This window comes from Schistocerca cancellata, chromosome 7 (genome assembly GCF_023864275.1).
Source record: "Schistocerca cancellata isolate TAMUIC-IGC-003103 chromosome 7, iqSchCanc2.1, whole genome shotgun sequence".
Taxonomy (NCBI): domain Eukaryota; kingdom Metazoa; phylum Arthropoda; class Insecta; order Orthoptera; family Acrididae; genus Schistocerca; species Schistocerca cancellata.
In genome coordinates this window covers 579,981,039-580,125,217 of record NC_064632.1, presented here as the reverse complement: position 1 = coordinate 580,125,217, position 144,179 = coordinate 579,981,039, and positions in this window count along the sequence as shown.

Genomic DNA, 144,179 nt, shown 5'->3' with positions numbered 1-144,179 from the left:
GGGTCTCATGAAAAATTTTGTTAAGGGTACGAACAAAGATGGTGACACATTTAAGTACTTAAGGCAAAAACTCCCTTACTTAAGTGATGCCAAAGTAAAGGAGGGCATCTTTGAAGGCTCACAGATTCGAGAGCTTTTTGTAGACCATACTTTTGATGGAATCACACAAGGTTATGAAAAGCATGCATGGGAATGTTTTAAGACAGTCTGTTTACAGTTTTTTTAGGGAACAAATGAGCAATAAACTACAAGGATATTGTAGATAACATGTTGCCATCTTACGAAAACTTGGTTGCAACATGTCACTGAAAATTCATTTCTTACAAAGTCATCTTGACTTTTTCCCCAAAGATTGTGGTGTGGTAAGTGATGAATGTGGGGAGCGATTTCATCAAGATATTGCCACATTTGAGAAGAGGTATGCCAGAAAGTGGAGCCCTACTATTTTAACAGATTACTGCTGGACTGTCATAAGGAATTTTCCTGAGTATGCGTATAAACATCAAGCCAAGCGGAAACAGTCATCTTCTACATTTATCTCTGAACAAAAGATGTAAATGTATGTACTGTACATATGGACATTTAACATTTGTAATCCTTTATATACATTTGTAACCAGTTAATTTATATATTTTCTTTTGTGCTTTATATAGTTCTGGTACAAAGCAGACTTATAAAGTACTTTCGTTCATGTAATATTATCTTCATTTTTTCTTAATAATTTACTTTTTTACTTCCAGAATGGCACTGAATTTTATCAATACATAACAAATAACATAATTCAAGCAATTATTCACTTAAAATTTGTTATACTGAATCTTGGAACATAAATGCATATCTAGTTAGTGAGTTATTTATACAAAAAGGAAGATTACTTAAAAAAAAGAAAAAAAAAGAAGTAGAGGTAAATATTTATGAAGATGATGGTTTTGTATCATTTTTTACTGAAATAAACATAACTAACTCAACATTATGCAGTTTACACACTTTCACTTCAAATTTGTTTTTCAGTGTAATAAGTGTCTGGCACTGAAATCTACCAAAGGATTTTCTTTCTACACCTCAATGATCTGAGAAATATGAAGAAAATTTTACACCAAATAGTATACCATCTTTTTGTTCCTATTCCTTTACAGAGTAAAGGACTGGACATGTCACATCAGATATTGTTCTGTTCATCAAAGATGTGGATAATCTATTTTCACTTTGATGGCTATGCTACATGAGAGGATCCTGCAAGTTGTCAGAATGATCAGCACTTCAGACCTATGATATAGTTCTATTGTGTCAACTAGAACTACTATTTTACCTCCAAAAATGAGAATAGTTCTGCTTGACAAAACAAAGTTGATTCTGTTTATGAGTCAGTTGCAACTGCATTTCAAGAAGAAAATAGGTTGTTTCTTAAACATATAAAAAGATATTTGAGGTGAAAAAGTCAATGAACTTAAGCTGTATGGGTATTTGAAGAAAAAGATGTTTCACTATGTGCAGTACACTGCTTTCATACTTCTCAAATCATATGGTAAGTTTCAGTCCCATCCATTCATTATTAAAAATATGCTGGGATAAAGGATTCCACTGAAACTGCAATGGAAATGATGATTCTACTCTCCCCAGGCTTGTTAGACCTTTTTCTTATTTTCAGAAAATTATCATCAGTGAAGAGTTTTGAGTAACGCCTACATTATTCTTTTGCCAAAATTCAGCAGTTTGCAAAAATTTATGTTACTAACATTCTAATGCAGTTGCAATCACAACAGAATACTGAAACAGAGTATCATTAAACTAGCATTGTGAGAGCAAGACAGCTCAACACTTTATGACAAAACTCATTCTTGGTAGGTGTAATTTCTTCACTTATATTCTTGCAAACCCACAGCAATTCTGATTTCATCAATGCCCCAGAAAATTGCATTACTCCATTGAGAAAATCTGTAGTTACCTGTATTTCACAGTAGATAAGGATAAGGATGATGATGATGATGTTGGTTTGTGGGGCACTCAACTTCGTGGTCTTTAATGTCCATACAAATACCCAATCTTTGCATTGCCAGTCCCACCATTTCTTGAATGATGATGAGATGATGATGACAACTCAGACAACCAGTCCAAAGGTGGAGCAAATCCCTGACCCGACCGGGAATCGAACCCAGAACCCCATGATCCAGAGGCAGCAAATCTAGCCAGTACACCATGAGCTGCAGACACAGTAGATAAGGAAGTTTTGCACATTGACCACATGGAAAAATATTCTTACTTTTTCATGCTACCATTTGCCAAAATCTTGTTTCAATAGCTCAAACCTTTTCATACTCGATTTGTGCACATGATCAAAAGTGCGAGCACTTTATGCAATCCACTTTCTCAAGATTGTAGGTAGACAGATCTCCAAAAACTGAACATGTTAGCATTTCACATAATTTTGTAGGGTGTACTCATCCATTTTCTTTAAATATGCTACTGACTCAGGCTCATGTTGTTGACTGCAAATGGTTTTTACGCCAAGAATAATAAATACAAACATTAAGTTTCAGAACTTTTATTCTGCCACTTCATAATTGTATTGACATGCTTACAACACTGAAGTACATCTTCCTTAAGTCATTATATGCTTCATGCAGGGAAAGTAATAAGACACTGCCCTCCCATACCAACATGGCTGCCCCTTTATATATAAATTTGAACAATCCTCAGTATTGTTATAAAGGGTTTTTTAATAAAATCACAATCAAACCTGTTGTCTTAACACCAATGACAAATTTCAAAAGTTATATTGACACTTACAGAGTAAATACATTTATCGAATTTTACACATTTAACATTTTAGAAGTATGAAACTCTTCAAATATGAAATATTAACAATACTTTTACTATTTTTATAAAATGCAAAAGATACATTGAACAGAAAATATTCCTACCAATATATATGTTTCCAAGTCTCCCATTGGGTGTGGCAAAATAGGTGTTCTATTTATTATTGACAAAATACCCCCATGAACCATGGACCTTGCCGTTGGTGGGGAGGCTTGTGTGGCTCAGCAATACAGATGGCCGTAGAGTAGGTGCAACCACAACGGAGGGGTATCTGCTGAGAGGCTAGACAAACGTGTGATTCCTGAAGAGGGGCAGCAGCCTTTTCAGTAGTTGCAGGGGCAACAGTCTGGATGATTGACTGATCTGGCATTGTAACAATAACCAAAATGGCCTTGCTGTGCTGGTACTGCGAACGGCTGAAAGCTCGGGGAAACTACAGCCGTAATTTTTCCCGAGGGCATGCAGCTTTACCGTAAGGTTAAATGATGATGGCATCCTCTTGGGTAAAATAGTCCCCCATTCGGGTCTCCAGGTGGGGACTACTCACGAGGATGTCGTTATCAGAAGTAAGGAAACTGGCGTTCTATGGATCGGAGAGTGGAATGTCAGATCCCTTAATTGGGCAGGTAGGTTAGAAAATTTACAAAGGGAAATGGATAGGTTAAAGTTAGATATAGTGGGAATTAGCAGAATTTGGTGACAGGAGGAACAAGAATTTTGGTCACGTGAATACAGGGTTATAAATACAAAATTAAATAGGGGTAATGCAGGAGTAGGTTTAATAATGAATAAAAAAATGGGAGTACAGGTAAGCTATTACAAACAGCATAGTGAACGCATTATTGTGGGCAAGATAGATATGAAGCCCATGCCTACTACAGTAGTACAAGTTTATATGCCAACTAGCTCTTCAGATGATGAAGAAATTGAAGAAATGTATGATGAGGTAAAAGAAATTATTCAGTAGTGAAGGGAGACGAAAATTTAATTGTCCTGGGTGACTGGAAGTTGATAGTAGGAAAAGGAAGAGAAGGAAATGTAGCAGGTGATTATGGATTGGGGGGAAGAAATGAAAGAGGAAGCCACCTTGTAGAACTTTGCACAGAGCATAACTTAATCATAGCTAACACTTGGTTCAAGAATCATAAAAGAAGATTGTATACATGGAAGAAGCTTGGAGATACTGACAGGTTTCAGATAGATTATATAATGGTAAGACAGAGATTTAGGAACCAGGTTTTAAATTGTAAGCTATTTCCAGGGGTACATGTGGACTCTGACCACAATCTATTGATTATGAACTGTGGATCAAAACCGAAGAAACTGCAAAAAGGTGAGAATTTAAGGAGATGGGACCTGGATAAACTGACTAAACCAGAGGTTGTACAGAGTTTCAGGGAGAGCATAAGGGAACAGTTGACAGGAATGGGGGCAAGAAATACAGTAGACGAAGAATGGGTAACTCTGAGGGATGAAGTAGTGAAGGCAGCACGGGATCAAGTAGGTACAAAGACAAGGGCTAATAGAAATCCTTGCATAACAGAAGGAATATTGAATTTAATTTATGAAAGGAGAAAATATAAAAGCACAGTAAATGAAGAAGACAAAAAGGAATATAAACGTCTCAAAAATGAGATCAACAGGAAGTGCAAAATGGCTAAGCAGGGATGGCTAGAGGACAAATGTAAGGACATAGAGGCTTATCTCACTAGGGGTAAGACAGATACTGCCTACAGGAAAATTAAAAAGACCTTTGGGGAAAAGAGAGCCATTTGTATGAATATCAAGAACTCAAATGGAAACCCTGTTCTAAGCAAAGAAGGGCAAGCAGAAAGGTGGAAGGAGTATATAGAGGGTCTATACAAGGGCGATGTACTTGAGGACAATATTATGGAAATGGAATAGGATGTAGATGAAGATGAAATGGGAGATACGATACTGTGTGAAGAATTTGACAGAACACTGAAAGACCTGAGTCGAAACAAGGCCCCAGGAGTAGACAACATTCCATTGGAACTACTGATGGCCTTGGGAGAGCCAGTCCTGACAAAACTCTACCATCTGGTGAGCAAGATGTATGAAACAGGCGAAATACCCTCAGACTTCAAGAAGAATATAATAATTCCAATCCCAAAGAAAGCAGGTGTTGACAGATGTGAAAATTATCGAACTATCAGTTTAATATGTCACAGCTGCAAAATCCTAACATGAATTCTTTACAGATGAATGGAAAAACTGGTAGAAGCAGACCTCGGGGAAGATTAGTTTGGATTCCATAGAAATGTTGGAACACGTGATGCAGTACTGACCCACGACTTATCTTAGGAGAAAGATTAAGGAAAGACAAACCTATGTTTCTAGCATTTGTAGACTTAGAGAAAGCTTTTGACAATGTTTACTGGGATAGTCTCTTTCAAATTCTGAAGGTGGCAGGGGTAAAATACAGGGAGCAAAAGGCTATTTACAATTTGTACAGAAAGCAGATGGCAGTTATAAGAGTTGAGGGGCATGAAAGGGAAGCAGCAGTTGGGAAGGGAGTGAGACAGGGTTGTAGCCTCTCCCTGATGTTATTCAATCTGTATATTGAGCAAGCAGTACACAAAACAAAAGAAAAATTCAGAGTAGGTATTAAAATCCATGGAGAAGAAATAAAAACATTGAGGTTTGCCGATGACATTGATATTCTGTCAGAGACAGCAAAAGACTTGGAAGAGCAGTTGAATGGAATGGACAGTGTCTTGAAAGGAGGGTATAAGATGAACATCAACAAAAGCAAAATGAGGATAATGGAATGTAGTCGAATTAAGTCTGGTGATGCTGAGGGAATTAGATTAGGAAATGAGAAACTTAAAGTAGTAAAGGAGCTTTGCTATTTGGGGAACAAAATAACTGATGATGGTCGAAGTAGAGAAGATATAAAATGTAGACTGGCAATGGCAAGGAAAGCGTTTCTGAAGAAGAGAAATTTGTTAACATCGAGTATAGATGTTAGTGTCAGGAAGTCATTTCTGAAAGTATTTGTATGGAGTGTAGCCATGTATGGAAGTGAAACATGGACAATAAATAGTTTGGACAAGAAGAGAATAGAAGCTTTCGAAATGTGGTACTACAGAAGAATGCTGAAGATTAGATGGGTAGATCACATAACTAATGAGGAGGTATTGAATAGAATTGGGGAGAAGAGGTATTTGTGGCACAACTTGACAAGAAGAAGGGACCGGTTGGTAGGACATGTTCTGAGGCATCAAGGGATCACAAATTTAGCATTGGAGGGCAGGGTGGAGGGTAAAAATCATAGAGGGAGACCAAGAGAGGAATACACTAAGCAGATTCAGAAGGATGTAGGTTGCAGTAAGCACTGGGAGATGAAGAAGCTTTCACAGGATAGAGTAGCATGGAGAGCTGCATCAAACCAGTCTCAGAACTGAAGACCACAACAACAACAACAACCTAAAGAGCTATGTATGTTTACATGGTACTTATAACGTTTTTGCTAATTACATTTTAATTTTCTAATCAATTCTGATTCTCCCAAAGGGTATCTCATTTAAATACAACAGACCTTAATTTAGTTATTATTTTAACACAAATCCATCATAGTTTCAAAGAAATGACTTTGGCCAATGTACTTTATCATTTGTTCCAGATTTCACTTAATTACATTAATACTAAATGTTCCTACTAATTAGAGCACTTATATGCTTTAAATGGGTTTCAATGGACTGTTATGTCTCAGTTGGAATCAGTTCTGAGAACATTTGTTTCAACTCTGATGTTTGTACTTCAAAAATGTGTTTTTGGTAGGATTCAGCATCTTTGTGAGGACACAAAATTCACTTACCATGGATTTTTTTGTTTGACACAAAGGGGCAAAATGAAGTCTTAACATGTTAAGTTAGCTAAACACAGGAAATGAGGTATTAATTTGATGGTTTTTCAATACTGAAATAATCAATCGTTTGACATGTTCTGTGACAGTAGGAGTGGTTATGATGAATAATGATGTAACATATACAGTTGTTTATCCTGATTTCATTGATGAATTGAGGCAAACAAATTAGATTCAGCCGTAACTGTTCTCCAATCCTCTAAAGTGTAGAGCAGTTTTCATGACACATCCGGCCTAAGCAGTGAATGAGCTATTATTTTTTTTTGGAAAGGTTTTGAGAATGAATCACCTTTATTAATTTTTGGTTTATCTTGGAACAGCCAAACAGTTGGTTGCCCTACAGTTTCCAGTTTGTGTGAAGATATCCAAGTCATGTCCGCATATAAGTGGATTTTGTTTTTCTGTTAATGTATAGTACCTATCACCTCTTTCAATAAAGAGCAGCTGTGACAGGGCATTGATGAGCTTGCCATGTAGTATCCTCAACCATAAATCATCATCATCATCGCCATCATTATCCATCTTAGTGTGGCCACTGCAAGTTTCTGAAATCAATGGAAAGACATCCTGATCTGTGTCTGCTACACCATCAAGGCTGTCTCTATGGTGCTGGTAGGCAGGTGAATTGGTCAGTCTCTCTCACGTGATTTTCTATTGTCTGTTTATCCTACCTGAAAAGAATAAACAAAATACCTTTCCAATTCATGTGAATGTGGGTATGTAGGCTCTCATAAGGTATGGAACTGCAATAAACACTCGCTATTGACAGATGATGATAGCAATTACTTCTATAATCAGCCAGTCTCTATAATGAATTAAATGATCTCTGGCTTCCAGCCACTTCAAGTGGTTAAAATGCCATGAGCTTTTGACACAGAACTCCTTGGCCATTGTCAGGTGCAATAACTGCTGATGGGCTACTGGTACACTCTTATGTACTCTAGCTGTTGGTTGTGACATCACGGGTCCTCATGGCACTGTCGTATATGGGTACACATAGACTCTGCTTTCAGTGCACCTGCTTCAACCTTGTGACTGCTGAGTCACATACTGTACTGAGCTGCAGGCTGCCATCTCTATTATGCGTGTTATCTCTGACTTTTATTTTGGTGGCTTCCGTTATTACACTGTCCCAAAGGCTATCAGTGTGATACACGACAGAAGTTGCATCAGATTCTAGAATCAGCCCAGCTAAAGCAGATTTTTCGGGGTAGCATAGGCAATAAAACCTCTTGTGCTCCATCACACATTGCTCTATACTGTGCATCACTTGTCTGACGTAAGATTGGTCACATTTACAAGGTATCTCATACACAACAGCAGTTCTGAGGCATTCTGTTTCTTCAACTGGTCTCAGTAATTGTCAGATTTTTGTTGGTGGCCTGAAGACTGACTTGATTTTGTATCTTTTCAGCATGTGGCTGATCTTCCTCAACTCAGAGTCACAGAATGGACAAACAGTGCACACTGTAGAACTACACACTAAGGAAGGAGAATGAGAGGTTTTATCACCTTATTTACTCTGAAAAATCTTCTTTATCTCAGCATGTTGAGTCACCTTATCAGGTTTGACCAAACCGCTATCGTGGCTCACACTGAAGGCTTATGGGTCAGTGTCATTTGTGCCATCACAACACATCAAAGATCCACAGCAATTCAATACTGCACTGATGCAACATGCACATGTCGTGTTGTGTGGCCATAAGATGGCACTGATAGAGCTCACTTTTAGGAGTACGCTCAGGGAAACAGGCTTTTTGGATGCGCACTGATATGTGTGGTGGATTTTCATCTTGGCCCATGTGAGAGAAGACAACATGATGACAGTGACCCCTAGGAGGCCAAATGCTTGGGCCCTTGGATGACTTTATTGTCTGGATGCCATAACTGGTTGTTATTTCTCATAAATGACCAAATAATAGTTGGTTAATCAATGGTTTTTGTATGTAATTACTGAACTGGATCATCATTTTAATCTTTCTGATTTGCACTAGTGGCAGGAACTTGACTTAAAAATTCAGTCATATTTTAATTGATGTGCTGGAACTGTGACTGGTGGAGCATTATTTGAGTAATAAGTGTAGTGATTGCATTGTGGTACATGGGCATCCACAGGAATTTTTCTAAGAGGGGGACGAGATTCAAAACTTGCAAGTTTTTATATAACTGATTCAGTTACGACATGCCCCAGGAACTAAATTTGACAAGAAAAGTTTGATAGTTATCCACTTAGTATTTTCTAGTATCTATGGTGTCTAAATGATAAGACTATTTCAATGTTCCATGCAAAGTACATATTTTTATAAAATTAATATGGGTTTCAGGTTTTTCACTCTGTTATCTGAAGTTATGATGAAAATCCAGGGTATCCAACAGTTTATGAAGTAAATCTAGAACATAATTTACATAGTGTTAAATGAAACTGAAAAATAAAAATCTGGGATGGGAAATAATGTCAAATGATTGTGAAAATACTGCTGAATATCAACAAACTTACTTCATTACTACTCCTCAATGTAGAGCAACCGGAAATAAACTTTAGAAAAGGATTAGTCACCTTTGATACCAACTAAGACACTTTGTTTACTTGTAAAACTTCACCTCTGTTAGCATTAATGCTTTCATGTTTTCTATATTTTATTGTTGACTCATGACTGGCGTAACTGCACATCAACAAAATGCTATTTGAAAGCCACATTTTGTTGGGGTGGTTTGGTAAAATGTAGTCCACGACCAATATAGGACTAGATGAATGTGAGCATGCTCCTAAAACCATCATCAAATTATCCCTTAAAATCAGATTGCACCAATGTAATCCTTGACTTTCCAGTCCACTACATTACTATGCAGTTCTGTGACTGCATGTGGTGCTCTGCTGCTCCTATAGACTTCGAGAAAGTTCCAGTCCTGTAGAGCACTTTTTTTGACATTGAAATTTGACACTTTTTCCCTCTGTTATAGCACAGAAATACCCTTTTTCAAACTGATGTGTTTGGAATTATGAACAGATTTACACGTTCAGCATACAACATGGCCATATTCTTCCATGTGTACTACAATGGCTCTGTCGCATAAAACTGAATGCAGAATCAGCAGCCATCATATTTTATTTTTTGATAAACATATGGTAAACTACAGTTGCGATTCTGCTGTGTATTGAGGAGGGGGAGTGCATTCACGGGAATTGTGAATAGGAGGGGGTGAATTTTTGGGAATTGTGAATGGGTGAATGGCAGATTTATGTTTTGAGAGTTAGTGATGGAATCCATGTGCCAAGAAGTTATTTCTGCAGTTCCATAAGTGCCAAATGAACAAGCAACAGAGAAAGACTGAGATGTTATTTCAGCATGAGTGTTTAAAAGACCATATCTATCTTAACTGCAGATAAGTGCCCATAAAAAAAAGTCAGCAGTGTTAAATGTGCAGTTTACTGGAGCCTCAGACAGTGACTGCTGGAAATTTGTGAGAATTCTGTAATGAATAAAAAGTCTGTAACCCTGATTCCAGGGTGGAGAAAGTGCCCCTTTCCCTCCCGCCCTTATGGATGCCCATGTTGCACAAATCTTAAGCACACAACACTGAAATCAATGGAGTTCCTTTTTGATGCTTTTAACAATATTATGAAAAGGGAAGTTGCTACTCACCATATAGCGGGATGCTGAGTCACAGATAGGCAAAACTAAAAGAGTGTCACAAATAAAGCTTTTGGAAGTAAGTCTCACACACACACACACACACACACACACACACACAACACAAATTCAAGCAAACGCAACTCACACACATCACTGCAGTCTCAGGCAACTGCTGAAACCACACTGCATGCTGCAGCACCAGTGCATGATGGGAGTGGAAACTGGGTGGGGATAATAAGGAGACTGGGATAGGGAGGTGGAGGGATAGTAGAGTAGGGGTGACAAAGAGTGAAGTGCTGCAGGTTAGATGGTGAGCACAGAAAAGGTGGGGAGGGCAGGGCGGTAGCGGAAAAGGAGAGAAGTAAAAAGACTGGGTGAAATGGTGGAATGAGATCTGTGTACTGCTTGAATGGGAACAGGGAGGGGGCTGGATGGGTGAGGACAGTGACTAACGAAGGTTGAGGCCAGGAGGGTTATGAGAATGTAGGATGTATTGCAGGCAAAGTTCCCATCTGCACAATTCGGAAAATCTGGTGTTGGTGCGAAGGATCCATATGGCACATGCTGTGAAGCAGTCATTGAATTGAAGGACATCATGTTTGGCAGTGTGCTCAGGAACAGGGTGGCCACTTGTTTGTTTCTTGGCCATGGTTTGTTGGTGACCATTCATGTGCACAGACAGCTTATTGGTTGTCATGTCCACATAGATTGCAGCACAGTTGTTGCAGGTTAGCTTGTAGATCACATTACTGATTTCACAGATAGCGCTGCCTTTGATGGGATAGTTGAGGTTTGTGACTGGAGTAGGCAGTGGTGGGAGGATGTATGGGACAGGTCTGGCATCTAGGTCTATTACAGGGGTATGAGACTTCAGGTAAGTGGTTGGGAGCAGGGGTAGTGTAGAGATAGGTGAGTATATTGTCTAGGTTCAGTAGATGGCAGAATACCGCTGTGGGAGTGGTGGGAAGGTTAGTGGGCAGGACATTTCTCATTTCAGAACACAGTGAGAGGTAGTCAAACCCAGGCAGAGAAAATAATTACGTTGCTCCAGTCCTGGATGGTACTGAGTTATGAGGGAATGCTCCTCTGTGGTCAGACATGGGACTTTGGAAGGTGTGAGAGGCTGGAGAGATAAGGCACGGGAGATTTGATTTTGAACAAGATTGGGAGAATAATTACGGTCTGTGAAGGATTCAGTGAGACCCTCACTATATTTCGACAGGGACTGCTTGTCTCTGCAGATGTAACAACCGTGGGTGGTTAGGCTGGATGGAAGGGACTTTTTGGTATGGAACAGGTGGCAACTGTCGAAGTGGAGGTATTGCTGGCGGTTAGTAGGTCTGATATGGGCGGAGGTACTGATGTAACAAGTGGACCACCCTGTTGCTGAGCACGCTACCAAACATGAGATCCTTCATTTCAATGACTGCTTCACAGCCTGTGCCATATAGATCCTTCCCAACAACACCAGCTTTTCTGAATTGTGCAGGTGGGAACATACCTTGCGATACATGCTACATTCCCATAAACCTCCTGGGCTCAATATTCATTAGTTACTGTGCTCACCCATCGAGTCCTTTCCCAGTTCCAATTCCAGCAGTACACAGTGCTCATTCCACCATCATACCCAGTACTTTTACTTCTAACCTTTTCTGCTACTTCCCCCGCCCCCTCTCCCAACCGTCTGCCCACCATCTCACCTGCAGCACTTCACTGTCTGCCACCCCCACCATACTATCCCTCCCCCTCCCTACCCCAGCCTCCTCATTACTCCCACCCAGTTGCCACTCCCATCATGCATTGGCGTTGCTGCTCGCAGAGTGGTTTCAGTTGCCTGAGCCTGCAGTTGTGTGTGTGTGAGTTGTGTTTGCATAACTGAGTGTGTGTGTGAGTGTGTGTGCTTGCGTGCGTGTGTGTGTGTGCATGTGTGTATGTGTGTGTGTGTGTGTGTGTGCATGCGTGTATGTGTGTGTGTGTGTGTGTGTGTGTGTGTGTGTGTGTGTGTGTGTGCACATGCATATGTGTCTTTTGTCTATTTTTGATGAAGGCCTTACTGACCAAAAGCTTTATTTGTGACTGTCTTTTAGTTGTGCCTATCTGTGACTCAGCATCTCCACTATATGGTGAGTAGCAACTTTCCTTTTCATAATATTGTTACTTTCGAGTATGAATTTTCCATTGTTTGATTTTTTGATGCTTGATATTTTGTGTGGAATAAAGTGTTTAGCAGGAATAGTCATTCACATATCAACCCAGACCCACACGATCTTCCTGTTCATTTACATTTTGGTAGAAGAGTGTGCTGAGCTGTGTGAGTTATTATATACAAAATTTTAGCATATTTCTTAATTAAAAAGTTCAGGGTGCTATAAATTTTGCTTGGTATGTACTACTCTTTTATGGTTTCTGTTTCATTACTGTGTGAGATGTCTATTCTCATGCGATTGGGAGTGTGGGTCCCCACTTGCTGTGAAGGGCAGCTTATACTTTGCAACATGGTTTGTTAGTGCTTGGAAGTCATGGAGCCAAAGGACAGTCAATAATTTCAACATCATAACAATTCAAGATTATACATGAGAAGTGTCAGTCTGTACTGTCATATCAGTACAAGAAAACATGTGATTTATTTTGAGCTGCATGTTAATAGACATCTGTTCACCCACAATTATTGTAAATGAAGTTGTGCAATGTAAAGATTGCATTCACAATACAGAAGAGTTATCACAAAAGTGACTACATCTTTTTAGGACCTTGAATGGACTCGAACTCTCTTTCAGCATCTGCCCCTGCAAAAAACGAAGAAGTCCATTGTCAAGTGAACACGTCACAGTTTAGTCACACTGCACAGTAGGTCACCTACACAGAATAACATCAAGAATGGCGACCATGAGATATGTATAATGTTAAAGTTGGTACACATATCAGCAGGTTAACAAATCATATGTGGAGTAGAAAGTGCCATACCAAAACACCCGTTGTATCACTCCATTTTGGTGCCCAAGGTGGAAGGACATGGAAATGTTGTGCTACAAGAAGAGAACTTTAATAATAACGAAAGGAATTTTCAGGTATTTTGGCAAAACTAATGGATGAAAACATGATGTTGCCCAGAGCAACCCAAATCAACAACTGGAGAATATTAAGCAGGCACACACAGTGGTGTTGCCGGAATTAAGTCTAATATTTAAGAAGAAATAATTAAAATTAGGTTGAGACAGAAGAAGTGTTAAGTGTTACAAAGAGTTGGTAAAAGCCTGTTCAGTGTATTAAGTGACCTTAGCAATCAGGTCTACAGTAAAAAATATCCACGCTCAAGTTACCTTTGACTTGTAAGTAGAGAAAAATTTCATCATTGACACAGAGGAATTCCACTTTGCAATTTTGGGACTAAAATTGTAGAAGCGATCTCCAGCTGCATCCCTGTGAGGACAGACCAGCAGAATAATATAGCAGCTCTCCTTCCCAATGCAGTGGCCAATAAGCTGGCTATGCACTGGCTTTGCAGGGGTTGTCACTACATCACTTAGCCCATTCATGTCACATTGTCAGCACATTGCAGCTAGCTGTGTGGCTGATTAAGTGAGCTGTAAACAGCACTGACCTGATATTCATTTTTAAATTAGTAATTCATTCTGTGAAGAATGAAAATGCATTTTACTGGCTTTGGATATCCAGGTCAGAATCTAGTGATATACAGACGAGGATATAACTTTTGTTATTAAAGTTATATGCCAATTTTGGTGAAGAAGATGAGGTATTAGTAGCTTTTATTAATGCTGAAGAGTAGTACTTTAAAAATTTAAACACAACTTTGTTGAATTAAAGAACACAGTAGGGAGAGGGGGGGGGGGGGGGGTTGGTAGCTACCAAAGTATACTGTTCAAATGAGGAAATAAATGATAAAATTTCAAATATGGAAATGACATTATTAAACCTACCAAAGGAGATACAAACTGAAGTAGAAAAACAGTGGATCGTAGTACAGGAGAAGGTTAAAGCACAGTTTAAAAAGTAAACCATAAGATGAAACAAACAGAGGAGTTTTCAACCAATGAATTCAAAAGTACGCATACTCAAATCCCAGATACACAAAGGTGAGTAGAGGTGTGGGAATAAAGCATAGAATTTGGTAAAGTAATCAATCACCAGAACACGTGGACTAATTTGGAGACACATCTACAGGAACTAACTGAAAATAAAGCACAAGAGAAAGTTGAGTCTAAAAGCAGAAGAAATACATTGAGTGGCACATAACTCAGCCTAAACATTTAAATAACCCATTATAGGTATCACTCATTGTGAAAGTGTTTGTAAAGAGATTGGTACACTATGTAAGAAAGGAAATCTGATAGAGGGGATGGACAACTGCAAGTGATTTGCTGACCTTCATTGAAGGCCTAGATACTGTGAATAAAGAAGAAAGTGAGAATGTCCCGGAAGAAACCTTGGGAAATGACAACACTGTGGGTAAGCATCTTCCTGAACAATCTGCAAAGAAAAGAGAAGCTGTCATGTTCATAACCACCATAATCAAAGTAATTCAAAAGACAGGAAAAAGAAGTGTTTGTACAAAACTCAGTCAACAACTGTATGGATAATACAGTACTTGTAAATGGATCTGTGTCAAATAATGAGGTTGTTGTTGTTGGTGTCGTTGTGGTCTTCAGTCCTGAAACTGGTTTGATGCAGCTCTCCATGCCACTCTATCCTGTGCAAGTTTCTTCATCTCCCAGTATGTACTGCAACCTACATCCTTCTGAATCTGCTTAGTGTTTTCATCTCTTGGTCTCTCTCTATGATTTTTACCCTCCACGCTGCCCTCCAATGCTAAATTTGTGATCCCTTGATGCCTCAGAACATGTCCTACCAACCGGCCCATTCTTCTTGTAAAGTTGTGCCACAAACTCCTCTTCTCCCCAATTCTATTCAATACCTCCTCATTTGTTATGTGATCTACCCCTCTAATCATTAGAATTCTTCTGTAGCACCACATTTTGAAAGCTTCTATTCCCTTCTTGTCCAAACTATTAATCATCCATGTTTCACTTCCATACATGGCTACACTCCATACAAATACTTTCAGAAATGACTTCCTGACACTTAAATCTATACTTGATGTTAACAAATTTCTCTTCTTCAGAAACACATTCCTTGCCATTGCCAGTCTACATTTTACATCCTCTCTACTTCAACCATCATCAGTTATTTTGCTCCCCAAATAGCAAAACTCCTTTACTACTTTAAGTGTCTCATTTCCTAATCTAATACCCTCAGCATCACCCGATTTAATTTGACTACATTCCATTATACTCGTTTTGATTTTGTTGATGTTCATCTTATATCCTCCTTTCAAGACACTGTCCATTCTGTTCAACTGCTCTTCCAAGTCCTTTGCTGTCTCTGACAGAATTACAATGTCATCGGCGAACCTCAAAGTTTTTATTTCTTCTCCATGGATTTTAACACCTACTCTGAATTTTTCTTTTGTTTTGTGTACTGCTTGCTCAATATACAGATTGAATAACATCAGGGAGAGGCTACAACCCTGTCTCACTCCCTTCCCAACCGCTGCTTCCCTTTCATGCCCCTCGACTCTTATAACTGCCATCTGCTTTCTGTACAAATTGTAAATAGCCTTTTGCTCCCTGTATTTTACCCCTGCCACCTTCAGAATTTGAAAGAGACTATTCCAGTCAACATTGTCAAACGCTTTCTCTAAGTCTACAAATGCTAGAAACATAGGTTTGTCTTTCCTTAATCTTTCTTCTAAGATAAGTCGTAGTGTCAGTATTGCCTCACATGTTCCAACATTTCTACGGAATCCAAATTGATCTTCCCCGAGGTCAGCTTCTACCAGTTTTTCCATTCATCTGTAAAGAATTCATGATAGTATTTTGCAGCTGTGACTTATTAAGCTAATAGTTTGATAATTTTCACATCTGTCAACACCTTCTTTCTGCTCTTCTTAAAGTCTGAGGGTATTTTGCCTGTCTCATACTTCATACTCACCAGATGGTAGGGTTTTGTCAGGACTGGCTCTCCCAAGGCCATCAATAGCTCTAATCAAATGTTGTATACTCCTGGGGTTTTGTTTCAACTTAGGCCTTTCAGTGCTCTGTGAAACTCTTCACGCAGTATCGTATCTCCCATTTCATCTTCATCTACATCCTCTTCCATTTCCATAATATTGTCCTCAAGTACATCGCTCTTGTATAGACCCTTTCTGCTTTCCCTTCTTTGCTTAGAAGTGGGTTTCCATCTGAGCTCTCGATAATCATACAAGTGGTTCTCTTTATTTTATTTATTTATTTATTTATTTATTGTTCCATGGGACCAAATTAAGGAGAAGTCTCCATGGTCATGGAACGAGTCAATACATGAAATTATAACACAATATTAGAAACAGATGAAATGAAATATAAAAAACATATTCAGGTGACAAGTTGTAAGTTTAAATAAAGAAAATCAATGATGTAACACTGGAATTTGCTTAATTTTTTAGCCCTTCCAGCAGCTCCTCGACAGAATAGAAGGAGTGAGCCATGAGGAAAATCTTCAGTTTAGACTTAAAAGAGTTTGGGCTACTGCTAAGATTTTTGAGTTCTTGTGGTAGCTTATTGAAAATGGATGCAGCAGAATACTGCACTCCATTCTGCATAAGAGTCAAGGAAGTGCATTCCACATGCAGATTGGATTTCTGCCTAGTATTAACTGAGTGAAAGCTGCTAACTCTTGGGAATAGGCTAATATTGCTAAAAACAAACAACAGTAAAGAAAATATATACTGTGACGGCAATGTCAGAATTCCCAGACCATTGAATAGGGGTCAACAAGAGGTTCTTGAACTTACACCACATATAGCTCAACAGCCCGTTTTTGAGCCAGAAATACCCTTTTTGAATCAGAAGAATTACCCCAAAAAATAATACCCTTACAACATAAGCGTATGAAAATATGCAAAGTAGACTACTTTTCGTGTTGAAGTGTCACTTATTTCAGATACTGTTCTAATGGTAAATAAAGCAGCATTTAGTTTCTGAACAAGATCATTAACATGGGCTTTCCACAACAGCTTACTATCTATCCGAACGCCTAGGAACTTGAACTGTTCCATCTCGCTTATAATATGCCCATTCTGTCTGATCAAAATATCAGTTCTTGTTGAATTGTGATTTAGAAACTGTAAAAACTGGGTCTTACTGTCATTTAACATCAAATTATTTTCCACAAGCCATGTACTTATTTCATGAACTACATTATTTGATTCTGTTTCAATATTACACACAAGATCCTTCACTACCAAGCTGGTGTCATCAGCAAACAGAAATATTTTTGAATCACCTGTAATGCTAGAAGGCATATCATTTATATAAATAAGAAACAGCAGTGGCCCCAGCACCGACCCTTTGGGAACGCCCCACTTAACAGTGCCCCATTGGGACTGAACATCACTACCACTCTCAATATTGCGGAGAATTACCTTCTGCTTTCTGTTCTTAAAGTAAGAGGCAAACCAATTGTAAGCTACTCCCCTTACTCCGTAATGGTCCAACTTCTGCAGTAATATTTTGTGGTCAACACAGTCAAAAGCCTTCGTTAAATCAAAGAAAACACCTAGCATTTGCAACCTTTTATTAAATCCATCCAAAACCTCACAGAGAAAAGAGAATATAGCATTTTCAGTTGTTAAACCATTTCTAAAACCAAACTGAACATTTGACAGCAAATTATGTGAATTTAAATGCTCCAGTAACCTTGTATATACAACCTTCTCGATAACTTTAGCAAACACCGATTGTCAACATTATCAATGTCTCCCTTTTTATAAAGTGGCTTCACTACCGAGTACTTTAATCGGTCAGGAAACCGACCACTCCTAAAGGAAAAGTTACAGATATGGCTAAGTACTGGGCTAACATACATAGAACAATACTTCAGTATTCTGCTAGATACCCTGTCATATCCATGAGAGTTCTTGGTCTTTAGTGATTTAATTATTAACTCAATCTCCCTCTTGTCAGTATCATGGAGGAGCATTTCAGATAACAGTCTCGGAACACTTTTTTCTAAGAGCGCTATATGATTCCCTGTTGGGACTAGGTTTCTATTTAGTTCACCTGCTATATTCAGAAAGTGATTATTAAATACTGTACATATATGCGACTTACCAGTAACACGGACATTCCCACTACGCACTGATTCTATATCTTCAACCTGTCTCTGCAGACCAGCCACTTCCTTTACAACTGACCATATGGTTTTAATTTTATCCTGAGACTTAGCTATTCTATCGGCATACCACATACTTTTTGCCTTCCTAATAACGTTTTTAAGCACCTTACAATACTGTTTGTAATGGGCTGCTGCATTTAGATTTCTAACGTTTTGATATAATTGCCACTTTGTTCTACAAGATATTCTTATCCCTCTAGTCAGCCACCCAGGCTGCCCGTTTGTGCTAGTACCCTTTTCTCCAAAGGTCTCTTTAATTTATCTGTAGGCAGTATCTGTCTTGCCCCTAGTGAGATAAGCCTTTACAGCCTTACATTTGTCGTCTAGCCATCCCTGCTTAGCCATTTTGCACTTCCTGTCGATCTTATTTTTGAGACGTTTGTATTCCTTTCTGCCTGCTTCATTTACCGCGTTTTTATATTTTCTCCTTTCATTAATTAATTTCACTATTTCTTCTGTTATGCAAGGATTTCTACTAGTCCTTGTCTTTGTACCTACTTGATCCTCTGCTGCCTTTACTACTTCATCCCTCAGAGCTACCCATTCTTCCTCTACTGTATTTCTTTCCCCCATTCCTGTCAATTGTTCCCTTATGCTCTCCCTGAAACTATGTACAACCTCTGATCTAGTCAGTTTATACAGGTCCCATCTTCTTAAATTCCCATCTTTTTGCAGTTTCTCCAGTTTTAATCTACAGTTCATAACCAATAGGTTGCGGTCAGAGTCCACATCTGCCCCTGGAAATATCTTACAATTTAAAACCTGGTTCCTAAATCTCTGTGTTACCATTATATAATCTATCTGATATCTTCTAGTATCTCCAGGATTCTTCCATGTATACAACCTTCTCTTATGGTTCTTGATGCAAGTGTTAGTTATGATTAAGTTATACAATAAAAAGGTAATCAAAGGGAATTATCTTGTACTGGGACAGGGTTCTGGATCCATGACATGACAATACGGACATATGTCCATGTATAGAAAATTTCATAGCTTTTACACATAAGATACCTATGTGAGAATGGTTGTTGGATGAGGAGGTGGAAACAGAAGGAATTCTGCCAAAACCCATATTCGATGAGAAAATTTTCAGTAGGGAAGTGCATATTTATATAAGCTCTAGGAGTGAGATTTCACTGATCTCAGAAGATTTATTACAAACAATGAGAAACAAAGACCTGTGCCCAATACTATCTGATACTGGTGTATATATTATAGGCATTATGGGAAGCAACCATAAGTTAATCAGACAAGAAATATGTGTACCTACCACTAGAGGAAGTTTTCAATTTATGCAAAATTTTCTAATTGGAGGGTTGTGCCAGAGATAGTCAGAAGTCACATTCCAAAGAATTTAGAGTTTTGTCAGTGATTATGTTTTAACCAATGTTGTTCAAAGAATGGAACAAAATGACGAAGTTTAAAAGAAAAATGACCCTTACATTGTGTTGTGCCGTGTAAACTCTGACATCTGTTTTGACCATTGTATGTAACAATTCATGTTAACAATGAAGTTAAGCAGTATGTGATACTGCACAGTTCTCCGTTGGCTGTCTAATAAGTTCCTCACCTCAAAGAGCACTGGTAAGTTTGTAGCCCTAGTTAACCACACACCATGTCTCAGACATTCCCTCCATTTACAGGTAAAGCACGGAGTTCTTACGTTCTTCAACTGTTTCATGCTATGTGATAAACATCTTATCACCTTGTGTGACCTGATAAACATTGAATGTTACGACTGATTTAGCTGCACATCAGTTTTGTACCTCATTATCTATCCTCCTCCAGGAACTTTTAAGAGGAAATACCACTCCCTTTCATTAATATCACACTTGGGTTTCTAGAAACTGTTTACAAATCATTAGCAACCATATAGGCTTGTGTTCCAGTGACTTACTGAACTGCTTTAACAGTGAGTTCCCGGAAGTAATGTAATTTATATCCAAGTTTTTGGAATGTTTCTGGCTAGCATCTTCGTGGGACGTCAAAGTCCCAATTGACCGTTGTTCAGCATTTGGACAATGCATTTTGCATTTCTGTACTGTTCATCCTGCTACCTACAGTCAAACAACGTGTCTACACCCGGTGTTCATAGGCTACAACAGGGCGTCATCAAGTCCAACATCGGCTTTTTGACATAAAAATAATTGTAAATACAGAAAGCTGGTTCATATTTCATTCTAAACTATTGGTGCGCCTCTGCCTGGCTTCGTGAGAGAAATTCATTAACCTGCTGATGCCTTGAAACCGATCTGCGAATAATGATTGCTTGGTTGATTCAGGTACAAATAATTCATGTCACCTTACAGCACTAATGCGGTGTTCGCAACAGGTAAGAAACATGCTGGCTCCTAAGTTAAGTGGTATACAATATCCCGAAACTTTCACCACCAGTACTCAACAAAGATTCCCAAAACTTTTAAACCTATGGCGTTCAGCAACTCAATTATTTTGAATGAAGGTCTTTTTTAAGCTACGATATGGACAGAAACAGCGTAGTACCATCATTTGTTTGTAGTGGTGACGAATCAGTTTTCATATTTATCGACTAACGACTACTATTCACTCACTATCCAATATATGATCTGGCTTTCTTCAAACTGATACCAAACTGATACGTCTGTGTTTTGGTTGAGCAGCATGAGACGCCTGTGTGCGAAGATTTTTTCCCCAGAAATAAGTGTTTGGGGAGTTGTGATGAGGAGGGGGGGGGGGGGAGGGGAGGAGGGGAAGTTCGCTCCTCTGCTATTGCTGACTACACCCTTGTAAACTGCATCTCACTCCATGCGAAGCATGTCAGTTACTAATTCTCAAACAAAGCCCTAATGCCGCAATAATACTGGTAACTTGCAAAGAAATTAATATACTGCTGATTGCTGGGTCCAATGTGTATCTGTTACAATGGGATGTACAGTGGACATAATGTAAGTCTTACACCAATGTGATTATAATTAAAAACCTGCATATACGCTGTCGTTAGAAGCACAACTCACTTCAAATGACAGTTGCTCAAGTGTGTTTAGAAGCGACAGCGTGCCTCCTTTACAAGTACACGCGTCACTCATGGTTGACTACTATGTATACACATAAAGAGACCTCACGTAACGTTTAAGGAGAGGTAAACCATCTTTTGGTTCAAAAAATCGATTTTTTAAATTGTATTTTTGGATCCATAAAAGTGTTTAGAATCCACCCCTGGAACCGTTTTTCCGAATACGGAACGGAAATGTTTGTTATTCACGGTTGCACAAAAAAATGCACCTGCCAGAAATCAGCCTTTTTCACGCACCGGGTTTTTTTTCTGGAATTTCGTCTTTGTACCTGCGAAAAATTATTCTGTGTGCTTGCCCATGACTAAAACTGATAAAGTGAGCTTACGACGTACTACGGGTTAGCAGTCCGACGGCATTCCAATTTGGTAGAACAGATGAAGAAGGCCATTTGGGCAAGGTATTTCCACAAGGGTACGCCGTATGACCACCCACAACACCAAAATTGTCCGGCTGGGGAAACTAGTTGGTGCAAGTGGCGCATTGCAGAGGATACCGGACATCTGGACGAATATCAACACGACCAGCCGCTGTCCAAAGGAGTTCAAAAAGTGATTCATCCCATCTGGGAGGCCCTTTCAGAGGACGAGTTATTGTACCGGTGCCTGGGAGGAAACACACAAATTTCAAATGAAAGTTTGAACGCGTGTGTTTGGAAGATAGCCCCCAAGCATTTGCATTCTGGTGCGAAGACTGTGGAGATTGCGACTTTCCTGGCAGTGTGCAGCTTCAACGAAGAGTATTGAGCATTTCTGAAGACCATGACAACGATGGACGTCTCCCTGTGACTATATTCGGCGCAGTTCGCCAAGCATTCGGACCACCACCGGATTCAAGCGGCCGAAAATCGCTTGTCACTGGCCGTACGAGCGGCTCTGGAGCAGCGCAGGATGGTCAAGATCGAGCAGAACGACCTCTATGAGGAAGAGGAAGTATTAGTTTATGGAATAGCAGATTGAACGTAAGTTGCATAATACTGCATTTATATGTAGTCAAAACTGCAAACGCGTTTTTCTCGAAATGACTTTTATTTTTATCACGCGGTATTGTAACTTCAAATCTACTAAACCGATTGGCATGATTATCTGTTTCCGACCAAGCTAACTAAATTGTCTAGAACTTGCACCACTTTTATTCAGATCCAACTACAAATATTTTTACTTGGCCGACAAAGTCGAAAAATCAATGAAAATACCCTATCTTTTTCAAATGGCCGCCATTTTGTTTCCTATGGTCCAAATAACTTAAGCGAGGTAAAACTCCTAAAGAAATTTATAGTCTTCGCTAACGTCAACTCAATTTCAGACGTGCCGGCTGACCTGTGACATGCCGAGCGTGGAAGTCTATATCGAAATTTTGTTTCGTTCCGACGGCACTTCCGCCTTTGCTCTTCGACATTTCCGGTCGAAAAAATTCCAGTTTGTAGAGGAAATATAAATAAACTTTTTGACCAAATTTGATTTTGATATCTACAACACATCCCGAGAAAAAAATTCTCAAAGAACATGATTTTTTCGGGCGAAAGATAGTAATCCTCCCCTTAAGAGACAATTTTCTAAAAGGACTGTAAAAGCACTACTCCATTACCTGTACTGCCAAGTACGATAAGGGTAATTTAAGACATAGACGATGTACGGAGGTAAAGAACATTTATTTGAATAAGAATGAATTTTTGTACAACAAGTTTTTAAATCAGATTAAAAAGTGCAAATTATTATTCTGGGGCCGTACTGATTCCTAATCCCATACACATAGTCTGCAAAATTTGTGACTTCGCATTTTTATTAGCTACAAAAACACTTGTAAGACTTAAAACGAAAAACGTGAGGCGTAAGCAATAGATAATAGAAAGGAAGAGATCTATTCGTATATCAATTGGTAACTAGTGTAACAGTAAGGATATCAACGATTCATGCATCTGTTATGTATTGCACGTGCTTGACGTTTCTCGTTTTAAATTCTATAAGTATAATAATACCTATTAAAAATCCACAATCCCAGATTTTCAGGAGCATCTGAATGTGGTTAAGAATCTATATGGGGCTAGGAGAAATTATTTTATACATTTTAGTCTGCATTAAATAGTGGCATATTAAAACTATCTTCATTTAAATAATTATTTTTTGCTTTTTGGTCTTGTCCAATATATTTTAATAACCATTTTGATGAGATTACGACGTTAGACATTTGGTAACTTTCAGATTTACTTCGGTTTATCTTCGTCTGACCAACCAATATATTGCTTGCTCCTACACATGTCTCGCGAAAAGATCGGGAAGGTAAAATTAGAAGATTCGAGGTCACACAGAGTCTTACCTTACCGTGAGCCATTCGCTGCTGGAGCAGGAAATGTGGGAGATGGCAGTGGTAAGCGAAGCGGTGGCGTAGCGTGAGGGGAGACTTTGAGACTTAATCTCCCCTGTATTCCTGCTTAAAAAAGATGCAATAGTAATTCATAACAAAAATATAAACAACTTTCTACTAAGAGCACTAAACGTGTGAAGACATCAGTTTTGTAGACCGCGCCGCCGCACCCCCAGTATTGGTGTACCTGCCTGCTTGAGACTCGACTGCTCCCAGTCTCTGCCTCCCTTCCTTTACCTGGCTGTGTTAGCGGCATTCTCGGCTCCACTCCACTTTCTCTTTTCCACGAAGGCCGGTGCGCTGCACTTGCTAGCAGGTATCGAGACTAGTCTCTGCCGCTTCTGTGCTGGCTTTTAACATGGACGTGAACAATCGCGCTGTTTGTGTTCGTAGTCATTTTTGTGTGATTTTTGTGCATATTTTCGTTGTGTCGCCAACGTGAGTGAGCCAGCAACTGAACACCTTATAGAATTTTTACGCCTTTTTCTACATTAACGTACGAAGAAAAGTACGAATTGAAAGACAAACAACCTACTCGTACACTCAGTGTAGTTTTAAGTGAAGCCAAACAAAAACTCACTTTTCAGACATCCTGGTACGAAAAGTATGCTTGGTTGACTGCGAATGCAGTTAATAACAGATTATATTGTTATATATGTTTTCTGTTCGGTGGTGAAAAGGAATGACGCAATGAAGGCATTTGCACAATAAAGAACTTTGACAGGAAAGAACAAAAACATCGGTTATCAAAACGTCACCTGCAGAACAAGAATCATTTCAGTTATTGGGCAAAAGTAGAATTGAGCTCACCCTTTCTGAAGCCGCTCGTCTGACAGCGATAAAATACAATAAACATGTTGCATCCAGCAGGAGAGTATTGGCTCGTCTTGGTTGGTTGGTTGGTTGGTTTGTGGGATTAAAGGGACCAGACTGCAACGGTCATCGGTCCCTTTTTCCAAAACAAATTGAAACCACCCAAAGACAATAAAAACGAACAGCAGGAACGACGTCAGACGACACGGGACAAGAAAGACTCCGACAGAGATCAGACAAAACAAATTAAAACACACAGACAGTGACGGTGGTTGGCCGACCATTCTTATTCAGGCAATTGTATTTCTTTGTAAACAAGAACTAGCCTTTCGCGGCCATCGAGAAGACGAATCCTCCAGCAATAGAGGTAACTATCTGGAATTGTTGGATTTACTAGCTCAAGGAGAGCATCTAATTCGAGACCATCTATCATCATCTTCAACCTTTAAATGAACTTCTCCAGATATACAGAATGATGTGATAGAAATGATAACTCTGTTAGTTAATGAGAAAATAAAATCTAAAATTCGGAACTGCAATTTCATTTCGACTCAGGCTGATGAAACATTAGACGTGTCACGCAAGAGTCAAATGACTATAATATTCAGGTACTGTATTGCAGACAAAATTGAGGAAAGATTCGTTGGATTTTACGATGTTTCTGGGAATAAAACTGCTGAAGGTTTGTCAAACATTATTCATGCAGTATTGAAAGAATGGAGTGTGGAAGGGAAAGTGGTTAATCAAACATATGATGGCGCTTCAGTAATGGCGGGCACAGAAATAGGACTACAACAATTGGTGAAGCAGTTCTGTCCCTATGTGCTGTTTATTCATTGTTACGCACTCAAACTGAATTTGGTACTGTTACACGCCTCCAAAATCATACAAGTACGCGTGTTTGTAAGTGATCTTACTGCATTCCGTTCGTTTTTCAGCAAATCATCAAAACAAACTGTATTGCTAACTGGGAAAGGATTTAAACTGCCACATGCAAGCAACATTAGCTGGAACTTTCGTTCCAGGGCAGTTTCAAGAACATCTAGTCATTTCTCAGGGCTATATAGTGTTTTTAATTATATATTTGATGATACAGACTCTCAGTGGGATCCAGAATCTTTGAGCTGTGCTGTAGGAATGAAACGACGGATGGATGCTTAACTTCTACCGAGGGTGCTTTGATCATCTCTTCAATGTTCTTCAGTCAAAATATGTCAGTATAACTGGCAAGCATACGACGAAATAAGAACTGTTTTGAGAAACTTACGACAATTAAGAACAGAAACATTCGTTGATGAATGCATTAATGCAGCTTGTGTTTGAATGGCAACTTATAATTCTGTGACAGTCAAAAGACATCTGTCAGGGCACTAACTTAAGAGATACTGGAATTGCAAATTGTTCAGATGGGAAGGAGGTTTCAAGACTTTCCCCAAATTCAGCTTGTTGAACTTTTGAACGAAAACTGTTTCCCAAAATATCAAAAAGAATTGGTTCAAATGGCTCTGAGCACTATGGGACTTGAAAAAAATGGCTCTGAGCACTATGGGACTTAACATCTATGGTCATCAGTCCCCTAGAACTTAGAACTACTTAAACCTAACTAACCTAAGGACAGCACACAACACCCAGTCATCACGAGGCAGAGAAAATGCCTAACCCCGCCAGGAATCAAACCCGGGAACCCGGGCGCGGGAAGCGAGAACGCTACCGCACGACCACGAGCTGCGGACCAAAAAGAATTCCCAAAGTTGAAACTGCTTCAATTATTAGAACAGTACCCTTTTTTTCAAACAAGAACAACTTGAAAATGAACTGTGTAACATAAACGCTGATGAGAAAAAAACACTTATCTCCAAGAATCCTCTTAAAGTACATTGTCAGCAATGATTTGGACTCCGTTTATGAAGAAACAACGAAGTTCCTGCTTTTGGTTTTGACCCTATCCGCAACTACAGCATGCAGTGAACGAAGCATGAGTGCTCTTAAACGAGTGAAGAATTATTTAAGGAATTCAATGTCCAACATCCTGCTGTCGTGTTTGAGCACGTTATCAATAGAAAAGACACTATTTGGAGAGCTATCCAGTGATTAGTGTGGTGTCACCGCCAGACACCACACTTGCTAGGTGGTAGCCTTTAAATCGGCCGCGGTCCGCTAGTATATGACGGACCCGCATGTCGCCACTGTCAGTGATTGCAGACCGAGCGCCACCACACGGCAGGTCTAGAGAGACGTCCTAGCACTCGCCCCAGTTGTACAGCCGTCTTTGCTAGCGAAGCTACACTGACAAATACGCTCTCATTTGCCGAGACAATAGTTAGCATAGCCTTCAGCTACGTCATTTGCTACGACCTAGCAAGGCGCCATTACCAGTGTATATTGGGATTGCACTTATGTGATATCAAGAGCGATGTACACCAATTATGGATTAAAGTTAAGTATTCCAGCAGCAACGTACCTTATTTGCTACATTAAATTACATTGTCCTGTTCCAGACCTCACGCCAGCCTGCGTCAGTTTAACGCGTGCCTTTCGGCTACCCGTCACTGTGGATTGGCTGTCTTGGCAGTCCACAACAGTTTGGCGACGAGCTAAATCGCGTTTGTACTAATTGCTGCACTAATTTACTTGTGTCATGGCTTCGCCACAATCTCCAGATGTACTGTCCGAATTTTATCACTTGCAGAATCAGCAGATGCTGGCCTTATTGGATACCCAGGGTCAACGTGCACTGCAAACCGATGTGGCAGCCGCCGCTCCACCGCTACAGCAGCCACAACACGCAGTTGCACCACCTTTTCGTCATTTTGATGCGGCACTGGAAAGATGGACGGAGTGGTCACGCCAATTTGGATTTCATCTCGCCGCCTACAGAATTCAAGGTAACGAGCGGCAGCCTCACTTATTGGCGTGCGTAGGCGTCCAGACGTACAGAGTGATCGTGAAATTATTTCCCCGACGCGACGTAGCAACTCTGTCCTACGAAGAGATTTTGTCGGCATTAGATGCATATTTCAAAGAATCAGTCAATGTGGTTGCAAAACGGTATACGTTCTTTCGTACAAAATGTACGACAGGTCAGACTAATCGGGAGTGGGTTGCAACCTTGCAAGGCCTTACAAGGGATTGTGCTTTTGAGTGTGAATGTGGACTCCCTTATTCAGATACTATGGTGTGTGATGCAATTGCACAGAACGTTTCTGATGTTCGTATAAGGGAGCAAATTTTGAAACTAGTCAATCCCTCCCTTCAACAAGTGCTGGACATATTGGATCGGCAGGACACACTTGACTTTGCTCAGGATTCATTTGAAACTTCACCGGCCGTGTGTCACATTAACCGGCCCGCTGGGCGAGCTGCACGGAACGGTAAACAGCCCTCGTGCCCGTCCGCGCAGCTGCGGCCTAGCCCTCCGCCATGTGTCCCGCGCCAGCATGCAAATGCAGTGAAATCATGCCCGCGGTGTGCTACTAGACATTCGCGTGAGAACTGCCCATCACGCCAAGCTATTTGCTTTTTCTGTAATAAAAAAGGTCATGTTCAAAGTGTTTGCCAGAAAAAGCTCATTTGGGACACTCACAACCATTCCAGGCCCTTTGCTTCGCGTCGGAATCGAACCAAGGATACTCGGGCTCGTGAATCTTCGCCTATGGACATTCATGTAGTTCATGCCACTCTGCCCAGTGCTACTCTTTCTAATAGTGACTGTGTTCGTCCCACAAAAAGTGTGCATCGACGTCGACGGAAATCCCGTCATGTCGCAAGTGATTCTGTACCAGTGTCTGTTCACGTTGCACGAGACAGTCGCTCTTGTCATCACCAGGACAATAAACTTTTTGTTGATTTGGACTTTGACGGACAAGTGATAGCGTTCCAGCTCGATACCGGAGCTGCGGTTTCACTAATCAATCACGACACGTACAAACAGCTGGGCACACCTCTGTTGCGTGCCGCAAATGTTAAGCTAACTAGTTATTTAGGTCACAAGCTCCCTGTGTTAGGACAGTGCAGCCTTCATGCAACATACAAGGGACAAACAAAACTTGTGTCATTTTACGTCCTTCATTCTTCTTCTGCAGTGAACTTGTTTGGTTTCGAATTATTTCAGTTGTTTAACTGAATCAGGTCCTATCAGTGAACCAGACTGTGCCTTCAGACAGTGTTTCTCGTCTATGTGCAGAATTTGCAAACATTTTTGCACCGGGCCTTGGTTGCGCTAAGAACTATAAAGCACATTTGGAACTGAAAGCCAACGCGCAACCGAAATTTTTCAGAGCGCGCAATGTTCCCCACGCATTGCGTGACGAGGTCGCAAGAACATTACACGATTTGGACTCACAAGGTGTAATTGAACGTGTGCAGGCTTCTCTCTGGGCTTCACCCTTAGTAATTTTGCAAAAACCTTCTGGAAAATTGAGACTGTGTGTGGACTTCAAGGCAACAGTGAATCCACAACTAGTGATTGCAACTTATCCTTTACCCCGCCCGGAAGATCTTTTTGACAAACTGTGCCCGGGTAAATATTTTTCGAAGTCGGACCTAGCAGATGCGTACTCGCAAATACCGGTGGACGAAGAATCCCAGCACGTATTGGTGGTTAACACGCATTTTGGATTGTACCGATTCAAACGACTGCCATTTGGGTGTGCATCCGCCCCTGCGTTGTTTCAGTAATGTCTACAAACTGTTTGTGCGTCGGTACCTACTGCAGCAAACTATCTGGACGATATTGTGATCTCCAGAAAGACGGAAGAAGAACATTTAGCCAATCTCCGAACATTATTTCAGTTCTTGCGACAAAATGGTCTTCGCTTGCGGAAGGACAAATGTGTGTTTTTTGCTCGTGATTTGCCATATCTGGGACATGTCCTCATTGCCCAAGGCATACATCCCAGTCCAGAGCCCCTCCGTGCCATACAAGACTTGCCTTCGCCGCAGAATTTGAAGCAGCTACAGAGTGTGCTGGGAAAAATCAACTATTATCATAAATATATCCCCCATGCCTCTTCCATTTCAGCTCCGCTTCATCGCTTACGCCGTAAAGGTGTTCCGTTCGTCTGGACGACGGTATGCGAACGCGCCTTTCGCCAGTTGAAATCGGCGTTGCTTTCTAATACTTGCCTTACGCCATTCGATCCCCGGAAGCCCCTTTTGTTGATGGTGGATGCATCGGATTTCGGGATTGGTGCTGTGCTTGCGCACAAAGATGGTTCGCACGATCTCCCTATTGCCTTTGCGTCCAAATTGCTCTCGTCTGCGCAAAGAAATTATTCACAGATCGAGAAAGAAGCATTGGCTCTCGTATTTGGTGTTACTAAGTTTCATGATTTCTTGTATGGTCGTCACTTTACTATCACCACAGACCACAAACCTTTGACATCGCTTTTTCATCCGAACACGCCTGTACCTCCACGTACAGCGCAGAAATTCATTCGCTGGTCTATTTTCCTCTCGCAGTACCGCTATGATATCTTGTATCGGTCCACTGCTAAGCACGGAAACGCCGATGCGTTGTCCCGTTTGCCTGTTGCTGAGGATAGGGCATTCGATTCTTCCAAACTTGCTTGCATGTTCATTGATTCGGAAACCGATGACGTGGTAGAATCGTTTCCGATTGATTTTCGTCGTGTAGCTACAGCCACAGCTGCTGACCCTGTCCTTGCTACCGTTTTGCGTTTTGTTGCTACGCAATGGCCCTTGTCAAAGTCACAGATCGAGGATCCGTTGGTTCGCCGATTTTTGCTCACAAGGAGAGACTTTTTGTACGACGTTGTGTTTTGCTGTTGCGTTCTGATAATGATCAGTCCAGGGTCGTGGTCCCACGTTCGTTACAGTCCTCTGTCTTACGGCTTCTCCACCAAGGACATTGGGGTATAGTGTGCACGATACACATTGCTCGTCAGCACTGTACTTGGTTCGGAATCGATGCTGCGATTACGACTACGTGCTCTTCTTGCATGGCGTGTGCCGAACAACAATCCGCACCACCGCGGAAATTCTTTGCACGGCCAAAAGCCACTTCCCCTTGGCAACGCTTACACATCGATTTTGCTGGTCCCTTCTGGAATGCTCGATGGTAGGTTGTGGTAGATTCCTTCAGTAATTTTCCTTTTGTTGTCCGGATGTCTTCCACGACGTCATCTGCCACCATCCAAGCGTTATCCGCTATCTTTTGCGTTGAAGGTCTTCCACTGACTATTGTTTCCGACAATGGCCCACACTTCATGTCCGCAGAATTTCAGTCCTTCTGCAAGGCCAATGGTATTCAACATCTGACGTCCGCGCCATTTTCGCCACAGTCAAACGGTGCCGCTGAACGTTTGGTCCGGACTTTCAAGTCACAGATGTTGAAGTTGAAAGAGTCTCATTCTCGGGAGGACGCGTTATTGCTCTTTTTGTCCTCGTATCGCTCTCAGCCCCGAGATGGTCGCTCGCCGGCTGAGTTGCTCCACGGTCGTCCTCATCGAACCTTGATGTCTTTGCTGCATCCGCCGCATCAGGTTCCTGTGCAGCGGCAGACGCCTGCTTTTGCTCCAGGCGACGTTGTATACTATCGCAACTATCGCGGTTCACGGCGTTGGCTCGCAGGGCGCATTCTTCGCTGCCTCGGCCGCGCGATGTATCTGGTTTTGGGGGCCTCTGGTGAGGTGCGTCGGCATCTCAATCAGCTGCGCCTCTGTCGTCGCACGGGTTCTGCCGCTCCCCGTCTGCTTTCAGCGACGGTGCCGTACGGTCAGCGCCCTGGGGACTCATCTACTGGCTCGCCTCAGCCCCAGGTGTTACCGACGCTGCCTTCCATTTTGCCCCATGGCGACGCGCCGCCGCCGCCGCCGCCGCCGCCGCCGCCGCCTGTTCTCCCGCCGGCGACGCCCGCAGTGGACGCGTCGCTGCAACCGTCGGGCGCCTCCCTGGGTCACGAGCCGCCGATCGCTTCCCGTGACCAGTTGTCCTCTGCCATGGACCTGTTGCCCGCTTCGGACCATCTGTCGTCTTCGCTCGTCGGGTGCTCCGACTCGATGGAGGTCGACCCTTCGGCCCCTCCTGTCTCTCTGCGGGCGCATACACCGCATGTTGGCGTGCACCCTGGACTAGGTTTTCAGGCGTTTCCTAGCTCCCCTCGGACCGAATGGCCGGGTGCGGGTGGCACAGCCTCGCCTGTTGTTAGGCTCCCCACCTCGTCGCATACGGCAACATGGGGTCCTCCCCACGGCGGGCGGAAGCCTTATAACACAACCGTTTGCCGATTTGCGGGTAGGAATGTGGAGTCACCGCCAGACACCACACTTGCTAGGTGGTAGCTTTTAAATCGGCCGCGGTCCGCTAGTATACGTCGGCCCCGCGTGTTGCCACTGTCAGTGATTGCAGACCGAGCGCCGCCACACGGCAGGTCTACAGAGACGTCCTAGCACTCGCCCCAGTTGTACAGTCGGCTTTGCTAGCGAATCTACACTGACAAATGCGCTCTCATTTGCCGAGACGATAGTTAGCATAGCCTTCAGCTACGTCATTTGCTACGACCTAGCAAGGCGCCATTACCAGTTTATATTGAGATTGTAATTACTGTATCATCAAGAGCGATGTTCACCAATTATGGATTAAAGATAAGTATTCTGCCAGTTACCTCCTGTTTTGCTAGTCTTATTTCTCTGACCTGGTCCAGACCTCACGCCAGCCTGCGTGAGCTTAAACGCGTGCCTTTCGACTACCGGTCATAGTGGATTGGCTGTCTGGCCAGTCCACTACACAATTCATCTCAACAATGAAGTTAAGCAGTATATGATATTGCACAGTTCTTCGCTGGCTGTCTAATAAGATCCTCATCTCAAAGAACACTGGGAGGTTTCTAGCCCTAGTCAACCACAGACCAAGTCTCAGACATTCCCTCCATTTACAGGCAAAGCACGGAGTTCTTACATTCTTCAACTGTTTCATGCTCTGTGATAAACATCCTATCATCTCGTGTGACCTAATAAACATTGAATGTTAAGACTTATGTAGCTGCACTTCAGTTTTGTATCTCATTATCTATCCTCCCCTGGACACTTTAAAGAGGAAATATCACACACCCTTTCATTAAGGTCTTTACCCATTATCACACTTGGATTTATAGAAACTGTTTACAAATCTTTAGCAACCATATAGGCGCGTGTTCCAGTGACTTACTGAACTGCTTTAACAGTGAGTTCCCGGAAGTCATGCAATTTATATCCATGGTTTTTGAATGCTTCTGGCCAGCATCTTCGGGGGACGTCAAAGTCCCGATTGACCGTTGTTCGGCATTTGGACAATGCGTTTCGCATTTCTGTACTGTTCTTCCTGCTACCTACAGTCAAACAACGTGTCTACACCCGGTGTTCATAGGCTACAACAGGGCGTCATCAAGTACAACAACGGCTTTCTGACATACTAAATAATTGTAAATACAGAAAGCTGGTTCATATTTCATTCTAAACTATTGGTGCTCCTCTGCCTGGCTTCGTGAGAGAAATTCACCAAGCTGCTGACACCTTGAAACCAATCTGACAATAATGATTGCTTGGTCAATTCAGGTACAAATAATGCATGCCACATTACAGGACCAATAATATGTTCGCAACAGGTAAGAAACCTGCTGACTCCTAAGTTAAGTGGTATTCGATATCCCGAAACTTTCACCACCAGTAGGCCTACTCAACAAAGATTCCCAAAGCTTTTAAACCTATGGCGTTCAGCAACTCAATTATTTTGAATGAAGGTCTTTTTTAAGCTACGATATCGACAGAAACGGCGTAATACGGTCATTTGTTTGTACAGTTTTTATATTTATCGACTAACGACTATTATTCACTATTCATTACATGATCTGGCTTTCTTCACACTGATACCGAACTGATACGTCTGTGTTTTGGAGGAGCAACATGAGACGCCTGTCTGCAGAGATTTTATTCCCAGAAAGAAGTGACTGGTGGGTTGGGAGAGGGGGAAGAGGGGGAGGGGGAAGGTTCGCTCCTCTGCTAGTACTGACTATACCCCTGTAAACTGTATCACATTCCGTGTGTAACATGTCGGGTGGTCATTCACAAACAAAGCCCTTATGCCGCAATAAAACTGGTAAGTTGCAAAGAAATTAATATGTTGCTGGATGCAAAGTGCATCTGTTAGAATGGGACGTACAGTGGACATAATGTAAGTCTTACACCAATGTGATTATAATTAAAAATCTATATATATATATGTTGTCGTTAGAAGCACAACTCACTTCAAATGACAGGTGCTCAAGTGTGTTTAGAAGCGACAGCGTGCCTCCTTTACAAGTACACGCGTCACTCACAGTTGACTGCTAAGTATAGAAATAAGAGACCTCACGTAAAGTTTAAGATACAATTTTCTAAAAGGATTGCAAAAGCACTCCTCCATTACCTGTCCTGCCAAGGACGACAAGGGTAATTTGAGACATAGACGATGTATGGAGGTAAAGAACATTTATTTGAATAAAGATGAATTTTTATACAACAAGTTTTTAAATCAGATTAAAAAGTACAAATTACTATTCTGGGGCCGTACTGATTCCTAATCCCACACACATAGTTTTGAAAATTTGTGACTTCGAATTTTTATTAGCTACGAAAACACTTGTAACACTTAAAACGAAAAAGTGAGGTGCATGAATAGATAATAGAAAGGAAGAGATCTATTCGTGCATCAACTGGTAAGTAGTGTAACAGCAAGGATACCAACGATTCAAGCATCAGTTATCTATTGCACATGCTTGACGTTTCTCGTTTTAAATTCTATAAGTATAATAATACCCATTAAAAATCCATAATCCTAGATTTCCAGGAGCATCTGAAAGTGGTTAGGAATCTATATGGGGCTAGGATAATTTTTTTATACATTTTAGTTTGCATTAAATTATGGTATATTAAAATTATCTTTATTTAAATAATTGTTTTTTGCTTTTTGGTCTTGTCCAATCTATTTCAACCATTTTGATGAGATTACAACGTTACACATTCGATAACTTTCAGACTTACTTCGGTTTATCTTCGTCTGACCAACCAATATATTGCTTGCTCCTACACATGTCTCGCGAAAAGACCGGGAAGGTAAAATTAGAAGATTCGAGGTCACACAGAGTCTTACCTTGCCGTGAGCCATTCGCTGCTGGAGCAGGAAATGTGGGAGATGGCAGTGGTACGCGAAGTACCCTGCACCACTCACCACACACAAAGGGAGTGTACGTTCCACACTCATGCAGTTCCGATCTCTGCTGCAAGTTCGAAGCCCCCAGCTAATCGCGGAATAGCTGTAGTAAACAAAGTACCATTCATCACATACAGCTCAAGAAAGCGAGTTTGTACTGAATTGTAATCCAGTTCTGAGGTATGCTTAAAATTTCAGATTTCTAGTTCATAGGGAAATTAGTTTAAAATCAGCTGCAAAATTTGTACCAAACGGCCAGAGAAGGTAGCGAAGTAGTATTTTAAAAACACGGTAAAAAATTATGTTTCCGCGCTCCTTTCACGACAGGAGTTGGAAAAGTAGGGATAAGTTTCGTTAAGAAGTACCCTCCGCCAGGTGCTGCACTGCAGCTTGCCTGGTAATATTTTCACGACAGGCAACGGCTGCTTATGAGTTCACCAATTAGACGCCACCCATTTAATGTAAAGTCTCATCTCACAGTCTGCTCCATTCTAGGTGGCCACCATTGGTGCTATCCCGTTTCAAACAAAGTAAGTGGAAAATAATTGTTTGACATAGTGATTTCTCACAAACTTGTTTCTATTTTTCATACACACCAGACAGGCGGAAGCAGCCTCAGCGCAGACGTGGTGGACGTACCAGCCCGTCGTGGTCGCCAGGTCAGCCCCTAACGGGTTCTGGGATGAGTTTCACACGCATGTTACCCACTAACGCCTTAGAAACACGAGAAGAAACAGATAATAAAGTAATGCATAACTGCAGTGCTATCTTCAGGAAAGAAGTAAGACGATGACGGCTCCATGAAAAAAAGATTTTCTGACCATTATTTTACGTAAATAAAAGATAATTCCACTGTACTGGACGTTACCTAGTTTACTTCTTTGACGCACAGTCGATGTATCTTCCAAGCCTAATTGTATGCATATTCTGTTCTTTACAAGCAATACCATCGGTAGGACAGATGCTTTGTGTTCAGTCGATCTGTACATTCTGAGAATCTTAACAAACTGAATAAATATAACACAGAGAGACAGGAGATTCAAAGGATTCCTCACTGCAGTGTTTAGTCAGCGCTGAGCATCGCAATTATGCTCAACAGTCTCCAGTCAGAAGCGCGACACAAACATTTTTTCGCATAACAGAAAAGATTCGTCTTGCAACCGCGATAGCAGATTCCCCAAGCGGAGCCGCAAGTCCCGTTTCTTCCTTGTACCTGTAATACTCACCGCCGTGTCGACGATAACATTCTAGGCGCATCGAAAGTCGAATTTCGCACGCACCATCTGCATGTGGGACAGAAGGGGAAACGATGCTCATACACTTTGTTCTCTCCACAAAACACGGAACAGCAGCTTGCTTAAAATAGCTGTGGGTACAGATGTAGAAACCATTACTTAATGCCAGTAGAACAGTTGCTATGTAGCTAACGATAACACCACCGTATATGCTAAAATTTCCAGTATTACATTCTGGCGTTATAACATGAAGAGCGTACGTGTAAGAGCTCTACGCAGCTGGTAGGAAAATCAACCGCATTCATTCAACATTCTAACGCTACAGAATTAATTGCATAGAGAAACCCATCTTGCGAAAGACTAAAAAATCATTTCTCTCCCATCTAATAGCGTTTACTGAATGGGTTAGGAACACGGTTATACTACTTCCGGTGATTTATGACTACTGGCGATGCCACGCGTCTGTGGTCAAAGCACTCCTGTGTTGGTTCCGATCGCTGGCAACAATGCCAGGTTGAAACCATGGTTACTTCGCTCAGCCTGTGAAAAGTCAATCGGATCGCAGCAGACCGAGCTCTCGCAGTTCAAGTGCAGTGATTCTGTATTTTCTCGCTGAGCTAGCGGAGTTTGTACGTCGAGGTGAGTAGTGTGTTACGGCTTCCTACTATTACACTCCCAACCATACTAGACTGAAGAGACAAAGAAACTGGTACACCTGCCTAATATCATGTAGGGCCCCTACGAGCACGAAGAAGTGCCGCAACACGACGTGGCATGGACTCGATTAATATCTGAAGTAATGCTGAAGGGAGCTGACACCATGAATCCTGCAGGGCTGCCCATAAATCAGTGAGAGTACGAGGGGGTGCAGATCTCTTGTAAACAGCACGTGTCAAGGCATCCCAGATATGCTCAATCATGTTCATGACTGGGGAGTTTGGTGGCCAGCGGAAGTGTTTAAACTCAGAAGAGTATATCTGGAGCCATTCTGTAGCAAATCTGGACGTGTGGAACATCGCATTGTCCTGCTGGAATTGCCCAAATCAGTTAGAATGCACAATGGACATGAATGGATGCAGATGATCAGACAGGAACGTACATGCCTCAAACCCAACGTAGTTCATCTCATTTTCCATTTCATCTTCATCGATACTCTGTAAATCACATTTAAGTGCCTCGCAGAGGGCTCATCGAACCACTTCCACAATTCTCTATTATTCCAATCTCGTATAGCGCACGGAATGAATGAACACCTATGTTTTTCCGTAAGAGCTCAGATTTCCCTTATTTTGTCGTGGTGATCGTTCCTCCCGATGTAGGTCGGTGTCAACAAAATATTTTCGCATTTCGAGGAGAAGGTTGGTGATTGGAATTTCATGAGAACATTCCGTCGCAACGAAAAACGCCTTTCTTTTAATGATGTCCAGCCCAAATCCTGTATCATTTCTGTGACACTCTCTCTCATATTTCGCGAGAATACAAAACGTGCTGCCTTTCTTTGAACTTTTTCGATGTACTCCGTCAGTCCTATCTGGTAAGAATCCCACACAGCGCAGCATTATTCTAAAAAAGGACGGACAAGTGTAGTGTAGGCAGTCTCCTTAGTAGGTCTGTTACACTTTCTAAGTGTCGCTGTTGTGGGGAAGCCTAACCAAAGACTGCGTTTTATACGCAGTCTTTGGTTAGGCTTCCCCACAACATTTTCTATGTGTTCCTTCCAATTTAAGTTGTATGTAATTGTAATACCTAGGTATTTAGTTGAATTTACAGTTTTAGACTGGACTGATTTATCGTGTAACCGAAGTTTTAACGAGTTCCTTTTAGCACTCGTGTTGGTGAGCTCACACTTTTCGTTATTTAGGCTCAACTGCCACTTTTCGCGCTATTCAGATATATTTTCTAAATCGTTTTGCAGTTTGTTTTGTCCTTCTGATGACTTTATCAGTCGATAAACGACAGCGTCATCTGCAAACAACCGAAGACGGCTGCTCAGATTGTCTCCCAAATCGTTTATATAGATAAGGAACAGCAAAGGACCTATAGCACTACCTTGGGGAACGCCAGAAATCACATCTGTTTTACTCGATGACTTTCCGTCAATTACTATGAACTGTGACCTCTCTGACAGGAAATCATAAATCCAGTCACATAACTGAGACGATATTCCATAAGCATGCAATTTCACTACGAGCCGTTGGTGTGGTACCGAGTCAAAAGCCTTTCGGGAATCCAGAAATACGAAATCGATCTGAAATCCCTTGTCAATAGCACTCAACACTTCATGTGAAAAAAGGACTAGTTATGTTTCACAGGTACGAAGTTTTCTAAACTCATGTTGACTGTGTGTCAATAGACCGTTTTCTTCGAGGTAATTCATAATGTTCGAACACAATGTATGTTCCAAAATCCTGCTACATATCGACGTTAACGACATGGGCCTGTAATTTAGTGGATTACTCCTACTACATTTCTTGATTATTGGTGTGACCTGTGCAACTTTCCAGTCTTTGGGTACGGATCTTTCGTCGAGCGAACTGTTGTATATGATTGTTAAGTATGGAACTAATGCATCAGCATACTGCGAAAGGATCCTAATTGGTATACAGTCTGGACCAGAAGACTTGGTTTTATTAACTGATTTTTTACTTCTACGTTAATCTTGTTGGTAGCTGTTCTGGATTCGAATTATGGAATATAATTATGGAATTTTGTGAAGGCATTTCCGAAGGCTGTGTTCAGTAATTCTGCTTTGGCAGCACTGTCTTAGATAGTATCTCCATTGCTATCGCGCAGAGAAGACACTTATTGTTTCTTGCCGTTAACATACTTCACATACGACCAGAACCTCTTTAGTTTTTCTGCCAGGTTTCGAGACAAAGATCCGTTGTGGAAACTGTTATAAGCATTTCGCGTTGAAGTCCGCGCTAAATTTTGAGCTTCTGTAAAAGATCGCCAACCTTGGGGATTCTGCGTCTGTTTAAATTTGGCATGTTTGTTTCGTTGTTTCTGCAACAGCGTTCTAACCAGTTTTTTGTACCAAGGAGGATCAGCTCCGTCATTTTTTAATTTATTTGGTATAAATCTCTCAATTGCTGTCGATACTATTTCTCTGAATTTAAGATAACTAGGGACTTTATTGCGTTGTAAAGTGTTCACGTTTGATTTCCACTCTCAAATGTTTTCCTAGCCCTAGGAACTGAAGGTGGATAATTCCCATCGCTGTGTTGCAGGCGTGTAACACGTTGGCCCTACATAATGCTGTGGTCTTCCAAATGCGACAAGTGCCTTTTTTTGTAAACTGAATAAATACCAGTTTCCGGTGAGAAGAATAGGGAGTGTGCTGTGAATGGCATTTGTAATCCACACAGGTTTATGGTCAGTTACATAGCAGAATGTTCCCCTTAAAGACAAGTAGTGACGTAATTATAAATGTTACAGTACTGCAACATTAACGAACCGTTAAGTGTATTTTTTTTTCGGACTGCATCATAGTTTTATTTCGAAACAGCTTTAAATATAAGCGAACTTACTGTATGCGATAGCTTCTAACTGCAACGGAAACTTTCCTGCTCTAAATTTTTGAGGCACATAACAAAATGCATACAATTTCCACTCAGACAGATAATTTTTTTAATTTAGTGGTCTCCGTACATAACCCATTAGTCGGACACCTCGTGTTTTATGCAGTGCATATGGAGTGTGCCTCTGGAGGCAAATAATAGGTTTTATTCTTGATGATGTTCTACAACTATTGTAAATTGCAGAAATGATAACATGTAAGACATTACGCTGTTGTCAGTTATCTGTGTGACCTGTTTCCGTCGAGGACCATTAACCAGCGCAGATTTCTGTTAACAGCAAGATTTATACATCAATTTGAAAGAACATTAGTTATAAATATTATACCCTTGACATTGTATTTTTATTGTATATGTTTATATGTAACTCTTACAGTTAGTAAAACTCTGTGTGTGGTAATGGTCTTTAAGCGAAACTGATCGCACATCAAAGAATTAATTATACAGCAATTTAATGTGTTACACGGCATTTCTACAAAATAATATCATATAATACAGAACTAATTTAACAGGATAGTTGCAGATAAAGTAATTATTATATAAATGCCGCATATTATAGTACGATAATTTTATGACATGTTAATCACTTGTTGATTTATGTGGCCTAAAGTTTGTCTATATGTCTGTTTCATGTTCTACTATAAAGCTGTAGAGGTTCTGTAAGGTACCTCTGTACTCGTATATGGTTATATCATTCCCCAATAGTAAGTTTTTCTGACTCTTTGGGAGCACGTTCCATGACGACATCTGCAGCAAGCTCACGGTCCTACGCTCTCTTCGGAGATAACGGGACAAAATACAGTTGGCGTCTTCATCGCACCCATAGTCAGAGCAGGGATAAAGGCCCATACTGATTCGATACAGGGGTTGGCAAAACTTCCTCTGATTAAATCTGAGGTGGTATGATGTCACGTGGAAGGTAGCCGGCCAGTGTGGCCGAGCGGTTATAGGCGCTTCAGTCTGGAACCACGCTACCGCTACGGTCGCAGGTTCGAATCCTGTCTCGGGCATGGATGTGTGTGATGTCCTTAGGTTAGTTAGGTTTAAGTAATTCTAAGTTCCAGGGGACTGATGACCTCAGATGTTAAGTTCAATAGTGCTCAGAGCCTTTTGAACCAGCCGTTTTTGAAGTTTTCGTTGCAATTGCTTTTGTCGTAGCAACGACGTTTTGAAAGACCGAGGACCATTGCTACATAACCTCTGAACATGGATTCGCATGAAAGATTAGTCTGTTATTGCAAATTTGGGTCTTGATTGTACATAGGAAGTCATAAGTTGGTAGATAGTTCGTCGTATGCCATCAACCTGCGTACACTGCCTGTTCTTCCCAGCAAATATTTATACATTGCCTGTAATTCCACAGTGATTCTTACTAAAATTTGTTGTGTAGTGGCTAGCGTGGGGAGAAACTTTTCACCTCCAGAATTTGGCAAGCCAGACAAGGAAAGTCGGTGGTATAAAGTTCCTGATCGCTAATGTCTCAGATTAAAGTCCTAAACTTTCCTCTTTGTCTAGCTAAATGTAGGCTCGTGGCACTGTTTTCGACAATCATACAACAGAAACATATCACGGCGTAACGAGCTTATTGCCTCCGGGTTTCACTGCCAACAATAGCATCTGCTCTTTCCTTCTTATTGCTGAAAAAGCCGTAACAGATACAAATATCATAGGTAAGATGCCAGATTTCTTCACCTCATTTTCTAAGCGGGTTATTTGCCTCAGTAAAGGAATGTCTGTTCGGACTGGTGCAGCATATAAAATAATCACGCAATCAAACGCCTTGGAGAGATCGCAATAAATATCAGCTGGCGATATTTTATTATTTGAGGCTTTTTATTTTTAATGAACGAATGTATAATCAGCATTTTCAGTCCACCAATCCATCTAGAATTCCTGATAATCAGTAGCGAAGACTGTCGACTGTAACTGCATTTTGTGACTGGGAGCCCGCTAACTCACTATCTCCTCGCCAGTTTCGATGGCTGAAAAAGAACCGAGCCTCTACAGTCTACAAGAGCCCACTCTGCCGTGTGAAGTGGAGAATGCAGGTTACAAAAGCACAGAGATATCTGGATGGAAGAACAAAGATACAGAGCAGTGTACGTTAATGTAATACACTCCTGGAAATGGAGAAAAGAACACATTGACACCGGTGTGTCAGACCCACCATACTTGCTCCGGACACTGCGAGAGGGCTGTACATGCAATGATCACACGCACGGCACAGCGGACACACCAGGAACCGCAGTGTTGGCCGGCGAATGGCGCTAGCTGCGCAGCATTTGTGCACCGCCGCCGTCAGTGTCAGCCAGTTTGCCGTGGCATACGGAGCTCCATCGCAGTCTTTAACACTGGTAGCATGCCGCGACAGCGTGGACGTGAACCGTATGTGCAGTTGACGGACTTTGAGCGAGGGCGTATAGTGGGCATGCGGGAGGCCGGGTGGACGTACCGCCGAATTGCTCAACACGTGGGGCGTGAGGTCTCCACAGTACATCGATGTTGTCGCCAGCAGTCGGCGGAAGGTGCACGTGCCCGTCGACCTGGGACCGGACCGCAGCGACGCACGGATGCACGCCAAGACCGTAGGATCCTACGCAGTGCCGTAGGGGACCGCACCGCCACTTCCCAGCAAATTAGGGACACTGTTGCTCCTGGGGTATCGGCGAGGACCATTCGCAACCGTCTCCATGAAGCTGGGCTACGGTCCCGCACACCGTTAGGCCGTCTTCCGCTCACGCCCCAACATCGTGCAGCCCGCCTCCAGTGGTGTCGCGACAGGCGTGAATGGAGGGACGAATGGAGACGTGTCGTCTTCAGCGATGAGAGTCGCTTCTGCCTTGGTGCCAATGATGGTCGTATGCGTGTTTGGCGCCGTGCAGGTGAGCGCCACAATCAGGACTGCATACAACTGAGGCACACAGGGCCAACACCCGGCATCATGGTGTGGGGAGCGATCTCCTACACTGGCCGTACACCACTGGTGATCGTCGAGGGGACACTGAATAGTGCACGGTACATCCAAACCGTCATCGAACCCATCGTTCTACCATTCCTAGACCGGCAAGGGAACTTGCTGTTCCAACAGGACAATGCACGTCCGCATGTATCCCGTGCCACCCAACGTGCTCTAGAAGGTGTAAGTCAACTACCCTGGCCAGCGAGATCTCCGGATCTGTCCCCCATTGAGCATGTTTGGGACTGGATGAAGCGTCGTCTCACGCGGTCAGCATGTCCAGCACGAACGCTGGTCCAACTGAGGCGCCAGGTGGAAATGGCATGGCAAGCCGTTCCACAGGACTACATCCAGCATCTCTACGATCGTCTCCATGGGAGAATAGCAGCCTGCATTGCTGCGAAAGGTGGATATACACTGTACTAGTGCCGACATTGTGCATGCTCTGTTGCCTGTGTCTATGTGCCTGTGGTTCTGTCAGTGTGATCATGTGATGTATCTGACCCCAGGAATGTGTCAATAAAGTTTCCCCTTCCTGGGACAATGAATTCACGGTGTTCTTATTTCAATTTCCAGGAGTGTAAGAGTACAAAGAATACAATGAAATATTTAAAAAATGGCGTGTGTGAGTGTGTGTGTGTGTGTGTGTGTGAGAGAGAGAGAGAGAGAGAGAACAGATACATTGCACGTCTTGGGCAAGTCATCGACTTTCGCTCTGAGACGCTACACTGTTATTCAACGACCGCATTCCTTATCATTTTTAAGATGGACGTGTTGTCCCAGAAATAAATTTGCTCCAATCCCACAATTTCTGTCAAGGTTTTTGAGAAATTTTCTCACATCAGGCAAAGGAACAAAAGAATCTGAGCCACCTTTTTGCGAGGTTTCATCTATGGTGTGTCCTTGTTTTGTGTGACCAGCTCAGATTTTTAATACTACGGATATGATTAGTCCTTAGTGATTTCCGTTGCCCTCAAGTGACGAGCTCATTTTCCCACACGAAAAACTCCCACTTTGCGAAAAATGTCTCCTGTAAGATCACATCACTGCCAGTAACTCTTTTCGTCACCTGTGCTCTCGATAACCTGCGTGTGCAGTACTGGTGTTGTTCTGTGGCTGCTCCCCTATTTACTGCTGGGTTCATTCTGCCTGCAAGTTCTGAGAAAGAGAATGACAGTCCTTGGTTAAGGAGTTGAAGTGTCTGTGCTTGTTGGTGCTATTATTCGCTGACGCACAGGTAAAAGGAATTCTGTGATTCGTTCCTCTTTCATAATACGTAGTTTGTTTGTTGCTATTGTCTGGGGACGCGTAAAACTGTGTTCAATTTAGAGGCTAAACATTCAAGAACAAACGAAGCAGTCTAGAATTAAGAGAGACTTTTCAAATGACTGTAAAACTTCATGTTAATAACCATGCGTAAAAATATAAATAAATTCCCCAAAATTGACTGTGTCGTAGATTAAGCATTTAACGGAAGTGAAAGTGTGAAACTAAGTTAAAACTGTGGTTTAACACACACACTTCATAGCATTCCGTTATTAAGAATATCGCTAACAATAATGCAATATTTCTAGGACTTTGCTAACACATTGATCTCGGATTTCCTCGAACAAATTCTCATTGTAACCACTCTGTTTTTTTGTTCTTCTTTGCAGCTTGTCACAACAGCAGCATCTTACGTCGACATGTAAGTAACTTTATTACTATCGCAGTTGAAGATTACTTTAAGTGTAATCTATAGCTAGCGGCATCATTGACTCATACAGGGATTGTACAGAAACTGGGGAACATGGCTACATATGTATGCTCCAACACAAATGCAGACGATAGCCGAGCACGCAGGTTGCGCCGTTGTATTCGACCACGAGCGGTGCCTGTATAGTGTCTTCGACGGGTCGCAGGAGTCAATCGTGTTCTGTGTAGGTGAGAGAGCGTTATGTCGGCGCTAAGTGAATTCGAGCGTTGGCAGAATGTCGGTGCTCGTGTGATGGGTGCTTCCATAACCAACGCAGATGGAGTGTTTCAAGAGGCACCCTACAGAAGATATATACGCATACTGGGAAAGCGGAGAAATGTCATCCACTAAGTCACAGCGCGGACTATGGTGTGGGTCGAGTGATTGGGGCACAAAGTCGTGAAGAGAATTGTGACGTAAAATTAGAGGACGAGAGCTGCAAAAGTCGCTGCAGAACTGAACATTACACTCACGATCGCTGCCAGCCCCAAAACAACACGGAGGCTGCTCCATAGGCTGGAACTGCAGGGCACGTTGGAACTGCAAAACCACAGATCAGTGATGCAAATGCGCTTCACAGGAAGACGTGACGACGACCCACAAAACATGAACTATGACACAATGGCTGTGTTTTCGTCCCAATAGTGAAGCGTGGGTCTGGTGATTATTCGGGCAGCCACAGCTGGTATCCTCAGGACTGGTCCTACGCGCAAGAGGATGAAATGTCGCACGTCCCCTGGCCACCACAATCACCAGATCTCAATATAATTGAGCTTTTGGAGAGAGGGTGATCAACATATTAAGGGGGATTTTTTAGAGACAGGTGATCAACGTGCAGTGCTGCCGCAAAATGTAGCTAGGAGTACAGCCATGTACATTCTGAAAGTAAACAAAGACCTCGCAGCCAGGAACTAGTTCACAAATCAGGTCTGAGTGCTGGTTATTTGCGAGAACATCGCTTTATGCATACTGTGAGAGGGAAAAACTTCCAGAACATTGAGAAAATGCCGGAAATTGACAGAGGCAGAATCGTGGCCAGTCGGGGCTGTGGTTCATCGTTCTGCGCTGTCGCTCTTCGTGACGGTCGGGATCCCACGGCTGCCATGCGGATGCGGGATGGCTGGGTTTGTACGGGCCACACTCGACGCCAAGCTGGATGCCACCAGCTTCACGAGACTGGTGCCCAGGAGGACAGACGGGTTATGCCGTCCGCTCTGCCGTGTAGAATCCTACAGCGGCGTCACGTGCCTCGTCTGTGGCAGTACCAGTGGTGACAGGCAGAGCGCGACGGCGTCTGTGGAACCGCCGACTGCTGTGGCGACAGAGCAAGACAGTGGTGCGTCCAACAGCAGCAGGCGCAGCAGCGGCGTCTCGTCTTGTTGCCTTGGTGTATTCAGCAAGTGCCTGTTCTACGGCAGCGTCGTGTTGGCCATATCCGTATTTGGGGGGCTACAAGAACGAGCGCTGAAACATTGTATTCGTGATCATCGCGCTACCCTTGCATCTGGGGTGATGGGATGGAGGGCGACTCGGGTGCAACACGATCTCGTCTGTTCTGCACATCATCTAATTTTGGCAGCACCCGTTACATTTCTGACATGCTACAGCCAGTGGTTGGGCTCTGTCTTCGAGCATTCTGTGACGCTGGCTTTCGACCAGATATCGCAAGACCGCCTGTTGCCGGAGTTGTCGTGACCAACCTGGCCTCCTGAACGTTCTCCAAATCTCTGACCCACTGAAAACATCTCGTCGTGGGGTGCGGCGAGGCCAGCACGAAAACACTAGATAACCGCTACCACTGATGTACTGTGGCGTTATACACTGAGCAAAAAAGTGTGACATTTTCGAAAGGCCGTAATTGTTTCCCATTGCGGCGCATAAGTTTGAAATTCGGCTCGAAGGTGCCTACGACCCTCCTCTCTTATGATGGTAGAGCGTGTCGACTTGTGACGTCACTCTCGCACTCGGCGAAGCTTCAAAGAGCAATGTGTCGACACATGGGAAAAGGGGCCGCAGCTCCGAAGTTCACTTGAGGTTTAAGGTGGATTAATGACGTCACATTGGCACCAAATTTCACCACGATTCTGCTCAATGCCACCGTGGACGTCTCACATGGTGGGAATGTTGTCACACTCCGTTTTACTCACAATTAATCCCTTCTTTTGAGACCTCTGCGATTTCCGATGGAAGCGTGAACTGCAACACCCATCGTTGCAATCGCGCGGTTTTCTTACGAGTGGCCGAGGAAAACGTTTCAGACACACCGCTGCCCAAAATCGACACGAAAATCCCGTCGGGAGAAGGTGCAGACAGCGACAATGAAAGCACCCCTTCCCTTGGGGCGTTGATTCCCACATATTTTGCCGTCCTAAACGACAGTTGGCAGGGTGATGAGCAACAGGACCCACGTTCTCGACGACCTTCGACACTGATGACCTGGACGATTCATCGGTTCTCTAAAGACATCGTGGGACCGCAACCTCACTGAACGTGATCTGACTGACCCCTTTGGAGTATAGTGCGAACGAAAGTTCTGCTTTAGTACACTGCGTGAGACTACTAAGAAATGTGCAAAACATTTCGACGATATGTGAACGTGGTCCGAAGCAGCAAAGGGTGTTTGCATTTGGAAAGCTCTCTTGTTTCGCAGCCTCCTGTGACGTGATCACTTTGAGGTGCAGCACTGACCTGTGCGTGAAGAAAACGGCAGAGGGTCCCGCTAAAGTCCCCCTCCCACCACCCACCCACTCTGGCAACACCCTCGCTGCCAGCCACGCACTTTCCCATGTAGCTAAGTGGTGCCTCGCGGCTGTTCCAGTGTGCCCTCCCTGTCGGTCCTATTGTGTATAGCACAGGAAAAGGTGTGGTTGCACTACACTCCAGAGGGTCGTATCACGTGTGGTGTGGTTGCAGCCCCACGATGTCCTTAGAGTGAGGATGAGTCGTACGAGTGAGAAGTGTCGAACGTTATTAAGAACATCGTCCCATTGTTGAATATAATGCGAACTCTCGTGGCATCAAGGCTTCATGGGAAGATGTGGTTTCATTAACGCCCTCTATGCCACCTCCTGACGGGATTTTCGTGTCGACTCTCGGCAACGGTGTGTCTGAAATGTTTTCCTCGGCCACTCGTAATAAAACCGAGCGATTGCAACGTTGTGTGTTGCAGTTCTGACTTACATCGCAAACCCCAGAGGTCTCAAAGGAAGGGATGAATTGTGGGTAAAAGGGAGTGTGACAACCTTGGCATCGTGTGCCACCTCCACGATGGCGTTGGCCAGAATAGTGGTGAAATTTGGTGCCAATGTGACGTCGTTAATCCACCTTACAACTCACGTGAACTTCGGAGCTGTGGCCTTTTCTCCCCATGTGTCGGCGCGTTGCTGTTTCAAGCGTCGGCGATCCCGAGGGTGACGTCACAGGGTGCTACGATTTTGCACCATTACAGACGGAGATGGAAGGTACCTTTGAGCAAAATTCCAAATTTACGCGTCGCAATGGGAGACAATTAGGGGATTTCGTAAAAGTGGTACTCTTTTATGCGCAGTGTAGTTGCAGGATTGCACCCACATCTGCCTTCCGAGATCAGTTCGTATCAATGACAGGCCGGGTCGGACGTGTTGTTGCTATCCTCTCTACCCCCAAAGCACCTTCCCATTAATAACCTAAAAGCTTTTGTGTTGTTGATGTTTATTTTCGTCCTGGAATAGACGGCTACTGAGCAACTTACCCAAGTGATGAAAAGTTACTACAAAAACAGTGAAAGTCCCATGGCAACCGTTCGTGAATTGTGTGTGACACTCGGACGTAGTGCTGCTCCAACCGAATCATCTATTCGGAAGTTGACGCGGAAGTTTGAGACCAAGGCTTCCGTTTCAGACGTTAAGAAAACAGGACGGCCGTGTGCTGTTCAAAGACAAGAAAACATTGCTGTAGTGCGTGAAAATGTGACCGTAAGGCTCAGGAAATGGGTTTACCGACGAGTTCAGCAACTGAATTTGTCACCAAGTTCACTGTATGAAATCCTTTCAAAAGATCTGGAAACGCAGGCGTACAAGATTCTACTTAAGCAAGAGTTGAAGCCTGTAGAGCCTGGAAAGAGACATCGATTTCCTTAATGGGTCTTAGCTCGACAAGCGCAGAACAATGACTTCACAAAAATAATTTTCATAGATGAGGCAGACTTCCACCTCTGTAGATACGTCGATAAGCAGAACTGCAGACTCTGGAGTAACGAAAATCTGCGAGTGACTGTGGAAGACGAGACGCATCCACAACGCACGACTGTGTGTGTGGGTTCTGGGCAGGAGGAGTTATCGGCCTGTACTTCTTTGAAAGTGATGAGGCAGTTGCCGTCACTGGGAACGGCCACCGTTAGCGAAACATGCTTCCTGATTGGTTTCACCCTATTATTGATGAAAACGACGATTTTTGGTTTCATCAAGACATGTCACACATCCCGTGAATCTATTGTTCTGCGGTATCAAAAGTTTCCTCAAAAAATTATCTCTGCCTGGCAACCAGGAATGGCCTGCCAGAGGTGCGATCTTATGCCTTGTGACCTTTGTGTGTGTATTTGTGGAATCAAAAGTGTACGTGAACAAACCGCAAACAACATGCCAACTGAAGGATGAAATTAAAAGGGTTGTTAACGGCATCCCACGAGATGTTTGCAAATGCTTCATCGAGAACTTCAATGAACGCGTTGCTCGTTGCTGCGTGGTCTTGCATGGTCATATGGAGGATATAATTTTTCATATAAATGGGGAGTTACTTAATGCGTCTGTAAAAAAATATTACATTTTCAATAAGTTTTGTGTATTCTATAGCTCTTTAATATTCGACCCTACTTATAGGGCACCTTCTGTGTGTTGCCTTAAGTTTTGCATTAATTCACTTGTACTTGTAGCAAAGGAAAGTAAATGAATAACGGCACTATATTTTGTGGTATTTGCTTATTAATAACATTTGCAACTGCCAAAGTATATCCTGTTTCACCAGTGTAGAAACTTAATGTGGGTATTTTCGTTTTCAGGGCTCTCAATATAAGTTGGCGCCATCTTGTGGAGTGCTTCAGAGGGTAAGTAGTGAGCATGAAATTGTATACGTAGTAGCTCAGCTCCGGGCATTGCCAGGCTATGCATTTATTCCAGTCTTCTGTTAGTCCATCTCTTCCTCTCCATCCCCCCTCTATCCATCTCCTCCTGCCTCACTTTATGTCCACCTCTTCCTCCCCCTCTCTCTGTCAATTTGCCCCTCCCCCTCTGTCCATCTGCACTTGCCCATTCTGTCAGTCTCCTTCTCCCCCCCCAAATTCCATCTCCGCCTCAGCTCTCTCTTTGTACATCTCCTCCTCTCCCCTCTCGCCATCACTATCTTCCACTCTCTCTTTGTGTCTGTCACCTCCTCCCACCTTTAACAGTTCATATCCTTTGTTTTCCTTTCTCTGTCCATCTCCTCCTCTTCCCTTTCTCTGTCAATTTCCTCCTCCCCCTCTGTCGGTTCATCTCCTCCTCCTCCTTCCTCTGCACATTTCTTCCTCCTCCTGTTTCTGTCCATTTCATCATCTTTCCTTTCTCTGTTCACTTCCTCCTTCCCTCTCCGTGTCTATGTCCTCCTTCCCCATAACTCTTCGTATCTCCTTCCTCCTCGTTGTTTGTCCATCTCCTGCTCTCCCCCTTCTCTCTCCTCATTATCACGCTCACCCCAATAAAAGGTTTTTGGTTGTTACCACCACAGTACTTCATTAATAAAGATAGACCTTAATCAGAAGCATATAGCTAAGGTAGAATATTCAAAAATTTTAGGTGTGTCCATTGATGAGAGATTAAATTGGAAGAAACACATTGATGATCTGCTGAAACGTTTGAGTTCAGCTACTTATGCAATAAGGATCATTGCGAATTTTGGTGATAAAAATCTTAGTAAATTAGCTTACTACGCCTATTTTCACTCATTGCTTGCCTATGGCATCATATTTTGGGATAATTCATCACTGAGGAATAAAGTATTTATTGCACAAAAGCTTGTAATCAGAATAATAGGTGGAGTCCACACAAGATCATCCTGCAGACATTTATTTAAGGATCTAGGGATATTCACAGTAGCTTCCCAGTATATATATTCTCTTCTGAAATTTGTATTAACAACCAAACCCAATTCAAAAGTAGTAGCAGTGTGCATAACTACAATACTAGGAGAAAGGATGATCTTCACTATTCAAGATTAAATCTAACTTTGGCACAGAAAGGGGTGAATTATACTGTCACTAAAGTCTTTGATCACTTACCAAATAGTATCAAAAGTCGGACAGATAACCAACAAGTATTTAAGAAGAAATTAAAAGAATTTCTGAATGACAACTCCTTCTACTCCATAGATGAATTTTTAGATATAAATTAAGAAAAAAAGAAAAAAACAAACAAACAAAATCCTAAAAAATTAAAAAAAACAAAAAATATAAAAGTTGTTATATTATCTTAATTATGTTGTTAAATTAACTTAATTATGTCATGTATTGGAAATTTTGACTCATTCCACATCATTACAAAACATCGTATTCATGATCCATGGAACTAGTATTAGTCTAATCTAATCTAATCTAATCTAATCTCCCAGATCGTAACTAATATGTGTAAAAAATTTGTTTGAAGTCGTTCCAGGGGTTTAGGATGAGCTCATGGCTTTGTCCCCATACACACATGTCAAATACACATCACATATATTTAACATATTTCACACGTATTTGTACACGTATTTCACCTGTATCTCTAGCGAATTTCGCTCTGCGATTTCGTTTTCGTGCAGCTCTACATTTGTGGCGTCATATCACCTGAACTATGCTCTGTACAACAATACAAATTTGCGAATGCAACGAGTGGTATATTTGGATACTGTCTACGAAACATTTTGCGAGTAGATATAGTAGTAAAACGTAAAAATTTAAAACTTCATGCATGATGTAGGCGTTTTTTACGCATCTAAGTGTTGATGACATCATATCTCCTGAAGCGTGGGTACTACAATGTTACTATTTTTGTAGTACATTCAGTGGTAAATTTGAATACTGCCTGGAAAATATGTCGAGAAAGCAGTTAGTACTAAAGAAGTAATAAATGAAAACAAAAAGCTTCATGTGTCAGTTTTACTCCATGAACAGCGAAAATGTAGTAAGCTATAAGCGTTTTTCGTTTCATCATTTTGTGGGGATCGTCAGCAAGAAAAAGTATTATAAATGTTTGAAATCGAGAGTGGAGTTTGTTGCAAGTATTTAAGTGTCTTATTCTCAAATGCTAGACGAGTTAAGTATGGGTATTTGCACATCGTCGGTCACATTGCATTCTCAACAGTGTGCTGAATAACATTACATCTGTTTTTACATCATTTGCAGACTGAAAATTACAACTGTTTCAACTTGTATGTTTTTAGGTAGGGTAGTACCTCGGCATACAAGTGGCACAAGCAAGCCATTATTGCTCACTTTCCCCATGGGCAGCAGGGCAAGTGTTGAGCTGTGGACACGTGGATGCTAGTCTGTACTGAGAGTAGTAGTCCACTTAGAGCTGCAGTTATGGCTGTGCAGCAAACGGTCAGAAAGTTTGTGACATGTTTGTGAGAATACTGTTCAACTGAGAGAAAAAGTAAACAACACACAGATGTGTGTTGATACCAAGGTACCGCATATAAAAATCTCTGCATTTAATCCCATTACACTCTATATGCACATACATCTATTTTTGTATGATGTATGGATCCCACATTCTGTAACAGTAGCAGCAGCTCAACTCTGGGGTGTTCTAATGTGGGCACTCGAATTCCTACGAACACGAATACATCTCCTGAAATAACAGTGCGAAATAACTGAAGAAGAGTTAAGTCTAAAAAGAGACTGGAAACAACAAATTCTTCTAAAAGCTATCATACAAGTATGCTATCTTTCTGCATTCAGCGGCTGCCAGGACCAAAATTAATTTTATTGGCTCGATTGCATCAGGCCTCATGACTATGGATGGCTGGATTATATTTCAAATGAGAGCTTGTTTATATGATCCCATTTAACTATAACAAAGCATGGGCTTGCTTTATGAAAAGCTGTACATGAAATAAGACGACAAGTGAAAATGGGAAATAAAATTATTTGACTCAATAAATAAATGGCGTTGATATGTATGTAAACTTTGATTAAGTCAGTGAAAGGAATACTCTCATTTTTAAGAACACGGAACTTGAGGTTTTGTTTTGAAACCAGTTTACGTTCATCCAGCTTAAATTGTAATGGAGGTGCATTCATGAAAAGTTTTTTACGGCTGTGTTCTGACATAAGCAACAAAGCATCTTCCACAAGATTCATCACAGGAGGTGCCCAGGCGGCATCAGTGTCTGGCAACTGGTTCGAAAAGCGAGCAGTGCAAAATTGTGATATTTCAAATATCTTCAGGAATATTCTGAATATGCTGATTCCCCTCCTTATTTAATTCCCTACGTTACTAATTTTGTGATGTATGGGCCTTGTGGCGTGCTGGTCATGAAAAACCGATAAATCATATCGGATAATTGCATGATACACGTGCCGCTGTAAAACATTCATTTCACATATAGAAGCATTATCTAGAGTTATTTATCGATTATTAATTTAAGAATAATTCAAAGACAAAGAAGACTCCAAAGTTGCTTTTTTTAAAGACACTCAAAAGGGTATCTCAATACCATTGTGCATCATTTCTTTCATTGAAAAGGCTGTTGTGTGGGACCAGGTGTTCTACAGGTTCGATGCGAAAATTGGCTGCCTACGGAGCAGATGAACTGATGCACTTTTTTTTTATTTTGGAAGCCTGAAATTCAAATGTTGTTACCTTGTAATATATCTCTTCTCATCGTCACACTTATGACTGTGGTTAGCGCACTGGACTCGCATTCAGCGGGACAATGGTTCATATAGCCGTCCAGATAAACATATTTAAGTTTTCAGTGGTTTCCTTAAATCGCTACAGGCAAATTCTTGGATGGCTTCTTTGGAAACGACTCGCCCGAATCCTTCCCCACCCTGTAGTAATGCGAGCTTGTGCTCTGTCTCTGTTGTTCGAGCCGTGGATGGGATGTCATACTCTTAATCTTCCTGCTTGCTTCTCATCTGTGCATCAGTCTTTTCCCACAATCCCTGTCATGTTTCATAACCTACCACCGCGGTCTTCTACATGAAATGAGTATTTGCATCCAACTCTGAATCACAGAGTCATTCATTAGTTCATTCCCCACACCCCTCGTAATATTTATGATGGCAGTAATTCAGATAACGTTTTTCTGTTCGTATTAAGCATGTCGTGGCTGTTTGAAGTGTGTTGATCTCCTCGACCACCAGCCACCGCATGTACCTTGGTCATAACTGAAGTCATATGATACATAATCCCAAACAAAGCAAGAATGTTTTAGTGGCATGTCCACAGCATGGCGTTGCGCCGCAACAGTGACAAGACGGTGACGATGATGATGATGATGGTGATGATATTGATGATGATGATGATGATGATGATGATGATGATATTGATATTCGTTTCCTGGTGCTCAACAGCGTGATTATCAGAATACATACATAACACACTAAAAGCTTTGTGGAAATACAACAGTTCCTGATAAGCAGTCTCCTTGGGACAAAGGCACTTGTACACATTTACGAGAGACTTGAAAGACTGTCTGGCAATCTGAGGAGTTTACCAATAGATTACAACGGATAATAAAACTTGTGCATGGGACTGTGAGTGTCTACATGTTCGTTCGTGCCTTTCAGTCGGCATTAAATGAAACTATAATACACGTTGTTCCAGGAGGGATGGTCAGTATTCAGGAACTTGACTGGAACAAGAATTCGAAGCAATAAAGTCTGGCGAACATAGGCTCGCAATTGCTTGTCTTATGAGCTATCAGCAATTCCCCATTAACGACACTGTGAAATAAATGTGTTCTTCTGCAAGCTCTTAGCTTTCCCGATTTTGAGAGGTAGTGTTATGGAACAAAACAAGGAAAAACTTTCCCGTAAACATGGACCTTGCAGTGCAGCCGTGAAGAGCTATCTTCGCTACTGTGAAACGCATCTCTTCTATTGAACAAGTGTTAATAGCTCTTTAGAGACTATGTATACTAGACATTTTTTCCTTTTTTTTGTTCCATACTACCTCCTTCCAAACTTTGGAAAGCATAGCGGCTGCAGTCGACGAGATTTGTTTCATAATGTCGAAAAGAAAGTAGTGCCCATATCTCTTAAGGTATGCATTTAACACCCCATGTTTATCAGGCATTTAGGTTCGAATGATCGTTACTGTCACATCTGTGAACACTGGTCACATCTCCCCGGACATCCTGTATAATATCCACACAAGATACTACACTCCTGGAAATGGAAAACAGAACACATTGACACCGGTGTGTCAGACCCACCATACTCGCTCCGGACACTGCGAGAGGGCTGTACAAGCAATGATCACACGCACGGCACAGCGGACACACCAGGAACCGCGGTGTTGGCTGTCGAATGGCGCTAGCTGCGCAGCATTTGTGCACCGCCGCCGTCAGTGTCAGCCAGTTTGCCGTGGCATACGGAGCTCCATCGCAGTCTTTAACACTGGTAGCATGCCGCGACAGCGTGGACGTGAACCGTATGTGCAGTTGACGGACTTTGAGCGAGGGCGTATAGTGGGCATGCGGGAGGCCGGGTGGACGTACCGCCGAATTGCTCAACACGTGGGGCGTGAGGTCTCCACAGTACATCGATATTGTCGCCAGTAGTCGGCGGAAGGTGCACGTGCCCGTCGACCTGGGACCGGACCGCAGCGACGCACGGATGCACGCCAAGACCGTAGGATCCTACGCAGTGCCGTAGGGGACCGCACCGCCACTTCCCAGCAAATTAGGGACACTGTTGCTCCTGGGGTATCGGCGAGGACCATTCGCAACCGTCTCCATGAAGCTGGGCTACGGTCCCGCACACCGTCAGGCCGTCTTCCGCTCACGCCCCAACATCGTGCAGCCCGCCTCCAGTGGTGTCGCGACAGGCGTGAATGGAGGGACGAATGGAGACGTGTCGTCTTCAGCGATGAGAGTCGCTTCTGCCTTGGTGCCAATGATGGTCGTATGCGTGTTTGGCGCCGTGCAGGTGAGCGCCACAATCAGGACTGCATACGACCGAGGCACACAGGGCCAACACCCGGCATCATGGTGTGGGGAGCGATCTCCTACACTGGCCGTACACCACTGGTGATCGTCGATGGGACACTGAATAGTGCACGGTACATCCAAACCGTCATCGAACCCATCGTTCTACCATTCCTAGACCGGCAAGGGAACGTGCTGTTCCAACAGGACAATGCACGTCCACATGTATCCCGTGCCACCCAACGTGCTCTAGAAGGTGTAAGTCAACTACCCTGGCCAGCAAGATCTCCGGATCTGTCCCCCATTGAGCATGTTTGGGACTGGATGAAGAGTCGTCTCACGCGGTCTGCACGTCCAGCACGAACGCTGGTCCAACTGAGGCGCCAGGTGGAAATGGCATGGCAAGCCGTTCCACAGGACTACATCCAGCATCTCTACGATCGTCTCCATGGGAGAATAGCAGCCTGCATTGCTGCGAAAGGTGGATATACACTGTACTAGTGCCGACATTGTGCATGCTCTGTTGCCTGTGTCTATGTGCCTGTGGTTCTGTCAGTGTGATCATGTGATGTATCTGACCCCAGGAATGTGTCAATAAAGTTTCCCCTTCCTGGGACAATGAATTCACGGTGTTCTTATTTCAATTTCCAGGAGTGTATCTAAAACGATAGTTTGTTGAAGAGGCTGCTAAGATTTATTCCCTGGTAGACGTGGCTGGTAGACCACTAATAAAATAACATTTTAATGATGTTATAAGTTCATCAAATTAATGGGGCGTGAGATCTATCATATAAAACAGTAATCTTTGTGTATACGCTTCGTAGCGTTTATCTGACGTGAGAAATTACAGGAAATTGACGAAAAAATGAGCAATTACTTTGAAATCTGCACATATTTTCCATTTTTATTTATTGTATTGGAATGAATTTAGCATCCTTTGTACGAATTTGTAATTGTCTTTGGTCAATCTGGCATAAGCTACTGGAACAGAGGGTATTTTATTGCCGTTATGGAGCAAAACACCCTTGAGACTTGTTTTCGATGCCTCTATGAAAAGTCCCCCCTCCTGTGAAATATAGGTGAAGTTCAACACTTTCATTAGGCCATCAACGTCATTGCAAAATGCCAGTGCTCTGTCAGTTGCAAAATAGGAAATAAAGACATGTTCTCTGTACCTCAACACACTGATTTTACTACTCTGGCAGAGTAAGTAGATTATGTTCTTGTAATCTTGAACCAAGCAGCTGCGCCTTTTGTTCCATTAATCCCAGATCATGTACTAAATCATTTAAATCTGCTTGTGTTCACAAATGTGTCGATGACTCACTTGTGCAGTGATATAAAGGATCATCATCTGTGATTTTTTTCAGTACTATTTATTTCACTGTCACTCCGAAGTTGACCCTGAGCTCTTGAAGGTATTGGAAGGTTGTCAAAATGCTGCACTGCCATTCTCGCTGAAGGCATATCTGGGTAAACAATGTGCCTCTTCCATTTTTTGTTTATAAAACCTTGAATTTTGTTGGACGGAAACAACAGTCAGTAGCATGGTCCTTAGGCTCTCTCCACACCATGGGCACAGCGAACAACGCTACATTCTCTTTACCTTTCCACCACTGAATTACTTTGCAGTAACATGTAGCACAACAGAAATTTAGTACCCATTCTCTGTCTTGGTCTCCTGCCTCTACTCCAAAGTAATGTTAATATGCTTTCTTTATGACTGTTGAAATTTTCTTCCTACTTCTGACAAAGGTGAGCTTCCCACAGATATAGAAGGAGTTGTCTAGCTTCTATCGACATCCACGACGAAATGGCATTTCTGAACATTTAAAAATACCTCTTCAGTAATACACCTATACTACATTAATACTAGAAAACTAGACAAACTTTGATATTTAAAAACAAACAGTCAATTTACCTTCAGCACCAGGCTAAATCAGTTTAAACACAGTAAATGACAGAGAGGGTTACTTGTCAGACAAAACACTCACTCGTTAGGATTGATACAAATTACGGATAACACCACTCTTGTAAACTCGATGCACCTGCCTCTGGGAAGCATGAAGGTTTACTGCTGAGGCAGCGACCGCTGTTCGAGTTGATGAGCTATTGCAGGTAGTCTTAATGACATAGGTGAGGCTGGGGATAACACAATGACGTCTGATTCTTCCCACTTGCTGCTGAACAAGAAATTGTCACGTTCCATTATTACTGCATGTGGCAACATATCCGTGTTTCTCTATAACGCCCCTGTGTTTGTCATGAACTGTAGATAAACATCTACATGTGTATATATATTACATAAAAAGTATCCCTGACAACGATATTTGTTTACATATTTGAATTTCCCGTCGTAAACTGGTTCAGGAGCACACACTTTAATATCAGAAATAGAACCCTTGTCAAACAGTGATTCTGCCCTCTTGCCAAAGTTTAAAATGCATGTAATGAAGCAAGTAGTGGTGCCCCGACACTGTAGGCTTGACCAGTCTCACTTTGTTGCTCTGCATGCCCGGACACACATTCAGCCACTGGCACGTAACTCACCTCCACAGGCGACCAGCACGATGATACTTTCTCCCCTTGATTTTGCAGTACGAACTTCGTTTGTGACTGCTGGGTACGTATTCTGAATCGTCTTAAGAGTACCTGAGGGAGTCAGAGGAGATGGGAAAGTGACAGTGCCGAACGTACCTCGTCTGCTGCAGTGCCTTTATAATCACACAGAGCTCTTCGTCCAAGACTGAATTCGTCTGAAAGTCTAGTCATAAAAACAACGTGCCGAGAATCTACTAGCAGCTGATAATATGGCGCTCTGCAGACTCACAAGTGTTAATTATTGTTAAATTTTTGTGCTCAATTAAAGACTCATAAAAAGTCATGTATTTTGTGAAGTTTAAAACAAGCCTCTACTTCGCTACCAACCAGGAGGGATGCTTCCAGGAGACACCAATGGACGTTACATAGGATACGAAACTTGGAAGGCTAACTTTTGGGGAATCAAATGGCAAGAAAACCTAAGAGTCTGTAAAATGGCAAGGAATTCTAGAAATTGCAGACCATATGTAAGATGCTTTAGAGTTGCTTACTTGTGGTCCTGAACACGTTCATGAGTTTGTGGCTTGGCTCGTGCATTCACATCTTGATTATAACTGCTGTCAACAAAAGAATCGACACTGTTTGTAAGTCCACACTTAGAACTGGAAAACCACAGCGAGCTGAACAGGGGAAGACACAAAATGAGAGACCATCCAATACGAAAAATTGACAAAAAGAAAATTTCTCTATGGTAGTCAGAAACTACTGAAAGTGACACCATTGCCCCAGTTTAGATGGTCCTGTAGCCACAGATGACGGACTTGTGTTTACAATCGTAGTAAGCTCACTGGACAAAAAAAATAGTCACCGCTAGGAAAATAATTACAAACATAATTTAACACCACGTAATTGCATTCATGGTCTTGATAACCGCCTGGGTTCTGTTAGGAAGTGTGTCGACAAGGTTGTGCAGGTACGTTGCACCCTGGTTACGCCATTTGCTGAGGATATGGTCGCACAGTTGCACCAGATTGTGGGGATGGTGATGCTGGCGTTTTATCTGCTGTTCCAACATGTCCCACAGATTTTATATGAGGTTCGAGTCAGATCATTTCGCAGACTAGTCGAGGTATAACAGGGTTGGGCAGTGTTGGGGAAACCAGTCATATATTCTGCCAGACCTATTAACTTTGTTGTTGTCTTCTTGAAAAATATAGGTATCAATAGCATTCTCATCATATGCATGCTGAGTGAAAGGTAAAACCTTATCATTCAGAATAGTTAAATAAACATGCTGGTTCATGTCAGTGGTCACTTCAGTGAACACGCCCAATTTACAATAAGAGAAACACCCCTAATACATCACTGACCCTGCCTCCATCTTGAATCTGACCTATCATACGGTCAGGATGAAATGCTTCATTTGGCCTTCGGTGAATTCCGACGACGTGCGTCATTTCCATATAGGCAAAAACGTAAATAGTCAGACCACAGAGCTTCCCGTCAGTCACCTACTGTCCATGTTCGATGACTTCTAGACCACTGAAGACGCGCTGCTTTATATGCCCGTGTGGGCAATGACCTCTTGTTAGGTGACCGACTCCAAATGTTCGTTCATTGGAGTTCTCGTCGCAGTGTTCTGTCGCTTACAGGTTGGGATGGACTTTCATTTCCGTTGCGTTTGAAAGCGGTTTCGATTCACGTCTCTGGTCCCTCTCAGTCAGGATCTTTTTCTGACTGCAGTTCTGCTGCCTTGCTGTGTGGCCACGTGTATTACAACACTGTGAACAGTGAACAGTCCACTGCGAAACACCGACACATCCAGCAACTTCGCCGCCGTATGGCCTTAGACACAGCCAAACGCGATAGTCCATTTTGGACACTTTGTCACGTTCTTACATTTACCCATGTTTACGTACAATTTCCGCTTGAAACATAAATGTCTCACGGATTGCTACTTCCTTATGCTCACACAGAAGCAGTGTGTGCGGGGTTGAGCACTTGAATTGATCGATGCACTATCTGTAAGTGCTTAACGGTTGATCTGTGTATGCACCAGTTATGACGAATGCTTTTGTAGGGTGGGCTTGCTTGGTTGTGTCAGATGCGTGAGAGTATGTTACTATCGTAGCTCTTGAATTAATCTTACGTCACATGCACTTCTCAAATTTTTAACATATATTTTTGAAACATTATATTTCTCTGAACTGAAATGTCTAGCACACTATGCTAAAGAGATGTACTACGTGTGATGTAAAAAAAAAAATATTATTACATTAAAGCATTTTGCATATTGTCTTGTTATTATTATCATTATTATTGCTGAAAGTACAAACTACCGTCCAATCCGGCTCCTCTCCCACACTATAAAGATACTGAAACCTATTGTTGACTCCTAAATATAGACTAGTTCACAATAAATAAATTTGCATCTACATCTACGTGATTACTCTGCCATTCACAACAAAGTACCTGGCGAAGAGTTCAATGACCCACCTTCAAGCTGTCTCTCTACCGTTCCATTCTCCAACTGCGCTCTGGAAAAAGGAGCACTTAAATTTTTCTGTGCTAGCCCTGATTTCTCTTATTCTATCGTTATGATCATTTCTCCCGATGTAGGTGGATGCCAACAGAATATTTTCGCAATCGGAGGAAAAAACTGGTGATTGACATTTCATGAGAAGATGCCGTCGCAACGAAAAACGCCTTTGTTTTAGTGATTGCCTCTCCAATTCACGTCAATTCACGTATCATGTCTGTGGCACTATCTGCCCTATTTCGCGATAATACAAAACGAGCTGCCCTTCTTTGAACTTTTTCGATGTCATCCGTCAACCCACCTGATGCGAATCCCACACCGCACAGTAATACTCCAGGACAGGGTGGAAAAGCGTGGTGTATGCAGTCTTTTTAGTAAACCTGTTCCACTTTTTAAGTGTTCTGCCAATAAATCGCTGTCTTTGGTTTGCTCTACCCACAACAGTATCTACCTGACCTTTCCAATTTAGGTTATTTGTAACTGTAATCAAGAAGCATTTATTTGAATTTATAGCCTTCAGACTTATCGCGTAATCGAAGTTTACCGGATTTCTTTTAGACTCATGTGAATAACGTCACACTTTTCTTTATTCAGGCTCAATTGCGACTTTTAGCACCATACAGATATCTAAATCATTTTGCAATTCATTTTAGTCATCTGAACACTTAACAAGATGGTATACGACAGCATCATCTGGGAACAACCAAGAGGGATACTCAGATTGTCTCCTGTTGTTGCTGTAGTGGTCTTCAGTCCATAGACAGCTCTCCATGCTACCCTATCCTGTGCAAGCTTCTTCATCTCGAAGTACCTACTGCAGCTTACATCCTTCTGAATCTGCTTAGTGTGTTCACCTCTTGGTCCCTCACTACGATCTTTACCCTCCACGCTGCCCTCCAATACTAAACTGGTGATCCCTTGACGCCTCAGAATATGTCCTCCCAACTGATACCTTCTTCTAGTCAAGTTATGCCACAGATTCCTCTTCTATCCAATTCTGTTCATTACCTCCTCATTAGTTACGTGAACTATCCATCTCATCTTCAGCGTTCTTCTAAGACCCCACATTTCGAAAGCGTCTACTCTCTTCTTGTCTAAACTATTTACTGTCAGCGTTCACTTCCATACATGGCTACACTCCATACAAATACGTTCAGAAACGACTTCCTGACACTTAAATCTATACTCGATGTTAACAAATTTCTCTTCTTCAGAAACGCTTTCCTTGCCATTGCCAGTCTACATTTTATATCCTCTCTACTTCGACCATCATCAGTTATTTTGCTCCCCAAATAACAAAACTCCTTTACTACTTTAAGTGTCTCATTTCCTAATCTAATTCTCTCAGCGTCACCCCACTTCATTCGACTACATTCCATTATCCTAGTTTTGCTTTTTTTGATGCACCTTTCCGATTTCCCTTCTTTGCTTAGAAATGATTTTCCTTCTTACGTCGTTAATTATAGATCAAGAACAAAGGAGGACCTATAACACTTCCCTGGGGAACGCCGGATATTACTTCTGTTTTACTCGATGACTTTCCGTCTATTACTACGAACTGTGACCTTTCTGACAGGAAATCATGAATCCAGTCGCACAACTCAGACGATATTCCATAGGCGCACAGTTTGGTTAGAAGACGCTTGTGAGGAACGATGTCGAAAGCCTTCTGCAAGTCTAAAAATATGGAATCCATTTGACATCCCCTCTCGATAGCACTCATTACTTCGTCAATGTAAAGAACTACTTAAACCCAACTAAACTAAGGACATCACAAACATCCATGCCCGAGTCAGGATTCGAACCTCGACCGTAGCGGTCTTGCGGTTCCAGACAGCAGCGCCTTTAACCGCACGGCCACTGCGGCCGGCAAAAACTACAGATTCCTCACCATCTCCACATACTGCGCGTGAATGGGTTCGAATCATGGCCCGGCACTAAAGATTTCATTATGTATTATCAAGCTCTAGCATGAGAACACCTATCTGCTGGTGGATAATAATTTCGATTTTTAATGTATTTTCATTCGTTGTCAACACTAACGTTATTTGACGTTTTTGACTCCCAGTGAGACACAGAATTATTTGCGAGATCACTGTGAGTACAAGATGTTATTCCGAGCTGTTGGTCGAGAAAACTTCGGTAGCTGACGTCTCTTTGTGTGTAGTCAACAACGATATGTGTGGAGCTCTATTCCCAGTCAGCACTGAACTCTTCGTCATATTAATTCTAGTTCAAACATGGTCACATGTCGCTGCTGGTGCAACAAACCCATATTTAACGTTCGTTTTCTCTAGAATATAACAGCGATAGGTGCCGGGTTGGAGTCCTGGGAAGAAAGAAATTAATGTTTCGTCTCGTCGTTTCAGTTAAAACATATAGCTACTGCCGAGAAAATCCGATATGTCACAGTTGATTGTGCTTCGATAGCTATCCGATTAGGTTCTGGGTTCGAATTCCTGTCCAACACAAAGCTTTACCTCACGCCATTTCAAGTAAGTTACTTGTTAAGAAGCAATATTTAACATCTCTCGTAGTTCGTTAACAGGGACAATAGGTGCTGGGTAGCAATTCGCGTCAGTTAAAAATGTTTGCGTTACGTAATTTAAAGTTGGTATTTGCTAATTGATACTGTCTAAAATCGAGGTATATCACTCTCTGTATGCCTAATCAGGAATGGCTGTTAGTTTCCGTCAGTCACGAAATCTTTGCTTAGTCTGCATGACCTGGGTTTGAATCCATATGCAGAACGAAACGGTTCGTCGTGTCATTTGAAGTTCATACATATTCTCAACTAGCTGCTCGTGATTAACTTAAATTTTTAGTGTCATTTTGTGTTAAATAACGAGTACGGTATGTTACTTTGAAGAGGAAATTATGAACATGACGAACTTATTACGTGCATTACCTATCTGACGTAATAATGAGAGTGGTAACATTCGAGGTATGCCATTTATTGTAATAAATGTGAGCTTACAGGCCTTAAGGACAGTCTTACCCGTGATAAGGTGTTCCCTGATACTTGTAGTATCGTAGTATTACTTTACATCTTGAGTTATTGCGATACAGAGCAGTGTTTTCTAGTGGTGACTTGTTGGAAGCACTTTCAATAGTCAAACGACTGTACCAAGGAGCGATTAGAGGACCTGCTAGACAGCTGCGTTATGTGGGTTGCGAGCGAATCAGGCGAAATGCAATTCAGGTCGTTCGGATACTTTGGAGCATGACTGTACTATACACTTTCTAAAGAAACCTATGTTCTTTCTCAGGGTAGAAAACTTGAATCTTATTACAAATATGTTCCCCACTCATACAGTTATAATTGGTGGGGACTTCAATCTACCCTCGATTTGATGGCGAAAATACATGTCAAAGCCGGTGGTAGACAGAAAACGTCTTCCGAAATTATACTAAATGCTTTCTCTGAGAATTACTTTGAACAATTAGTTCATGAGCCCACATGAACTGTAAATGGTTGCCAAAACACACTTAGCCTCTTAGCCACAAATAATCCTGATCTAATAGAGAGCGTCATGACAGATACAGGGATTAGTGAACACAAGGTCACTGTAGCAAGGCTCAAAACCATATCAATCAAAACCACTAGAAATAAATGCAAAATATATCTATTTAAAACAGCAGATAAAAATTCGCTTTATGCCTTCCTAAGAGAGAGGCTCCATTCCTTCCAAGCTTATTATGTAAGTGTAGACGAGATATGGCTCAAATTCAGTGAAACAGTATTGCCAGCTATAGATAGAGTCATACCGCATAAGTTAATAAGAGACGGGACTGATCCACCATGGTACACAAAACACGTCAGAACACTGTTACAGAAGCAACGAAAGAAGCATGCCAAATTCAGAAGAACGCAAAATTCCCAAGACTGGCTAAGTTTCACAGAAGCTCAAATTATAGTGCGGACATCAATGCAAAATGTTTTTAATAGTTTCCACAATGAAATATTGTCTCAAATATGGTAGAAAACCCAAAGAGATTCTGGTCGTATGTAAAGTACACCAGTGCTAAGAAACAGTCAATACCGTCACTGCGCTATAGCGATGGAAATGTTACCGATGATGGTGCCACTAAAGCGGAGTTACTAAATACAGTTTTCCGTAATTCCTTCACGAAAGAAAACAAACTAAATATTCCAGAATTCGAAACCAGAGCCGCTGTTAGCATGAGTGACATAAAAGTAGATACCTTAGGTGTTGCGAAACTACTCAAACCACTTAAGAATGGCAAGTCTTCCGGTCCAGATGGTATACCAATCAGGTTCCTCTCAGAGTATGCAGACACAATAGCGCCTTTCTTAGCAGTCATATACAACCGCTCACGTGACGTAAGGTCTGTTCCTAAAGACTGGAAAGTACCACAGGTTATACCAATATTCAAGAAAGGAAATAGGAGTAACCCATTGAATTACAGACCCATATCACTGACCACAATTTGCAATACGATTTTGGAGCATATACTGTACCAAACATTTTGAATCACCTTAAGGAAAATGACTTACTGATACATAACCGACACGGATTCAGAAAATATCGTTCTTGTGCAACACAGCTAGCTCTTTATTCCCATGAAGTAATGAGTGCTGTAAATAAGGGATCTCAGATCGATTCCATATTCCTAGATTCTCAGAAGGCTTTTGATACCGTTCCTCAAAGCGAATATTTATCAGATTGCATGCATATGGAGTATCGTCTCAGTTGTGTGACTGGATTCGTGATTTCGTCTCAGAGAGGTGACAGTTCGTAGTGATAGACGGTAAATCATCGAGTAGAACAGAAGTGATATCTGGCGTTCAGCAGGATAGTGTCATAGGCCCCTGCTGTTCCTGATTTATATAAATGATCTAGGCGATAATCTGAGCAGCCTCCTTAGATTGTTTGCAGATGACGCAGTAATTTACCGTCTAGTAAAATCATCAGACGATCAATTCCAATTACGAAATGATCTAGAGAGAATTTCTGTATGGTGCGAAAAGCGACAATGGGCACTAAACAAAGAAAAGTGCGAGGTCATACACATGGGTACTAAAAGAAATCCGATACATTTTGAGTATACGGTAAGTCGCACAAATCTAAAGGCTGTCATTTCGACTAAATAACTAGGAATTACAATTATGAGCAACTTAAATCGGAATGACCACACAGATAATATTGTGGGGAAGGCGAAACAAATACTGCGCTTTGTGGCAGAACACTTAGAAAGTGCGACAAACCCACAAAGAGGTAGCCTACATTACAGTTGTTCGTTTTCTGCTGGAATATTGCTGCACGGTATGGGATCCTTACCAAGTAGGATTGACGGAGGACATCGAAAAACTGCAAAGAAGGGCAGCCTTTGCCGGGAGAACTATTTACGAAATTTCAATCACCAACTTTCTCTTCCGAATGTGTAAATATTTTGTTGACACCCACCTACGTAGGGAGAAATGAACATCTTAATAAAATAAGAGAAATCAGAGCTCGAATGGTAATATTTAGGTGTTCCTTTTTCCCACGAGCCGTTCGAGAATGGAATGGTAGAGAAGTAGTATGAAAAAGGTTTGACGAAGCCTCTGCCAGGCACTTAAGTGTGAATTGCAAAGTAACTATGTAGATGTAGAAGTAGATGTAGAAGCTGTCTCCATACAAATGTTACTGAAATCGATTTAGTGCGTTAGTCGTGAAAACGTAACAGGCAGAGCTACTTTTGCATTTATAATAGTAGTTGGATGAAGGTTTCAGGTACGATATCTTTCTATACCATGATCCGATTTTGATGAAATAAGGCCTATACGGCGCCGCAAGCTAGGCTCAAGTTATCTGTGATGACCTCATGCAAATTCGTCTGGTAGTTTTCGAGAAACATGTGCAAACAGACAAGCAGACACACATGACAGCTTTACAGATTTTTTATTATTAAAATCGTAGTATCTGTGTTCCGGAGCTTGTGCAGTACGCATTTTTGGCGCTGGCGTGTCAGTGCTGTTTTGGTCCTGTTTCGTTTTTCATGATGGGAAGTTTAAGTGAACAAAGTGCAGCTGTGAAATTTTGTTTTCTACTCGGTAAAAATGCTGGTGAAACTGTTTCAATCTTGAAAACATCTTACGAAGGTGACGCTAGGGGGAAAACTCGAGAGTATGAGATGGTTTGCTCGATTTAAAAATGGCGACATGTCGATTGATGACGAAGCTCTTTCTGGAAGTCGATTAAGTGCCCGAATCCAGAAAATATTGAAAAAATTCGAGACTTGTGCTCACAGACCGTCGACAGAGAATTGGTCAACTGTCAGAGATGAGTAGGTTATCTTGGAGCTCGGTTCAGCGAATTTTAACAGAAGATTTGGGAATGAAAAAGGTTGCTAACAAGTTTGTTCCTCGGCTTCTGACTGACAATCAAAACGAACGTACAGTTTTTGGCTAAAAATGCCACGGTTCCGCTGCCCCACGCGCTTTACTGGCCTGACCTGGCACTGTGCAACTTTTCTTATTTCCACGTGTAGAAAGGGTCATCAAAGGGCAACGTTTTGGCAGCGCTGGAGACGACAAGAAGAAAACCAGTGAGGAGATGCCAGCCATTTCGAAAGATGGCTACAGGAAATGTTCCAAACGTTGGAAGCACAGGTGGTACAATGTATCAGTTATAATTGGGAAGTATTTTTAAGGGGATAAGGTGGTTTTGGAAACAATTTGAAAATATATAGCTTTTCAAAAATAATTCCAGTCGTTTCGGGTACTCTACTGTACGATGAATATTTACGCCCCCTTCGCCCCGATCTCAGAACTGCTCCCTGGCACCGCGCCAGCTGCAGCCAGCGCGTGTAGGGTGTGTGACGGGCAGTGTGTCGCGCAGCACGACGAGCGTGGACCTGCTGTCGGCGCTGGGCCACCTCCTGCTGGAGAGGCTGGGCCTGCACGAGAGCCCGGACTGGCCCTGGGAAGACCAGCGGCCGCCCTCCCTGGCCGCCGTCTGGCGCGCGATCCGGCGCCTCTGGGCCATAGCCTGTGGGGACCCCGACTGGTGGGTCGGCCCCCCTGCCAGCCTGGGCCGCACCTCGTACCTCGGGTCGCCGAGCGCTTCGGTGGTCCTCCACAGCCCCGCGCCGTGGACCAGGAGCTCTCGGGGCGACCTGTTCTACTGGCGGTCGCGTTCCAGGAGGAGCGCCATCGAGCGAGAGGAGCGTTTCGACTGCGCGCTGGCCTCGACGAGCTGGGTGAGTCAGCACGAGCGGTCGGGGCTCTCGGGGCAGCCGCTACAATCTAAATCAGTGGTTCCCAGCCTGGAGGTTATTATTCCCTGAGGGTAAAATGAAATTTTTTGAGGGCTTTAAACAGACAGGTCCAATTGTGTTACGATGACGGAGCTAAATTATTTGAGAACGCTCACTATTTTGTAAAACTGTAATGCCTATTTCAAGATTTTCCAGTAAATACCTCATTTCTTATTTCAAATACTAGCATTGCCATGTGAGACAATATGTAGGACGTTTAGCTAGTGAAACGAAGGTATGAACATCTTCCTCAAATACGTAGTTGACCCACTGCACACGTACTTTGGATCATGCGTGTACCACACTAAAACTTCGACTTGCATATCAAATACGTCAAATATCAGCCACCTCAAATTTGGTAGATTCCATGACAGACCGTGAAATTGCTGCATTACTTAATTTTCAGCAGATAAATAAACTATTGACACCACAACAGAAACACATATAGAGCTTACACAGTGTTGTAATTATTGTTATTATCAGTGACAGTGGTCATGCACAAAGGAACGACAGGGTGAATTCTTCCAGTGTCTGTCAGTTCAGATGTATGGAGTCCAAGAATTGCGTGATATACAAACAGTAGGCTCTAGTATAGTGCTCCCATTTTAACTTGGTTGATTTTAAATGGAAGTTGAGGGCTTGGGCGGAGCAAGTGTAGCAGAGAAATCATGTTTTGTATCAACTAACTACCCTCAATGTGGATAGTTAACCTTCACTGCCAAGGAGGAGTTGTATGTAGCACTCTTCATCCACTGAGAATTGCTTCATCATTTTATAAAAGAGGTTGTTGGAGATAAGCAGTACCACTTGTCTCATTGACTCAATAATTCTCGGTTTATTTACAAAAACTAAATATTCATTTTTCAGCATTTTGGGAATAAAACTGTTCTAAGAACATCCTTTCTCATTCTAACATTTATTTAGGTGCTAGCGTTGAAGATGAAGGTTGGGGGGGGGGGGGAGAAATGGCTGATATGTGATTTCGCTTAGGGGTAATGGTCTCGGAAAAGCAGGGGACCACCCATCTCATTCCATTCTCTTATTTCCACTCTGAAGTTAATAAGTTTTCTGCGTACCTCACAATAAACTTGCTGATTTTGGAGTGTTTGAAATTTCGTCAGAAGGTATAGCCGCAGCGAAAAACGGCCTTATTTTAATGATTGCCACCACAGCTTATTATACTCGTGACACTCTCTGCCGTATTTCGCGATAATTCAAAACAAGCTGCTTTTCTTTGGACATTTTGGATATCTTCCGTCAGTCCTATCTGGTAAAGTTCCCAAACCGCACAGCAGTACTCGTAGGCAAACTCTTTAGCAGGACAATTGCATGTTCTAAGAGTTCTGCTGATAAATTTCAGTCTTTGGTTTGCCTTATCTACGTGATCGTCTCCGATTATGTTGCTCGTAATTACGCTTCCTAGGTATTTAGTTGAACTGACAGTCTTTATATTTCAGTGATTTTTCGTGTAATCGAAATTTAATGGATTTCTTTACGTACTCATGTGGATGACCTCACACTTTTCCTTGCTCAGAGACAGGTGCCACTCTCCGCAAATCTACATTTATGACCATATTCCGCAATTCACATTACTGTTTCTGACTAACAGTGTTCCACTTTCGAACGGCGCGTGGGAAGAATGAATGTCTGTAATACTCCGTATGGATTCTAATTTTTCTGATTTTATCGTCGTGTTCACTTCTCGACACATAATTCAGTGGGAGGAAGTAACATGTTGAACTACTCTTAATGGGAACCATCCTCCCGAAATTTCAACGACACCCGTCTCTGCGATGCCAACGGCTCTTTTTGTAGCGTTTGCTGAGCGTCTCCGTTACTTCTCCCCTTTGACGAAACACGCCGCCCTTTGGTGGATCCTTTCTGTCTCACAGACTCTTGTGTTAATCCTAATTATATGCTCAAGAATCGGTCGACTGAATGTTCTGTAAGGCGAGAGAAAAAACAAAGTGGAAAGTGGCTGAAGTAGTTCTTCGTATCACAACGGTGAACATGTGCAGAAGAAGCATTATTGTGAAAGCTTCTCGTTTATACAGGATGGTTAGAAACAGGCTGAAAAAGCTTGTAATAGTATTGCAGAGGAGGCTGAGATGAGAAATAGATGTTAAGAAAAAAATTCGATACGTTCGTCGTTTGTAGTTCACCAATCAGGTGTTCACGCGCGCAAATTTCAAGCAGCGTACTAGTGATAGTGTCGCTAAACATATTCATTGTTTCGTTTGTGCAAACCGAAAAAACGCAGCTTTTGCTCTTCTACCTTTAATTTATCATTTCCGAAATAGCCGTGTTTTAACTGATAAGAAGCATTTCAATAAGTTGTAACTCACGAACGCAAAACTGTCTGTCCATTATCGCATTTTAGCACTTGCAAGTGCTTGCGTTTGCGTTCACCATAATATTATCTATTAAAGCTGTTAGTAATTGTAATTCCTAGGAATTCGATTGAATTGGGAGCATACCTGACTGGCTAACTTCAATGCTAACCAACTCAGTAACCGTATAACGTAAAGAATTTGTTTCTTAACAATTGTTTTCAGTACAATGTCTCCTGCAACACCCTCACAAGCTTTCCATCCGTCTCTGACTACGTATGTAGATTATAATTAGCCATATATACTCTTTACTAAAGTTGATACTTAATTAAACTGGACGTTAAGATGTATAAGACTGCGTACCTGCTGTCAGTATAGATAAGATTGTCGTCTGTTTCCATACAGAAAAGTCGACGAATGCACTGTTGCTTATATTTCTCCCTACGTTTACGAAATGTTACTGATTTTCTCAATCGTGATTAAGCAATTACAAGCTGCATATCGAAACTTTGACACATTTTTCCTGCGGTTCGACCCACAAATTTCACATTTTTAGGCGCAACTACGGAAATAAAGCAAAGTAAACAGAACTCGCATGATTTACACTGTTAGCCCACGTTTTGTCCAAGGATTTTACATGTTTTCCAAAGATGAAAATGAAGTTACTATGTTGTATCTGAGCGGATACGTTCAAAAAGTATTATTTATTGTTTTTGGAAACACTGTAGGAAAGTGTTTGACGAATTAATGCAAGAATGGCGTAGCTTCACTTCCGTTAATCTAGTTGGTAAATACCTATACATCGTGCCAATATAAATGAATCTCTAAATCTTTCCACAGATTTTGTTTTCATCCTACGTACCTTTCCCCTGGCATACGGGGTTAATACCACGGTTATCGGCCAATACTTTGGGGCAAGTCAGAAACAGACCATGTCACAATTCATACCTTTTGTACTTATTCTACACGGCCTATATTCCAAATGTTAATGTCAATGCAGAGAGGATTCCTTTGTATTTGTTGGCACAAATCTTGTTCCGACTCACACACGCCAACATCTGTCAGGAATGTTCATTAAATGCAGCCCCCCTCCCACCCCCCCCCCCCCCCCCCAACTGCGGAGTTCTCGTTTTCGATACAAGGCATACAAAACGGCAGATAGACAATATTTATTGTGCCATTTCCTAACTCATTCTTGGAGACATTGGTTGGCTACAGTAGTGACTGCCGCTATGAATTGTTGGCCAGTTGTGGGTCTGAGCAAGCACAGTGGTGTCTGTGAGGATGAGGATAAGGAATAGGAACTCATCGTACAGTTTTACTGCTTTTTGAGGAAAATCAGACTGCAGCTTGGTTGGCTGTTACAAGGTCACATGTGCTGTTGCCTTATTAAAATAAAGCAGGTGCATTGCTACGGCTTTCCAGACGTCCTGTCAGCTTCAGTTTCCTTCGACAATTAATTTTGTTACATGGTATGTGTGTAACCTTAATAGGTTCTAGGCGCATCAGTCTGGAACCGCACGACCGCTATGGTCGCAGGTTCGAATCCTGTGTCGGGCATGGATGTGTGTGATGTCCTTAGGTTAGTTAGGTTTAATTAGTTTTAAGTTCTAGGGGACTGATGACGTCAGATGTTAAGTCCCATAGTGCTCAGAGCCATTTGAATCACCTTAATACACAGGTGATACACCTAATTAAAAATGTTACATAAGCAGGTAACATCTCTTAAGAGCTGACAACAAATCATGATAACAAGTTGTGGGTAATCTTTGATGTTACTGAGGGAAACAGGGGACTGAGTGATACAAGAACGTTAGTTTGTTATAAAGTGAAATTGCTACATACTGTCCCGGTTCAATAAGGAAGAAATTAATGAATACGTAGACAGTCCAGGGAACGGTGTGAAACTCTCTGTGGGAATAGATATTCACTTACATGTCCATGTTGATCCCTCTTAAAAAATTCTTGATGGTTTTGGAAGATTTGGAATTTTATGATGTGGAGATACTAGTGAGAAATTGGTGTTTCATGTTGCTTAGGCTTGTGTGAAGTGATTTGGGCGTAGCGATACCATTCACATAAAAGGAACTGTGATACTGACTGCTGCCAGTTCTGCTACGTGGCAGCCTCTAACAAACAGTTCAGATGCAGTGCCTACACCCATACCATACGTAACATCTCGCCGAAAACTTTGGGAGCCATACACAGCCACCATCTTTAAATAAAATAACCGTTCGCGTAACTTTAGGCGACACAGTTTAGTTCACGTACCGCCCAAACAATATGTGTGTGTGTGTGTGTGTGTGTGTGTGTGTGTGTGTGTGTGCGAGAGAGAGAGGAGACGCAGACCAGTGACGAGTCCCCCCCGTCTGGACTCCAGGTGCAGCTGGAGAGCAGCCCGAGCAGTGCGTCCAGCTGGCAGCCGCCCCCCCGCTCCCCCCGCCGCTACACCAGGAGCACACACCGCCGGCTGCCGCTGCGGGAGGCGGAGCGCCGCCAGCGCCGCCACTGCCGCGACACCACACTGCGGCTCTGCGCTGCGGAGCTGTCGGTGGAGCGGTGGTTGAGGACGAGTGCGCGGCCCGCCACAGTGTGGTCATTTTATGATCTTTATAATTTATGAACTTTAGCAGTTTTTACATTTTTTTCCTGTTCGTCCCCGGACCTCGCGTCTACGACGGCTGATAGCGTCGCCCCGCCAAATCTCTAGTGCAGCCCCACTTTATAATTCCTGGGTTTATTGTGTTCTCGGGCTGGATGCCTCGCCGTCGCATTGATCGATGAGGTCCCCAAAATTCACTGTTATTCGACTAAAAAGACACTGGGAGACTTTGAACTCGGTGGAAGTCACTGCGACTGGCTTCTCTGGTGGGGACAGCGCATTCCACTCATACAGTGATGCAGAGTCCCGTGCTTCCTGTACTCGTGGGGTCTTCAGGAGGCAGTGTAGTGCAATGCAGTGAACAAAGACTTCGTTTTGGTGACGCCGCCTGTCATCCAACAGGGAAGAAACATATTGAAGAAAAATATTTTGAAGAAAAAAAAAAAGGATTTTATATTTTGAGGCAGTCTCTGCCTTCGCGTATAAACAGGCGCCTTAACTTGATGACAAGTCAACTGTCAACAATGTTATGAGGAACTTTAAAAACCAAGCATTATGTATCCCAAAAACTATAAAACATATGAACAATATGATTGCATTGTATGTAATGTCCCATATATTTAATGGTTTCTTAAAAGTTTTGTCTTGTTAAATAAACCACAATATGAGAAGCTTTAATGTTATTTTTTATGTATATGTGTGCAAAATACTACCTAAAATAGTTTTCTAATTACACAGCACGAAATTTGTTAAGAGCACTGTATGCGACATAACTCAGTTAACTGTTGCACATTTCTGTCCACAGTCACATTTCAGCAAAGTATTCAAGTAACATCCTCCATGCTGAAAACATGCGATACCTGTGCACAGTGAAATCTGTTTCGGAGGTGATATCAGAGATAATTTGTTACTAACAGGTGACAATCTGAGCTTTGGCATCATCTTTGCATCTCTTCGTAAGCGTGAAAACCGCACATTATGAACAAAAAATTTTCAGCAGAACGTTGCAAGTTTACTTTACAGATGTGGTGGATGTAATTAAGATGAAAGAGAATCTTTCATTGAAAACTTCCTGCAAATACAGCCACCATGTAGGCGAGCTAACTCCAAATGAAATCACAGGTTAGAAGTGACAGAATCTGTAGCTGACATACCTCACAATGGCAGCCCAAAATTGCTAACTACTGATGAAAATTTGCACCTCATTGCAAGACTTTCATTCAACCACCCAAGAAATCTGCAAGAAGAGATACTAAGCAACTACAGAAGTTCCAGCAGAATGTTAAAAATATTACAACGGAGGCCTACGCGGCAAACGACATGATCGTCATCGAAGACGTGAATTCTGTGAGTCGCGGCAGGGTAAGTGACTATAACTTTTGCAAAACAATCATCTGGTCTGATGCAGCAAGTTTTAAGTCAAGTGGAAGACTTAACAACTAAAACTGAGTGTACTGGTCTTCTGAAAGAGTTGTTGAGGAGGTAATTGTTTCTGGAGGTTAGGTTTCATCTGGTATATGCAGCATAGCAGTGAACAATGTCAACACTAAAGTTTGAGAAAACTGCATATCAAAACGAAACTGCGGTGCGACGTCTGTTTTTATGTTATTTAAACATACAGCATCAGTAAACATTGTACGTACACCCAGTGGACGAAAACTTTTAATCAGGTACATAATAACTCAGCCTGACCGTTTCGGACTTTCTTTTCAGAGGGGAGCACCACAACGGATTTGAATTAGTTCAGTCAGTTACCAGATAGCTCAAATTTTATTTTCGGCAGCGACAGCGTAGTGCGCTGAAGCTAGCAATGAATGCTGAATGCTGGGAAGTATGTGACTTTCATATAAACACAAACCTTTTGTTATGAAATATTCGCTTTAAAATGATAATAATATTAATTTACTGAGCGGACTAGCGTAGCCCGTTGTCTTGGGGTATTGTTTCCGCTTCACGAGCGTGGCTCACGGGATCGATTACGGCCGGGTCAGGGATTTTCACCTGCTTTAGACTTTACAAAACTCGTGATGGTTAAATAAATAAATTCTGACGTCCCGCGGCGCATTTTATTACAGCATAAGTATTACGTTAACATCGATGTTAGTGGTATGACGTCAAGACAAGAACTAACCAGTCATCATTACAATTTCCATTTGCATCATTGATCGACCATTATTATGTTTGTTGTACACAGTTAAATTCATTTCATGTTATGTGAATTAGAACGCCGTGACGCATGCCGACAGAATCTTGTCGCAGTGGATGGCCTCCGCTTGGTGGCAACGCCGAAGATGGAGCCGACGTCTGTTAGGTGTTCTCCTCCGACATGAAACAGATACCAAAGAATCTTTTAAAAACACAACTGAAACTTTACAATTACACAAATAACACTTACAATAAACATACGAATATCTGACGTTATATGCGTAGAACACATGCAATATGTTATTACCTGCAAGCAGCGCGGGATTAGCCGAGCGGTCTTGGGCGCTGCAGTCATGGACTGTGCGGCCGGTCCCGGCGGAGGTTCGTGTCATCCCCCGGGCATTGGTGTGAGTGTTTGTACTTAGGATAATTAGGTTAAGTAGTGTGTAAGCTTAGGGACTGATGACCTTAGTTGTTAAGTTCCATAAGATTTCACACACATTTGAACATTACCTGCAAATCGAGCGGTAGGTGACATGTTGTAACTGTCTTGTATTTGGTTACACAACAAAACATACGCCTCGAACCAACTTTACACGAATGATTGAGCACCAGAGTACCATTTCGTCCAACATCATCTCGAATCCACTCTCAAATTGAAGCCACGTTAATCGTTGTACCTGATTTTATTTTTCCGTCTACGCAGGGGATACCCCAACAGCTGGGGGATACTCCACAGGCTTATGGGCTCTCCCAGACGGGTTTCAGCGTGCAGAGGGGCAAACTTGCTCAATTCTTCCCGTTCTCCACTAACAAGGGGAAAGCCTTAAACACGGCCAACCGACTCGGATCCTACTTGGCTGATCGCTTGTTTACAACCTGAAATGAAAGACTCTAACAAAATTTGGTTCATTACCTCACCGCAGTAGAGAAAACAACCTCTAACGTTCAAAAGAGCAATCGACTCAAAACTGACAGGCTCGAAAGACAGCTGAAAATTGTGCATTCTTCGTCGTCATACTGGGGTCGGAAAAAGAATACTTTCATAGAAATGTGCCTGTTACGTTCCCAAAACGCGAAGGCTCTTCAACGAAAGTGCGGATGGCCTAGCGGCCAAAGAATCTGACTAACGAGCAGAAGGCCTCTGTTCGATGCATTTAGCACTTTGATAGGTCCAGGATGGTTAATAAGGTAATGAATATGGAAGAATAACAAGACAGGCAAATAAATTTCTCAAACGGCTTGGATTAGTGAAGAATCAAATCTTTAAGTCTCGTATGAAAACAGTTCCGTGTAACACTGCTGCTAATTCGTCACGAGGCACCGGAGGCAGCCGCCAGCGTGTGCTGGTTTGCAACGAGGCGCGGTGCAGAACTTCATTTGGAGGTTTCGGAACTACGATTAGTTTCTGGAAGCCCAACGGAAGTTGCGCAACCGTTCGGATGCACCAAAGATACTTAGCATGATTCATTCTCAGCTTTCAGCACCAATTATTCAGGCGTTGTCATTGTATGTGTGGTATGTATTAAAATCCATTTCCGAAAAGGACGATTTTTAAATGAAACTAAATTTGTTTTCCGTCAAATCGTCAGAATGAACGATGTAGTTGGGCGAAGATTGCATTCATTATCTGTTCTTTGTGTTGCAAATATATTGGGCTTATAACGAGTATGTGAAAGAGCTGTGGTTAGGCAACCACGATTAAAATTTTAATTCTTTACTATCTCAAGTCGTTTGGGAAATTCACCTACCTACCTTGTTGTTGTTGCTTACTTATTATGTTACTGAACTGCTAATCCTAACAGTTTCGGTGGAGAAAGAACACAAATGAAAACTGTGTATGGAAATCGAACACAGGTTCTCTCCTGTCCAGCCAGATGCCCTGGTCGCGCTACACCTGCCGGACTTTTGTCGAATAGATTTTACCCTATGGGCACTATGGCACTGTCCAAAGATCGCGTTCCCACACCACAGTAGAACGCCCCTCAATACGTCAGACACCAAGCGCGGTCTCAGGCGCCTTGCCCTAAATTTGCTTCGGAAAACATAGTTGTGCGATATCATGTTGATTCTCAGGTCGCGTGAAGGATTGTTGTGACTTCTGCGTTGCTTTGTAAGTAATGATTAATGACCGGGAATCTTGTTACGAATACTAACGATAGACTGGCTCTAGAAATGATTAAGGAATATGTGTGAATTAACTCAACTTTCTACATCCCAGGAATGAAAATTTTATGAGGCCTGTAACCGTCTTTATAATTTTGGTAGATTAAGCACAGATTACCATTTTTCAGTTATTTAGTAGATATTTTACTGTCTAATAAAATAAGTGTGAAGAATTTTTGCAGCTTGTTGCATTTGCATTATCTTTTTGTTGCCTTACATTAATATTTTTACATCTGTATAATAATTCAACTGCGTTTGAATTGACTGAAACTAGGACTTAGGCAGGATTGGGCATTGCGTAGTGTCAAGAAATTTGTTAAAAATGTGAAACTAGAGGTTTCCTTCCTCGTGGCTGGAGTTTATTGCTCCGTCATTTATTACTAAGGGATACATGTGATGATCTGTGGTGGTTACCGCACCAGATTGATGGAGTATGATGCGCAAGAGACGAGCAGGAGAGAACGTCTGGTTCGGGGTGAGAGCTGGCGGACAAGAGAGTGATCCCGTAAAGCCCCCAGCCTGCCCCCTACCTCCACCTAACCAACCTCTGCTCTCTTACTGGCTGCAAGAGAGGGTACTTTGGTAATGTCCCTCCATCAGCGACTCTTTTGAAGAGCATGCCCTATCAGCAGTACACGGTGTGGAAATACTATTCACATGGACTTTATGTGTGTGTGTGTGTGTGTGTGTGTGTGTGTGTAAGTTCGGTATGTAGACACATACAGTATTGCACCAGCTCTGGCACAGGCAGAGCTCTGGTGCAAGCCACAGTTTGACTGCACTGGGAACCAGAGGAATTGAAAGAGAAAATAACAATTTAAAATTACACTAAACATTCCAATAAACCTTTCCACTCAGTCTGACTGCCCACCATGTACACTCCTCCTCCTCCCATTGGAGCCATTTATGAATCATAATTTGATTTGGCAATAAAACGATAGAAGGCATGATAAGCTCCTTTGGACAGGCTGTGCTGATACCTAAAAGGGGAATAATCTAATGGAGGGCAATTTTCAGTAGAAGAAATCTTTGAAATCACTAAGAGTTGTAAGATTACAAAGTTTTGTAACAATTTGTTATATAAAATTTTGTCACAATGAGTTGGTATCGCAAAAAAAGTGCAACAGCAGGGAGATATTTCAGTTTCCTCTAAAAACTGTACAATTTCACAGTTCGTTGCCCCAGTGTTAAGTGACAGGGTCGGTCACATGTAAAGATTTGTATGAACACAACGCTGAAACTCATGATATACTGCTCATTTAAATATTAGCAACATAAGGGAGGTGCGAATAATGTAGATTATTTTGAGGTGTGTGGCTGGCAGATACTTTTGCCAGCAGCAATTCAGCAATTTCACTCAACCCCTCAGGGGTTCAGCATCCATTTGCTGGTATGGGGTTGGCAACCCCAGTGTTTCTGGTAGCACAGCTAGTCCTCTGTCACCGTGAGCTCTGGTTACGCTTCCGCAACCACCGTGCAGCTCGGCAGTGGAACGTTGCGCGTCTCAGGGAACGGGGATCTTGGCCTGACTGCCTGGATCGCGAGGATGGAATAAACCTCTATAAGAATAAACCAATCCCAAGGTGTGCTGCACACTGATGAGATGCGTGGCTGTTGAGGTGGAACACTCATGAGCAGGCAACCTGTGGGGAACCTGCCACACCTCAGTTGTATAAGGCTCACTCAGGCACGTGGGGCTCTGTCTGAGTGGACCCTTATGTCCCCAGCTGCTCGTGGAACCAGCACGGATCCTTCAAAATATTTTCTTCCTCCTTGCAGTGGAAAAAGTGGGTCACTGGTAGGTACCAACACCCAATCAAACGAGAGGTCTCGTGTAGCCAGTCCTTCAGACTTGAGCATCACACAGACATTGCCAGTATCGAGTAACATAATGCGTGCTGGTGGTCGGAATGTGTTTATTATAACTAAACGAAAGGAGGGAGCTTTGAGAAAGAGTCTCATTTCTCCATAGAAGAAGGGTTGGATGGAACTGCTGGAAGTTGAAAATCTGTCAAGTGCTTGTGAAACGGAACCCTTTTGGTAGAAACATCCAATTTCAAACAAGTGAAGAACATCCAAAAAGCTCAGTGCCTCGCGCAGTATGCAATACAAAATGAACTGAACACCACCTTGAAATATAGCGAACATGTTGTGACTTGAAGGGATCTGGATGACATTTTGCGAGAAGAAGTGAAAGCAGAGTGGTCCCAGGGATCTGGATGACATTTCGCGAGAAGAAGTGAAAGCAGAGTGGTCCCAGGAAGGCATCGCTGATGTACAGAATGTAATGAAATGGGTGGATGGCGATTTCATGAAATTGGACTCATTTATACTCTCTGTCAGCAGTACAAATCTTCCAGAACATGTTAAGGCTGGTTTCCTCAGCCTCAACATGCGGCCGTTTTTTTCCTAACCCAGTGCGCTGTTTTATGTGCGAGCACTTTGGGCACACCAACTCAGGTTGTAAGGTAGCAGCCACTTGTAGTAAATGTGGTAAGGCCACCCATGAAGGTGTCGGTTGTTCATCTCCACCAAAGCTAGCTCCTCTGTGTCAGCTCTTAAGCAACAAGTTCAAAAGACCGATTCTGGTACCCAAATCGAGATTGCTAGTGTCACTACCAGCATCTGTGTTTTCCAATGCCCTTTTGCCACTGCAATTCCTTGAAAGCTCACACTTCCTCCCAAAACATCAGATAAGTCTGTTGTCACTAACATTGCGAAGCTCCCTGCTCCTCCAGAAGTTCAGTCTGGTCCACCATACAGTGGCACCACTGCCACTGCCGTGGTTTTGCCTCCAAAGCATACCCAGGGCAAAAAAAATCAAAGGCCAAGTGTCCACCATGGACAGAATTGGGAAGTAAACAGTCAGAAGATGTCAATGTCATACTATCTGACATCTCTCTTGACTCTTTGGTAAAACTAATGGACCTAGATGTTGGACTGGGGCAATCATCTCGCCCCAATACTGAGCCCACAGCCATTAAGGGCTACCGACCCCGGCGGAAAGATGAGGTGGAAGTGCAACCCCCTTGACAGATGGCTCCCGTATTACAGTGGAACATTAATGGGTTCAGGACCTGTGTAGAGGACCTGGAACTGCTAGTGCAGCAATGCCCCCTGTGCATGTGCTTTCAAGAAACAAATTTTAAAACCAGTGATGCGCACGCGCTACGTGGCTGTACTCATCGCGAAAGGATGACTTGACTGGTGACAGAGGCAACGAAGGTGTTGCTGTGTTGGTCAATAACATGTATCCCTTCTTTGCTCTCTCCCTGGCTACTGACCTGCAAGCACTTGCTAATAAAAATAATTTGTGCCAGAGACTCACTGTTACTGCAATATATTCTGAGGCTCTTGTAGAGCTTGTGGAACGTCTCCTGTGACCATTTCTCTCACTGGAAGACTTCAGTGCCCATCACATTTTGCAGATTTCGACCTCTACTGCCCTCAGCATTGGGTTTTGGAGAGCCTCAGGACATATCACGAGCTGTGCATCCTCAACACAGGTGCTCACACTCTTTTCTGCACTGCTACTGGGTCATTCTCTGCCATCGATCTCTTTTTCTGCTCTCCAGCCCTTAAAGTCTCTGCTCAGTGATGACCACGCCCCATTCCATGTTCACGTACTGGATGGAGAACTACCTGAAGAGAAGCCACCAACCCACCAACATGGATGGTCAGCAGGGCTAAATGGACACTGTTCAGCCAGCTGGTTTTGTTTGAACATCGCAGCAGCATCCAGGAACCGGTGAAACACGCCACGAAAGTGATGCATCATGCCACTGACTTATCCACCCCAAAGTCCTCAGGTCACCTTGAGAGGCAACCACAACCTCGGTGGGCAGACGAGTGTCATTCAGTCATCCGAGACAGGCGTGTGGCTCTTCGTCAATTTAAATGCGACCCTGCAGCAGACAACCTCATAGCCTTTCAAGCTGCAAGAGCCTAGGCTCAGCATGTAATTAAGGAGAGCAAGAAACGATCGTGGTGAGTTTTCCTAGACTGTATCAACCTATCCACTTGTTCTGTCAAAGGTTGGGAAGCTATCAGGAGGATTTCTAGCAAACACAGTGCTTTACCAATAGCAACAGTGCTGAAACAGGGATGTCTCCAAACAGCATCTGAAGTCATCGCTCAGATGCTGGTTAAGAATTTTGAACAAACTACTACCAATATCAGGAAGGATCTGACATTTATTCGCTACCACGCAACTGTAGAGAGGGGAAAATTGGGGCTTCAGATCAAACAATTCCAAGTCTTACTATTACCCTTTCTCCAAGTGAGAGCTGAATCAGCCCTTTCTGAGACTCGTGATACTTCACCCGGTCATGACCAAATCATTTACTGCATGCTTTGACATTTGCCACCAGTGTCAAAGGAAATCCTCCTTGAATGTTTTAATCTTATACAAAAGACAGGTAACTTTCCCAATCAGTCAACTTTTCTCAAACCAGAAAGGGACTGTACATGTCCCAGTAGTTATCAGAGTATCGCCTTAACCAATTTTCTAGGAAAGACCCTGGTGCTAATGATTAACCGTCATCAGGTCTGGTTGTTAGAGACCAGACAACTCCTTAGCCACCGTTAGCGTGGATTCTATATGACACTGCTTGGAGACACAGTATTATCATGCATCAGCTTCGATGGGACTTTCCTGGCCACTTCCCCATCTTCATATGGTCTTTCCTGTCTCAGCAATTTTTTAAGACCCGAGTTGGTGACTCACTGTCAGATCGTTTAGAGCGGGAGAATGATCCCCTCAGGGCATTGTTTTAAGTGTTACCCTCTTTGCTATAGCCACATTTATGGTAATGGGTCATGCATAGTGCTCCTTATTTGTTGACAATTTTGCAGTTTTCTGTTCCTCCCCCAGTGTTGATACAACAAACCATTAGTTGCAACTCACACTGCAGAGGTTAGAGGAGTGGGCTGCAAAGAGGGGTTTTCAGTTTTCTGCAGATATGTGTGTGTGTTTATCTTAATCGTTCTCTGCATATTTTTACTGTCTTGCATATGAAGGACACCATACTACATTTTGGAGACACAGTGAGGTTTTTGGGCCTCATTTTTGACTCCAAATTGTTGTGATTGCCACACCTTAGAAACCTGCAAGCTGGAACCCTGGAGGTTCTGAACATTGTAAAGTGCCATAGCCACAGGTCTTGGGGAGCAGACAGGGTGTGTCTGCTCCAGTTGTATAGCGCTTTCAGGCATCTCCAGCTGGACTATGGGTGCATGAAGTATGAATCAGTGAGGTCTTCTTATTTGAAGGTCATTGATGCTGTCCACCATGAGGGGATTCGGCTAGCCCCAGGTGCTTATAGGACCAGTCCCATACCGAATCTCTGTGCTGAGGCTGGGGAACCAGCACTTACTATCTGGCCAGAGGTCCTCATGGTGCAGCAAGCATGTAAGTTCCTCACAGCTCCAACTTCATTGTATGCCATTCTATTGCTCGTCCACCTCTGGAATGCCTTTTCTCCAAACATCCACGAGCCACAATGCCATTTGGGATCTGCCTGCAGCGTCTGCTGTGGAGCAAATTGACTCCACAGCCAAAGTTTTAACCATCTGTTGCACTGGTAACTCCAGAGACCCAGCGTCATTTTAGATTTAGTGCAGTATAGGAGAGACTGCACTCCTGCTTCTGTTTTCAGTGCAATATTTTCTGACATTTTATATGAGCACCACAACTATGTAGCTGTCTTTATGAATTGGGGGGGGGGGGGGGGCATTTTTGGGTTGCTCTTTCATTTTCTCATGCCTCAAGAATTTACTGCACTTGAAGCAAAATTATATGCAGTCTTACCGGCAGTGGAACAGATGAGACATTTATATAGTGCTAAATTTCTTGTCTGTTCCAAGTTCCTGAGTGCCCATCACTCTCTCCAACGTTTGTACCCTGCAGATAAAGTAATACAGGGTGCCCTCCTCCAACTACAATGACTGGAGAAGGAGGCATCATTCTACTGGGCAGCATAACATGTGGGTTTTGCAGGGAATGAAAGGGTGGATCTAGCAGCCAAGGAGGCGAGTTGTAATCCTCAGTTATTTCAGTGCATCATCCCTCTGCGTGCTAGTGCCTCACTTTTGAGGTACAAAGTCATGCAAATATCATGCGTCGATGGGAAAATGAGTGGCTCGAAGTGACCAACAATAAGCTCTGCATAATAAAGCCCACAAGTCAGCCGTGTCATACCTCCTTCCAGCCACATTGACGGGACGAGGTCCTTCTTACTCGCCTTCACATAGGCCACAGCCCGATGACACATGGCTTCTTATTCTCACAAGAGGAACTTCTAATGTGTGCTGCTTGTGGCGTGCAAATCACTGTGTGCCACATTTTATTGGACTGTGTTTTATTTTCTGACCAGTGGACTACAGCGAATTTGCTGACAAATCTACCCTCTGTTTTAAGTAACTTCAAAACAAATGTCATTCAAGTTTTAATGTTTTGTGAATTGTCCAATATTTTTCCCAAGATTTTAGGAAGATGTTTTTAATGAGTCAACAAGGTGAATGGTCAGCCACTCACATTTCCCTCTGTTTTTCTTTTAGCATCCTGTGTTTTGTTTTCTCTGTGTTTTAATTTAATGTATAGCTCCAGTCCCTCTTTCTAAGTTGTTTTAGAGTGTGTGAGTTAGAGTGACTGTGTGGTGATTTAGAGTACATACGTGTGCAACAGTTTTAAAATTTATCTCCACCTTCATTTTTTAATTAATCTAAGGGCGCTAATGACCTCACTGTTAACCACCTGTAATATCCAGACACACATACACCTCAATTGTCTAAGTTCACACTGCCACAGTCTCTTGCTATGAGCACCACTGAGCAGTCTAATAGATTAATATGTTAATTCTCCTTTTAACAGAATGATATTCACCTCTTCTGTGTTGAAGAAAGAAAATGTGTCCATTGCTGTGATACAGAATGCAGTATAGTACAATCGTAATGCTGTCACCATTATACAAGGGTGGTTTGAAAAGTTCTGGGAATCACAATGAGAGGTGAGTGCTAGTGCAGCAAGTTGCTCACATGATATTCATTGGACTGTTGCCTGTAAACACATGCTATGTCAGTGCTCTTGGAAGAGAGCTGGGGCAGTGATGTGGCTCTGTTGTTCCCGTGTAGTGATTTGTGAAGATAAAAAAAAAAATTGAGATTTGAGCAGTGATTAAGTACTTCATAAAGAAAGGTATGAAAGCAAAGGGCATTCATGCTGATTTCCATAATACACTGGGGGACTCTGCTCCCTTGTATTCAGCTGTTGCTAAGTGGACAAATGAATTTAAATTTGGTTCGGAGAGCTTAGATGATGATCCACACAGTGGTCAGCCAAAATGTGTCACTACTCCAGAAGTCATTGCAAAAGTGCACAAAATGCTCACAGAGAAATGTTGACTGAAAGTGCACGAAATTGCTCACATTTACCAGGTGTCATCTGAAAGGATATATCACATTTTAACTGAAGAATTAGAAACGAAAAAGTTGTCTGTGAGATGGGTGCCACGACCCTTGATGCTAGATCAAAAACAAATGATGATGAATGTATCGGTTCAATGTTTGGCTCATTTTAGGAGGAACAATCAATATTTTTTGCTCCAGTTTATGACAACAGATGAAAGTTGGGTGCACTACTATACCCCAGAGACCAAATAACAGTCAAAGCAGTAGAAACATGCTGATTCTCCACCACCAAAGATAGCAAAGACAATTCCTTCTGAAGGAAAGTTCATGGCATCAATGTTCTGGGATGTGAAGTGGAATCTGTTTGTAAATTATCTCCCCACAGGGCTAACAATTACTAGAGAATACTGTGCTAACCTCCTGGACAAGTTGCAACAAATGATATGCAGAAAAATGCCAGGTTTAGCAAGGAAGAAAGTCATCTTCCATTAAGACAATGCGCACCTGCACATATCTACCATTGCCATGGCAAAGTTACACGAACTAGGGTATGAATTGGAGCCACACTTGCCTTATTCACTTGATATGGCTCCATCAGACTTCCATCTCTTCCAAAAACTGAACATTTTTTTTTGTTGATGAAGATTCACTTCAAATGAAAAATTGATAGCCGGAGTTCACAACTGTTTTGCAGGGCTGGAGAAAACTCATTTTTCAGATGAAATCAAGGTACTGGAACATCGTTGGACCAAGTTCATTAATCTACAAGGAAGACTATGCTGAAAAATAAAAAATGTTTTAGTGGTGTAAGTACTTTTTTTTCTATTCTGTTCTGAGAACTTTTCAAACCATCCTCGTAAGTAAGATCTGCCCCTTACTGTATATTGCTATTGTCCATGATTACTGGATGACAGTACACAGTAGTGGTGCATTTTACAAACATACACAACATAAATAGCCAAATTTCATTTGAAAGTACCACTTAAACTACTTTTTGGCCTTTCTGGGGATCAAATCCCTTTATTTGTGACCAAGTTTATATCTTAAATTTATCTCCTGCACTTGTCAGCTTTATTTATGTTACAATTAATTTACATGAAATATACAAAAATTTAAAAGCTTGGTTTGTGAGGGACCATGACGCAACAAGGCATGTTTGAATTAGAGTGTTTTGCACCATTGTTGAGGCATAACCACCACCCCTAGTTTGTGCAGCAGTATCTCCACATGCTAAGCAAAGTTCTCTGTGGTTGTGCCTTGTGGTACCATCAGTGCAACTACAGAGAACAGTTGAGCCTCAAGTCTAAAACTTTGAAGATGGTCATGAACTGCATGTCATTATATATAGTGTCCAGAAGGTATCTCCGTAGGATAAGTACATGTTGATGTGTGTTTAGTTGAAAAGTTTGAACCTATGACAGAAAAGCCACAAAGTCCTACCATTGTTATATAGACCACATCATCCATCACATATTTCCATGTCCAAAAGGCCATCCCCTATCACACTGAGAGCTCGCCATATTCCAGGTAAGTCCATAAATTACTTACCTTAATTCCTCCTCCGTAGTAAAGTTCGGTGTCCAGTGCCACTACAAAGGGCAATTACTTGTAGAACTTATTCCCCATTTTTTGTATATATGTGCAAGTTTGATCACTGCTCCACATGAGTGTGTATTCTTCATTTAACACATGCTAAACCTATGATGTGCCAACAGTTTTTCTGAAAGTTCCTTTTCATTGCAAATATGTGAAACATCATTTTCATATACAGTTTTCCTTACATCTCTATGTACACATGCATAAAATTTTATGTGACTTACATAAAGAGATTAAAACATGACATAAATTTGCTCCATCTAACTACACACAAATGTCATTTTCATATTAGCCGACATGTGAGGTCTAATATATTTCACTTATATACAAGTTCACACAAATTTGTTGCATTATTTTCCATGTTTGCATAATAATATTTAAATAGAAATGAATAACATATAAGAAGTTGTTTTCGCCTTCAAAATTCATGAAGAAACATTTCAGTGACAAGTTGTTTCATATTAATTATCATCACTGATGAATCATTTATGTCTACAACTGTTATGATGAGCTAGTACTCCTTTTAACTTTTAAACTCACGACACAATCTTTGTTTACACCAATAATTTGCAAAACATGTTACATGTCAAGACTGAAAAAAGAATATACATATATGCAACCATATGATATGCATGAACTACTGCCTATACCATCTTCTCATTTAACTCAAGCATTTGTAATTCAAGATTGCTAAAAAAGGAATAGAGAACTTCATTCTCGTGTTTACAACACAAGCAATCCAGGAGATGGTAAGGAATGGAAAAAAGCATATCCTGCTGAAATCCATTATTTACACATCACACAATATTTGAGCAAATGCTCTGCGAATGCTTCTTTGTATTTTACAAAAAATTATTTACTCATTTCTTGGAGTACTATAGATAAAATTTTAACACCATTGTGTCATACAAGTTTATTAATCTCATTTGCTTAAAAGTACTGTAATAATTATACTTCATTGTAATTAATTTATACTTTTCACCATGGGATACAGCACCCATGTACTATAATATGTATATGTGTAAATATTTTCCTATGGAAGCTGTGTCAAAAGAAATATTAGTGGAAGGATATCCAGGCAAGCCATGATCCTGGGTAACTGTGTCTTGAACACTTATAGTTGGAGTTCATATTTGTTACTTGCATTCTTCAATGTACAGTCTGACCACCTTTTTTATCCTCAACAAGACCTCAACTTCATTTCACAACATTTTCTATACTATAACTTCTTAATATTCACACACACCATTCAAACACATATTTATATGTAAATAATAGCTCAAATCATGATGTGGCTTGTTTCTTTTGGTATCAGCTAACTAAATTCTCTTTCTTCTCATTACTGGGACACATCCTTGCATCGTTCCCTGAAAAAAAAACTTAATACCAACTTATAAACTAAGTATGTAGTTGCTCCAATGCCAATCAACATATCACACTTATAATATATATCTAAAAACAAAGATGATTTGACTTACCAAACGAAAGCGCTGGCACGTCGATAGACACACAAACAAACAAACACAAACATACACACAAAATTGTAGCTTTAGCTCTGACAATTGTCTGTTTGAAGGCATATCACTCATCGGTGAAGAGAACATGATGCCAATCCTGAGAGGTACATTCAGCATGTTGTTGGGCCCATATATATATATATATTTTCATTCAGTATGAAAGTGGTTTTAGTTCATTATTTTGCTGACTGATTCTCAGAATTCAAATCTTTTTTGTGAGATAGCAAATTTATCCCCACCACATTTATCAATTTGTGGTTGGAAGGTGTATGTGTTTTAGTTGTGACTTAGCTTCACGGCAGTCAAATTCAGCTTGTTACTGATTTTCATAACATCTTTTGTCAGCAAACAAAATTGTAAATAACTAACAACTTATTGCATTTCTGTTTACACATATATACACACATCAAAAAAGTTTTGCAGCACCTCGGTTCTGAGAGTTCTGGATCCTGTACAGAAAATTGGAATAGAGATCAACATAAATACCATGTCTGCCCTTCTTATGTCTCGTGAAAACCACACATTGCGTGATGTATCACCATAGACCGAGACCTTCGGAGGTGATGGTCCAGCTTGATGTATAAACCGGTACCTATAATACCCAGTAGCACATCCTCTTGCATTGATATAGGCCTGTATTCATCATGGCATACTATCCACTAGCTCATCAAGGCACTGTTGGTCCAGATTGTTCCACTCTTCAATGGCGATTTGGCGCAGATCTCAGTGGTTAGCAGATAAAGTCATCAATAAACAAACCTTTTCAATCTACGTTTGAAAGGGTTCATGTCAGGAGAACATGCTGGCCACTCTGGTTGAGTAGTGTCATTAACCTGAAGGTAGTCTTTCACAAGATGTGCATGTTGTGGCTGTGAACTGTCATCCACAAAGACAAATGCCTCGCCAATATGCTGCCAATATGTTTACACTGTCAGTCGGAAGATGGCATTCATGTATTTTACAGCCATTTCTGTGCCTTCCATGACCACCAGCAGTATACATTGGCCCCACATAATGCCACCACAAAACAACAGGGAACCTCCACCTTGCTGCACTCACTGGAAATTGTGTCTAAGGGATTCAGCCTGACGGGGTTGCCTTCAAACATGTCTCCGACAATTGTCTGTTTGAAGGCGTATCACTCATCGGTGAAGAGAACATGATGCCAATCCTGAGGAGTACATTCGGCATGTTGTTGGGCCCATCTGTAAAGCGCTGGATGGTGTCAAGGTTGCAAAGAATGATGTCGGGGGTGAAGTTGCGCATCATGCAGCCTATTGTGCACAGTCTGAGTCATGACACGACGTCCTGTGGCTGCACAAAAAGCATTTTTCAACATGGTGGCATTGCTGACAGGGTTCCTCCGAGCCATAATCCATAAGTAGTGGTCATCCACTGCAGAAGTAGCCCTTGGGCAGCCTGAGCGAGGCATGTCGTCGACAGTCCTTGTCTCTTTGTATCTCCACCATGTCCGAACAACATCACTTGGTTCACTCTGAGATGCGTGGACACTTACCTTGTTGAGAGCCCTAACTGGCACAAAGTGACAATGCAGAAACAATCAAACCGCTGTATTGACTGTCTAGGCATGGATGATCTACAGGTGATATGAGCCATGTACCTCCTTCCTGGTGGAATGACTGAAACTGATCAGCTGTCGGTCTCCCTCCTTCTATTAGACATTGCTCATGCATGGTTGTTTACATCTTTGGCTGGTTTAATGACATCTGTGAACAGTCAAACGACTGTGTCTGTGGTACAATACCCACAGTCAATGTCTATCTTCAGGAGTTCTGGGAACGGATCTGATGCAAAACTTTTTTTTGATGTGTTTAAATAACAAGAGAGAAACTTATCCTAAAACTAAGTGAACTTCTTTCATAATTATGGTGAAATATGTTTACTACAACTAAGCATAACCACTTCATGAGTTGCCAAATGTATTCAGCATACTAATTCCTGCAGATCTTTGTTTGGGTAAACTAGTCTGTATGAGGACTGGATGAGGGACTTATGTAATTACAAGTGGGCCAGTGTATAATAGTTGCTGTTTGTGATTAAGTTTTCCATGTTGGGTAGACTTGGGTGCATTTGCAGCAATGCTTCTTGTCCTCTATGGAATTATACATTGCACCCTAATCTTTTGTTGTAAGACTTTTTTCTCTGCCTGGTCTTATCTCCTAGATTAATGAAACACAGCGGTTTTTTTCCCCCCAAATGACATATCTCCCTTAGGTACTTAGGGCAGTGGTTTTTTGCACTCATCGAGTTTTCACTTCTCAATCATTAATTCAGTTGTGACTCTTCAAGATTTCCTGGGGATATGTTATAAATAGTCTTAACAGGTTTGCTGCCAGATGACATGCAAATTCCACAACATTTCAACCACCTGAAGATGTCAGACAGTTGCAAATCCATGAATACTATTTACATTAAAGCCTGTTGAAGTATGTGGCAAGTTATTAATGATTTGCTGAAATGGCAAAATGAACTTGACCCATTTTGTATGTTTCTGTTGTGTGTAGCAATGTATAAATCTATGAAATTCATAAACACCCTTCCTGTGGATCTTGCTTCAGGATGGAATTGTGATACCAGTATGTGTTTTATTTTGTTTGTGGTCATGAATTCCTTCCATCTGTTATCTCTGAAGTATGATGGATATCAGTTAAGTGTCTGTGGCCTCTCTACTCTTGATAGATAGTCATCTGCAATTCTTCTAATAATAGAACTGGTGATCACTGAATGCACTGGATACAACTTAACATTCTTGGAGAAAACCTCATAAGGGAAATACATACTTAAAACTCCTTTTTGAATTTTGATGAAGAGCAGCAGCATCCAATGATACTCATTCTAAAAGTTTTATGGAACTACTAGATGTAGTTCAATTAAGTTTGATTCGTTGGAGTGTTTGGTCTTCTGACAAGTAATATATTTTGAAATTACTTGGAGAATTTGGTGCTGCATGTTGGGGAAGTAGCAGCATTTCTTTATCTTATTAGCGTGTTTAGAAACAATGTAACAACCCCACTTATCATCAATGTAATGAATGAACTAATCTACAGCCTTTTCAAGTAAACATACACACCACCATTCCTGGAGTATGTCGGTGAAACAGTACTTGTTTATAAATAGCATACAAATTTTTTATGTTATTATCATCATCTCCTTCACATAGTTTTCAGAATTCTGTTCAGTGAGTTCTAAAAATTAATTTACCCCTTGGGTAGCCTTGACAAAGTGTCAGCAGATGTGTTTTGTTTACCTTTGACATTCACTATCTCTAAACTGAATTCCTGCAGATAAAGACATCATCTGACCATTTTTCTGTCCAGCAATTTGCATGTCGAGAGAAAAGAAAGTACTTGGTGGTTGCAGTAGACTTTGGTGTGTTTTCCCCACAAATAAAATTCGAATTTCTTAAAAACCCACACTGGAGAGAGATCTTCGAGCAACATAACTGAATATTATAGCTCATATTCAATAACAGTTCTGCTTGAAAAACTAATTATCTTGGGTTTTTGGTTACATCTATCTCAGTGATTTGCAACAGGCATGCCCCAAGACTGTGTGAAGACACATTAGTAGTTAAACAAAACTCTTGTGACACGCCTAGGTGATGCAAAATACAGGGTGTACATGAAGTCCAGGAACACTTTTAATTATTTATTGCACAAGAACTAAACATTGTACAGATGGCATACATATTGCATTTTAAAAGGAAACTCTGAAATTTTCTTTTACAAACATTCAGTATGTAAACCATGAGTGACTCAACATGCATCGATACGGTAATTGAATTCTTGTCATACCCATCCCAGCATGGCATCATTGACAGTTGTGACTTGACGGGACAGCCAAGTCACTAGGAGGAAGCCGAAAGGCACACTTTTAAGCTCACGCAGGCTGGCATGAGGTCTGGAACAGGTAAAGTAATTATACTAGCAAAAAAGGGTACGTAGCTTCTGGAATACTTAACTTTAATCCATAATTGGTGAACATTGGTCTGACAGTACATGCATCACAAGATAAATAGCAAATGATAATGGCGCCTTGCTAGGTCGTAGCAAATGACATAGCTGAAGGCTATGCTAACTATCGTCTCGGCAAATGAGAGCGTAATTTGTCAGTGAACCATCACTAGCAAAGTCGGCTGTACAACTGGGGCGAGAGCTAGGAAGACTCTCTAGACCTGCCGTGTGGCGGCGCTCGGTCTGCAATCACTTATAGTGGTGACACGCGGGCCCGACGTATACTAACAGACCGCGGCCGATTTAAAGGCTACCACCTAGCAAGTGTGGTGTCTGGCGGTGACACCACATTGCCTGTGGCAGTCGCTTCCCGTATTCTCTCCTGGAGCTGTGCTACATCATGTGGTAGAGGCGGTACATACTCTAGATCTTTAATGTGTCCCATAGAAAAAAGTCACACAGAGTGACTGGTGATCAGGGAGGCCATTTCCCCCTTCTATAGCATGGCCGATCCATCGATGCAGCAGCTTCATGTTCAGGTAACCAAGAACTTCATGATGAAAATGGCGTGGAGCACCATCCTGCTGAAAGATGAACAGAGAGCCCGATTGAATTTGAGGCATCAGCCATTCTGGCAACATGTTTTTGCTGAACTCCAGCACACAGAAAGCTCACTCCGCACCTGAACTAAAAAAAAAAATAAAAAATAAAAAATAAAAAAAATAAAAATAAAAAAAAACTTTCAGGGTTTCTCTTCAAAATGAAATATGAATGATATCTGTACAATGTTCCATACTACAATATATCCATACTAATAAGACAATTAACTACAAGCTTTTACAACCATAAAAATGCATTTTAAAGAAAATTTTTTGCTCATAATGGGCATTAATGCTTGAAGCTTCACCCCTTTGGATTTGTTCTCTACTGCAGTCAAGATCTGACAGTTCTGCACTGGGAAGGCTTGTATGTGTGTTCACTTTTGTAACTTGTTAAATAAACCTTTTGAGATTGCATTTGTCAATGTACCTGTATCCAGTGCAATGCAGATATCTAAATCAGCTATCCTGGCATTTATTAGTGCCTGTAGAGACTCCCTTCTGCTCTCTTCCAAATTGTCCAGATTTTCCTGACACAAGCCCTACTTGATATCCACTTCTTTATCATATGTCAGAAAATAATTAGGAATTAATTGTACGCTGCCCCCCTCGATGTGCGAATGGATGCCCATCGTGAACTGTTTTTGTTTTCCAGATTATCCAGATTAGTCAGGAGAGGGGGGGGGGGGGGGAGTCTGTAACCTCTTCATCTTTGGTAACCTCCACTATATGCACGGTGTTGTCTTAATTCTTAACTTTGCCAATTTGTGTCTTGCTCTGCCTGTGAATTAAATTCTCATTGACCATGATCTCCACCCGATACATAACTGCTGTTCCACTCGCTGTAGGTACCAGAAGGAGGACTGCCTGGCAGTCAAACACTGATCAGCCCTTGTCAATTATTGTATTGGTCATTACTGTGCACTGGAGTTACATTTTGAATCTCTTGCCAGAAACCTCTCTGCTTGGTATATGCTGATCTGTTGCAATTATGATTGTGGTTCCCTTTAAAACCTCATTTGTGTCCTTGGTTTTCCCAGTTACCATAGTTACCTGCTATGTGATTCTCATTATGCAGGTGGTATGGGTGCCAACATGTTGGTTGCTTCCACTGGTACTTCATGGATGTTCACTTTGCATATCTTATTGAATGGGATTGCAACTGCCCTTCTTCATAAATCAGATTAATCAAATCCAGCATAAATAAAAAGTATTCTACATCATTCTCAGGTATTATGGCTAATTTTTCCTTGAGATGTGCTCATAAATGGCTGAGTAGTTTTAATTTGTCCACATGAGACTGGATTTATGCATATCTGTTTTTGTTTCAATATTTTCCACAATACTTCCATAGTTGTCCCCCATGTTTACCATTGAAAAGTGCTGTGTTAACCCTCTATTGCATCACATTTTTTAGGAAACCAGTTTGAGATACAAAAATTAGCTGCAACAACATGGAAGTACAGACAACCACTGGGGTCTCACCACAATATGAGTTGACTGTATATCACACCTTTTCAGTAGCATAATAAACCATCTGTTCCTTACTGTGGGTAAGAATCAACATCTTTACACAAATTAGTTAGCAGGTGACAATGTTAAAAAAGGCCAATGCAATTTCCATCAGTGCTTTAGTACAATGAAGTACCTTTCGTATCTCTGACTACAGCTCCAGGGTTGTGATAGGATTATTCCACTTGAATATTAATCATTCATCATTCATTCACATGATCAGGCCCAGTGGACTGCGTGCTACTACAGTTAGAGCTCTCCATCCATCTCTGTCTTTTGCTAGCTGTCTCCAGTTTTCCATGACTCTCAGCTGCAACAAGTCTTCTCTCATTCCATTGATCCACATCTTTCTGGGTCTTCCCACTGGTCTGCTGCCTGATGTTATCCAGTCCATCGTGACTTTGGGCCACCATGTAGCCTCTGTTCTAACTACGTGTCCAGCGCATTGCAGTCTTTTGCTTCTCATTACTCTCAAGATGGTAGGCTCCTTGTAGAGCACTTCTAACTCAGTGTTGTGGCATCTTCTCCATTCTCCAGTAGTCTGATCTCAGACTGGTCCAAATATTTTCCTGAGGACCTTCCTTTCAAATGTAAGCTGTTGGTTAAAGTCTTGTTTTCAAGTGCTCCAGGTTTGAGAACCATAAAGTACTACTGGCATTATTAATGTCTTATACAACCATAGCATTAGTTGTTGAGAGACACTTCTACATTTCAATATAGGGTCTAGAGAGTGATAGCATATGTTTCCCGCCTGCAGTCATGCTTTTATCTCTGCTTCAATTGATGTTACTTCTGTAAAAATTGATCCAAGATATTTGAACTCTTTCACATGCTTCTACCTGGTGTTGTTCACAATTAAATCTTGAGAGTTTTGGATCTTTGTTCCTATGGTCATATACTCAGTCTTTTCAGAGCTAATTTGTAGACCGATCCTAACTGCCAATAACTCCAAGGTCTGGTTACTTCTCTTCAGAACTTCTTGTGTGCATGCTAATAGTGCAGTGTTGTCTGCATTGTCCAGATATGTAATGTGTTCATTGCCAATCTGAATGCCCTGGAAGTTTTCCTTGTTGAAATCCCACATTACCTTCTCAAGTGCCAGGTTGAAGAGGACAGGTGATAGCTCATCTCCTTGACATAATCCTGTTACTACTTAGAAGCGTTCTGTCATTTTATTGCCTGCCTTAACCTTACGTTTAGTGTCATTTAGGCATACCTCTACCAGTTTGATCAATTTATTTTGTATACCGAACTCTGTCATAGTTCTAATCAGGTTATGACTGTGTATACTGTCATAAGCCTTCTTGAAGTCTACAAGGAGGAGGTGTATCTCTTATTCATATACATACATTTTTTCAGAGACCTGTTTTAGGACAAAAATCTGGTCTGTTGTTGATCATCCTGCTTGAGAATTTCCTTGGTATTCTCCAGTTATGTCTGTTGCTATTCTAATAGGCAGTTGGAGAAGATCTTATAACAGGTGTTGAGTAGCACTATCCCCCTATAGTTGTCACATACTGATTTGTCTTTCTTTTTATGTATGGGGCATATCACAGATACCTTCCATTCCTCTGGTATTTCATGTTTTGCCCAAATTTGCTCGATTAGCTTGTAGATTTTGAAACAGAGGATTTTGTCTCCAACCTTGAGAAGTTCCGTCCTCTCCTGAACTTTAACCATTCTTAAGGTTTTTTATCTGGTTCCTTATCTCTTCAGTGGTGGGGGGAGCATATTCTGGGTCTACTGTTACTCGGTCATCAAACTCAAGTTATTCAGTTGGTTCATCAGAGTTTAGTAATGCTCTGAAGTATTCCACCCATCTTCTCCCAATTTTTTGATCTTCTGTTAACATTCTTCCATTGGCATCTTTTATGAATTTGTGTTGATGATACGTCCCACCTTTAAAACATCTCACTTTTCTATAAAGTTCTTTATACCTATTTCCATGAAAGTCTTGTTGAGTTTCCTCCATACTGCTTTTTACATTATTTTCTCTTTGCTTTCCTCAATGTGGCTTGTGTCTTCCATCATATTTCTTCGCATTTTGATTTTTCTACTTCGTGCATATTATTTTGTATTCACAGTAGTTAGGCCCATTCTCTCTCCCTGAAAGCTTCCTTACACTCCTCATCAAACCACACTCTTTTTCCATTAGTTCGCTTTGGGATTACTTCTTCGGCTGTTTCTTTAATGGTGTCTGCAATTGCCTTCCAGTTCTGATCTACCACAGTATCTCCTTCCACTTCATTCAAAGCCTCATAATGGTTTGTCAGTGCTATCTTGAAAGTTCTTCTTATATTATCTTCAATCAGACTCTCCTGGTCATATCGAGTGACTCTTTGCATTCTTTTGTACTCCCTGGCTTTTCATATTGTTTTCATCCATCCCCTGACAAGGAGGTAGTCTAATCCACATTCTGCACCTCTTGCCGTTTTGACATTCTGTATCCACTTCTTTATTCATGTCTCTACAATTAGGTGATAAATGTTGCAAAGGTAACCAGCTTAGTGCCGTTATCACTACTCACATAATGTAAACTATGCTTTCCAATGTTTCCCATGAAGGCTGCTTCTTTCCCTATTTTTGTATTAAAATCTCCAAGAATAATTTTGTAATGTTCACTTGATACATTGTCTAAAACCGTTTCTAATTCCTCATAGAAAATATCTTTCTTGATGTCATCACTTTCTTTGATTGGAGCATGACAATTCATATATGTGAGTTGTATTTTTGTGTGTCTACGATTGGAGTGAGATTCTGGGTTTTATTGATTTAAAATCAATGAGAGTGGTACAGAGTGATTTCTTCATTACAAAACCAGATCCTAGTGAGTGGTTTGCTTCTGAGGCTCCATGGAATATGACATGGTTTTCCATTTCTGTAGCTCCAGTTTCTGTCCATCTTCTCTTGCAGAGCCAGTAGATCAATTTGATACTTATCTGCTTCCCTTACTACGCATTTTGCTGCCCCAGGTTGGTATAGGCTTCTGATATTCCAGGTCCCTAGTTGTATTTCCTTCTATAGTCCTTGTTCTTGCTTAGGTCATTTTACAGAGATCAGTCCTATCTGAGGCTCTTCTGTGATGCTCATACCGGTGATTATTTTTTCCAGGATGCATTGCTAGCTCATCGCTAACCCACAACCTGGAGGACCAAGATTTTTTATTCGGGGTTTTCTCCCGTAGAAAGATTGGCTTCTCCATGCCTATAGCAGTCTTTCTGCCCTTTTGTACATATACCAGGGAATGACGGGAAAAGGAAATGGAGAGGACAGGTTTGGTATAGGAAAAGCGAGTGATAAGTTGTTGTGGGACACATTTTGTCTGGCTCCTCCCCTTTGGCCTGTCCCTCTGGATCCGGAGCACACAAACCTCCTTCCCTGCATGGACAGTGCTATGTTAAGGCAGTGTCCCCTGAGGAGGCCTTGAACATTGACCTATCCTAATACAGGTAACTACTGCCAGATCTCATGGAACAACCTGTCTAGATCACCATTACATATATGAATGGTTGCAATAAGATTGCAATGACTGTTAAGGGGATAGTGTGACATGACACATGTGAATGTATTTCCCAGTACTAGAATAGAAACATAGCGTATGCCACTGTAGTGTGCACAACAAGTACTTTTCCCAAATGACTGTGAAATAGCAGTCACTTAACTATTCACAGAGGAAAAGACAACAATCAGGAGGAAAAAGATCTTGAAATATTTTAAATATAAGTTCCCCACTATTTTAATTAAAGAAATAGGAAATGATTCACTGTGACTACCATTATCAAGCTTTCTGTTATATTTGCTAACTTAAGAGCCATGTCCAGAAAGTAACTACCATTTTGGAAAAAAACTCATAAAAATTTTTTTAAACCAAAATTTATTTTTGCAGAAAAGAGCAGTCCTTGAACTATTTTTCTATGCAGTTGCAACCATTATCTAGACATTTGTCATAGTAGGAAAACAACTTTTCTCCACTTCTTCCCAGAAAAATGCTGCCAATGAAGATAGTCACTGCTGAACACCATTTTTTGTGTCGTTGTCACTGTCAAAGTACCTTCTTCCAAAATCATGCTTCAAGTTCAGGAAGAAGTGGTGGTCAGAAGGTGCAGGATTGGGGCTGTGACAGAACTGCTCCCAATCACATCACCAGCAGAATGAGGACATGCATTATCAGGAAGCAACACACTGCACTGACTGTGCATTCAGTGCTTTTTGTTTTGAATTCCATGCTGAAGTTTTCTCAGTGGTTCAAAGTATTGTACCACATTGATGGTTTCATCTCTGAAAACGAACTCAACAGGCAGAATGCCCTGTCTGTCCCAGAAAACAGTGCACATGACTTTTTGTGCTGACAGCATTTATCGGAACTCTTATTTTGGGGGGGTCGTGAGTGCCTCTATTCCCTCAACTGTTGTTTTGGGGCTGAGGTAGCATGACAAACCCAAATTCCATCACCGATTGCAATTCTGTTTAAGAATTCATTTTCCTCATTACTTCATCAGGTAAGAGATGTCAAAGAACTGCCAAGTTGTTTCGTGTTGTGGATATCCATAAGCATTTTCAGAAGCTGACAGGAACACAATCTGTGAAAGTTTATGTGATTTGTGACAATCTCATGCTAAACAGTTCTTGAAACTTGTAAAAGCTCATCAAAAAGCCTTCTTATTGTGAACTGCCTGTTTTCACTAATTTTCTCATTCACTTTCTCAACCAAACCATCAGCAACAACAGAAGGCCAACTCCTTCATGATTTGTGATTAATGTTGGTTTCCATTATTGAATTGTCTCACCCACTTTCTCACCATTCCATCAGTTCTTAGATTCTCATCATAAATCTCTACATGTTGACACTGAACTTCAGCTTAATATTCTGTGCATTAAAAATCCGTATTACAAAATGTATTTCAGTCACTGGGTTCAGAGATAAACTTTTGAACGGTCATAAATAAATACAGAACTGCAACACTAGTGGTGCAGTGGCAGTAGAACGAAATAGTACTTACTTTCCAGACATGGCTCATACATGAAACCTAATTTTTCATTCTTAGTGATATACTTAGCATGAAATGAAATGATCAATGGCATTGTTGGCCGGGAGGCCCATTCAGCAGAGTTCGGCTGCCATATTGCATGTCCTTTTTAGGTGTTGCCACATCAGCAACTTGAGAGTCAATGATGATGAAAATGATGATGAAAGACACACAACACCCAGTCCCCTGTCAGGAATCAAACCTGGGCCCCCTGTGTGGTAGGCAGTACCGCTACTGCTACTCTAAGGAGGCAGACATACATAGCATGATGAAAAAGTATACTACAACTTGTAACCTACTAGTTGGGACTAAGCCCAGGGGAGAGGGCTGTCATCATTTTATCCTTAATGATCAAGAAGTACATTGTGCAAAATGCATCAAAATCATCCACAAAATAATAGTTCAGGGTTCAGCAATCTTATATTAGTAAAAGTATAATATGTAAAAATAACATGCATATTCAGTAACTAGAGCATAGCAGTTAATGCCCTATCATTAGTTTCAGATGAGCCATTATTACTAGCTCTTATTCATCGTACAATACTGAAGGTACCCATCATATAGTGAAGGTGCTGAGTTGCAGATAGGCACAGCAAAAAAATGTCAGAAATAAACAAGGCTTTTGGCCATTAAGACCTTCATCAACAATAGATGTACACACACACACACACACACACACACACACACACAACAACAACAACAACAACAACACACACACAAACAAATGCAACTAACACACACGACCGCAATCTCAGGCAACTGAAACCACTTTATTTATTTGTGACAGTCATTTTGTTGTGCCTATCCACGACACAGCATCTCTGCTGTATGGTGAGTAGCAACTTTCCTTCTCATAATATTGTTACATTCCATCCTGGATTTTCCATTGTTTGATACTGAAAGTACCATAAATGTGTAGCTCACACATACGGAATGGTTGGTGCCCTACCGCCACATAAGTTAGTGTAAGATTCAGTGTTACCTTTTGTGCACTGCTTGTAAGAAACCGTTGTTACAACTTCTATGCATTTACTGCTTCTCGAGTGCCTTCTCTTAATAAACTGATTAAGTCATTGGTATTGCCAATTTAATATATAGCTTAACTCCTTAGTGATTTCTGTTCACTAAATATTTTCATAATTTCTCTGTTTACACCAATCAGACCTAGCTGCAATGCCGTGCATTTCTATGCTGTAATGTACCTACACCCTGAGACTGGTAGCTTCAGGCTTAATAAATTAGGTTATCGTCAATGGATTAGAGATATCATTTGCAAAGTGTAGTGCATTCCTCAGACAAATATACAGCAAGAAATTCTGTCATACTTTGTGGTGGTGTCTTACTTTGTTTCATTGATTAAATAACTGGTTCATAGTTGTATCTGTTATACATGTTTACATTCATGTTTGACTAGGCAGTGTGGGGAAGCATTTGCAACTGAAAAGCGCCCAATTGTCTGCTGAGGTATCCTGTACAAAGTACACTTCCCAGTGCAGTCTCGCACTCACACTATAGAGGCAGTAGTGCATATATTCACACTAGGTCAAATTCATGCAAACTCTTGGGCACTGTCCTGCATCAGGTAGCAAAATATGGCTGGCTCTGAGCACTATGGGACTCAACTGCTGTGGTCATAATTCCCCTAGAACTTAGAACTACTTAAACCTAACTAACCTAAGGACAGCACACAACACCCAGCCATCACGAGGCAGAGAAAATCCCTGACCCCGCTGGGAATCGAACCCGGGAACCCGAGCGTGGGAAGCGAGAATGCTACCGCACGACCACGAGATGCGGGCAGCAAAATATGGGTATATATGAATGTGAATAGGGTTAGTCCAAGTGATGGTGGAATTTGTCTGCACCCTATGTCTTGTTATGAGCGTCTCATTAAGAGGCAATGGAATGTTTTTACAAAACCATGTGATTTGGTTGATAATAAGTTACAGTAAGTAGTACCCCCATCATTGCAAGTAACTGGAACTTTTCTAGTACATGCTTTAATACTGTGTTGGTTTGGAGGATCAGTACTGTAGTGTTAATGTGGGAATCACACAGTGCCCGTCACCAGGCCTTAGGGTTTGGCACCAGAGGACTGGATATGAGTGTTCAGCACAGAAAAACACAGTGGGGTCTCTTCCCGAAAGAGGTGGCGTCTGACCCTCATCAGTGCAGCTGCACAGCGTGGCGTTTATCTAAACATGCAGCAGGTGGCCCTCCTGCAAGGGGGGTCGAACGAGGGCACTGCAAGCCTGTGGCACGGACCAGGCTACAGGCTAGCTGGTGTTCTGGCTACGTAGGGTCACTTCAGAGTTTCAAAATTCTTCCAATGAAGTAATAGAGGAATGGTGACTGGCACTTGAGACTAATTGCTTCAGTAAGGGGTAGAGCAGTGATCTTCTAGTATATGTACGCTCAGATATTTCAATAGTTGTAGGTTGTTAAGTAAAGCAGACCCCATGTTATTAGCAGCATATAGTGTGAGGCTATGGTGCAATGTGCCTCTTATCGTGACACAAGAATGTGTGGCTCAGCTCCACTCAGTGACACACACCCACGCCAAGTGGTCCACAGCTGCAGTCTATCTTTCAATGATGAAGAAAACTTTTGTAATTATATGGATAACTGAGGATGTTACCCTCAGATAAGATTACCAGAAACCACACTTTTTCATGGTAACATGGAAAAATTGTTTACCAAATTCTCCAGCACAGTTGTACATAAAAGTATAAAATCAATGTGCAACAGTCTAAATGGAGTAATAGTTATTTGCTACCTGTGAGGTCATGGTGAAGCATACAAATGTCTCCTTTCTGGATATTCAGTGTTCATCCATTCGGTATCTGTAATAGATTGTTTGAATTTAAGTTGAATGCCTATTGGAAATGTTCTGATAGAAGTCGGGAATATTAAACCTGAGAAGGATAAATATGTGACTCATCTTACTCTAGCACTGCTGATCTCCCTTCAAAATCCATAAGTCAGATGAGGATTATGAAATGATACTTGTGTATTATTGGACAGTGCTATAGGTTTTCCCGGCAGTGACAAAATTAAAACATGGACTAAGCAAAATATTACTTCTCCATGAAACCAATAGATTAGTTATGGTCAATTGCAGGTATTGTATCAGGTTTGAAACAGAACATGAGCATAAACATACTTCAAATATAGCTTCAAATTTCTATCCAAGGGCACACTGGACTCGCATTTGGGAGGATGACGGTTCAATCCCGTCTCCGGCCATCCTGATTTAGGTTTTCCGTGATTTCCCTAAATCGTTTCAGGCAAATGCCGGGATGGTTCCTTTGAAAGGGCACGGCCGATTTCCTTCCCAATCCTTCTCTAACCCGAGCTTGCGCTCCGTCTCTAATGACCTCGTTGTCGACGGGACGTTAAACACTAACCACCACCACTTCTATCCAAGGAATTTCATGTGGCATCAGCACTTCCAGGCAAGGTCCAAGGATTAGCCTTTCCTTCATGCATAACAGACAGACATGCAAAACTATATATTGTAGTGGCAAGCTTTGTTAATATATGGACATCTGGTAACTCATGCTGTGATTGATGGATAAAGCATTCCCAACATGCGAGAATGTTAACAGTTTAGGGATTGATACAGTTGTCATCTTTGCTATGAGAGTGAAGGAAACCCTAATCTGTGTAGACATATGTTGAACCAAAATAAAATTAACTTCAGGCCACACCTATTGCATAGGATTAAGGAAAAGATGGAACAATACAGAATGCAGGATGATTATCTATCAGTGGAATAAAATTACTTTTTGTAAAATACCTGTTATTTAAGTTATATGTGCTCTTGCAATGATTTGTGGTGAGGCTGAAAAGGTCAGGGACAAAGATACAAATAAAATATGGTATAACTAAGATTTCCATTAACAAATTAACAAACTCATCCCATAGCAAATTAAATAGGAGTAACTGTCGCTCAAGTAGACCATTGGGGAAAGATGTACAAGGCCGTGTCACTGTCAGCACAAAATAAATTAAAATGGAGGGTTGATATTAGCAACAACTATCACGCAGACAGAGACAGAGCCCAGTATTTACTTTGGAAATTCTTTTCCTTACAATATGATCTTTACTTTAGTAGTCTTCAACAAAGAACATAAAGTAATAACCTAAAAGATAGGTTGCCTCACCAATAGGTTGGTATACAAAGAAGTCAGTGTGTATTAAGCCAATTACATGAAAATTCTGTTTCAGCCAAGCAAGCACTTTAGCACTTTCCTTGATGTTGTCATTGTTCTAACCAACCAGGTACACAGTTCTCTTCACATTAAACCTACCAAGAAACAACAGTACTTTCATTTTGACATTTGCCATACTTTCCATGTCAAACGTTTCCTCCCATACAGCCTTGGCATCAGAGGCAAACATATTTGTTCGGATGCAGACTCTTTACAGCAATACACCAGCATTCTCACTTCACCCTTCACTGCACATAATGACCCCACCAGCCTAGTTAAAAAGCAGACCTTCTGGGCCATCGCATCCAATCCTGGTACTACTGATCCCTCCACAAAATAGCTCAGTATTACACTGGCCTGGATTATGTTAATCAGCTACTCCCACAGGGCCATGACTTCCTAAAATCATGTCCTGAAATGAGATCCATTCTGTCTGAAAGTTTGCCCACCACACCTAGAGTAGCTTTCTGTCACCCTCCCGGTCTCCACAGTATTCTTGTTAGACCCTAAGCTCCTTCTGCACCCATCTCCCTACTCTATGGATCCTACCCCTGTGACCATCTCTGCTGAAAGACTTGTCCTATGCACCCTCCTACAACATCTATAATAGCTCTGTAACCAGCAAAACATATACAATCAAAGGAAGAGTCACCTGGGAAACGATACGTCATATACCAGCTATATGTGAACACTGTTCATCCTTCTACATCGGCATAACTACCACCAAATTATCAACTAGGATGAATGGGCAAAGGTAGAGCGTGTATTCTGGCAACTCGCAGTATCCTGTTGTAGAGCACGCTCTACAAGACATTTGTGACCACGGTACTTGTCACCACACACACTATCTGGATTCTTCCCCCAGTTTCTTAGTACTCGACAGGTGGGAACTAGCATTACAAAATGTTCTTGGTTCTTGCCACCTGCCTGGACTTAATTTAAGTAAATTTCTTCCATCTCAGCATTCCTGCACTGTAACTACTCTTTGCTTCACTCTGTTTTAGTTTTCTACATCTTTTATTGTCTTTCCGTTAACTTTTCACCACCCCCGTCCCACCTCTGTTATTTACAATGCATTTAGCTTTTCACTCATATTAACTCATGCATATTATCCTGTCTTCCACATTCAAGCTCTCAGGTTTTCAAATCCCGTCTAATGCAGTCCCCAACAATCAGTCTTTCCTACTCATCCCATACGGTAAAGTCTCCACTGACCCACGGCTCTGGGTAACTTTCCCAAAATCTACCCCTTTTCCAAGACCTCGCCAGTTCTTTTCCATCACCCTTCTTCCTTCCCCTTCCCCTTCAACTCTTCTGCCTGAAGAAGAAGTCACTGGTTCTGAAAGCTTACAACAATCTTTTATGTGTTTGTGTTCTGCCACTGTTTGGTGAGGTTATTTTTTATCTATCCAATTAAATAATTTTACTTCCTCACCATCCCGCTTTCCTGATGTTTCTGTTCTTCTTGCTTCCTCTTTAGATGAAGGGGTTGATTTCATTAATCCCTTCTTCATTGGAAGTGTGTTCTGAAACAGGACATACCCATCTATTGACAAACACTGTTCTTCACTTGATAATACATATCTGCAGAATCTCCTGATGTTGAAACCCATTTAAACACATACATTTAACCATAAACAGTAATTTCTGACATAGAGGTGTATGGAAATATGTACTTGTGGAAAAGTTACAAAGAAAATAATTATGGAGTCTTGATTACACTAATGTGTAGAAGCTCTGTAAATGAAGGGAATAATTCCCATGAAGGGAGTCTCTAGTAATTAATAAAAAATGTAAATGTATTATTGTAAATACCTATCCGAGAAGTTATTCTTGTGTTCGTTTGTGTGTCTGTCGACCTGCCAGCACTTTCATTTGGTAAGTCACATCATCTTTGTTTTTAGGTATATTTTTCCTACGTGGAATGTTTCATGTTTCCTTCTATTATATATATATATATATATATTTTACCAGTAGTTTCACTTTGTATTCACCTTCCCCTGGTCTTTAATATGTCTGCTTGTGTCTGTATATGTGTGGATGGATATGTGTGTGTGTGCGAGTGTATACCGTCCTTTTTCCCCCTAAGGTAAGTCTTTCCGCTCCCGGGACTGGAATGACTCCTTACCCTCTCCCTTAAAACCCACATCCTTTTGTCTTTCCCTCTCCTTCCCTCTTTCCTGATGAGGTAACAGTTTGTTGCGAAAGCTTGAATTTTGTGTGTATGTTTGTGTTCGTTTGTGTGTCTGTCAACCTGACAGCACTTTCATTTGGTAAGTCACATCATCTTTGTTTTTAGATATATTTTTCCTTCGTGGAATGTTTCCTTCTATATATATATATATATATATATATATATATATATATATATATATATATATTCAGTTTTTCTAATTTAATTGTTAATTAATCAAAAAATTATTCTAAACATTGCCAAGGATTGTTTGGCATTGTCAAGAAGGTATAAATACTTACAGCCATGATGGCAAAGGGAGTCAGTACTTTGAGTGTATTTGGACAGAAAACATGTAGCTTGTTGACCATGATTTATTTCATTATTGTAAGTATGTTACAACTTATTTCAGATTTTTCAAGATGCTTTTATTTACTTTGAGACTGTATTAAATGTTCAGTGGAAACATTATACTGGATTAATTATTTAAAAATAACTTAACAGTTATTTTTTTACAGTAGCTGTTATCCAGGCTTTCTGCTGTGATAGATTGCCAGCTATGATGAGTATATTAATGGATAGTAATGTTTTACGTTCAGCACGACATTTCTGGGCACACTGTGCCTTTACTGTAGCCATGTTTAGCACTAAAACAATATCCAGTAAAAAAATAAAAAAAGACATTGACAGCGGCACTATAGGTGTGCACAATGGATCCAGCTGCAGATTTATTAATACTAGAATGCATAACAATACTGTAACAAAGACAAAATATCGGGTATTATAAATGTTTAGACAGTATAAATTCTAGAGCTAGTAAATTTTACTATGTTTCTGTATGTTAAATGGATCAAGTGATTTTTAAAAGTAATTTTATCATAAAACCACCCTAGTATGTTTAAAATCTACCATAGTTCCGACTAGCCACTAGACATGTACTCTAAACCACCAGATTTAGTACATAAATCAAAATAGCACACAAAACTGACCAATATGAGTATATATTCCACAAAATGCACAGGAAGGAGGAAATAGTACAATCTATAACATGTCACACGGGTTTCCTGATTTCTATAAACTCCGAGAAGTACATCAATTAAGAACACTAATAAGCAAAGGAATTTGCACAACTGGCCAAAAACTGAAATGATGAGTGTTGAAAACAACCGTCTTAGGTTCGATGATGTTAGCTACAAATTGGGAGCCTCAGTTGAACAAAACCTTTTCTGACAGATCTACATAATAGTACTCATTTGCAATCAATTGGATGAACAAACATTTTGCGAAAGATATGAGAAACCAAATGTGTAAAATCATCATAAATTATTTTGTATCAGATTCAACTAGATTAAACAAAATATTAATTAATAGTACAAAGAAAGAGCAAGTTAATTTGCAGAATTTGGCTGCAGCTTATATTACAACATGAATATGAGGTAAATTCATTTCAATCAGAAAATTATCTGTTGGAAGTTAGCTGAATTGGCTGTGTTTTTGTATATTTATATCTGTCATTAGAGCCTCCAGGTTCTCCTGAGTGCAATGGAGACACTGGTGTGTGCAACTCTTTCTCAATATTGGTGATGCATTGTGGAACAAGTATTAGTATCGGATACTACATTACTCAAATTCCATTTTAGTTTGTATTTCAGCACCTCTTATCTTTGGCAAGTACACCTAGATTAGACCATAATATAACAAAATGTTCAGTCTCCTCTATGTGCCATGAAGAGAACTGAAGTGAAGTACACTGCATATCTCTGCTCGTCGGAAGTTCTTCGTTGCAAAAACCTGAAATGTGGCGCATACTCCACTCCTTACGACCATCATATATTGTGTAATTGATTGTTTTGAATAGAATAGTTCAATTCAGCAAAATTCCAGTTGTTCATACTTAAACATTTCCTGTCTTAAACCTCATATTGAAATTTTAACTTGTTCTTTGATAACATATAACTAAAATCATACCATTACAAAATCTTCAAGTGCTATGGCACGATTCGCTGCAATTTATATTGAAATTTAAATATAGTATTGAATAACAAAATATATTATTGTCATATAGTACAATTAAATTCTTGGACTATAGTTCCTCAACAGTCAGCATAAATCACCCTATATGGAATGTCTGACAGAGGTCCAGTCTTTCAATTTTTCACTTGTCAAGACACTTCTGATGCTTCATTTCCGTTTTTACAAAACATATAATGACTATTTTTTATGAATATTTACCCAATTACAACCACTGCCTCTTCCTTCGCAGTATGTGTTAACATATAGTGGTATCATACCCCACAACAGTCATGGTATATACTTATGGGATAGAGAGTATTGTAAGTGAGCTATTCCTCATGATAATTACAAACATTATATACGGTAACACTGAGTATAGTAAGTGAGCCATTCCTCAGGATAATTAAAACAGTACAGAGCATACTTGCATGAGTGCCTGTCTATAGCAAAGTAAATACGAAAGTAAATGATTACTATTTTGGTGACAACATACAACAAAATCAGACATAAATAAAAAATACAGTGTAACAGAGCATAGTTACATCTAATAAAGCAGAAATGCTAGCTTGTTCCCTGGATCCTCCTATAAAATAGGCTTTAGTCACTTAATAAAGCTGACACGATAAATTAGAAGGGTCTCAGCAATAGAGACATATGCATGTGGACAGAGGGAAGGATAGCTTGGTACTCTACTGAGAAGTAAGAAATGAAATAGAAGGTTCAGAGTGTTGGAGTTGAAGAAGAAAAGATGACAGACCCCAAACACAGGAAAACCCCCTACCCCCCTACCAAGGACCCCCACTGTTCCAATACTTCACTGTGGCACCGGAGGGAGTAGAGTGTTCGGCATTCCCTGCAGAATGGACTTGCCACAGATTCACTTTCCCACTCCCCGAAAATTAACCCCAACACTCCCTATCGACTGATCAATGAAGAATGAACAATTAGAATTCTGCAGGACAGAGTAAATGACATATATAATGCTGTATTGGTTAACCCAAGTAAAAAATGCTTGATCCTACCAGTGGACTTATAAGCAGTACCTCCAGTATCTGGGTTTGATCAAACATATGTTGTTGTTGTGATCTTCAGTCCTGAGACTAGTTTGACGCAGCTCTCCATGCTAATCTATCCTGTGCAAGCTCCTTCATCTTCCAGTACCTACTACAACCTACATCCTTTGGAATCTGCTTAGTGTATTCATCTCCCTCTACGATTTTTACCCTCAACGCTGCCCTCCAATGCTAAATTTGTGATCCCTTGATGCCTCAGGACATGTCCTATCAACCGATCCCTTCTTCTAGTCAAGTTGTGCCACAAACTTCTCTTCTCCCCAATCCTATTCAATACCTCCTCATTAGTCACGAGATCTACCCACCTAATCTTCAACATTCTTCGGTAGCACCACATTTCAAAAGCTTCTATTCTCTTCTTGTCCAAACTATATATTGTCCATGTTTCACTTCCATACATGGCTACACTCCATTCAAATACTTTCAGAAACGACTTCCTGACACTTAAATCTATACTCGATGTTAACAAATTTCTCTTCTTCAGAAACGCTTTCCTTGCCAATGCCAGTCTACATTTTATGTCCTCTCTACTTCGACCATCATCAGTTATTTTGCTCCCCAAATAGCAAAACTCCTTTACTACTTTAAGTCTCTCATTTCCTAATCTAATACTCTCAGCATCTCCCGACTTAGTTCGACTACATTCCATTACCCTTGTTTTGCTTTTGTTGATGTTCATCTTATATCCTCCATTCAAGACACTGTCCATTCCGTTCAACTGCTCTTCCAAGTCCTTTGCTGTCTCTGACAGAATTACAATGTCATCGGCGAACCTCAAAATTTTTATTTCTTCTCCATAGATTTTAATACCTAATCCAAACTTTTCTTTTGTTTCCTTTACTGCTTGCTCAATATACAGATTGAATAACATCGGGGAGAGGCTACAACCCTGTCTCACTCCCTTCCCAACCACTGCTTCCCTTTCATGCCCCTCGACTCTTATAACTGCCATTTGGTATCATAATCAATTACATAAACACGAAATATTGAAATCTGTCATATATCTGAGACATACACATGAAAATACTAAAGCGAGGTACAGGATTACTGTTTTCCTCTGATATCTGTTGCTGCTTAAACATAAATCACTACATCAACATGAAAATATAGAAATAAGGTAGCCAAATGCATCGAATTACAGCATATCTCATATCAATAAATAAACATTGTCAACTACCTCATTGGGCAGACCATCCAAGTGTTACAATGTTCACATTATGTGAAGCACTTTTGACAGTTCTGAGATATAAAATTAAAGTTACTGGAATCTCAGCCAAGTAATATATAAGTTCTCTTTCCAACTGACAAGGCATATATGAAGGGTTTATTTCAATAATGGTACAAGTCCATTTTTGTTCATTCTGAGATACAGAGCCCTAAAGTTAAAAGAGCACTGAAAAACTGCAGTTGGAAGACAAGAAATGTTCAAGTATATATACCTGAATATTTCTGGCATCTCAACTGCAGATTTTTCAGCACTCTTTTAACTGTAAGACTCTGTATCTCAGAATGAAAAAAAGTGGACTTGTACCACTATTGAAATAAGCCCTTCATATAAGTCTTACATTAAGTTTAGTGAAATATTTCATGTGTTTATGATTACAGGGAGTTAGGTTGCATGTGACAGCACATCACGGTATAATATATGTCAATACACCACTAGTTCTAATTTTGTGCCTGTAAGTTGTAGATCTAATTTGGAAGGAATAGAGCACTGATAATAAGTGGTTACTGAGAACCATGTTGCACATGACAGTATATCATCGTGTTAAGTAAAGGTAGAAGATATTTCAAACAGCAGTGCGTATGAATATACACACATAAGTTTAAGAATACATTGACAATAGGTGATTATAAAGAATTCTATTGCAGGTAACAGTATATCATTGCATTAAGTCTAGATGGACTAGATTAAACAGATGATTATAGTGTGCATTGTATCATGTAATGATAGTTGTCAAGCAATTTACAAGAAACAGTAAATGATAGCCTTTCAGACATCTATTTTCATGGAAAAATTATGTCAGTTTTCAACTGTTTACATACACACAGACATAATGACTGTACCACTTGTAGGACCAAACGTCTTTGTTTACAAGTCGAACACAGACTTTAGAGCAATTGAATTGACTTAAACATTTCAGGTCAGGAAGCCACAAAGATGGATAGAAGGATTGGCTCACAACAACTGTCAAAGGCATCATGTTGTCGTAGCACAGATGTAGTCAATTTACATTGGTAAATTGAATATGGTAAATTGAGAATCAGCAGGTTACTTCCAGAATACATATTGCTCAACAACTAGTTGACAGATTTCTCATTCATCATCACCACATTTCACATAATGCAAGATCATCAGATCTGACAGATCGGAAAACTGGGCACAGGTAAGGTAAATTCCAACATAGGTTGAAGCAGACAATAAAATACCACTGGTTACATATGAATGGGTTAACATTAGGAGTGAAATGGTTAGTTCAGCCATTCTAAAGGTATGGTAAATATATATTTCCTCGTCAGTTATGTATTAATGAATCAACTAGACTTCAATTGGCAGTAGATGTCTGCAAGAACATAACTATACCATGAATACAAATCCTCAATCTTTAATTTTTCCTTTGATACTCATTACATATGAATCATTATTGGTCATCAGAGTATTTTCAATAAGGTACTGGAGAAATTTAACCAGTTTCCATTAAGAATCAGATTGTAAGCTAACATTTGTGTATATTGAAAAGCACTGACTTGCTGTAACATACAGCTCTATTGAACAGTACCTAACTCAAATATTTTGTATTACATGAAGTTGACAGCTGAGCTGTAGACATTGTGACAAAGAACACCTTGTATCTATACTAACGAGACAGCATGACTTATACAAATACCAGACATGTAGCAAACATTATCCCTATTTTATAGTACTAAGATGGCAAAACAATAATTAAATAAGACTACCAATGGTTGATCATAATGGTCCCAATCACTATTTCCGACATAAAATTCCATTTTCTTTATGCTCCACAGATAGAACCATTTAAGCAATACAAACATAATAAATTTCTTTCTGATAAATGTTCCTTTCCCAATTATACAGTATATCTAATACATATTAAGAACAAGATAGTGACTTAGAGTATTTTCATACTTAATAATAAATCAACGTCTATCCAGTGACTTTTGCATAATAGGTACAGTAACAGGACAAACCAAGTGAGAACACATATATAAGATTACAAACAGTCTAACCTAATTGTAATCACATCCCAGATTTAAAGTGATTGAATGTCACTATAACAGCACAGATATCTTAAGTAAATTTCACACCAACTCTAAAACATTTTCTCAACTTTTCATAAAATCATCAGCACAATGAGAGTACAACATTATCATCACAGTGAGGGTATAATATCCAAAATGCAAAGTAACAGAACCTCATTGTAACTGTACAGACATCATAAGTAAATATTACACCAACTCTCCTCAAAATTCATACTCTGGTTGTATTATTAAACCACACATTATTAAACCCGCCCAAAGTATGAACTCATATCCAGATAACCAGGAAAAGGTAGCTGGCTTAGTATGAGATATGTGCACCAGTTCCTTTTGACACCCAGTCTCTAATTATTTGTCCGAATCAGAAAGAGAAAGAGGGTCAGTTTGTACAGAAAAGTAAGAGAGGCTGTGACTTGAAAAGGAAAGAGTCCCACCAGCTCAGAGCCTTGTGCTCACCACCCCCAAATTGCAAAAAGAGCTGCTGAGGAAAGACAATGCATGTTATATTATATGAGTGATGAAGGCCGTTTGTATAATTTCAGCTGTGTAACATTCCCGAGTCCAAATAATCTTTTAGACTTAGGATATACAAGTCTATAAGCATTTGGGTATGGGTTTTCAACAATTTCAAATGGTCCTATATAAATATCAAATAATTTCTTTATTTCTCTATTTAGTGCTTTAGATTTGGTGTAACTTTTTGTCAAAACTGGATCCAAAACTTTGAATTCCGTGTTTTTTGTTTTTTTGTCATGCCATTTCTTTATTTTTTCATAATAATCTTTCATAGTTCTTCTAACTATCTCCTCTCTTTCAGCTGCTGTTATATTTTTACAAGCTGCAAACTCTATAAGTTCTCTGATTACGTAAGATGGTTTTTGGTCAAACATGATCTCATAAGGAGAGTATCATTTGGAAGCATGTTGTAGGCTATTCATAATGTCTTCAGATTCATTAATATAACATAAATAATTTGCGTGATCTTTCTTACAGTACGTTCTACATTATCTACCAATTTCCCTCATGTACCATTCAGTTGAGTTGCATTTAGGTAAATAGGAAAATATTAAGATATGTCTGATGTTATGTCCTTCTACAAATTCCTTCCAAAATTTAGAAATAAACTGGCTCCCATTGTCAGATAAAGTTGCCTGAGGTGTACTCACTTTAATGAAGTAGTCCTTCACAAATGTAGAAGCTATTTTCATATTAGTTGCTTTCTTTAAAGGATAAAATTCCACATTATTCGAAAACAAATCTATAATGACGAAAATATACTAAAATCACCCATTAACTCTCGGAAGTTGACCATATAAATCTATCCTTACCAAATCCAACTCTTTATGTGGTACAACATTTTGTAAAAGTCGCTTGTTGCTTTTGTCACTAACTTTTGTTCTTTGACATCTATCACAGCAGGCAAGTAAGCTCCTAACTCTCCTAGACACATTATGAAAATATATACACTCTTGTATCTTTTGAATACATTTGAATATGCCACAGTGTCTGAAGAAGCTTTCATGTGTGTACTTTATCAAAGTATTTATGTGAGAATCTGGCCAGCAAACTTTCCAAGCATCACTATCTGTGCTGTGTCTATAAAATAGAATACCTCTGAAGACCTGGTAGTAGACTTGTACTTTCTCATGACCTTTCTTCCCTATATAACTTTTAACAGGATTCCAGTGATCATCACCATTTTGATATCTTCTCAATTGATTACAGATTTTTTTAATTTCACTTTCCTCTTTGGCATCTTTAAAATACATAATTTTAAATTTTCTCTCCTGATTACTGTTTTCATTACCATTTCCATTCCCCACTGGCATTCTTGACAGGGCATCAGCGATGACATTTTCCTTACCCTTTACAAAAAGAATTGTGTATTTGAACTGCTGTAAGAACATTGACCACCTGGTAATTCTCCCATGATACTGTGGCGCCGATGAAATTGACACCAACATTGATATACATTCATCTTTGGACTCTAAGCCTTATCTTTGGCTGTTCCGCCATGTTCAGTCAGTTCTTTGTGATCCTTGTATGTGTTAAGGGTAATAAATGATTGTCCAAGGGATGCTGATTTTTCATGTGGTCTGCTAACTCCTTAAACACTGGCTTGAATATGAATTCACTAAGCACCTCAGACACACATTTGGAAAACTGATTTTTCAAAGGAACTTTAGAATTACCTGTAGTATAGCACCTGAACACTTTTTCTGCACACACACAGATGTCAACAACATCATTCGATGGTAAAACCAACCATCCCCTACTCTTTCTATAAATGAGAGAATAAGCAACATGGCTACCATCCCCTCTCAACACGGATAAACATGGTTCACATTTTAAGGTTTTCTCTAAGTGACACACCACAAATCCAGCTATATATACTACAATATGGACTGCCACTTCAGAGAGATAAATTCCTGTAGCAAAGTTGTCGCTGCACTATTTTCCGTGCTTAGTAACTGCCACCATTCCAAAGTGTTATTTATGTGATCTTCAACATCGGAACTGCTGAAAGTAAGAATGGGAATATCTTCCAAAGTTATACAATTCCCTCTTTCTGATCCACGGATCTCACTATGAATTAGTAGCGTCTTGTATGCTGCAACAAACTGGCGAGCAGTGGGGTTGTTATTCCAACCACCATGACTGCGGATGGCACTAAAAAACATTTCCAAGTGGTCCTGAGAACATCTGTAAAGAGGCAGAAACTTCAATAGAGGAGCATGAGTTTGTGTCCCCACTACTTTGCTATACATGTGTAAAACACTGGATATACACACCAGGAATCCAATAAAACATGTCTTTCTATTTGAGTCAACAACTCTCATTGCTTGAGGATTTGGACCAACAGTGAGTTCCTTGATGTACCTCTGTGCCTTTAAAAGAAATCCCTCTACAGCACTAAAATTTGCTGTATTTAATGCCTGCTTGAAACCACTTTGTAAAAGTGTTCTGGAATTGCAGACATCAAAGAGACAGTTGAAAATGGATATAAATTTTACTGTTGCAGATGCCTGTTCAATACCTGGGAGTTTCATATCACAACAGAACTGTATGTCATCTGCCACAGAATTGCTAAGCAGCTGCATAGCCAGTTTCACCTTCATTTTATTTTTAAAAAAATTAAGGTGACTGGCAGTGATCTTGTTGCCTATGTGGAGCCCTTCCTTGAACTGTAATTTATGTAACAGTTCCAAAAACTGCCAAGAAATGACACCACCTTGCTCATCCCAAAGAAATTTTTTATCTCCTAAAGCATTGCGCACAAGTTTCAACATATGTGGAGGGTCTAGGAAAAATGACATTTCATGATCATTCCCTTCAACTGAAAAAGTACTTTCCAAAGTTTCACAATTGAGATTGCAGCCTAAACATCTAGCCATTGACAAATTGCTAGCTGAACCATCACATGTAAGCGAAACAACTTTCACACCACTTGAATTGGCAAGATCAATGCACTGTTTAACTATCTTGGCTTTTTGTTCACCAGTTATACCAGCAGTCAGGAAATACCCAACTGGGAGCTTCCAAGAAGCATTAATAACCACAAGCATGAGCACAAATGCTTCTTTGGCAATGGGCAAATTATCTGTGTCTACAGATGACCACATGTCAACATAACCGTAATAGCATGTACCATCAAATTCTACATGTTGCCTGATGGCAATTTCATCAACTACCAAGCTACATATAGTTGGAAACTTTGTTTCACGGTGACTAGCTTTTGCCGTGATTACCTTAAACGCCTCGGATGTGAAGCCAGGTGCTCCACCCACACACTGGTACCACTTTGTTAATGTTCTGGGGTGTGGCAAACATGTATTAAAACAGTGCCTAACATAATTATACACCCTGTGGGAATAAAAATGCAGTGTTAAGGCAAAGGAGCGCAGTTCTGGGCTGTATGACCTAGGTACAGCCTGTGCCCCAGCTTTCGCAGTTTGTCGCTGCAGCAAGTCTCTCTGCATTCCAGGTATGCTTTCTAGTATATTTAGTGAACTTTCATCCAAAAGATGCTTGTCCTTCAGCACCTTAATGATAGCACTCAAAGAAGCCACTTTCTTTTTAATTCATTGCTTAGACTGCTGAAGAGTTTTAATTTGTTTTTTGTACTGATCAGTTTTTCTTATGAGGTGTTCACACTTCGTCTTCAGTTCCTCACTTTCAGAGGATGTCTGATTACATTCTGGTGGTCCTGCAGTGTACTCAGGAACAAGAGCAGGAACTTCTTCATCCTGCACTCTGCTGACGACAGCCAAAACTGAAGATGGAAAGGAAGAGCTCTCCTTCCGCAATGGTGGCTTTCTCTTCTTGTCTCCCTAAATGAAATAAACGGATGGAAAACATTAAGAACTGTTTTTAACAGATGGTTGAAGGTGTTACAGTCTTTGTCATGAACAGCATGTTACAGCCCACTAATTACTCCTATTCTTAGTCCTTTCCAGAAATATAAATTCTATTTTTCCAGCAACTATTTATTTTGTTCATAAAATACTCATTACTCTAACAAAAACCGTTTTTGTGTTCAGCAGACAACTTGAAATGCCTCCCATGTGCGAAGCCACAATTAATACACACTTATTGAAAAATATAAACTTTGAACATGTAAAATATTTCTGCTGGGGTGTCTTGTTTAACTATCACACTGTATCACTATGGGTGCTGTCAGTTAACAAGTTACCGGTCCAACAGTTAATGATATAAAATTGTGTGTTATATCTAATTTTGCATTAGTGGTTGGTGCATATTCAATGTTCCACAGTTGTGGATAATGTTAACAAGAAGGTGCTGCCAAAGCTTTTTAATCAATGATTTCTTTCAATGGAGAATGTCAATGAATAGTTCGTCAAACAAAAGAAATGTTCATTTGCTGTGCTTAACCCAAATACAGGGTTATATTTAACACAGCCCAAGTGTTAATTTCTGTGACTTCACTAAATAATTATACCAGACAAACTTGTTAGCTTCAGTAGTCTCATAATCTAAACAGCGAACCTGAATTTTCTTCTCAAATATTCTCTTGTGTGCAGAGGCTGATGCTCATCAAAAAGGAGTTTCATAAATTTGTTTCTACATGACAATGTGGAGAACCAGATTATCTCTTTATAACACACTGTGTAGCTGCAGAAACACTTCAGTGTTCCAGCACCTCCCCTCTTAAATTCTATATACAGCATGGAATCATTCCTAGGCAAAAGCTATGTGTAAGGACCTAATCAGGTGGAAAGTGAAATTAATGTATTCAAATGACCTGAAGGAATCCTCCCAAAATCAACATATATAAGTAAAACTAGAGCTGTATCAATTACTCCTAAAACATAACTGCCATTAACTAGCAAAGACAGTGCAATAAAAATGTTGTACAACACAATAGACCAGACAAAGTGAGATGTTCACAAACTACTGCCTTAAATATTCACATAACTGATATAATTTACTTCACACATGTATTCCATTACTTTTGGAGTTAGAGCTAAATAATAGAAACTGAAAACTAAGTTAGCTATACCCTCCCTCCAAAGCCCCATAAATGCATTTTGTTTGTAATACGTACTGGGACATTTCAGTTACGTTACTCTACTGGGAAACATTGTTCATTACCACCAATATTTACCGAAATACAGTACATAGAATGGCAAATCTACACAGTGTACTGTTTAGGCCTATACTTTACGCCAGTTAATGTAGTGTTAGCTTTTAATTTGGTACATGATGAAGACAAAGTGAATTACTCAACACTTCGATTATCGACGATACGTACGTATTATACTGAAATGTGAACTTGAAAACTAAGAATTTAATTCTTTGAATTAACATACCTTTTGCAAATGTTTTGGGTGTGTAGGGAAAACTTATGGTACAGCATTTTCTCGGAGCCTTACTGTTGAAAGGGAAGTTTGGTCTATGTCCTCTTCTCGGAAATGCTGTGAACATATAGTGCTCCATTTAGACGCACGCCAATTCTTCCTTCTCATGGCATTCTCCCACAGAGCTTTCCGACTTTCATTTTTAGGAAATCTAAAATCATACAGGAGAAAAACACGCTATAGTACAAGTACCGATGTAGCACACGTTCATTTACAATGAAGTTGTAAAATCACACTTAACGAGACAACTTACACATGAAATGTTATTCCCTTCGATTTCACATCACAATCAGAATGATTCGTACATCCAAACACCACACAAGTCACCATAATAACACAACATTCTTCCAAAAGCGAGCGACAAGCCTATGCACACAAGCTTACAGCAGCAATGTTTTGGTCGGACTGAGATGGCTACCCTCGGCTTCACATAGCTTCGCAGCTGTGACGTCACGGCGTCTCCCTCTATTCTTACCTCCATGTCTCAAACACTCTTGCCAGTCGGATTTTCATAGTACATCGAAATGCTGCTACATTCGAAGATGAACAATATGGAATTTGTATTTACTTCGTTGGATAATGTATGAAAATGCAGTGGTCAAAACTCGGGGCAGAGAAAAAAGCTCGTCTTCCAACTTTTTTTAAAATTTATTTACTGATGCAGAGGACTTGGTGCCAGTATTTATCTTTGAGCCTACAAAGCATGCCTGTGTAGCGCTACATGTATTCGACGGCAGAAGTTAATTGTGGCAGCACCCACCAACATTTTTCAGAACTTCCGCTTGCTTTGCACTCGATTCTAAGCTGCAGGTGGTTTTTTGGATTACAAAAACCGGAAAAAAAGTGCGGCTTAGATTTCAGTGAATACGGTAATTAACCAATACAGAAGCATACAGCAAACTCAATGGTATTGCTTCCAACTACTGAGGAGAAGTATGCAATGTTGTAAGGCAATTAAAGAACAAAAACTCTGCAGGTTTAGATGAAATCCCAATATGTGTGCTGAAAAAATGCATAAACGCTATCAAAGCTCCACTAACAGAAATCATAAATGAATCCTTCAAAAATGGTTGCTTCCCTGACTATCTGAAGGATCCCAAAATTTTACCAGTTCACAAGAAAGGTGACGTAGAAAACGTTGAGAACTACAGACCAATAGCCCTATTGTCATGCTTTTCCAAAGTGATAGAAACAATAAGGAAAAACAGGCTTTTGAGCTCTCTAAGTAAATTAAACCACCTCTACTATGACCAGCATGGTTTCAGGCCTGGTAGAGGTACAGAATCTGCAATAGCACAATTTACAAAAACAGTTTTAGAAGCACTTGATGAGAACAGCTATGTAACTGGCCTTTTCCTAGACCTGTCTAAGGCATTTGATACAGTTGACCACCAGAAGCTGTCACATAAATTAGAGGCACTAGGAGTAAGGGGAGTGGTCCTCAAATGATTTTGTTCATATCTAGAAAACAGAGTACAGTCAGTAGAGATCACACATTGAGAAACATATATCTGATCCACAATATATCAATATTGGGGTCCCTCAAGGAAGTGTACTAGGCCTTGTATTATTTCTGGTGTATATAAATGATTTCCCGCAGCATTTCAGCCATGGAGAGAAGATATTGTTTGCGGATGACAGCAACATAGTATAGTAATCACCAGTAACACACCAGCACAAATGTTGGAAAATTCTATTGAAGTGCTGAGGGATGTTCACAAATGGTCTCAGTAAAACAAAGTAACTCTCAACGTAAAGAAAACAAATACAATATGCTTTAGAATGAACAGAAAACAGAGTCCCTTAAATTTAAAATTAGATAAAATCTCCATAGATGATGCACAACAACAAAATTTGTAGGGTTGCACATTGACAGCCAAATGAAGTGCAATGAACATGCTATGAAACTCTCGAAAAAGATATCCACAACATGTTATGCACTTCAGAGTCCATGTATCCGCATGCAGTAGTGAATGTTTTAGAACTGTATACGTAAGTTATGTTCATTCAGTAATCAGTTATGGTATTATTTCCTGCGGAAACAGTGCTCAGAATTTACAAACAGTATTTAAAATGCAAAAGAGAGCAGTAAGAATTATAACAAAAAGCAGTAAGTGGGCCCACTGCAGAGAACTTTTCAAAATGTTAGAAATTCTAACTGTTCCTTGTGAATTTATATTCCTAACCATAGTGTACATCAAGAAAAATATAGAAAATTATAGCACAAATAGCGGTTTTCATAACTATAGTACAAGAACAAGTCACTGTCTTCACCTAGACAGGAAGAATAAACATAAAACTCAAAATAGCTTCTTGTATGAAGGTGTAAAACTGTATAATAAACTGCCACAGAAAATAAAAGAAGCAGATAACATGTACTGCTTTAGGAAGAATCTTTAATTGTTTCTGCAGGAATACTGCTTTTACACTATAAGTGAACTCCTTAGTACAAAATGATTGTAAATAACTTTTGATTCACAATGTTTTGATAAGGAGAAAAAATGATTGTAGATAACTTATATGTCACAATGTTTAATTACATGTAACAACAAATTGTGTAAATATATGAATATACGCAACTGACAACATCCATACATTTTAAAAAGTCCACAGATGGCTAAATAAATAAATAAATAAAAAATAAATACTAGCATTAGTTATTCTCTGTCTGTTGTGATATGAATTGCATACTGTCATGGCACTGATTTATTGCTCCCTGTTCCAATCCTTTACAGATTACTACTGTGTTGCCCTGGGGGCAGTGTTAACTGTATGAAATACCATCCTCTGTAATAAAACCTGGGTAGGAAGCATACGATAGACATTCTGCATATCTCTCTATCTCTCCTGAGCCTCTTTCAGTTCTTCTATTATACCATCTATCTAATGTACCCTAACTTTATGGCTTAATGCATCAGCATTTTGGTGTAAACAGCCTGATTTGTGGCATACCTCAAATTATGATAGTTTTAATATCCAATGAGTTAAATGGCTATTGGGGTCCTTTAGACTCAGCATCCACAAGAGGTTGGCATGGTTAGTGACCACAGTGAATTTTTGCCCATACAAATAGCATTTACAATAGCTCACTCTAAAAATAAATGCTAACAGTTCCTTCTCACTGATACTGTAATTATTTTCTGTTGGGTTCATCTGCCTTGAAGCATAACCCACAGGTCTTTCCTCATTCTTGACTAAGAACAGTCTCAACAGCATAATCTGAGGTGCCAATAGAAAGGATTAAAGGTTTCTCAGAATCCAGATAGATCAGCAGGGATGAAATTGTCAAAAAAATCCGTAATTTTCCTCATAGATGCCTCCCAGGCCTCTGTCCATTCAAACACAGTGCCTTCCTTCAACAACTTTATTAATGGCTTAGCTACTATAGCACAGTCCTTCATAAAATAACAGTAACAATATTATGAAAGGAATAGTTGCTACTCATCATATAGAGGAGACGCTGAGTTGCAGAGAGGCACAACAAAAAGATTGCTACAAAATGAGCTTTTGGCCACCAAGGCCTTTGTTGAAAGACCACACCAAAAATAAACACACACACACACACACACACACACGTGACTGTGGTTGTGTGTGTGAGAAGTGTTTACTCGTGTGTGTGTGTGTGTGTGTGTGTGTGTGTGTGTGTGTGTGTGTGTGTCGGGAGGGGCAGGGTGGGGGGGCATTTTTTGACAGCATTTTTGCTTTGCCTATCTGTGACTCCACATCTCTGCTGTATTCACTACACTTACAAAAGATTGCAACTCTTTAACACTTGTGTGAGCTGGGGAATTCTCGGTTGCTTCTGTCAACCTTGAGTGTGGCTTAACCCAACTTAAACTAGTAATACGTCCTAGGTATTGAACTGAGACTGTGCAGAAGAGCATGTCTCTAACTTTAATCTTAAATGTGCACTCTGTAACCTTGAAAATACATTTCTTAGTCTTCCCACATGTTCCTCAATAGTTTTGGAAAAAATTATATCATCTGAGTACACAAGATATATCAGAGGTTTCAAACCTCTCAGCAGCATGTCAGTGAATCTTTGAAAACTGGGAGGCTCATTCCTTAAACCAAATGGAATGTGTAAAAACCTGTACAAACTGGAAGGAACGCCATAAGCTGTTTTGGTTGATCTTGTGGTGAAATCAGAATTTGGGGATTGCCAGAATACACGTCAAGGTTTGTAAAATACCTACTATTCTCTAGTACAATCAATGACTCTTCAACACAGGGAAGAGGATAAGTATCAGATGTCATCACCTTATTTACCATATGATACATTTTTTTTTATCCCAGTGATTGACTTTCTGGGTACCATGACAACTGGTGATGACCAGTGTCTTGCAGGATGTGAGCTATCCCTGCAGCCAAGTGTTGTTGAAAAGTATCTTGAGCAACAAATTGTAGATGAACTGGTAGTCTGTACAGTTTCTAAACAATAGGTTTAGCATCTCCCATGGGGTTTTGTGCTGTATAGTCCCAGTGGCTGCAAATACTTAGTTGTTTGAATAACCATACATATTTCTTTAAAACTGAGTACAAAAGATTTCATTCTGACTTCTCACATAACTGCCATTTCAGTAGATCAAAATTGCACAAGTTGTCCTAAGTGGCAACTGCTTGCTTCTCTTACCCTGCTGGTGATTAGGCATCCCACAATGTTGACATTGCATCTCAGCCACAAAAACATGGTGAGATTTACTGTTTCACAATGGAGTACAAAACAAACTCTTCTCCTCCTGATGCTACAAGACTAATCTTACAGCTTCATGCAAGGAAGCAGTAGAGACCACTTTCACTGCACTACCAGTCTGTGGGTTTATAACACAAATGAATGCATCACTAGCTCTGGTTTCAGCCTCTTCATGTTATACTTCGTTCACACAGCATTTGTTCACAACACATACATCAAGCAGTATACAGCCAGTATCTGATTGGCAAAAGTCTCAAAGTCTTCACTGGTTTTTTATCATAACTTAAACAAATAGTCTCTGTAATAACTAGCTCTTGTTTGTCAGAGCGGCACTCTGCTAACCCCCTTGCCAATATATCAGCTGATTTCAAATAGTTGTATGTAATACCTGGTGTCCCTCCATCAATGATGCTCTGGAAGTGTGTCCCCTATCAGCAGTACTCTGTGTGGGATTGCTGTTCACAAGAATTAAAAATTTTAAATTTCACTAAACCTTCCAAAAAACACTTGCACTCAGTCTGACTGGCCACCAAGCACAGGACTAAAAGAACATATAGGTTGCTGTGACAGATTCAGAAGCACCTAGAAATAGATAATTTGGTAATGGAGGAAATGTGGTTGTAAATCAAGACATGAAAACAATGAGCAGGTTCAAGTGGATGCAGATTTGGACAGGACAGACTACTGCAGAGAGCTGCATCAAACTAATCTTTGGACCAACGTGAGGTCTCTCAAGCAATTGTATTTTTAAAAGTTGGAAAAAAATTAGAAATAATAACCAAATTAGGAAGTCCAAATAAATTGATAATTTAAACTACAAAAACAGTATAACTGACCCCTTAAAAGATTTAGATTCAACTACCAGTACCCAATGTGCTTTGAGTCAACATAGCTATAACACAACAAAAAATCTGTTTTGTATTCTCCATTCCACCTGTTATGATATGCAGTGTGATTATCATTGAGAATATAGCATTTCAAGTCCTCAGTCATGGATTAACCATGAGGTATGTCCTGATCTCAAATTGCACCTTTGGCCTCAAAGGTCGCCCAATCTCGGAGCTTTTTTTTGCGAGGGTGGGATTGTTAAGCACTCTTGTCTTTGTGTTTCCCCTTACATCAACTACTAACAGCCATGTACCACAAGTCTTTAGAGGAATGGAAGGTTGCAAATGACTGGAAAAGAGCACAGGTAATTCGAGTTTTCAAGAAGGGTTGTCGAGCAGATGCGCAAAACTATAGGCCTATATCTCTGACATCAATCTGTTGCAGAATTTTAGAACATGTTTTTTGCTAATGTATAATCTCATTTCTGGAAACTCAGAATCTACTCTGTAGGAATCAACATGGATTCCGGAAACAGTGATCGTGTGAGACCCAACTCGCTTTATTTGTTCATGAGACCCAGAAAATATTAGATACTGTTTCCCACGTAGATGCCATTTTCCTTAACTTCCAGAAGGCATTCGATACAGTTCCGCACAGTCATCTGATAAACAAAGTAAGAGCCTACAGAATATCAGACCAGCTGTGTGGCTGGATTGAAGAGTTTTCAGCAAATAGAACACAGCATGTTGTTCTCAATGGAGAGACGTCTACAGACGTTACTCTGGCATGCCACAGGGGAGTGTTATGGGACCATTGCTTTTCACAATATATACAGGGCTATTACAAATGATTGAAGCGATTTCATAAATTCACTGTAGCTCCATTCATTGACATATGGTCACGACACACTACAGATACGTAGAAAAACTCATAAAGTTTTGTTCGGCTGAATCCGCACTTCAGGTTTCTGCCGCCAGAGCGCTCGAGAGCGCAGTGAGACAAAATGGCGACAGGATCCGAGAGAGCGTATGTCTTGCTTGAAATGCACTCACATCAGTCAGTCATAACAGTGCAATGACACTTCAGGATGAAGTTCAACAAAGATCCACCAACTGCTAACTCCATTCGGCGATGGTATGCGCAGTTTAAAGCTTCTGGATGCCTCTGTAACAGGAAATCAACGGGTCGGCCTGCAGTGAGCGAAGAATCGGTTGAACACATGCGGGCAAGTTTCATACATAGTGATGTGAAAGATTCAGTGTTTAAACCTCCTCTACCAAGAAACGTGCCAGAACTAAGAGCTCGCATCAACAATGCTTTCGAACTCATTGATGGGGACATGCTGCGCCGAGTATGGGAGGAATTTGATTATCGGCTTGATGTCTGCTGAATCACTAAAGGGGCACATATCGAACATTTGTGAATGCCTAAAAAAACTTTTTGAGTTTTTGTATGTGTGTGCAAAGCATTGTGAAAATATCTCAAATAATAAAGTTATTGTAGAGCTGTGAAATCGCTTCAATCATTTGTAATAATCTGTTGCAGAATTTTAGAACATGTTTTTTGCTAATTTATAATGTCATTTCTGGAAACTCAGAAATCAACATGGATTCCGGAAACAGTGATCGTGTGAGACCCAACTCGCTTTATTTGTTCATGAGACCCAGAAAATATTAGATACTGTTTCCCAGGTAGATGCCATTTTCCTTGACTTCCAGAAGGCATTCGATACAGTTCCGCACTGTCATCTGATAAACAAAGTAAGAGCCTACAGAATATCAGACCAGCTGTGGGGCTGGATTGAAGAGTTTTCAGCAAATCGAACACAGCATGTTGTTCTCAATGGAGAGACGTCTACAGACATTAAAGTAACCTCTGGCATGCCACAGGGGAGTGTTATGGGACTATTGCTTTTCACAATATATATAAATGACCTAGTAGATAGAGTCAGAAGTTCGATGTGGCTTTTTGCGGATGATGCTGTAGTATACAGAGAAGTTGCAGCATTAGAAAATTGCAGCGAAGTGCAGGAAGATCTGCAGCGGATAGGCACTTGGAGCAGGGAGTGGCAGCTGACCCTTAACATAGACAAATGAAATGTATTGCGAATAAATAGAAAGAAGGATCCTTTATGATTATATGATAGCAGAACAAATATTGGTAGCAGTTACTTCTGGGAGTATGCATACGGAACAATTTGAAGTGGAATGATCATATAAAATTAATTGTTGGTAAGGCAGGTGCCAGGTTCAGATTCATTGGGAAAGTCCTTAGAAAATGTAGTCCATCAACAAAGGAGGTGGCTTACAAAACAATCATTCGACCTATACTTGAGTATTGCTCTTCAGTGTGAAATCCGTACCGGGTAGGGTTGACAGAGAAGATAGAGAAGATCCAAAGAAGAGCGGCGCATTTCATCACAGGGTTATATGGTAAGCGGCATAGCATTACAGAGATCTTTAGCAAACTCAAGTGGCAGACTCTGCAAGAGAGGTGCTCTGCATCATGGTGTAGCTTGCTATCCAGGTTTAGAGAGGATGCATTTCTGGATGAAGTATCGAATATATTGCTTCCCCCTACTTATACCTCCCAAGGAGATCATGAATGTAAAATTAGAGAGATTCAAGTGTGCATGGAGGCTTTTCGGCAGTCGTTCGCATGGAGGCTTTTCGGCAGTCGTTCTTCCCACGAACCATACGTAACCTGAACAAGAAAAGGAGGTAATGCAGTGGCACGGAAAGTACCCTCTGCCACACACCGTTGGGTGGCTTGCAGAGTATAAATATAGATGTAGATGTAGATGGATGAGGCATGATGCCACAGAGCAGCAGTGATTGCAGGACCTCCAGGCATGCTCACAAGCGAATGGGGAAAGTTTGGCTGGTGTCTCGATGTTTGTCAGGCATCCAGTGGAGGGTCCACTGAACATTTGTAGAGGGTAACTGTAAACCTCCGTCCTCAGTTTTCACAGTTTCTAACTCACAGTTTAACAAAAACTGACATTTTTAGTACACAGAATGAACATATGATTAGTGAGCCTGAACAGTTCAAATTCTTAGGCATTCAGATAGATTTGTCATGGAAAGCCCATATTCAGGATTGTGTTCAAAAACTAAATGCTTTTTCATTTACCATTAGAACAGGTGCTGAAATAAGTGATAGCTCAAGTGAGAAAGCAGTCTACTTCACTTATTTTCATTCCCTTATGGTATTATTTTTTGGGGGAACTCGTCTAATTCAGTAAGGTTATTTTTGGCTTGGGAGGGGTGGTTCGAGCAGTATGTGGTGTAAATTTGTAAACCTCTTGTCAACCCTTTTTTACAACTCTGGAAATTCTGACGATGCTGACATTGGCCTCTCAGTACATATTTTCTTTAATACTGTTTGTTGTTAACAATATCAGCTTATTCCCAAGAGTAGCAGTTTTCACTCAGTTAATACAAGGCAGAAATCCAAGCTGATTTTTGAATGCATCCCTTTGACCCTTGTGCAGAAAGGTGTGCACCATTCTGGTGCAACCATTTTCAGTTACCACAAGAATCCAAAAATCTTAACAGTAATCCATGAACAGTAATGCATGAAACAGGAGAGGCCGTTTAAATATGATAAGGAAAAGGAAAGGGACTCTTGTATGCTACCTACAGTAACCATCAAGGACGTAACAGAGCTAATTGACAACCTAAAAAATAAAAGATCAGCTGGATGGGATGAATTCTCTCCTTTTCTACTGAAAAAATGCAAGGGTGAGTTAGCCAGACCGTTAGTCCATCTAATAAATTGTGTACTTGAAGAAGGTGTGTTTCCGAAGAAACTGAAACTTGCTTTAGTTAAACCTTTATATAAAAAAGGGGAAAGAAAACAACCACAGAACTACAGACCAGTTGCCTTAACGTCAGTGTTTGGTAAATTAATTGAAAAAATAATGCTAGAAATCCTAATTGAGCACTATAATATGAATAACTTAATAGGAGATTTCCAACACGGCTTTAGAAGTGGTCGGAGCACCATATCTGCAGCAGTACAGTTTGTACACTGTCTGATGGAGAAAATAAATGGCTTTCCTCTGACAACCATGCCTCCATCCTTGCTACCCTCCCTATTTTCCTTTCCCTGTTGCTTCATAGTCTGGGTTGTGAGTAACTGAATCTCCTTTCCCTTCTTCCCTTTCTTTCCCCTCTCTCCTCCCTGATGAAGGGACATTTGTTCCGAAAGCTAGGAATGTAAATTTTCGGTTCTGTTTTATGTGTATCTATCGGCTGTACTGAGCTGAGGTAAGTACTGGCCAGCCCCTCTATCTCTTTGTTAAAATAAATGAGGGATACGAAACGGCAGGAGTGTTTTTAGATCTTTCCAAAGCATTTGACAGAGTCCATCATGGCGCTCTTTTAAGTAAACTTGCTTATAATGGTGTCAGTGGGAAACTGTTGCTTTTAATAGAATCTTACCTTAAAGATAGACAACAATGCACAGAAGTTGTGTATGATAATGGAGAGGTAATTGCAAAAAGAAGATCAAAGATAAGGAACATAAATTTTGGTGTGCCACAAGGCTCTATCTTGGGCCCCTTCTTGTTTATTTGCTACGTGAATGATTTCCCAAAAGTATTAGACACCAGTCATCGTATTACTATGTATGCTGATGACACCTCTGGGGTTTGCTGGGCTTGTAGTAATGATGACCTAAATTCAGTGGTACAGAATTTTGTTGAAAAAGCCCAAACACATTTTGAAAAAGAAAACCTGAGGGTCAATATTAACAAAACTAATTTAATTTATTTTAAGACAAGTAGTTCAAATAAAAATACTGTTCTAAATGAGGACATTCAGGAAAATACCTGTTCAGAATGTAAATTTCTGGGGATATATATAGATGACAGACTTTCATGGAATCAGCAAATAGATCATGTCTGTGGTAAAATAACATCTAGTCTGTATTTACTAAGGAGATTAGTTCAATATTTAGATATCGAAGCAATAAAAATAGCGTATTTTGGGTTGGTGTATCCCCATCTATCTTATGGAATTGTATTGTGGGGTGGGTGTACCCAATACAATATAAAAAGGATATTTGTATTGCAGAAAAGAGTAATAAGAACTATGGCAAAAGTAAGACCCAGAACTTCATGTAAAAATCTGTTTATTAAGTTTAATATTATGACTATCTATGCAGTATATATGTTTCAATCAATATTATTAGTGAAAAAAGACAAAAAAGTGACAAACAGGAATATGGAAATCCATGATTACAATACAAGACAAAAATCAGACTTTCATATGGTGAGCAGACGATTGAATCTAACAACAAATACCCCATTCATTAAGGGACCAATATTTTATAATTCTCTGCCAAACAACCTGAAACAGCTTTCTGGTAGAATTTTTAAAAACGAGTTGAAGAAATGGCTTGTATTGAAGTGCCCATACAGTATGGTGCTGACATGATTTGACCTCAGGAATGCTATATTAAATATACTTCAATGATATTTTACTTAGTAGCATGTAATCTATTTATATTGTGTATCAATAATCTGAATGTAATTATTATAACATTGCCCATGCATGTTAAATACATGTTTCGAGCTGTAAGATAAATAAATAAATAAATAAATAAATAAATGTACTTTCAAGTAAAAACTGCAGAGTTTCCCCCCTGGATCACTCTATTCTGTCAAGGAACTTCTGGAAGAATTAAAGAAATTGAGCTAATTCCTGTGATACATTATTGATTATGTTTATTTATTAAACTTACAGCTTGTTGTCTGTGTAGGATTCATACAATTTTATTTTATCTGTTTTTACTCTTCTATTATAATTTCATGTACTGACTCATTCCATGACCATAGAGACTTGCTCCTCAATTTGATCCTAGAGTACATGACATACAAAATAAGTAAACAAAAATTTAGTAGCTAAAAGTACCCCTAGGTTGTATGTTAATTCATGTAAAAGATATACCCTCATAAATCAGATGGGTGTTTTGAAAATAAACACTTTGTAGTCCTATGCATAAGTTAAAATACACCCCAAATTTCTATTTTCATCCATGTTGCATGTTGTCTTATGAAACTGTATTAAAAACTCTTCTTTTCTACATATGGAGGGGACTTGTGCATTTGATGTCAATTTTTGTAGCTCAAATGTGTCAATTCTGTGCATTCACATTGTTAATGCGTTAGGACTGGCCAGGAGGGGAAAGCGGTAGGCACCCATTGAGGTGAAGAATAAAACATAGTTTAGCCTGAGTGAAGTTTTAATGCCATAAAGAAAGGCAGGCCTGGAGAAGCCGCCGAGACTGAATGGGCAGCTGCCCAAGAGAGCAGGTGAGGAGGGCGTCTGATCAGTTTAGAAGCTGACAGCAGGAGAGAGCAAATGGTGTGTCCCCTCCCGGTAGCTGGTCACGGTTCTGCCTCCACTTGACCACCTACAAGCCTCCCTATTGGTCGATCAGGTTGTAAGATGCACAGTTCAGTAGCGTTACCTCATCAGCAACAAGTGAGTTTAGGTGCTGATGGTTCAACACGTGAGTTTCAGGGTGGTTCTATCCGGTTCTGGGCAATGGGACAGACGCTGTAGCTTACTGCCAGGCAGAAGGCACTGACAAACATAAAGTGAAAAATTAAAATCAAATTTTTATATTGATAAACCCATTCAGTAAAGGCCCCCTACTGTACAATGTATTCACAAAGGTAGAACCACGACTCATTAAATTAATACCAGTCACTGAGATCTTCCTCGTGTGACATTAAATATGACAGAAAGTTGCATGTTTTCTTTAGTCTTCAGGTAGTAGCTCTTGTTGGTTGGTGTGGTTCAGGCTTTTGACTGTTCCAGAGATTATATTTGCAACAACCTACTATGATGTGGAACATTTCAGATGGTTCACAAATAAGATCCATTTTCTCTGTCAACATTCAGCTTCACTTTTGCCTTTTGCATAAGAAGATTTTTGCTTTAATCACACTTTACAACAAAATTTGGTAAATGTGGCCAAGACACATACACAAGCATACCCACCAATGGTGCACAATATGATAAAAACTTAAGTGCAGATCACCTACTACTGTTACTCTCAGAAAACTGGTGCATAACTGCAGTGAGGTTTTTGTTTTATTCAGTGACATTATCTCCCAAACACATGATCAGTAATTGTATGCCATTAACTTTTCTCTCTTTCCCCATTGAATTTAGGTTATGAAAACTAATTTACCACAGCATGCATGAAGACTCTTACTGAACATAATGATGCCGTGATTTATCAACAACTGCAAATGATCTGTGTATGCAGGTATGTAAAGCCACTTTTTTGAAGGTACTTCAGTCTCACCTTGGCTGTTAAAGTCAACATAAACTCAGAGATGAGTGTCAGATTAGGGATGGAGTGGGTGGCAAGCATGTGATTATTGTATGCCAGTGGATCCCACCCCCAGGTAATTATCCCCTTGGAGGTAAAATGAAGTTTTTTGACAGGGTAAAAAAAAAAAGGTTTGATTATGATTTAGTCACATATCTAAATTATTCTATAACAATAATATCTAGTATCACTGTTTTGGTAGACTCTAATATTTAATGGATCATCATCAGTGTCATTGCTGCATGTTTTTTAATGTTATATACCCACCTTCTGCCTTGTCCTGGTCTCAGTCTTTCTGTATTTCTTGGAATCCATGAAAGAACTTCCCTTGACCATCTACCAAAAAGCAACCTGGCTACATGTACCACCTACCTCCTTTACTGCAATCAGAGTTTCACTTTCCACTGCAGAATGTTCCCTTTGGATCTCTCCACCAATTACCAAGTGACCTCTTCCCCCCTCAGCTCCCACTCACACACATTTAAAGCCCACATCTCACTATCACACATCAAAACTGGTAACATGCTCCGTCTGTGATGTTTGGGTTTCAAGCACTTCTGTGGATATACAAACTTGTTTTCATTGGACAATAATTCTATATGCCCATTTTACTTCATTGGTTATCATGGGTTGCATGTAATCTTAACTTTATAAATAACAGTCAAGAATGTTGAATAATCTTTGTTTATTGTTCAGTAAAAAAATAAATAAATAGTATGGTGTTTTGAAATACCCTACTGCCTCAGTGATGCCACTTTCACCCCATGCAAAAAACAATACAGTACCATTTTGAAAACCTGTACGCCAGTAGCTATTAAACCATCTGCTAGCTAGACACGGAAATATCAGTTTCAAGACTGCCACCAAAACAGACCAAGTGCCCCCCCTCCCCTTCATCTGAGCCTGATTAAGTAGATACAAGGAGAGAGATTGATAAAGGCTGGATAATTTCAAACTTTACATAGTGGTGAAGGTGTCTGTTATGTTACGTCAGAACCAACTGTTACTACGTAGAATTTCCATTATGATGAACCATGCTGTTTTCATGTAAATCCACTGATTTGGAATAGACAATTGATCTCAAATTTTTGGAAAGTGCTGCAAGTTCAGTAGAATTGTATCACACCCGTATGAGGCGATTAAAAGGGATAGGTGGCATTATTGGCTTTGGAGATCATTTGATAAAGTAAAGCCCATATCACTCAGCAAAAGATTTGCTATAAGCTTACTTGCTGATTTGCACAACACCCAAGCAGGCATCATCATCTGCAAGCCGGATACATACTGTCATTTACATACTTGCAGGACTAGTTTGACAAGAATGGGTCACATAGTCAGTTGTAGCCTTATACTAAGAACAATCCCAGCATTTGCCTGAAGTAATTTAGGTAAATCATGGAAAACCTAAATCAGAATGTCCAGGTGGAGATTCGACACTTTACCCTCTCAAATCAAAGGCCAGTGTGTTTAAAACAGTGCTCCCCATTCGATTTGTCCCTAGTGTACAATACTGCTTTACTTAGAAATTATTTAACAACATAAAAGGCTAGTGCTACACTATTCATTCATTCCTCACTGCACACACAACACACATTGTTTCAACACTAAGCAAATTATCAGCTGACTGGAGGAGCTTAGTGGCAATGCCTGGTTTGCATTTTGTGTACCGCTACTTCCCATTGCTAACCTAAAAAACTGAGTCTGCATCCATCTATAATGAGTGCGATGTTGGGCTCACAAAGGAATTAAGGTGTTGGTGTTATACACTGGATAGCTTTGGTGCTAAATTTTTCCAGAAAAAAGAAACATGAAGTAAAACACAGTGTGAAAGTGTTACGTGAAACAATAGGTTTTATTCTTGTTATTATTATTATGTATTACAATTTTTTCAAAAACCCTACTCTGTGTTATTTAAGTGATCATTCATCATGTAGAAAGTATTGCTTAAAAGTTATTTTTAACTGCCATTTTGTTTGTATTAGTAGTGTCTTTAAACTCCCTGCAAATTTACTGTACAGTTTTATTCCTTGGTAGAAACTGCTATTTTGAGTTTTACATTTATTCTTTCCTGGTAAATATAAGCTCCGTCTACCTCTTGTTTTGTGTTCATGGGCACTGCTGTTTGTGCAATAATTATCAACTATCAATGGCTTTTTCCCAACTGATTGGTAAATGTACTTGCATGGTGTAATTAAAATCCCCCGTTTTTGTTATTATTCTTATGGCTCTTTTCAGCAGCTTAAAACTATGTTCACACTACATGCATTTGTTCCCCAGAATAGAATTCCATAGCTAACAACTGAGTGTACATATGAATAGTACGTAACTAAAAGGAACTGGCTGTTACACATTGGTAACAGGACTATAAGGGCATAAAACGCAGATGACATTCTGTTTGCAAATATCCTTGTGTGTTCTCACCATTCGATATGAGAATCAGTATTCATTCATTCATTGGAATTCTGTGTTTGTCACACAATTTATAGATGTACCTTCTATATATAATTTAACAGTGTCATTTTACCTCTTCAAATTGAAATTCATGGCATTTGTTTTCTTCATTTTCAATGTCACATAATTGCATAGTGACAAATTGTAAACTTCCTTGAGGGTTTCATTTGCTTTTTCTGCAAGAAATTATCTTTTTTCTTCAGTGACTACAATATTGCTGTCATCAGCAAAAAGTATTTTTTCTCCATGACTAACACTATTGAGAAAGTCACTACTGTTTATCAGGAATAGTAATGGCCCTAATGTGCTACCCCGAGAAACTCCAATGTTAATGTATTTTGGTTCTGATGACTATTTTACTATAACTTCAGAGTGACTTGATGTATGTGTTTTGCCTTCATTTTGTACCCTATCTGCTAGGTACGATCAGAACTAGTCATTAACTACATGTCTTATTCCTAACACCTCTAGTGTATTTAGTAGAATCTTATGTTCAGCGGTAACAGAAGCCCGGAAAGATTTAAAAACATGCCTCTGACACAGTCATCTTTTTCAAGAGCATCAGGTACCACTTTTGTGAATTCTATTTATGCTGAGTCACTACTAGTGACACTTTGAAAACCAAACCGTGATTCAAGTCAAAGGTTACGTTTATTCAAGTAATTCATTAATTTGGCTTTCATAATTGAGTCTATTAGTTTTGAGAATATCATTGCAGGGAGTTCTGCATGTTTGCTGTGATAGCCACAGTATTGTTAGCCTTGTAGGTTTCACTGACTAATACAAGTCCTATCTGCATCTGACATCATTGTCTGGAAGCTGGGTCTCAGGGTGAATGCTTGTTAACCTGTGAGACAAAACAGAATGCCACTTGCCTGCCAGATGCTATGCAATCATTTGCAAACAGTTTTAAATTCACTTTTTGGTTAAAAAAATGAGTCTTTGGTATCTTGTAGCCTCATTCATCTGCTTCACGATGAACTAGCTGTTGTTTTGTTAATGCTGGATAATTCAACATTAAGTAACATACTGCAAGAAGTTTGACTACTTTGCACTTAAAAACAGGTGTAACTATGAGTTTATGTTTTGTCATATAGTGTAGCATACAAAATATGGAGGAGATCTACATGTGCCTACATCTCGAGAAAATGTGTCATCTGTAACTAACTTGTATCCTATTGCATTTGCAAATGTTACCATGAGAATGAAATATTCATAACATTCCAAATGGCATGCAAACGGTTTGAGATAGCAAAAAGAGATTTTGGGAGATGACAGCATCCAAAGAGGAAAGTGTTTCTTCATATTGCTAATATGCGAAATGTAGTGATCTGCCATCATGTACGTATAACAGAGATTTTCTGTGATGGAACACTGTAATTGGTGAAACGGCAATTGCTGTATTTTGCAGCAACATATTTATATTAATAATGCATTATTTTCATAAAGTATTGAGCTGTCTTGCTCTCAGATGCTGGTTTAAAAAGTCACTGTTTCAATAATCTGTTGTAATTGTAATTTTTATTATCGAGCTGAATCTTTGTAAATTCTTCTGTTTTTTAGCCAGAATAATCAGATTTTAACATGGTAAGAAGAGAAGTGTAGCTGTTTCTGAAACCTCACCACTGATGACACTTCTCAGAAGACAAAAGAGGAATAAAAAATCTGGGAGAAAATGATCATTTTTATAGCAGTTTCAGGAGGATCGTGTAACCGACATTGTCTTTAGTAACACTGTGCAACAATGAAAATCTAAAGCAAATGAAACCTAAAGCCAATTCCTATCAATTCTAATGTGCTGATCATGAATTTCACAAAGACAATTCCAAATTAGCTCTAGTTTTCATTTTAAACTGTTTTATTATGGTGAGATAATTATACACAGATTTTTATGTTAAGTTGGAAATCAAATGTTATAACGGTCTGTCAAAGTCATAATAACTAGAAACAATGGATTACATTATTGTCTGTGGTCTTACTTGTGTGCAATATTTTGGATATAAACATTTTGATACCAATTTTAGTTATCTTTTTGTCTCCCTCCTCTTCAACTTCAGTGACTTTATTAATGCATGTAATAATTTTAGCACATTTGTTTCCAGATTAACTACCAGTTGCTCAAGTTTACTGCTATTGAAGTGAACAAAAATGCCATGTGTTTTTGTTAACAGTGCCGACACATTTTGCTATGTGTGTGGAGAAGTGACATTTGCTTCACAAAAACAGCAAATAACTCCATTGATTAAAAAAGCTTACAGTTGTTATTTTGGGTGCAAAATAAGTGATCAGGATAAACCCTGGGCTCCACATGTGATCTGCAACACTTGTGCCAGCAACCTCAAGAATTGGATGCATGGGAAAGGACCTTCAATGCCCTTTGCAGTGCCCATGATCTGGCGTGAGCCAACTAACCATATCAGGGACTGCTACTTTTATATGGTTCCTGCTATAAAGAAGGATCTAAGAAGAAGAAGCAGACACTGATCAATCCTAACATTCCATCTGCCACATGTCCAATTCTACATGGGGGAGGATTGCCAATACCTGAACCACCGACAGAGTACGAGATTACTTCTCATGGGAATTCTGAATGTCCTGAACCCTGAACTTTCTTCCAAATATATCATCAACTGATGATCCACAAAAATTGTCTCAAAATGAGTTCAGTGATCTCATTAGAGATTTGGAGCTCTCTAAAGCTAAGGCTGAGATTATAGTATCAAGATTGCAGCAGCGCAATTTTCTGGAAAGCAATGTAAATGTTACATTCTGCTGTAGAAGAGAGCAACAATTCACTCCTTATTTTAATATGCAACATAGTCTTGTGGCATATGTAGACATAAATAGTCCAATGAAGGCTCTCAGAATTAGGCCAATTACAACCCAGATGAGTGGAGACTCTTTATTGATGCGTCAAAGTTGAGCTTAAAAGCAGTGCTTTGACATATTGATAATGAGCTTCCTTCTATTCCAGTTGGGCATAGTGTGCATATGAAAGAGTCACACCAAAACATGAAAATTTAACTGCATGCCATCAAGTATAATGACTCTCAATGACAGACCTGTGGTGACTTGAAAGCAGTTGTACTGCTATTAGGTATGCAATTAATGTTTATGCTAAATATTGCTGCTTTCTCTGTGAATGGGATAGCAGAGTTCATGCATCTCATTACAGTAAACATAAATGGCCCACCAGAAAATCAATTCAACCATGTATAAAGAACATTAAGATTCAAACTCTAGTAGACCCTAAAAAAATTCTGCTTCCATCCTTTCACATCAAGTTGGGTCTCATGAAAAATTTTGTTAAGGGTATGAACAAAGATTGTGACACATTTAAGTACTTAAGGCAAAAATTCCCTTATGTAAGTGATGCCAAAGTAAAGGAGGGCATCTTTGTAGGTCCACAGATTCGAGAGCTTTTTGCAGACCATACTTTTGGTGGAATCACACAAGGTGATGAGAAGCATGCATGGGAATGTTTTAAGACAGTCTGTTTACAGTTTTTTAGGGAACAAATGAGCAATAAACTACAAGAAGATTGTAGATAACATGTTGTCATCTTACGAAAACTTGGATGCAACATGTCATTGAAAATGCATTTCTTACAACGTCATCTTCACTTCTTCCCCAAAGACTGTGGTGAGGTAAGTGATGAATGCGGGGAGCAATTTCATCAAGATATTGCCACATTTGAGAAGAGGTATGCCAGAAAGTGGAGCCCTACTATTTTAACAGATTACTGCTGGACTGTCATAAGGGATGCTCCCGAGTTTGAGGATAAACATCAAGCCAAGCGGAAACAGTCATCTTCTGCATTTATCTCTGAACAAAATATGTAATTGTTTGTACTGTACATATGAACATTTAACATTTGTGATCCTTCATATACATTTGTGACCAGTTAATTTATATATTTTCTTTTGTGCTTTACATAGTTCTGGTACAAAGTAGACTTGTAAAGTCTTTTCGTTCATATAATATGTTTTCTACAGTTTTTCTTAATATTTCACTTTTCTACTTCCATAATGGCACTGAATTTTATCAATACGTAACACGTAACATAATTCAAGCAATTAATCACTTAAAATTTGTTATGTTGAATCTTGGAACATGAATGCATATGTACTTAGTGAGTTATTGATACAAAAGTGTAGATTACTTTAGAAAACACTAGAGGTAAATATTTATGAAGATGATGATTTTGTATTATATTATACTGAAATTAACATAAATAACTCAAAATTATGCAATTTACACACTTTCACTTCAAATTTGTTGTTGAGTGTAATCATTGTCTGGCACTGAAACCTACCACAGGATTTTCTTTCTACACCTCAATGATCTGAGAAATATGAAGAAAATTTCACACCAAATAGTATACCATCTTATTGTTCCTATTCCTTTACAGAGTAAAGGACTGGACATTTCACATCAGATATTGTTCTGTTCATCAAAGATGTTGATAATCTGTTTTCACTTTGATGTCTAGGCTACATGAGAGGATCTTGCAAGTTGTCAGACTCATCAGCACTTCAGAGCTATGATATAGTTCTATTGTATCAACTAGAACTACTATTTTACCTCCAGAAAGGAGAATAGTTCTGTTTGACAAAACAAAGTTGATTCTGTTTACGAGTCAGTTGCAGCTGCACCTCAAGAAGAAAATAGGTTGTTTATTAAACATATAAAAAGATATTTAAGGTGAAAAAGTCAATGAACTTAAGCTGTATGGGCATTTGAAGAAAAGAATGATTCACTATGTGCAGTACGTTGCTTTCATACTTCTCAAATCATATGACATGTATCAGTCCCATCTATTCATTATTAAAAATATTCTGGGATAAAGAATTCCACTGAAATTACAATGCAAGTGGTGATTCTATTCTCCCCAGGCTTGTTAGTTTTTTTTTTTTTTCAGAAAATTATCATCAGTGATGAGTTTTGAGTAACACCTACATTATTATTTGGCCAAAATTCAGCAGTTTACAAAAGTTTATGTTCTAGCATTCTAATGCAGTTGCATATCACAACAGAATACTGAAAAAGTGTATCATTAAACTAGCAGGGCGAGATCAAGACAGCTCAACACTTTATGACAAAACTCATTCTTGGTAGGTTTAATTTCTTCACTTATATTCTTGCAAACCTGCAGCAATTTCGATTTCATCAATGCCCCAGAAAATTGCATTACTCCATTGAGAAAATCTACAGTTACCTGTATTTCACAGTAGATAAGGATGATGATGATGGTTTGTGGGGCGCTCGACATCGTGGTCCTCAGTGCCCATACAAATACCCAATCTTTCCATTGCCAGTCCCACCACTTCTGATGATGTGATGATGAGGACAACTCAAACACCCAGTCCACTGGCGGAGCAAATCCCAAACCCGACCGGGAATCGAACCCAGAACCTCATGATCCAGCGGCAGCAAATCTAGCCAGTAAACCATGAGCTGCAGGCACAGTAGATAAGGAAGTTTTGCACATTGACCACATGGCAAAATACTCTTACTTTTGCATGCTACCATTTGCCAAAATCTTTCAATAGCTCAAATCTTTTCATACTCGATTTGTGCACATGATCAAAAGTGAGAGCACTTTATGCAATCCACTTTCTCAAGATTGTAGGTAGTGTGAAAACATCGTTATTTTAAATAGATATATATTTATCATGTTTTTTTCCTTTTTTTCCGTACGTTCATATATCTTTGACGTTGTAGCGCATTTTTCGTTATTATTTCTATTTTGTAAGTAGATAAATATGTTTAGAGTTTATTGATTGAAAGCTTTAATATTTTTGTTTATCGCTTACTGTAATAAGTTTGGTAGAAAATAGTTGTTTAAAGATATATGTAATTTACTTTGATGTTGTATAAACTGTGGGCGAGAGTATTGAGAGAGAGCAATATCAATAGTCGATCCAACAAAGCGTGTGTGTGTGTGTGTGTGTGTGTGTGTGTACAGTTCCACCCAGAACGGTTTTTCGCGATCTTGGCACTCATAATATAAATTGACTCTCTACAGAATTTGGGGCCGGCAAGTTTTATAAACTGTGTGGCACAAGTAAACTTAAATTGTGTGTTCCAGAAACATTAAAACTGTGCACATACGGACATCTGTAACAGCAATTACATCGACCAGCCTGTGGCCTGCAAAACGCCACTGTAATCAGATTTGCATCTTAATGAATACCACCGCCCGCCCGATTACTATGAAATATCATCAGCTGCAATCACACGACTGTGGGAGCAGATCTCAAAGAGTTTCACCAGGACCAGCCAGCTGCCGTCGGTATCGCGACCATCGTCACAACACACAAGATAAGATTTAAAAGCAGCGCTCTCCTCTCAAAGACTCAAAATTATTGCAAACAATTTTAATCTGTAATTTCTTTTCCTTTTGGCTGACATTCACATAACGTTTTAGAAGTGTCTCCACAAAGTGGTGTGATCTATGTAGACATTGTTGACTTTCTTTAGCAGTATCCATTTCCCTTTTAATTATTTCCATTTTTTTATTTTATTGAAAATCCGCTGTCGCTGCATATATATTTTTTATGATTCTTGGAGGGTATATGTCGAAATTCGTGTGCCGTAACATTTACCAGAAGTTTTGTAATGTTTGGTACTTGGACAAGTGCGCCCGCCATTAATTTCTTAAACGTCGACCAATGACAGCGAAGCTCGCTTGCTATTGGTGCTAACATTCTATAGTGCGTAATTCAAAGGTGGGTAGCTGTCAAACCACACGGGTTGTGATTACTTCGAATGAGAGTCGTGTAAAATCGTGGGTTCATCACTGAACTTTGGTATCCTTTTGTTTATTGATGTTAGAAGCAAATAGTTTTTTTTTTTGTCAATGTCATTAAATCTTAATTAATATGGTTATTCTCAGCTAAACTGGGATAAATGCACAGTCAGATATTGTGTTGAGAAGTAAAATTTGGAGAAACGTCTAGATACGACTTGATTTTGATTGCATTAGTTAACACGGTACTTTTCGGGTATTTTGGCGATACTTAGTGACAGGGTAGAATCGCAGTCGTTACAGTAGACAGATCTCCTCCGAAAACTGAACATGTAAGCATTTCGTACACAGTAATGAATAACTTAGAATGCAGCAAATGTAAACTCATAGGTGCCCTGTTTTCCATTGCAGACTATTCAAATTTTGTGTGACAAATTACTTAATTACATAATATCACAAAAACTGTGACAACTGACAAACTTCATCATGAAACTGATCTGAGAGAACCAAATTTATTTGTGAAATAGTTTCTTTAAAATTGTTTAAGAAAGACTACAGAGCAGGAAGCTTGTGAATGCTGCTGTTGGTGCTGTCTGCTGCGTTTTCCACCGGCTGCAACAAATATTACACTGTGTGAGACCTTCAGAGACCCAGGTAGCTCTCTCTACTCCCTGATGGCCAACAGTCAGGTGTGGCACGCAGCAAACTTAAACGGCTAACCTTACTCCATCTGAGACAGGTTTAAATATGGAGACTCACTGATGCCTCATTCCTTCTGGTTTATCTCAAGCTCCAAACAATTCAGTGCTCAAGGCAGAATCATGCTATAATTGTGGCAGGTAGTGATGGTATCAGGCCAGAGTGTATCACAGCCAGTGGTTAACAATACGAATATTCACCTTTAAAATTATACACTTTGACATGTATTGAGTGAAATTATTATTATTTAACAAAGCTTATAATTTTGTAGGGTGTACTCATCCATTTTCTTTAAATCTGCTGCTGCCTCAGACTCATGTTGTCTACTGCAAATGGTTGTTACGCCATGAATAACAGATACAAACATTAAGTTTCAGAACTTTTATTCTGCTATTTTATAATTGCACTGACATGCTTACAACACTGAAGTACAACTTTCTTAACTCATTAAATGCTTCTTGCACGGAAATTAATAAGACACTGCTCTCCCATACCAACATGGCTCCCCCTTTATATTATATAAATCTGAAGAATTCTTAGTATTGTTATAAAGGGTTTTTAAAGAAAATTACAATTAAACCTGTTGTCTTCACATCAGTTACGAATTTCAACAGTTGCACTGACATTTAGGCCTATAGAGTAACTACATTTATCGAATTTTACTCATTTAACATTTAAGAAGTGTGAAAATATTCAAACATGAAATATTAACAATACTTTTACTATTTTTATAAAATGCTAAAGGGTCATTCCATGTCAAGTCACCCAGGCCTTGACACCAACCATGTCAGATTTTGATGAAACTTGGTACAATTACTTCTTTTATCATCCTGAAAGCACTTGTAAAATTTTTTTGCTCTATCTCTTATAGTTTTTTATATAAATTTTTAAAGTTTTTAGATTTGGCGTTGTTTCAGCAGTCGGAAATCGTAACTTAAACGTGTCCTCACAACTAAAAAAATTTGTATATTAAAGAATACTCAAGATATCAGTATGAAATTTTGGAATAAGTTTGTGTATTATATGTAAATGTTTTTTTACAAAAACTGCAATATCTAGAGTCTCAGACCTGATAGAAAGCTCAAATTTGTTTTAAAAATACTCTTAATTGTATAGGCTATTAGGTAAAAGAAAAGTTATGTTGGCTTTTTAACCTGTTTAATAGTTATCTAATTTTTAAAATAATATTAATTGCATTTTAAAAATAAAAAGTACCAGGTGACTTGGACACCGAAAATAAGTTTGTCTTCTTGGAGTAACAATGTACACTTGGATTTTGTTTTATTACTCCTGTGTTTTGAAGTAAAAATTCATTACAGTGTTAAATAGTGCTTGGATAGTATTTTATTAAGTTTATTCGAACTTTCAGTAAGTACTGTTACTTAGTTTACAGAGATTCTTTTCCAATATCCTATAAAAGTAACCAGTACAGTAATTAGACCAAAAGTGAAATCAGGATGTCAGATATTCAAACCTGTAGTGTAGGGTTATTTAAAAAATCTGACTGTTTCCAAACAACCTACACACCTTCAAAAAAGTTACAACCGGTATCTGAATTGAGTGAGGAAAAAAAAGATTTGATCCACTTACGATCTGAAATTAATCTGTGTGAATTTAAGAATATATGTTCACACCACAGCTACTACTTTTTAAATGTTTTTGAAAAGTATCAAACAATATGTGTAGACCCACTAAAGAAACACAAAAAGTCCATCAAAAATCGTTGAGAAGTGTAGGCTTGGATCTTTCTAAACAATTACTGACAAAAAATATTAGCATAGAACCTGGACAAAAGCTTTGCTCAACATGCCGTAACTTTTGTGAGGAAAAATTAAGAGTCGAAATCAATGAAAGTGAAACAGATGATGAAGTCATGGATGAAGTAGAATCATTGGCATCCAGACATGAATCCCTCGTACAAACAAACATTGCTCTTGATAATTTAGGTTTAACACCAATAATGCTTCATGGCTTGTCATAACAAAGTAAAGGGTCTTATTTTAAAAGGAAGGTTAGCAGTATTTATTTATTTATTTATTTATTTATTTATTATTTGTCCCATGGATCAAATCAGTACAATGGCTTGTACAACTGATATGGGATAAGTCAATACAAATATACAGTTTACAGGAGTCTAAGATAGTAAACAAGAATACAGAGGAAAGATTATTTTACATTACCTACAAAATTATGTTACTTAAAGTTACAGCTTTACAGAGAATTGTTACATGATGTGACAAAACTGACTTAACAACATTCAGCTTTGATACTTTATCATGCACTACGACAATTTTGATTCCAAATATTCCTGGATGGTATAAAAGCATTCTTTTATTAAAAGAGATTTCACTGTCTGTTTGAATTTATTTATTTCTTGGATTTCTTGTATAAAAGTTGGAAGATGATTATATAATTTTATTCCCATGCACTTGAAACCATCACTGTACAGTTTTGTTGAGTGGGGAAGTATTCTTAGAGAGGTTTTTGATCTTGTGTCATAATCGTGGTAGTCCATATTTTTGCTAATTTTGTTGATACCTTTTTTGGTAAAGAATAATAATTCTAGTATGTATTGGCATGGGAGGGGCAAAATATTTAGTTTCTTAAATAATGGTTTACTAGTGTCTCTTTGTTTTTTGAACATAATTGTTCTGACTACCTTCTTTTGCAGTTTGAATATCTTAATTGATTCAGAATTTTGGCCCCAGAAGATGATTCCGTAATTAAGTACGGAGTGAAAGAGTGCATGGTACATTGTGGTTAGGGTACTTGTGTTAGTGACGTTCCTTATTGATCTAATCATGAAGCATACTTTACTAAGTTTTGTGCTGGTAACGTCGATGTGCCTTTTCCATGTGAGCGTAACAGTAATAGTGACCCCCAAACATTTTATTTCATTTTCAAGTTTAACATTATTTTTTTCCAGTGATATAGTTGGTAGTAGTGGATTTCTGTTTTGGGCAGTGTGAAAGGTTATTACAATAGTCTTTTTTGCATTAATCAGCAGCCTATTACTTTGAAGCCGTCGACTTATTTGATCTGTGGTTCTATCTATTTTAGATTGGAGAATTTGTTCAGGCGCAGATATGAGTATAGAGGTGTCGTCAGCAAATAAAAGGGTTTTTGTGTTTGGTAGGCTGTGAGGAAGGTCATTTATGTAAAGTAAGAACAGCAAAGGGCCCAGGACGGAGCCTTGGGGAACGCCCTTGCTTTATGGTATGTATGGAGGAATGTACAGTGCTAGCTGTACCTGAGAGCTTAGTTTCATTTAATTCGACATACTGCTGTCGATCTTCCAGATAGCTTTTAAACCAGTCATAGGCATTTCCTCTTATTCCATAGGAATGCATCTTTTGCAGAAGTATACTATGATTAACCATGTCGAATGCCTTTGTTAGATCTAGGAAGATACCTATGGCTGGGAGTTTTTTGTCCACAAGCTCCAGTGCATGATCTAGAAATTCTTGTATTGCATCTGTTGTAGCTTTCTTACTTTGGAAGCTGAACTGAGCAGGTGACAGGATATTTTCTTTGTCTAGAAAGGACATGATTCTGGTGGCCATTATATATTCAAATACTTTACTAAAAGTTGAAAGCAGTGCAATGGGTCGATAATTACTGGGATCCTCTTTGCTCCCTTTTTTGTGGACAGGTATAATTTTTGCAATTTTGAGCATACCAGGAAATGTACCATTCAAGAATGAGAAGTTTATTATGTGAGCGAGGGGTTTACTGATAGAGTTACTGCAATTATGAAGGAGGAAGCAAGGGATTTGATCTTGTCCAGAAGATGATTTTTTTTTAATTTTGCTATGAAGTGTATTGAAAAGACTGCAAGAATGGCAGTTTCAAAAGCATTAAAATATGTTGCACCAAGTTCTGATGATGACGAAGAAGATACAAGTGTGGTTGAGAAAGCAAAGG